General features: G+C 49.0%; 6 protein-coding genes and 2 long non-coding RNA genes across 13 annotated transcripts; 6 read left to right on the plus strand and 2 right to left on the minus strand.

Moving 5' to 3' along the window:
• Positions 1 to 15,803: 15,803 nt before the first annotated feature.
• Positions 15,804 to 18,539, plus strand: MRFAP1 (Morf4 family associated protein 1). 2 transcript variants are annotated; one of them, XM_008542019.2, is made up of 3 exons: positions 15,804 to 16,530; positions 16,649 to 17,080; positions 17,540 to 18,539. In XM_008542019.2, the coding sequence occupies exon 2, from the start codon at positions 16,685 to 16,687 to the stop codon at positions 17,066 to 17,068; it is 384 nt and encodes a 127-aa protein (XP_008540241.1). In that variant the 5' UTR covers positions 15,804 to 16,530; positions 16,649 to 16,684; the 3' UTR covers positions 17,069 to 17,080; positions 17,540 to 18,539. The 2 variants fall into 2 exon arrangements, with proteins under 2 accessions (XP_008540241.1, XP_070469423.1); XM_070613322.1 differs by lacking the exon at positions 15,804 to 16,530 and having other exon boundaries at positions 16,543 to 17,080; positions 17,540 to 17,717.
• Positions 18,540 to 28,373: 9,834 nt separating this feature from the next.
• On the plus strand, positions 28,374 to 31,578 carry MRFAP1L2 (Morf4 family associated protein 1 like 2). The gene is given in 2 exon segments (XM_070613324.1): positions 28,374 to 29,719; positions 29,722 to 31,578. Coding segments are annotated over 2 exon segments (339 nt in total). The 5' UTR covers positions 28,374 to 29,676; the 3' UTR covers positions 30,018 to 31,578.
• A 22,900-nt stretch (positions 31,579 to 54,478) lies between these two features.
• On the plus strand, positions 54,479 to 77,668 carry LOC103565854 (MORF4 family associated protein 1 like 2-like). The gene is made up of 3 exons (XM_070613323.1): positions 54,479 to 56,071; positions 56,585 to 76,347; positions 76,477 to 77,668. Exons 1-2 carry the CDS (start codon positions 55,455 to 55,457, stop codon positions 56,625 to 56,627), a joined length of 660 nt encoding a protein of 219 aa, XP_070469424.1. The 5' UTR covers positions 54,479 to 55,454; the 3' UTR covers positions 56,628 to 76,347; positions 76,477 to 77,668.
• Positions 74,979 to 77,668, plus strand: S100P (S100 calcium binding protein P). Its single transcript, XM_008542017.2, has 2 exons — positions 74,979 to 75,116; positions 77,390 to 77,668. Exons 1-2 carry the CDS (start codon positions 74,979 to 74,981, stop codon positions 77,537 to 77,539), a joined length of 288 nt encoding a protein of 95 aa, XP_008540239.2. The 3' UTR covers positions 77,540 to 77,668.
• An 8,803-nt stretch (positions 77,669 to 86,471) lies between these two features.
• Positions 86,472 to 92,703, minus strand: LOC103565851 (MORF4 family-associated protein 1-like). Of its 4 annotated transcripts, XM_070613328.1 has the most exons (4): positions 87,844 to 88,673; positions 87,314 to 87,439; positions 86,846 to 87,125; positions 86,472 to 86,745 (listed from the first exon to the last, which is right to left on the minus strand). In XM_070613328.1, exon 1 carries the CDS (start codon positions 88,393 to 88,395, stop codon positions 88,012 to 88,014), a length of 384 nt encoding a protein of 127 aa, XP_070469429.1. In that variant the 5' UTR covers positions 88,396 to 88,673; the 3' UTR covers positions 86,472 to 86,745; positions 86,846 to 87,125; positions 87,314 to 87,439; positions 87,844 to 88,011. The 4 variants fall into 4 exon arrangements, with proteins under 4 accessions (XP_070469429.1, XP_070469428.1, XP_070469427.1 ...); XM_070613327.1 differs by adding an exon at positions 92,103 to 92,703 and having other exon boundaries at positions 86,846 to 90,466; XM_070613326.1 differs by having other exon boundaries at positions 86,846 to 87,439; positions 87,844 to 89,198.
• On the plus strand, positions 92,268 to 93,655 carry BLOC1S4 (biogenesis of lysosomal organelles complex 1 subunit 4). Its single transcript, XM_008542014.2, has one exon. The coding sequence runs from the start codon at positions 92,268 to 92,270 to the stop codon at positions 93,021 to 93,023; it is 756 nt and encodes a 251-aa protein (XP_008540236.2). The 3' UTR covers positions 93,024 to 93,655.
• Positions 93,656 to 95,807: 2,152 nt separating this feature from the next.
• LOC139082678 (uncharacterized) lies at positions 95,808 to 97,848 on the minus strand. Its single transcript, XR_011538889.1, has 3 exons — positions 97,811 to 97,848; positions 97,184 to 97,281; positions 95,808 to 96,915 (listed from the first exon to the last, which is right to left on the minus strand). It is a non-coding gene; the product is annotated as an uncharacterized lncRNA (long non-coding RNA).
• Positions 97,849 to 108,483: 10,635 nt separating this feature from the next.
• Positions 108,484 to 117,010, plus strand: LOC139082394 (uncharacterized). Of its 2 annotated transcripts, none has more exons than XR_011538343.1 (3): positions 108,484 to 108,654; positions 108,771 to 108,905; positions 113,893 to 117,010. It is a non-coding gene; the product is annotated as an uncharacterized lncRNA (long non-coding RNA). The 2 variants fall into 2 exon arrangements; XR_011538342.1 differs by having other exon boundaries at positions 108,502 to 108,654; positions 108,768 to 108,905.
• Positions 117,011 to 118,686: the final 1,676 nt, after the last annotated feature.

The raw sequence follows: 118,686 nt of genomic DNA on the forward strand, positions 1-118,686 counted from the left end.
ACGATGCGCAGGTAAAGAAAACGTGGCCATCTGTGCACTGGAACACTATGCAGCCGTGAAAAGGAACAAAGTGTGTTACATGCTACCACCTGGTGAACCTCGAAAACAGTATATAAGAGAAGGAAGCCAGACACAAAGGGCACGTGGTGTACGATTTCATCTATATGAAATGTCCAGAACAGGCAAATCCACAGAGACAGAAAGAAGAGGCATGTTGCCAGGGGCTGGGGAGACTGGGGTGACTGCTACCAGGTATGGGGGTTCCCTGGGGGAGGATGAAATTGGTGTAGAATTAGATAACAGTGATGGTGGCACAACTTTGTGAGTAGACTGAAAACCCCTGAATTGTGCACTTTGAAAGAGCGATTTCTATGGTGTGTGAAATGTATCTCAACTGTAAATATTTTTACAGAGGGACCTATGGGAGAGAAGGAAATCGTGTGGACCCAGGGCGGAGGGAAGGTTCCGAGGGAAGGACAGACGTGGACGGGTTCGGACCTCCGTGGGGAGGTGAGATGTGGCCATGCACAGTGCACATCTTCTCCGGTTCGGCAGCGGGAGCTGGTCTGGAGTTAGGGCAGCACGAGGCGCCCTGCACAGGCAGATGGGAGGCAGACTGGTGACATGGGGCGCAGGGTGGGGTCCCGGCAGGACAGGAGGCCTTTGGAGCCCGTGGGACATCCCCACGCCCACGCCACCCTACGGGCCACGGCAGGGACAGCAGGAGGCCGCCTCCACCTGCCGTGTCCCCAGCCCCCGACGGGACAAGGCTGACCGCAGGCTCGCTCTAAGGAGACGTACTACAGGGATTCCTCGTGGACCTAGAGCAGACACACTGAGGGGCACGTTGGGTGACACGGGCGCCCAGCAGAGGGCAGGAGGAGAGCGGGCCTCGAAGGCCTGACACGTGTTGTTCAGTTTTGTGTCTGTGTGAGTGGCTTTGGAACTTCCCCTTCTGCTGAAATGCCAGCTGTGGCTGCCAGGGATGCGGCACAGGAGTGGGCGGCACACGGGGTCCTGAGTGTGTGGCCCTGCTCAGCCAGCAGCTTGCCGGGACCGTGACTCGGTCAGCTCCCCTCGAGGGCCTCGTTCTGCTCACCTGTGAAATGGGTCCTGCTGCCGAAGGTGTGAGCCCGACAGTGTGGGGTCCTGAGAGCGGACGTCGGAATCTCCTGAGTTTCCGTCCACTCTTCACTTCATGGCCCTCCAGGGCAGGGCTGGAAACAGTCCATTGGAGGGTCCAGGGAAGTTTTGCCTGGTGTTTTAAAGCTTTCCCTGGACGGCGACCTGGGGCACGAGTGGACTCCTGGGAAGGATTCTCAGCATCTTCAGCTTTACCGTCTCGAAGTCTCGCATGCCCAGTGGAGCAGTGCAGCCACCATTTTCCTTTGGCACCAAGAGTGCCTTTTGGTGTCCTTCCCACGTAGCTCTTATTGTCATTCGTGTATGTGCCAGGCTCTGTCCAGGGCACGTACAGACGTGATCTCAAATCCTCCAGCAGCCTGGGAGGTCAGGGCTCTTGACTCCGCCTCATTGACGGGGAAACTAAGGCCTGGAGAGCTGAAGTCACTCAGTCAATGTCATCCCGGCCTAGAACTCAGGCCCCCTGGCTCCTGGTCCTGGAGGCTCCACTGTTGTCAGGTTGGATGTCTTTCCCAAGATGCGGCCAGGCGAAGGCGCTAGCTACACGCAGGATGGTGCATCCACGGTCTCCTTCCCAAGGAGTTGCTGGCCCTGAAGAAGTGAGAGGCTGGCTGCTGGGAACTGTCCTCTGGGAAGTGAGACGGCTGGGAGAACGCTGACACGAGTTCCAGGACTAGGAAGAGCCGAGGGAGGTGAGGTAGATGAGCACTGTGGACCCGGCTGAGTCCAAGGGGCCCCTCCGACGCTCAGCTGCCCTGGCCAGGAGTGGGCGAGAGGGATGGGGTGGCCATTCTGGAGTCCTTCCAAAAAGAAAGCCCCAAACTCCCACCCGGGCTGTTGGTGGAGCTGCACCCCTGGGCTTTGGGAATTTCAGCAGTGTGGGTGGCTACAGCACATGCCTGCCCAGGTCACTTCTAACAGGACAGGAGCAGTCAGAGAGACACCAGATCACAGCCACACGTTCTCGGAATCTGTTCTCAATAGAGGTCCTTACACAGAGCCTGGGGCCAGATGGGTTTCCCAGAGTTCAGACTTCTTCAGATCTTAGAAAGAGACGAACAGCACATGTCCTCTGTCGTGTCACAGCTTCCACGGGATCTGGGGCAGCACCAGTGATCAAACACTGCCATGGGCTGAGCTGTGTGTGTTGAAGCCCTAGCCCCCAGCACCGCAGGATGCGACTGTACTTGAAGACGGATCTTTAACGAGGTGATTAAGGTAAAATGAGGCCACTGGTGGGCCCTGATCCAATCTGACTGATCCAAGGGGATCAGGACACAGACACGCACAGAGGGACGACCACGTGAGGACATGGGGAGAAGGCGGCCCCAAGGAGAGAGGCATCAGAAGAAACAATCCTTGCCGATGGCTTTATCTCGGACCTCCAGCCTCCAGGACTCTGAGGAAACAAATTTCTGTTGATAAGCCTCCCAGTTGGTGTCACTTTGTCACAGCCGCCCGAGTATACTAACACAAACACTGGCATGTGTGAAATATCAGTGAAAACATGATATTCACAGTAAATGGAATAAATAAGCACCAGATGCCCTCACGTCCATTCAGGCCAGGTTTGCCATCAATGGAGTTAAGAAGAAATGTATGATTTTCAGAGCTTTTTGGGTTTCAGAATTACAGCTGAGTAGGTGTAGACCAGCCAGCCCTGGTGGTCTATGGTTAAGACTCGGGGCTGTCGCTGCTGCAGCTGGGGTTTGTTTCCCGGTCAGGGAACCACACCACCCGTCCATCGGTATCATAGTGTAGCCGCTGTGTGTTGCTGTGATGCTGAAAGCTGTGCCACCAGGATTTCAAATACCAGCAGGGTCGCCCATGGTGGAGAGGTCTCAGCGGAGCTTCCGGACTAAGACAGACTAGGAAGAAGGACCTGGCCACTCACTTCCGAAAAATTTGGCCATGAAAACCCTATGAATAGTGGTGGAGCACTGTCGGATATGGCACCAGACAGGGAGAGGATGGCACGAAAAGACCAGTCAGAGTCCCCCTCTGCTGTCCACAGCGTCACTAGGAGTCACAACCAACTTGATGGCACAAGGTGTGGACCTATGTAAATAAATGCATAATCAACTTACAGTAACTGTTAAATCATAAAATTTATTTAGTGCCCAAAGTCACTTCTACCGTCTACTGTATCGCTGTTAGAGTCTTTAGTTCATGAATCTCCCCAGGCACCACTGAGGAAGGCGAGGCAACAGAGGGACCGGGCCCTTGAAATGAATCCTGCCAGCGAGGAGGCGGGCGGGGTGGAGCTGGAGGGTGTTCTGGAACCTGGCCAGATGGGCCTTCAGGAAGGGGCCCACCGACTGGCTTAGAAACACGTACTTGATACATCTTAGAGGGAAAAAAGCCCGTCTCAGAGCACCCTTGTGCTCATTTCCTAGGGCTGCTGTAACCAAGTACCCCAAACTGGGTGGTGTAAGATGAGAAATTCATTCTCTCACCACGTTGGAGGCCAGAAGTCCAAAATCAAGGAGTGGGCAGGGCCACGCTCCCTCTGAAGGTTCCTGGGGAGGACCTTTTCTCATCAATTCCAGCTTCTGGTGACCCCAGAAATTCTTGGTGCTCCTTGACTTGTGGCTGTATCACGCCCATGTCTGCCTCCTCCTTCACACAGCCGTCTTGCCTCTGTGCCTCTCCTCTTCTTATGAGAACACCAGTCATATAGGATTAAGGGCCCAACCCGCTCAAGCGCAACCTCATCTTAGCTTGATTACTTCCCCAAAGATCCTGTTTCCAGATCAGGCCCCACTCACAGGTCCTGGGGATTGGGGACTTCAGGGAACACAATTCTACCCACTACCACCCTATATAGTATGGTGTGTGTCTCTAAGTGTGCAGATATGTGTGGAGAGATTTCCAGGCACTGGAATGTTTTGGAAGGTCCCAGAGAAAATTTCTAAAGAGTGCCCAGGACCTGTTTTTTACGGAGCAGATGGGACTAACAGATTATAGTCACTGTTCTTGAGCAAGTCGTGGCACCGTTCCTGATAGCTATAAATTGTAAATAACCCAAATATCCATCAAAAGCAGCACGAATAAACGGAGAGCGCAGTGGGTCTCACAGTGTGGCCCAAGACCAGTAGCACCAGCAGCACCAGGGAATCTGTTAGAAATGTACATTCTAAGTCCCCTCCCCAGACCAGATCCATCAGAAACTCCAGGGGTGGGCCCAACAATACATGTTTTAACAAGTTTTCCAGGTTATTCTGATGCATGCTCAAATTTGAGAACTACTGCCCCAGGGCAATCAAAATGAGTGAACTACATAGATATGGAGAACAGATCGGTGGTTACTGGGGGGCCAGGTGCAGGGGGAGGGCAAAAAGGGTCAAGGGGCACATGCGTACGGTGACAGTGGAAACTAGACTTTTGGTGGTGAACACGATGCAGCCTATACAGAAGTCGAAATGTAGTGACGTACACCTGAAACGTATATAATATTATAGACCAATGTGACCTCACTAAAACTTTTAAAGAAATGAGTGAACTATACCTACGTGCACCAACACAGGTGAGTCTCATATGTACATAAAATCCTGAGTAAAAGAAGCAAGATCCAAAGGAATACTTATGATTCCACTTATATAAAGTTCAAAACTGGGAAAAAACTACACTGTAGTATTCATGATTGCATTCATAGCTGATAAAACCATAAAGAAAGCAAAGAAATAACCAAACCAACCAAAAGTCACAAGAGCAATTCTCTTTAGCGGGGAGAGGGAGGGCTGGATTGAGAAGAGACAAATTAGAGTTCTGAGGGGTTGGCATGGCTTTATTTCCTGACCTGGTTGATGGTTACATACGCATTTCCTTTAAAATTAGATATTATTATAATTATATATATGTATAATATATGAATATGATGTAATATATAACTATATAATATAATAAATGTAAATATATTAAACTATAACATATTATACATATATACATGTATTGTTATTTTCACAGAAAATACAAAAAATGTTAAAAATAAAAAATACAAAAATGTGAAAAATATTAATGTAAAAAGAAAAGGCAAGTCCAAATTGACACCTTACTTCTCAAAGCTGCCTTTACGGAAGCCAGACGGCACAGACCGACCTAAACTGGCTTCAACGGTCCGGGGATGTTTTGGGTGGCACCGAGGTGGTTGGCTCTTTACCAAAAGCCCTCTTCCCTCCACGGTATAAACTGGATTCTACTGAGAAGTGGCTCAGTAGCCAGAACTACACTTCCCAGCTTCCATTACAGCCAAAGGCAGCAACGACTCCTTCTCACCAAGGCAACCAGAGGGACGAGAGAGAAGGCCCCTGGCCGTTGCAAACGCCCCAGGTGACATGGGGAGGAAGGCCTTTTGGGGCCTTCCAGCATGGCCATCCCAGCCAGGAGTGCAGCACAGTGGCGCCAGCGACTCCAGGCAACACCACGGGAGACAGAGGAACCAGTGAGCCCACACTCCTGGGCCACACAACTGTGATGGTGATAGTTATGGTGCTAAGCCATTCTGTTCTGGGGTGTTTTCAACACAGCAATAGATAACTGGAATATATAACTTCCTTCTGAGTCATATCTTTTATTATGATGCAAAGTCCTCTTTTTTCTGTTTAAAGCTTTTGACCTTAAATTCTGCTTTATTCTTTTATTTTTATACTTTCATTGTCACTTCATGATAGGCATAGGCGTGTTTCCTGTAAATAACACATACCTGGATTTTAGTTTCTAACTCCAACTGCCAGTTTCCATCTTTTAAGCAAAGTCAGTGTGCTCACTGACTGATTGGACCTTGTTTCTTCTCTCTTCTATTTATAATGCATTTTACTTCATTGTTTTCTCTTTCTTATTTTTCCTTTTCTTCTCAATTGGTCAGGTTTCTATTTTATTCTCTCTTTTCTCCTTATTACTTTGGAAGTTCTATAGTCTGTTCAATTTTGTTAGTACTTACTTCCTGGATTTTTGCCCTAATATCATGAATAAGCCTATATTTCTTTACTGAGATATCAAAATAAAGTCATCATTATCCTTTGCCACGAAACAGATGGCTTTGTTCCTGTTCTCCCTCCCTTTCTCTCACTACCAAGATAAAACCTGTGGACCAGGTTATCATCCCCCCCTCCCCATCCGTTTCCGATAACCTCGGGCTTTGGCTTTGTTCGCTTTTCAAGTCTCCGAGAAGCAGCGAAAGAGAAGGCGGAGGAAGTATGGCAGCTTGTGCTCTTGTGGACCAGCAGGGTGCAAATGGCGCAGGGGGAGGAGGCCGGGCTGCGGGCACGTCCTGGGGCCGACACCAGCCTGCTCCAGCCTTGTGGAGCGGGAGTGGCGGAGCCTCCAAGCATCTGCTCTCAGGGTCAGCAAGACCTCCAGGCTCTCGGAGGACCACAGCTGTGCAAGCAGCTTGAGTCCTCCCCAGCCGGCTCACGGGTCCAGGCTCTGTGCTCTCTCTGGGACTCATGAAAGGCTGGTTTGTGCTCCAGGTCTCTCCCACTGGGCCCTCAGCCTCCTCCCCTCCCAAGGGCATCAAGAGGGAAGGAAAAAAATAAACCTTTTTCTGCTCCCCTGCAGGGTTCAGAAGCCAGCCACAGGACTTGGAGTTCCAACTCTTCCTCCCACGTGGCCCTCCCTCGCCTCACTTGGTCCCGGAAAAACTGTTCTCCAGTTTCCAACTTGGGGAAAAATGAGTTTCCGCATCATTTGCCAGCTGAAACTGCCTGGCTTTATGCTAATGAAGCCCTGGGGCTGCCCAAGTGGGCAAAACTGGTTTGCAGAACTGCATCTTTGAATTTTCTGATTTGGACAGAGAGAAAAGAAAAATGCTATAGACCCTCCTGGGGGCGCCGGGGGAGGGGGGGTAGTGGTGGACCCAGGACAGGACATTGGGAGGTAGGCAACAAAGGACGCAGTATCTGTGGGGAATTTAAAAACCAATAAAACCAACGCATTCTGCCTGCTTTGTGTTATCAACATGCACAGGCCATTCCGAACAATGTCAATGATAAAATGCTCCTCCCTCAAAACACAGCTTCTGCAGTTACTGTTGAGAATATATGTGGGGTGGGCTGAAGAACAGCCCCCAAAGATGTGCCACTCCTAGTCCCCTGAACCTGTAAATGTCATCTCACATATGGCCAAAGGGATTTTGCAGACGTGATTACATTAAGGATCTTGAGATGGAGGGGGTAATCCTGGATTATCACGGTGGGCTCCGTGTAGTCACAAGGGTCCCTATAAGAAGGACATAGGTGATCAGAGTCAGAGAAGGAGATGGAGATGTGACAATGGAAGCAAGAGGTTGGAGTGATTTGAGGAAGGGGTTAGGAGCCAAAGAATGCGGGCAGCCTCTAGAAGCTAAAAAAAGCAAGGAAACAGATATTCCCCCGAAACTTCCAGGAGGACCACAGCCGTGCTGACATCTTGATTTAGATTTCTGACCTCCAGACCTGTAATAGAATGAAGGTGGGGTGTTTTAAGCCACTAAGGTTGTGATAATTTGTTACAGCAGCTGCCAGAGACTAACACGGTATGTAAGCTTCAAATTAGCTCAATCTAAGGGTGTTTTTCCTTTAGTAAACATTTATTCTACATAGAAGTTAATTCAGAGACTTCCAATTGTAGAGTTGCCCCTGACACATAAGGACTCAGCTCCAGGCATCCTTTTGAGAGTAAGTGCACAATGGCCCAAAGGTATTCACACCGGCTTTGGGCACAGTTCACACCTTCAGTGCTTATCGTGCCATGATTTCTGCATTTAGCAAAACAAACAATGACAACCTAGGTATTGTAAAGATGAAGAAACAAAACCTCACGTACTTTTATTCTATCATTCTATGTGACCACTTACACTATTAATTTATGTTTATAATTTAAAACACAGTGAGTTTCTTTTTTGGTAAGTGCAAACTTTAGCTTGTACACTAAATATTTAATTTTTGTGAAATCTTTAAAACATATTCTTTTTTTAATGTTTTAAAACTAAAGAACTAATCAAGAAAATAAAATGTTACATCAGTGGTATAATTTACTGTTTGCCTAAATTGCACCTTCTGCAGAGTTTTTGGTTTCATTAAAATTCACTGACTAATTATTAGACACTTAGTTACATAAAATATTGTATCAGACTGATGGGCAAAGAAAACCTCACTCTGGTGTTTCTCCTTTGCTTTCACACTAGTGTTACCAGCTCGCAGTTAATATGAGCCCTGATGTTGGTTCCCCTACAGTGAACCCAGCAAATACGGGTTAAAACTAAAAGCACACACTTCCAGGTCCCTGGGTGTTTAGTGACACTCATATGTAAATGCTTCTTTCTTTAACCTCTGACCCCCTGAGCTATAGAGCCAAGCAGAAGTTACAAATTGTTAAAGCACAGATGGCCTCACCCTGGGCTCCCACTAAAGCTGCGGCTGGTCCCAGGACCTTGAAGTTCTTTTACAGAGAAACGAATGTCCAGAGAACATCAAGAAACCGAAGCTTCCTAGGCCCAGCTCCTCAGCTTCCTGACGTCAGAGTCTGCCTTCCACCATGGAGATGAGCAGCCAAGGACACTCATCTGAGAGATCCTTTGTCTCCTCCGCTGGAAGCAGCCCCAGACACAGGCCGATGGGAAAATATGGACCAAGAAGTCCACGGCCCCCCTCCCCTGCCTAAAACCCCAAATAAAGACCCCTACCAGTTTCTTAACAGGGAGCAAGCAACTTTGGGGGCACTAGCCCTTGCTTTGCTCCCTCTGCCTGGTAAAGTAAAGCTTTCCCTTTTCTCCCAAGACTCTATTCTCGTTATGTAGATTGGCATCTGGATCAGAGACCGAACTTTCGGTCACACTTGTTCTCACACTCATAATGCCTCACTGCACTTCTGCCACCACTTGTGTGGGTTTTCCACACATCAAGCAATTCTCTGCGACTCCAGCTGGGTGTCCTATACTTCACTTCGATTCTGACACTATCTACCTAGAATTAGCATCAGATCCCACAAGTGAAAGACTCAGTGCCATAAGACTGCCCCACTGCAGACAGCAATCAAAAGTCCCAGCTTGTGGGCTGGCCCGGTGGTGTAGTGGTTGAGTCATGTGCTCCACTTCAGCAGCCTGGGGTTCACAGGTTTGGATCCCATGCACAGACCTACACACCGCTCATCAAGCCATGCTTGGTGGCATCCCACAGGCAAAGTAGAGAAAGGTTGGCACTGATATTACTTCAGGGTCAATCTTCCTCAAGCAAAAAGAGGGAGATTGGCAACAGATGTTCGCTCAGGGCCAATCTTCCTCACCAAAAAAAAAAAAAAAGCCCAGGTTGACCCCTGTACTTCTAACTGGCTGGCTATAAACCAGGGTTCCCTGACCCCCTCCTTGGGTTGGATAATTCACTAGAATGGCTCACAGAACTCAGGTTACTTATGTTACTTATGTTTACTCGTTTATTATAAAAGACGTAACAAAGGATACAAGTGAACAGCCAGATGAGGAGAAACAAGGGTCCTGAGCACAAGAGCTTCTGTCCCCTGGGTGTTGGGAGGCACCACCCTCCAGCATGTAGACCTGTTCACCAACCCAGAAGCTCTTTGAACCCCATACTCTTGGGATTTCTAGGAAGGCTTCATCACGTAGACATAATCAACTCTTAACTCCACTTCCAGCCCCTCCCCACTCTCTGCAGAATGGGGAGTGGGGCTGAGAATTCCAAGCTTCTAATCATGACCTGGTCTTTCTGGATGGGTGAACAGCCCCTATCCAGGAGGCCCCCAGAGTCACCTCATTAGAACAAAAGGCACCACCTTCACTCAGGAAAGGCCAAGGGATCTAGGAGTTTTGCATCAAGAACCAGGGTCAGAGACCAAATATGAGAACAAGAGAGCTCCCAGCGCTCTTGTCACTTAGGGAATTGCTAGGGCTTTAGGAGATCCGTGCCCAGAACCCAGGGCAGAGATCAATATAGATATTTCCTATTATTTCACAAATCACAAGAGCAAAGATCAAACTATTAGGGAGCTATCAAAATTCCTGAATCAATAGGGACCGGTCCCATGGCAGAGTAGTTAAGTTCACGCACTCCGCTTCAGCAGCCCGGGGTTTCACCGGTTTGGATCCTGGGCGCGGACACGGTACCTCTCATCGGGCCATGCTGGGGCGGCATCCCACATGCCACAGCTGGAAGGACCCACAACTAAAATATACAACTATGTACCGGGGGGATTTGGAGAGAAAAGGCAGAAAAAAAATTTTTAAAAACAAAAAAACTACTGAATAAATAGTTGTGCTTGTCCTTTAGGAACCTGGAGGAACTCAAAGCCTTTTGTATTGTGAAATCAGCAACTGTTCCATAATTATTGCGAATTTCATTAAGAAATGTGAAGGGGGCATCCTCAAAGACATCCACCCTATGGAGCTTACTTAAAAGAAAAGTGTTAAGTAAAAGAGGAGGCAGTTGAAGAAATATCTGAATCTATTTTGAAATGTAAAATGCCTATGACATCACATATCGTTTCATTTCACATTTATTACTGCAAATAACTTGTCATAGAGAGGAGGGAGTATAAGAAAATTATCCCTCTGGGTGTCACATATGGTAGATGCTCTACCAGGAGAGGGAAGGGTGACCCATGAGCCTCCACCCCATTAGCTTCGTGAGCCCGACCCTGCCAGGTTTCTACTTTGAAAGGGAGCAAGGCTGGACTTGCTGGTCTCCAGGTTCTCACACTGCCAATGGCTTAGGTTTCCCTGAGCGCCCTCTTCTTCACTGTCCTGGGAAGGAGTTAAGCCCTAGTGTCCTGGAAGTCCTGCTGTCCTTGTGATTTCTCAGCCCAGCACTGAAACAGGACGCAAGAGGAGGAAAGGGAGGCTGGAGGGGCCACCTGCTTCTGGAGATCAGGTGGAGAAGACACTCTCTGATGCTCCTCTGCCACACCCAGAGGCTGCATAGATTACCACACACCGTCCTTCACTTGCATTGCTGAGCTTGCAAGTATGTAAGAGAAACGGCCAAAGGTGGTGAGGAGGGAACTGAACACTGAAACCAGATAGGTGAGCCGAGGTCAATCCAGAGTTACCAACAGCAGAAACACAGGGGATGCAAGGCTAGGTCTTGGAGGGGTTGAACCAACCCTGCCGTTGAAAATCTTCCAACCTGGGCAGAGGTACCAGAAAGAATCCAGTTTGTGTGTTCTGGTTATACGTGGAAAAAACTAATAGAAACATAAATACAAATCTGAAAAAAGAATTCTGAGAATTTGTAATTGTGGAATCACTCTCAACCGAGTCTAGGAGTTTGTCTGTGCCCAATAGGAGCATCCAGAGATCCCTGTTGGAGAAGCTTTCTCAACCAAGCCTCTTAGGATTCCCTCGAAGTAAGTTCAGGCAAATATTACACACACACACACACACACACATGCAAAGAAACAAAGGGCCATGAGTGAGTCAGCAGAAACAAAAAGCAACTGATATTGGAATTATCTGATATAGAATATAAAAGGACTATTTATTAAATATTTAAAAAAATGAAAAGTAATTGAAGAAAAAAAATCAAGAAACAAAATACTATCAAAATTAGCTAGGCAGTGTTAGGAACAGTGTGGCCCCCGCCCACTAGGTGCCGATAGCAGCCTTTCCCCTCAAGCTGACAGTCAAAAGTCTCCAGATATTGCCAAATATATCCTGGGGGACAAAATCGTCCGCAGTTGAGAACATCCTGTTCCAGGGTAAGGTACAAGATCAGATACTATACAAGCAAGTTAGACAACTGGGAAAGCAGCAAAATAACATTAGAATTTTGAAATAATACAGGATTTTGTAAAATCTAAGGATACATCAATTTTAAGACTCACCATTATTCTAGATAACGCTAAGAATGAGAATACACTACAATTAAAGTGTAAATCAATGCTTATTTTCACAGTAATTGAAAGGTGCAGCACAATTTCAGAGAATTTAAATGTGAAAAAGGTGCAATGAGAATCTATGAAAAATACTACTTTAATAAAACAACAACAAAAAAAATCAGCCAGGCAGACTTGAAAAAAATAATACAAATTGAACTTCCTGAAACTTCAAGTGATAAGAAGTATGTAATGATTCTACCCTCTGTGCACTGAATATAATTGCTATATGTGTAAGTTACATGTGTGCAAAAAAGTGACAGAATTACAAGCAGAAGTTAACAAATCCATCAATATAATAGGTCAAGCAGACAAATTAACATGGTTATAGAAAATATGAACAAGACTATTAAGTTTGGGATTTTCACTTATTCAGCAAGTGATCAAAGATTTTAGGAAGCTAAGAGTAGAAATTCATGTTGATATCTGGGAGAAGAGCCTTTCAGGCAAAGGAAACGGAAAGTGCAAAGGCCCTGAGGCGAGAGGCTGCCTGCCATGTACCAGAAATAGCATGGAGACTGATACAACTAGAGTGGAGTAAGTGAGGGGAATGATGGTAGAAGACATGGTCAGAGGGGCAGGGCTAGGACCAGGGTGAGGCACAGCAGGCACTCAATTTCAGAGTTGTGCAACTGCTGAGCCTGCAGAGAGGAATGTGGGTGGGCAGAGCAGTAGGATCATGTAGACCGTTGTAAGGACCTGGGTTGTTCTGTTTTGTTTTGTTTTTTGAGGAAGATTAGCCCTGAACTAACATCTGCTGCCAATCCTCCTCTTTTTGCTGAGGAAGACTGGCCCTGAGCTAACATCCGTGCCCATCTTCCTCTACGTGGGACGCCTGCCACAGCATGGCTGCCAAGCGGTGCCATGTCCGCACCCAGGATCCGAACCAGCGAACCCTGAGCCGCCTAAGCAGAACGTGTGCACTTAACTGCTGCGCCCCCCCGGCTGGCACCAGGACCTGGGTTTTTACTCTGCTTGAAACGTATAAAGTTCCGAATCCAAAGAGTGACATGTTCTGCTTTGTGTTTCAAAAGACCCTCTGGAAGCTGGGCAGAGCTTAGACTGTAGGGGAACAACAGCAAAAACAGGAAGCTATTGCAGTAACAGAGAGAGGAGTCCGCAGACACGTATAAGATCCTGCTCCCAACAATGGGAGAATGCCTGTTCTTCTCAAGCACACACACGAAATTGACAAAAATTGACCAGGCCATAAAGAAGTCTTAACAAACTTTAAAGAATTACTATCAAACAGAACTCCATTTCTAAGCAAAATACAACTGTTGACACAAATAATCCATAACCAATCTATAAATCTCAATTGGGGTGAGTTTATTATGAGCCAGACCTGAGGAGCAGCCCAGGGCCTTCCTTCCCCAAGGAGGGCAGGGCACCAAAGAAGTGGGGTGCACAGAGTGGTTACATACCGCCAAAGAGCATGTATCACATATGATTGGAATGTCCCTTTTACAACAGTCACAAGATTGCCTAGCCGGCATAGTGATTCACCCAGCAGGTAGCAGGTCTCTTGTCTCGAGCTGGGTGGGCACAGGTGAGCACAGCAATCAGTTCCTAGCCTAGGGAGAGATGCTTATCCTTAAGGAAATGCCAATGTGGGGGAAGTTGCACCTTTATCTTAAGGGCATTTGTTCTTGTCTGCGGGACATACTAAATACTCAAAGCAGACATACAGTTCATGCTCAATGGCCATGTCAGGCCCTTTTGGGAAAACAAAGTCAGGCTAAATTAGTTTTACACCAAATGGCTTCCTCATATACTCCACTATATGCTATTGCTTGCCATTTATTTATCACAATTAAGTTAGAAGTCAGTAAAAGACGAGCATAGCAGCCCCCAAGTGATTGAAAATTTAAAAACATAATTCTAATAACTTATGGATCAAAAAATCATAGCTGGAATAAGAGTATACATAGAACCAAATAATAAGGAAAGTATAAATACTGTATCAAAAGTTGTGGGATGCAGCTAAAGCCACACCTGATGGGAATTTAAGATCTTAAATGCTTATATTAGGAAAAAAAAGGAAAGTATTAACAGGTTACAACTATAACCTAAGAAGTTAAAAAAGGAACATGGAATAAATCAAAGAAAGTAGAAGGAAGGAGATAATAAAGATAAGAACGGAAGCTAATAGAAGAGAAAACAAGGAAATGCTCGGGATCAGGCTTCCAAATGAAGGTTAGGCACCCCGGGCTTTCTGCCCTGCCCAAAAGCACCTGGCTCAGTGGGGCCAAGCTAATCTCATCGTAGAAACAGGCAGTGCTTTTCAATTCATCTACGTAGTGGGAGCCATTTACTTTTTCCCCCTTTAAATAGACTTGATTTTTTAGAGCAATTTCAGATTTGTAGCAAAATTAAGCGGAAAGCAGAGTTCCCCTATACGCCTTGCCCCCACACTTGCACAGTCTCCCCCACTATCAAGCGCCAGAGTGGCACATTCGTTACAATCAATGAACCTACATTGTCACATTATCCTCACTCAAAGTCCATAGTTTACACGAGGGTTCTCTCTTGGTTTGGTACATTCTATGGGTTTTGACAAATGTATAATGACACGTATCCATCAATATAGTATCACACAGAATAGTTCCACTGCCCTAAAAAGCCCCTGTGCTCCACCTGTTCACCCCTCCCTCCCTCTAACCCCTGGCAAGCACTCATCTTTTTACTTTTTACTGTCTCCATAGTTTTGCCTTTTCCAGAATGTCATATAGTTGGAATGATATATTAAGTAGCCTTTTCAGATTGGCCTTTTTCACTTAGTAAATATGCATATGAGCTTCCTCCATGTATTTTCATGGTTTGATGGTTTATTTCTTTTCAGCAGTGAATAAAAATCCATTGTTGGGATGTTCTGCAGTTTATTTATCCATTTACCTACTGAAGGATATCTCGATTGCTGCCAAGTTTTGGCAATTATGAATAAAACTGCTATAAACATCTGTGTGCAGTTTTTTGTGCAGATGTAAGTTTTCAACTTATTTGGGTAAATATCAAGGAACACAATTGCTGGATCATACAGGAAGAGTATGTTTAGTTTTGTAAGAAACTTGCAAATTGTCTTTCAAAGTGACTCTGCCATTTTGGGTTCTCCCAGCACCGAATGAGAGTTCCTGTTGCTCCATATCCTCCCCAGCATTTGGTGTTACCAGTGTTCTGGATTTTGGACATTCTAATAGGTATGCAGTGGTATCTCATTGTTGTTTGGCCATTTGTTTTTATTCATACAAAAAAATTTATGAGCTCGCTGACTCTGACATATCAAGAAAGCCCAAAAGTTGGATTTTTACAAGAGCAACCAAAATATTAAGAACTGGAGAAAAGTCTAAACCAAAGATATACATTTTGCATATGTCTAAGCTTGGTATTTACACAGCATTGTCATAACTATTGTTTTTCTTAATCCTTCACTCTGCCATATTCAACACTAAGACTTGTATCCATTTAACGGACTGAAAAACAGAAGCCAAACATGCGGCATTTGTGCAAGCAAGAAGATCGGCCCTAAGCTAACGTGTTGCCAATCTTCCTCTTTTTTTTTTTTCCTCCCCAAAGTCCCAGTACAGAGTTACATATCCCAGTTCTTCTCGCGGGGTGCCACCACAGCATGGCTTGAGGAGCAGTGGGTAGGATCCAAACCACGGAACCCCAGGCCACTGAAGCAGAGCGCGCCAACTTAACCACTCAGCCACGGTCGGCCCCCAAGGACTCCTGATGTTTTTATTGTTCTATTGTGATTAGGTCAACAGGCTAGAAAGTTAACTCATCTTCTTTAAAAGCTTATGTTGAGTGACTGTTAAATCTAACGAGTGCCAAGCTCTGCTCAGGGCATTAGGGTAAGGAGACTCCAGGACCCCTCGCTGCAGTAAAAGCTGGGAAGGGTAGTCAACAACGCCTCTTTCAACATCAACTGAGCCTTGGGTCTGGTGGGGCCTCAAGAGGAACCAGACCAGGCCTTTCCCCCTGAGGCATGGGGGGCTTGGTCTGCTGGAGAGACACGCAGACACTTCTGACTGTAATCCAGGGAAGAACGGAAATGAGGCTTTAAGACGGCTGAGAGGGGTCCAGTCGCGTGCTCAAGAGGAACGGGCCATTAGCCCGGGGATATCGTGGCCTTTCAGTCCATTATGACGTAGGATTTTCCCCGTTTGGCGTAGGAAGACCGCGTCTACATCTTAAAAATACGTAAACCCGGCACTCGACAAGTTCCCTAATAGGAGGATGCACCCACAAGCGCTCACCCCAAAAAGCCAAACTAGCAGAGGGGCGGAGCGCTGGAGGGTGAAGGGCGGAGCAGAGGGAACCACGGCGAGCGTGCGCGCTCGTGCGTGCGTGCGCGCGCGCGAACACGGCCGAGCTGTTGTGCGCTCCGTTGACGTGCGCGCGCTCGCAACTTGATCTCTCGGCGGCGTGACCGTAAAGAGTCACGGCCGTGTCGTGAAAGGGGCTGCAACACGCAGGGCGCTGGTTGACGGCGGGGACTCCATTTTGTTCGCCGCTTCTCTGCTCGTAAGTCGCTTGTTTCCGTGGCTTCTCCGACGCGAAAAGTTTAAAAAGGGTAAAAGTTTTCAGGAATATTCTGGAACTCTGTTGATAAGCCTAGCGAGTCTCCATTTTGTCTCCGCAGCAGACGTCGGTCGTGCGGTTCCGGAGAGCGGGCGAAATGCGGCCCTTGGACATCGTCGAGCTGGCGGAGCCGGAGGAAGTGGAGGTGCTGGAGCCCGAGGAGGACTTCGAGCAGTTCCTGCTGCCCGTCATCCACGAGATGCGCGAGGACATCGCGGCGCTGAGCCGGCAGCGCGGCCGGGCGCCCCTGCGGAACCGCAGCAAGCTGTGGGAGATGGACAATATGCTCATCCAGATCAAGACGCAGGTGGAGGCCTCGGAGGAGAGCGCGCTGAACCACCTGCAGAGCGCGGGCGACGGCGGCGAGGGCCGGGCGGCCAGGCGGGGCGAGCGGGCCGAGGAGAAGGCCCGGGAGGTGGCGAAGATGGCCGAGATGCTGGTGGAGCTGGTGCGGCGGATAGAGCGGAGCGAGTCGTCGTGAGGAGCGGCGGCGGTGAGGCGGCGGGCGCCGTGCGCGGGGGGACCTTAGAGGGGCTCGCTTGACGGCGGGCCGCGCGGGAGGAAGCGAGGGGCAGAGGGTGGAAGCGGGCTCGGCTTCTACCCGAGGAGGCGTTAGTAGTTCCCGTTAAGGGTTCTTTTACGTTGGTAATTAGGGAAAAATAGGTTGGTGTCTCTGGGTTGATACGCGTGTGTTTGTAACTGGCGTCATGGGCCAAGGGGTAATCATGGGGCAACAAACCTGAAAGTGGCTAAGGGAGCAGCATGACAGCGGGCCGTTGAGCAAGCGCGGGGAGAATGAGCGTTTTCAGAGGGAGGGCCGTTAGGACGGTGACGGCTTTGCTCGATTTCTGGCTGGGACGAGGCGGCGTCCGCACAGTTGCCTGTGAGGGGTTTGGTTTGTTCCCCCCAGGACTGATGTCTTAACGATGGGTTTCTCCCGCTTGCGCTTCAGGTTCACAGCCAATGGATTCGGGTCGACTGGTGGAGATTGGCTGACACCCTGGAGAAGCTGAAACCGGAGAGCCTTTTGTTTTCTCTTTTTTCTCTGTCTACACTCTGTCCTCACTTACACTACGTTTCTGCTATGGTCTGTGGTTGACGACCTCAACATGAGTTCCGACTGTTCAGTGTTTTCGTTTCGGGAAGTTACTTTTATTTGGGGAACGCGCTCACATACGGGAATTAGGGCCCAGATTGTAAGCTCTTGCGGCAGTCACACGTGTTCCTGGGTTTTGGTTGTTTCTGGATTTTGAGATGCTTTGCTCTTTCTTGTGTGACCTGATAGCTCCCTGGGACTTTGGGTCCGTGTGTGACACGGGACTCGGAGTTGGAGTCTCCGCTCTGGAGGTGCTGGAGGAGCTGCACTGCTTCTGGAAGACAACTCTGCAGCAGCTGCCGGCGAAGCTGAAGAAGGGCCCCGGCGTCAACTGGAGTGTGAACGGGCCGACCTGGCTAGGACTGATGAGTCAGAGGGCTGGAGGGTGGCGTTGCCTGTGTGTTGGGACTCTAATTTCTGTGTGAGACCAAAGGAGGAGAGAGGTATTTTGTTCAAACTTTAAATGTTATGTGGCACACCATCTGATGTAACCTGTCTGGTCAGTCTGTTTGGACAACCTAATTCAGTTTTATTTGACCTGGAACCTAGGATAGGAGATGAGATCTTGGTATTTTCTACAAGTTGATGCAATATCCTGGTACATTTCAGGGGATTCTGGGCATAAAGTGAAAGATATCTGCAATGGCCCTTGAGGGGTTGGGGAAGGAGAGCAAGGACTGGCTGCATTGGACCCAAAACTGGACAGAGGCTAGGCATCGTCAAGGTTCATGAGTTGTCCAGCTATAAATTCATTTGAGTAGCAGACCTGACAAGTTTTTGAGGTCAAAACCCTACCATGTGTAAAAAAAGAAATTACCATGTTAATAAAAGTATTCATTCGCTTGGAAAAACAAAAGACCTAAAAAGTTATTGGTTAAGTTTTGTTTCTTTCAGAATGGGATCTTTCTCCTTGAGTGTCATCATTGCCAAATGGAAGATGAATTTCTTAGGGTTTTTGAGGCCCTCAGTAAGCGTCTAGTCATAGGGAAGACTTACCTTTACATGCGCCTGTGGAACTGGGTGAGGAAGGAACATCCTCAGTTCTTAGTGCAGGAAGGGACTTACACAATCCTGTGGTCCAGGCCCCTGCCTTCAGGAGCCGAAGGACTTCAGCCGTTCAACCTAGAAAATCGGAACATATTCTCTAGTCCTTGCACTAGGAACGTAGTGGTAAGACATAATTATGGTGGGGTGGCGGACCACTTCCCTTCAGAAATGAAGGACTGTATTACTCCCCTAGCTGCTGGAAGTGTTGGTGACAGATGGCTCTCAGTTGCTCTACCCTCTGAGAAGTGCCTCTGCTTAAGAGCTGCCTTAGCCAAGGTCACACCCCCTTTGTCTGGTGGCCCATATCCCGGGAATAATGGGCTGGGGGTCTAAGGGCCCCATCCCTCTCACTGCAGCTTGGAGCAGCTTTGAAGGGCATGTCAGCTTCAGAGCTCCCTGCGGGGTCTGCTGAGACTTTTGCTAGGACTTTATCATAGCTCTGTTTTTCCCTCTGCTCAGTCTTGTGTCCCTTCCACAGGGATTCATCCTTAATCACTTTATTTGCAGTGTAATTTTCTGCTACCCGAGGAACCCAGTTGATAAATGTAAAACAGTAGAAAACGGTGTCACCAGCTAGATCCCATGTCTTAGAGCACTGGGTGGGGGGGTGGTGCGGGACGCATTTCAGAGCAAGTAACTGGTGAACTTAGCCTTGAAGGGTGACTGTTCCTTGTTCGAAGGACAAGTAGAGAATAAGGGACATCCCAGGCACACAACAGTGAGAAAATGCCAGAGGTTCAAAAATCTGTGTGTCTTGCAGTAGTAGGGCAAAGTGGGTAGGATGGAGCTATGAATCAGGAAACAACCACCAAAAAAGCTACATTTGGTACATGTGCCCAAAGTGGAAAATTGACACGCGTACGATACTACTAACTAGACTACAGACTTTATTCTGATTTCACCAATTTTCCACTAAGGCCCTTTTTCGGTTTCGGGATACCACACTGCATTTGGTAGTAGGTTTTTAAAATAGGTGATAGAAATGGCAAAATTCAAAAGAGAAAAGTGATTCCTCTCTCCAGCTTCCCAGTTCCCCTGGGAAGACAAGCATTTACCAGTGTCATATATCCTTCCCAATACTATGCATGTTTGAGCATATACATGTATCACTCTCCCCAACCTTTTTTTATGTAAATGGTAGCACACTATATAACCTGAGTGTCCTTTGTGTGTTGTTTCTTTGAAAGTCTTACTTTATCTAAATATCTAGATCCGCGTTCCTTTTTTTTTTTTTGAGGAAGATTAGTCCTGAGCTAACATCTACCGGCCAATCCTCTTTTTTTGCTGAGGAAGACTGGCCCTGAGCTAACATCCATGCCCATCTTCCTCTACTTTATATGTGGGACGCCTACCACAGCATGGCTTGCCAAGCGGTGCCATGTCCGCACCCGGGATCCAAACCAGCGAACCCCAGGCCGCTGAAGCAGAACGTGAATTTAACCACTACGCCACCAGGCCAGCCCCTAGATCCGCATTCTTAACGGCTTTGTAGTACTCATTGTTCATTATACTGTAAGTTGTTAGAGGTGACTCTTAAACAGAAGTTTGAGGACTATTGTCTCAAGTTCTGTTCAGTTACTCCTTAGTTCCTCTGGTGATTTCAGTCACAGTTGCAAAGCCACCAATTCTCAATTTCCCTAGTTCCTGAGGTCTGTCTTGGCTTGTTAGCAATTGGAGGAGCAATCACATCTTGCATTTTCTAAGCAAAGAATGTGATAAGGAGCCATTCTGAGAGTCAGCCTTACTCAGTAATCACTAAATTGAGTATGGCTAGAGTTGCCAGAATCTTTTACTATAGATCCATATGTCTCTCCTGAGCTCCAGGCGGTCTGTCCCTTTCCTGGCTGGCCTTCAGAGTTCAGGTCAAGCACGGCTGTGCAAAAAGGCCTGCTGGGGTTCTTAGATGCGTTCCTGACGCTGCAGAAGCCACCTGAAGCTGGGACCTATCTTTGCTCAGTTGTGTCAAGTGTGACAAGTGTCCCTTCATGTCAAAGTGCTATTAGAGAAAAGCATCGGGGATGTGGGAGCATGGAGGATTATACAACAAGCTCTGACGAAAAATGGAGGCTAATTATGCAGAATGCTCAAAATCCAGTGGTCCCACACTTGGTCAGTCAGGCTGGGGAGACGGCAAAGTAGTAAAAACGGCAAAGTAGAGGCTTTTGTGAAAGCCTCTGCATCTGGATGTTTCATCAGCTGAGGTGACCCTGGGGAAGAAAGCAAACTGAATTCCAGTGGACAGCATGGTAGGACCAGCAACAGCCAAGGACACAGTCAACACTTGGGGGAGCATTAATGAAAGTCTCACTCCAGGTGAAGGTGAGGACGCTCCGAAGAGCTCTTAACCTTGCTGAAGATGAAACCTCGGAGTCCAGGCTGCCATGGAACAAGGGGGAAAACGAGACCTGGCTCCCAGTCATCCTGCCACTGTCATTGTGTGATCTTGAGCAGACACTGAGTTGTCCCTGAGGTTCTTTCCAGCCCTGGCCTTCTGTATGACTTTAGAACTAAAGCTTATCTGAGATAAACTGATCACCAGATTCAGTTCTTCAGCATCCAGGCGCATAGTAGGATTGTACTTCCTAGGCCTCTGGTGGTGGTGGTGGTGATGGTGGGGTGGGGGTGTGTGTGTGAGACTAATTCTGGCCAATGAGTTGTGAGAGGAAGTAATATATGTCACGTCCAAGCCGGAACCTCCAACTGAGACCCTCCAGGGCTCTCTTTCCTCTGGCAGAAGGACCAGCAACATCCAAGATGGTGGTTCATCATCAGCCTATTCCTCTGATGAGCATAGTTCCCCGCTAACCTACGATGAACATGTAGTACAAACAAGGAAAAAGCTTCGTTATTTTAAGCCACTGAGATTTGGGGATTGCTCGTTATGATGACATAACCTAGACTAAGATGACTGATAGTTTCATCCTTTCCTTGTTTTTTGATGAAAGCGTTGTCCTTCCTTCTCTCTGAGGCCTATATCCTCATTTGTCATTGCATCCGTCTCACTCGCGCAGGGCATTGTCCAATAAATGATCTCCGTTCTCATTCATTCACTTTCCTCTGCCCTCTGATGACTCCAAGGTGAAAGCAAGCCCAAATTCCAATGCCTGGCCCTGGACACCCTCCCCCTTCCAGGCAGCAGATAAATATGGAATGAGTTTCCATCATCTTTCAAAGATAAGTGGGGATCTGTTTTCTGGCTACCACTGTGACCAGATAAATCCAAATCCATCCATGGCTTGCTTCAGCCACTGGAAAATAAGACCCTCCCCTGGTCAATTCCATGTTCCCCTTCTCTGATCCCCATAATGTTATGTAGTTCCTTTCTCCTGATTTATACCCCCGTTCCTCCTTCCTTCAAACTCTCCATTCCTTGATTCACAAAATCCTCCATTCTATTATTCTCAAACTCATCCATATTATTCTTTGCCTCTTCAAAGAACGTTTCTTTACAACCTGTAACAGCTGGGCTTTCCTGCAGCCTCGTTGGTGATGGTCCCTAGCAGCACTCAGCTGACAAAGGGCTGCATTGTTGAGAGTGGAGTGAAGGAAAAAAAGGAAACAAAAGAGGAGTAAGAGGTTAGGGTTTTGACAAGGGCATTATTGCAGTAATGGACCATGTACACTAAATGGATAAGTGGAGAAATGAAGAGTAGGAGAGCTGCAGGAGAAAGTAGCTGTTAAAGTGAATTGAGGGGTCAATGAGTGCTAACAAGGTGTTAGTGACTGTAGTGCAAGTGTCACCTGGAAGGATGGGGATGTGGTCAGAAAAGAGGAGGGCTGAGCAGTTTTGAGGCAGCAGCAAGCAAGCCCCAAGTCACCCTTGGGAATGAGTGGCCAAGGGGCATGGAGGAGCTCCTAGGATAAGAGGAGGCCAAGGGCCTGGGGGCTCAGGTGTGGGATGGTAGCCATGTGAGCATGGAACTTACCCAGGATGATGGCAGAACAAGAGGTGGAGAGGAAGGCCAGCAGCCAGGTGCCAAAACCTGCAATGAATGAGGGCGATCCAATGGAGGGGGTTAGAGGATGTCAAAAGTGTGGGTGGGGGGGGAGAAAGTGGTCAGATGAACAGCCAGCACTCCAAGGAGGGCTGCTTTAGACAAGAGGGAGGGCAAAGAGCGGTGTAGCAACGGCCAGAGGAGAAGGCTGGCCCAGCTCCTGACAGAGGCACAAGGGACGTGGGGAAATGAGTGGCTTTCCCTTCCCAGACCTGAGGACAAAGTGGCACAATTCTCTGGGGACAGTCTAGCAAGGGCAAAACAGAGGTAGAGGCCAGAACTTTGCCAAGAAGTGGGGCACGTGCTGGCACTGGCTCACCAGTTCCTACAGGCCCAGGAACGGGTTACGGGGTAGAGAGGAGTGGAGAGCATTACGGGAAACTTGTCATAAGAATAGCACCGTAGGCTCATTTCTACTTGGTTCATCAATGGGAGAAACAGCTGACAGGCATGGGAAAGTTAGTCCTGAACTTGGTCTCTCTGAGGGAGGCTGGGCATGGCCTTGGCATGACCACGATGGTAGAGCCAAAGAAGCGGCAGCTGGAGTTGTCACTCAACTATGCTTCCTGCAGTAGCTTCTTTGAAGATCTGAGAGGCCACCAGTACCGATCATTTGGGGTTGAAAACAGCAAGAGTTTCTGCATCTCAAACTGAAACAGTTATAAGAGATGGCTCCAGAAGAAGCCTTCTCAAAGATAAAACTGAGGCCCCCAGGTCTTTCTCAAGCACCTCCTTTAAGAGTTCCTCCTCAATAGTGGCTGCCAGTCAAGCAGCAAAGACCAGATTACAACTGTCACCTTCCTATTCAAAGCAACTTGTTCCACATGGACACCACTCAGTTGAGAGAGCAGAGGAAGGACCGAACACAGAGACCAGTGAATAAAAAACTAGAGTCTTCACGAGATTTTTGGCTATGATTACCTACACATTGGAACTGACTGAAAGTAAACAGGAAGCATCCCAGGGTTTTGAAGAAATTATATTGCCAAAGAAACTCCAAGCCGGGGATGCTAAATCCTGTGGTTGTTCAACCTCTGGAGGAACTCCTGAGCCCAGCGCCTGCAGCAGCAGGAGGCAGGCTTCAGAAAAGCCATTTGGCTCCTGCTACCCTTATACCTTTTATGCTTTGCCCTCAAAATGGCGCCCTTTCCAAGGCATATTTCCTATGTGGCCTGGGAGGATAATAGACAAGGAAGTCTCCCTGAGTAGGTCCTCCTCCTGGCGGTGCTAAGCGGGCGCGGCGGGGAGCGCTGCACTCCTGCCTGTGGCTTCTGATGCCTCCTGCAGGCCAGGGGTGCTGTGTGCATCCCATTCTTCCCTTTTCCAAGTGGGAGTTTTATACGGTTGTCCTATACCAACTCCTTGCCACATGGACCTCTCCTTAGGGAAGCTCGAGACACAGCAACTGGCTTCCCCCAGAGGGAGTGATCCAAAAGAGACGGAGACAGCGAGGGTGACAGCTGCAGTCTTCTTACACCTCAATATGACAAGCAAGACGCTTCATTTCTGCTGTAGTCCATTTGTTAGCAAGTCCAGCCCACACTCCAGGAGAGGGGAATCAGGTTCCAACTCGACAAGAGAAGTAGCAAAGAATCTGTGGACATGTTTTTAAAACCCCCACAGCTATTCTCATTACATTCCAATGATAGGATGTTTTTGAAACATCATAGATTTGAAAGAATCTAAAGATAAATCGTCAGCATTAGTAGTAGAGTTTAGCAAGGTTTCTAGAAACAAAATACATAAAAGTCAGTAGTGTTTCTATTCACCAGGAATAAAGAGAAAATATATTTTCTAAAAGCTATCGTTTCTAATAGGACCAAAAACTTTTTAAATTCTGCATTATTTTCCTAGGGATATTGTAATTGCCACAAACTGGGGGGTTTAAGACAAGAGAAATTTATTCTCTCCCAGTTCTAGAGGGTAGAAGTCAGAAATCAAGGTGTTGGCAGGGCCGTGCTCCCCTGAAGGCTCTAGGAAAGAATCTTTCCTTGTCTCTCCCAGAATCTGGTGATCGTGGGCAATCTTTGTCATTCCTTATCTTGTAGCTGCATCAGCCCCATCCCTGCCTCCATTGTCACATGGCCATCTTCCCTGTGTCTGTCTGCACGTGGCCTTCACATACCATGTCGTTCGATTTTGGGTCCACTCTAATCCAGTATGATCTCATATCAACTAATGACATCTGCAAAGACACTATTTCAATAAGGTCACATTCTGAGGGTCAGAGTGCACATGAATTTGGGTGGGAAGGACACTATTCAACCCAGAATAAATGGTAACTAGGAACATTTTAACATAATATACGTAAAAGATTTATGAATAAAATTATTAAATTATATTGAAATACATTAAAGAACAACTGAATAGATTGACAGAATTAGTATTGTAATTGTTCTCTGAATCAATTCAATGAGTCAATTCAATCCCAATAAAAATCTCATCAGGTGGGTCTGTTTGATCACTTTGGTCAAACTTAAAAAACTAATTGAAAATTTAGATGAACAAGCAGAAAAACCAGGACATTCCTGAGGAAGAACCAGGTGGGAGGACTTGCCATACTTAACCAGATATCAATACTCACTATAAAGCTAATTTATATATTATGTATTAATATATAAATTATATATTATTATTAATAATATATATTATTATTATTATATATTATTATTAATATTTATATATTAAGTGATTAAGTCAATGTAATATTAGCCTAGAGATGGTGACCAATGGACGAGAACAGACAGCCCAGATAGAGACACAAGCAAATACAGAGACATGACATATAGCAGCTGTTACATTGCAGACTAGAAGGAATGGATGAAACATTCAGTAAGCAGGGCTAGGATACCTAGCTATACATGTGGGGGGAGTGCAATTAGACCCCTGCCTCAAACCTCAATTCCAGATTTATCATCCACAAATATGAAAAACAAAACACTAAGTATTTTAGAAGAAAATATAAAGGAACATTTTTTATGACCTCAGGGTAGAGAAGGATTTCTTGAAATAAGACAAACAAAAAAAGCATAAAAGGAGAGCATGATGTTTTATTTTCATCAAAAATAAAATATTAACTTGTATAAGAATGTTTAGGGCAGCATCATTCATAATAGCCAAAGGTGGAAACAACCAACCCAAATGGCCATCGATAGATGAATGGAAAAACATTGTATATCCATACAATGAAAAAGGAATGAGGTACAGACACATGCTACAACTTGGATGAACCTTGAAAATATTATGCTAAGCGAAGGAAGCCAAACATGAAAGGCGCATGTTGCATGATTCCTTTTATATGATGTTATGGACTGAACTGTGTCCCCTAAAATTCGTATGTCAAAGCTCTTAACTCCCAATATGACTGTATTTGGAGATAGGGCCTTTGTCTTAGTCTGTTCAGGCTGTTATAACAAAATACCACAGACTGGGTAGCTTATAAACAACAGAAATTTATTTCTCACAGTCCATTGATTTGAAAGAATCTAAAGATAAATCATCAGCATTAGTAGTAGAGTTTAGTAAGGTTTCTAGAGACAAAATTGGCTAGAAGTCCAAGATCAAGGCAGCAGGATGGTCAAGTTCGGGTGAGAGCTCTCTTTCTAGTTCATAGCCAGTACCTTCTTACTGAGTTCTCGAATGGTGGAAGGGGCCAGGAAGCTCTGTGAGCATTAATACAAGAGCATTAATCCCATTCATGGGGGCTCCTCCCTCATGACCTAAGCACCTCCCAAAGACCCACCTTCTAACTCCACCACTTTAGGAGTTAAGATTTCAACATATGAATTTGAGGGGAGAGGGGACACAAATATTCAGACCATAGTAGCCTTTAAAGAGGTAATTAGATTAAATGAGGTCATAAGGTGGGTCCTAATCCAATATGACTGATGTCCTTATAAGAAGAGGAAGAGATACAGGGATGCTCAAGTACAGAGAAAAGTCCATGTGAGGACACAGTGAGAAGGTGGCCATCTGTGAGCCAAAGAGAGAGGCCCAGGAGAAATCAAACCAGCCAACACCTTGATCTTGGACTTCCAGCCTTCAGAACTATGAGAAAATACATTTCTGTTGTTTAAAACACTCATTCTGTGGTATTCCATTGTAGCAGCTGTAGCAGACTAAAACCTATGAAATACCCAGAATAGGCAAATTCATAGAGACAGAAATTAGATTTGTGGTTGCCAGGGGACGAGGAGGGGAGGAATGTGGAGTAATTACTAAATGGGTAATGAGTGTTTTTACGGGGTGATGAAAAAGTTTTAAAACTAGAGAGAGCTGGTGGTTGCATAACATTGTAGAGACACTAAATATCACTGAATTGTACACTTTAAAGTGGTTAATTGTATGCTCCATGAATTTCAGCTCAATTTTTTTAAAAAGCTAGAGCATTCAAATTCATAGATACAGAAAGTAGAATAGTGGTTGACAGTGGCTGGGGGAGAGGAGAATGGGGAATTATTGTTTAATGGAATGGGTACAGAGTTTCAGTTGAGGAAGATGAAAAAGTTCTGAATGTCAACACAAATAATCAATAATCAATCTATAGGAAAGAACAGAAGAGAGTTTTATTCTGGCCAAGCTGAGGACTAACCCAGGAGCGCAGCCTTCAGCAAGGGAGGAAGCTCCCCGGAGAAGCGTGGTTATCAGCACAGTTTATATACCATTTCAGAACAAAGAACATACACTGAGCAAGACAGGAGAACATTCTTTCAAGGTTTCAAGGAGATATTTTTGTTATAGATTAGCACGCACTCAGCAGGCTGACATGATGGCTGTGGGAAGGGAGACTTACCTGGCGTCACAAGAAGGGAGGCATTAATCCTCACCTTCAAAGAGCACGTTCTTCACTGTAGGGGAATGACTGAATTAAGTCTTTACTTTAGTGGTTAAAGGAGATGGACAATGTGCGCCTGACAGGCCATAATCAGGCTTCTTTTGTTCACGTAAAGTTCAGGCCAAATCAGGTATAAACCAGAAGGGCTTCCCCATAGACCTCCATGTGTGAACATTTCTTGTATTGTGAAGATGGATGGTGGTGATGTTTGAACAACAACGTGAATGTATTTAATGCCACTGAACCATACACTTTTAAATGGTTAAAATGGTAAATTTTATGTCATGCATATTTACAACTAAAAAAGAATTTTTTTAAGTAAAATCTTGTGTTTATCAAAGGAACCAGAATCAAAGTGAAAAGGTGAGCCACACACTCTCCATACTATCTTCTCAATTTTTCTGTATACCTAAAACTGTTGTAAAAAAATAGAACAGGTTGGCTTAGCAGGTTTCTCTGCTCTGGGTCTGACCAGACCAAAATCAACACGTTAGCTGGCTGGGCTCTTATCAGGAGGTTCTGGGAAGAATCTGCATCAAAGCTCATTCAGAGTGTTGGCAGAATCCAGTTCCTTGGGATTGTAGTACTGAGGTCCCAATTCCTTGCTGGCTGTCGGCTTGGGGCTACCCTTAGTTCCTAGAGGCCTCTCTCTTGTCCTTGGACAGGGTCACCTGCATCTCTGAACCAGCAGTAATAAGTCAAGTCCTTCTCATGCTTTACATTTGCCTAAAGTCTCCCAGCCAAATCCCCTTACATCTTAGGGCCAGCATGGGGCTGGGGGGTGGGGGCTGGGGCTGGGGGGGGGGGGGCGTTGTCCAAGCATCTCATGCTTTCCTTTTCTACTACACCACTCTAAATCCAGCCCAAGAACATTCTCTGCTTTTAAGGGCAGAGATTACGCCCACTTGGATGATCCAGGTTAATCTCCTTATTTTGAGGCCCTAAAATTTAATTGCATCGGCCATCTTGGATGTGGCTTTCACTATTTTAAGGCAAAAATTACAAAATACGTTATGTAATTCATAACATAATCACAGGGTCCAGGGATTAGGATGCAGACATCTTTCAGGGCCATTCTGCCTATTACAGCTCCCTCGAGGTCGTGGTGCTCAACCCCACTAAACACAAGTGGGGACAGTGAGGCCCAGAAAGCCAGCTTCAGGCTGTTTACCCAAAGTCTCCCAACCAGCATGTTGTGAAGCTAGGAACAAATGCCAGATCTAATTGCAATATTTTGCCGTCCATTACCAGATTACACAGTCTAGTAACACCAGGATCTGCCCGGAGCTCTACCAAGTCTACAATGCACTTTCGAGCCCGTTTTCTCACTTTATCCTCTCAAAATCCCGGGCAGGTATTCAGAAGTGGAATTACTGGGTCTCCTTGATCCACCAGAACACTGAGTCCCAAACTGCAGCACTTGTGCAAGCAGGATCTCCCCAGTCTTTCCCGTTAGCGTGTCTACAACATAAACCTACCCACTTATCCCTTCCAGACAGCACATGTCAGGGTAAAGCAAAATGTCTCGAGGCCTTGCTGGGAGGCAGGCCCTGGGAGGGACGTGGGGACCCACGGAGGCGAGGAACTGTTGTCTCGTGGCCCTAGATCACGGTGTTTGGTGTAACTGCATTTCTGGTAAAAGCCACTTTTGCAACTCTGTGTTAAAACCCATGCCCTGAAAACTTGGTAGGCATGCCGGCCTCCGCCTGAAGTACCCCTGAACACTGGCAAAGACGGGAGCCAACGGGAAGGACGAGGAGCGTGCACAACTGCGCATGCGCGACCCCCGAAACCTGGCACGAGACCCGGAGGGACGCGCGCGCGCTCCAGCTTGAGGTTTTCCACCGGGGGCGTGAACGTAAAGGGTCCCGGTTTGTCGTGAAACGGGCAGCAAAGAAGCAGAACGCTGGTTGACGGCTAGAGTGCCATCTTGGACGTGGCTTTTCACAATTTTCAGGCGAAAAGTTTTGGAAAGTAAAGTTTTATTAAAAAGTGGACAAAACTGAAGAACTGTTGCTCGTCACGGTGACGCTTCCGCCGCGCTCGGCGCTCGCTGGCGGCCGGCCGGCCTCTCGGGCGCGCTGACCGGGCCGCGGGGCGGTGGCGGCGGCGGCGCGATGCGGCCCGTGGACGCGGACGACGGCCGGGAGCCCGAGCGGGACTGGGAGACGCTCCCGAGCCCCCTCTCGACGCCGCCCGCCGGGACGCCGCCGCCCTCGAGCGCGAGCACGTGCGCGCGCACCTGCGGGCCCGCCGGAAGCTGCTGGAGATCGACAGCCTGCTGGACGCCCTCAAGAGCGAGGTGGAGGCGTCGCAGGAGAGCGCCGTGGGCGCCGGGGCGGAGGAGAGGGTGATGAGGCTGTGCGAGAAGGTGGAGAGGAAGGCGGCGGAGGCGGCGCTGATGGGGCAGAGGCTCGTGGAGCTCCACCGGCAGATCGACGGCTGCGGGTGCGGCTGAAGGACGGGGCCGGTGAGGCCGCGCTCAGCTTTTCGCTTGGACGGTTTCCCTCCTTTTACGTTGGTAATTAGAGAAAAGTAATTTCAGTTTTTTTAAGAAATGAAATGTAAAGGTTATTAGTCGAACAGTAAGGGGTGTAGACCTGTCAAGTGGCCAAAGGGGTTGAACCAAAGAAATCCCTAGGCCGTAGAATAAAATGTGGGGGGAGGAGCGCAAAGTTTAAAGGTGTGAAACAGAATGACCGTTATTGGATATTTTTAAATTTAGCTGGGAGTTTGGAGAGTTTCACTTGCCCGTTTCTGCAAGAGTTGGCATTCTGATGCCTGACTGCAGGTTTAACCCCGGGACAATCGGTTCTCGCTCACAGGTGTCCGAGGTAAACGAAGCCGGGCGCTAGCGTGGTAAGGATGGGTTTTACTCAGGAAGCGCTATCGCAGAGGGGAAGAGAGTCCAGCGTGACCTGAGCTCGGCTTCGCCAAAACAAAGGGCACCAGACTTTTTCAAGGCTTCGGTGCGGGGGCCCGGGCCCAGGAGGGCAGAAGGGCGTCTGGGCCGCGTGACTAGGCCATCTGGGTTTGCTAATTGGAGCATGTGCAGGGGAGAAACAAGCGTCTATCTTTGCCATAGGAGCGATGGTACAAGTCGCACCAAGGCGCCCACCGGCTCTTCCCACAGAGACGAGGAGTGAGAGGCCAGAGAGACGCTTGCAGGGCCTTGAGACAGTTTGGGGTAGTAGAAGATTTGCATTTCAGGGGGCAGAGAGAGGACTTATAATTGCAAGCTTTTTTAAAGTAACTGCTCCATGAAGGGGTTCAGGGGTCTGTCCTCCTATCATCAGGTTTTGGCTGGAACAAACAGTAAGTTTTCCTGGCAGCCTTTGAGCTTTCCCGGGCAGGCACTTTAGAGGATGGTGCTGGACGCCAAGCTGGACCATTCTCAGAGAGCCAGGGTTTGGACAGAGCAGTTGTGTGCTGAGGGTTCTTTTGCAGTTCTCACAGGTAACCTCTTGCTAATAAATTCTCCCCATTAGGTTCACTGTCAGGCTCTGGTTGACTGGTTGGCTGACACCCTGGAAAAGCTGAAACCTGAGAGCCTTTTTTTCACTTTTTGGTTTGCTGCCTGTGTCCTTTCTGCATAGAACTCTAAGACCCATATGGTCTGTGGTGACACTGTGTGGATAATGATTGCCAAATGTATTCGGTTCTGGAAAGAACTTTTACTTGGGAAAGGCTCTCAAGGGAATTTGAATCTACATTGTAAATTAATGAGTGGTCATGTTTTTTATTCTTGGAATTTCTCAATGTTTTAAAATGTTGCTGCTTCTGTGACCTAATCACTGCTGGAAACCTTGGGACAAGCAAAACACGTGTCTATTTTCAAACAGTGGAGTTATCAGAGGAGCTCTGCCTGCGTCATTGGAAGATGCCCCTGGAAAAGGGCTGGGAGATGGTTTTGTGTATTAAGTGTTTGCTTAAGATCTAAGACCCATATATATTGATCCAGATAAACCGAAGCCCTTTAACTTTGCTAGGCAAAAGACAATAAAAAATCTTCCTCAGGATTATAGTTTGTGCTTATTGTCATCGTCATCAAATGTGGTAAATTGCTTGTGGCTTATAAGGCACTCAGTAAGCCCAATATTGGGAAGGACCAGTAATCCCCCGACACCATAGTGGGATTGGGGTGAGGAATGAATGGGCACAGTTCTTACAGCAGGAAAGGTCCTCGTGGAACCTGTTGGTCCAGGCCTCTGACTTTAAGCCCTGAAACACATATGATCAAAATCATTGACTGCATGATGTGCTCCAGACCCTAAGGTAGGAATATGGAGATGAGACCTGATGGGGCAGACACGTAACAAAATAACTCAGGTACTGTGTGCCAAGTGTCATACGTGCAGGCAGTAACTCTTCTGGGCATACTACATGCCAGGTGTTGTTCAGAAATAAAACAGTAGAACAGTGTCCCTGCTCTAATGAAGCTTTCATTTTAGAGTGGGGAAGCTTCAGAAAACATATGAATATATCATATGGTGATATGTTCTGTGGGTAAAAAAATGCACGGTGCTGGTAGGCATGTAAGATGCAAGATTTTGGTGGACAGTGAGGATGCCCTGGACCAGACTGCAGTTGGGATCTCAGGTCCACTACTAACTGACGATGTAAGCTTTAGCAAGTTTTCACCTCGCTGTACCTTTTCTGTAAAATAGGTATACTTATGTTACCCACCTCATGGGGATGTTGTGAGAATTAAGTGATTCGATACTATGTAAAGCGCTTACAACAGTGCCTGACATAGTAAGGACAAGTACTAGCTGTTATTGGAAATGGAGTGTGAGGAAAGGACTCACCAATGACTTTAAGGTTTTTAGCCTTAAAACTAAACTAAAAGGTATTTTAAGATTTTTGGCCTCAAGATCTTTTATGAAGTTTCACAACTGTATATGTCATGTCTTTTGGAAGCATTGAGGAGGCTGTCAGCTGTGCAGGGGTGCAGACACCTGGAAGCCTTGTCAGATAGCTGCTTCTTGAGATGGGCTCTTGGAGGAGGAGCAGAATCTCCCAAGGCAAAGGAGAGAGGAAAGGGTGTTGTAGGCATAGGGAACAGCATGAGGAAAGGTGAGGAATTCAGAACTGGTGTGATGGGTTTTTGCAATGGGACAGGTCTGGTGGGTTGGATCGTAAACCATGAAACTACAAAGATTTGTTATTTGTAAAGTTTGCCTGTCACCCAGAATTCTTGTTTTAAGCTATTTGGCATTGAAATCCATTGATGAAAAAGTTAAATGAGCTGTTAAATGAGTTAAATTGGGATCCATGGAAAGGTTTTGAGCAGGGAAATAGTAGACATATTCACGTTTGTATAGCCTTAGGGGTAGCAGGTTTGTGTGGCTTCTTCTTCTAGTTTTTTTTTAAGGCATAGTTTTACTTTTAAACTTTTTTTGCTGCAGAAGATTAGCCCTCAGCTAACACCTGTGCCAGTCTTCCTGTACTTTATATGTGGGTCACTGCCATAGCATGGCTGATGAGTGGTGTGAGTCCACGCCCAGGATCCAAACCTGCGAACCTAGGCTGCTGAAGTGGAACTTCAGTGTGCCGAACTTAACCACTAGGGCAGCCCCCTATGTGGCTATCTGCTATTAGAACTAGGATCAGCAAGTTTTTTCTGTAAAAGGCCAGATTATAAATGTCTTAGGTTGTTAGGCCATACAATCTCTGTCGTAACTACTCGTTTCTGCCACCGTAGCTCGAAAACAGCCAGATAATACCTAAACAAATGGTTCTGGCTGCGTTTCCAATGAAACTATTCATGATAACAGGAGATGAGCTGCATTTGGCCCTTGGGGTGGGCATCAGACTCCTGGTCTTAGACTTCCACTGCAGCAGAGCTTTCTGTAAGGTGTTTGGTAGTTAGCAGGACATTCATTAGTGAGTGCTCTTGGGAGCAACACCTGTGGGAGGGAAAGAAGTGGGATAGGGCAGAAGGGAGAGTAGGGTTGTGATGAAGTCTCAACAGGAAACTTATCCAGCTCTTGAGAGTTCTGAAGACTGGTAGGCAGCCTCTAAGATGGCCCTCAATGATCCCTGCCACCTGGCATTCCTGCTTTTGTAGAATCCCTTTGCTTTGAGTGTGAGCCAGACTTACTGACTCGCTTCTAATGAATAGAATTCCGCAGATGTGATGGGATGTTGCCTTCAAGGTTGCGATATGAGAAAACCATAGTTTCCATCTGGGACACTGTCTGTCCCTCTTAGAATTGTTTATCCCAGGAAAAGCCAGCACCATGTTATGAAGCAGCCCTGTGTAGGGGCCCATGTGGTGAGGGACTGAAGCGTGGCAACAACCACAAGAGTGATCTGGGAAACAGATCCTGCTCCTATCCCAGTCAAGCCTTCAGATGAGACTGGAGCTGCTCAGCCAATAGCTTGACTACAACCTCATGAGAGACCTTGAGCCGGAGGCACCCCACTAAGTTATGCACAGACCCCTGACCCACAGAAACTGAGAAAGTACATGTTTGTTGTTTTAAGCTTCTAAGTTTTATGGAAATGTGTTATGCAGCAATAGATAACTAAGACAGGTTTGGTAACGCTCCAGAGCTCTCCCCCAGTTGGGATGAGAGGACCAGGCTTTATATCTCTATGGATCAGCCATTGAATGCAGGTGCCCCAGGAGGAGCATCCTGACATTGGGTGAGGCAGAGCCCTTCAAATGAGGCAGCGCCCTTCAAATGAGGCAGCCTCTGAAGATGACTGCCAGCTTAGGGCTGCCTCCTAGAAGCTGTCACAGCAGCTAGGATAATAAGATCTTCATTCCTGAAGGGAGATCAAGCCATGTGCCCCATAACTCCCAACTTTATGAGGCCCTAGACCGGCCCTGTCAAGTTCGCCAAGGCTTATAGATGCCTCCAGAGCCAAGGCTGGCTTGTATGTTCACATCCCTGGGTTACCTGCTTTTCCTTTTCCATTTTTAGCCTCTAAGGATTCCACACTTTTTTTTCCAGCTCAGCAATGCATTTAAACAGAAATCTTTATCTTAAAGTTTTATTCAGTATTCTACATGTTTTCAGAGGGAGGTTCTTTTAGGATGTCTAGTGAGTGAGTCCCACTAAAATGTAAGCTCTGTAGTGGTGAGAATTTTGTTTGGTTCACTGCTTTATCTCCAGAGATTAGAGTATCTGTCAAGTTAATAACTTGCTTTACTGCCCACAAGTGAAAATGAGCAGATTGTTGGAAATGGGCCCTGAAGAGTCTGAGGTGCTGTGATTTTACTGTAGACCCATGTCCGTTCATAGAGAGAGAACACCCTACTCTGGGCCCTTTTTTTTTTAAGGATCGCCCTGTGCTAGCAACTGTTGTCAATGTTTCTCTTTTTGTTTTCCCTCCCCAAAGCCCCAGCACATAGTTGTATATCCTTGTTGTAAGTCCTTCCAGTTCTATGTGAGCGGCTGCCACAGCATGGCTGCTGACAGGCGAGTGGTGTGGTTCTGCACCTGGGAACCAAACTCAGGCCACCGAAGCAGAGAGTGCTGAATTTTAAGCACTAGGCCATCGGGGCTGGAAGTCTGGGCTCTTTAACTGTCTCTGCATCTCTCAGCCTCCAGGAATCCATCAAAACTGGCTGGTGGTGCAGTAGTGAAGAGAACCAACCAGGAGATGTCTTGCCCTTAAGTACATTCCAGTGGATGAGACAGATGACAAGCAAGGGAATCTGTGCCATACTGTCCAGTTGTGCTACATGTTCTGAAGAAAAGCGAAGTGGGGTCAGAGATTTGAGACAGTGAAGGAGAGTGCTGTTTCAGGTCTGACAGTCAGAGAAGGCAGGCCTCTGGGGAGGTGGCATCTGAAGTGACCTGAGTGATGTGAGGAATGACAGGGGAGGGAGGATGTGATCTGATTTGTACTCTCAGGGATCATGCGGGCTCCTGGTGGAGAGTGTAGAGGCGAGCAGGAGACCAGGAGGAGGTGCTGCAGTGAGAGAACAGTGGCCCTGGGTGGATTTGAGAGTGACTGGGAAGTGGAGTTGACAGAGGATGCTCTTGGACTGCATGAGGGCAGCAAGGGAAAGGGGTCAGTGAGCTGGCTCACCGAGATGGGTATTGGGACAGATTCCTGGGAAGGGGAGATGCAGATGGCATATTTTCTCTCTACCCTTGACCCACCCAAGTCAAGTAGGGAGGAGGCTCCTCAGGTACAGCCCCTAACTACTACTTCTCTTCATATACAGACCTGTGAACTAGTAAGATGTGTTATCCACCCCTTACACCCAATGTGCAGTGGTGGGACCAGCATCCTCTAATTGCTGTAGAAACTTTGAACCAAAAAGAGGGAAAACAGAAAGCATATAATAATCACTTGTCTGTAGCAATTCTGAAACCCAGCTGGGCCGTTTCCAGTTCCTTGATTAGGGCTCATTCTTACTGCTTGGTAACGATTTTCTATGAATCTGGCTCCACTCTGGGCTCTCAGTTCCAACCTCCGAATTAACTTTTCCATAAAATGAACCTTGGAATTGCAGCTGAATAGTTTTTTTTTCAGCCTGCTTGTGCCTGTAAAAATTTTGGTTTCCAAAATTCCCTTTTCATTTTGTATTGTCTCTGTCTCCTTTAGGTTAAACTGATGTAATTCTTTTTAAAACTTTGTGAGTTTCTTATTCATTTATTTATAATTGATTAACAGATATACCCACAAAAGCCACGTTCAGGAAACTCATTGAGATAAACCCTTCTCTACCTTGGGCTTCCAGTGATAGTTGCAGGGACAGTGCCCTTGAGATTCTTAGGAACTCTGTTGTTTAAAAGAGATCAAGAGTAGTGTCAGCATCATGGCAGAGTGAGTGATTCCCTTTGTTTCTCCTCTAAGTTATAACCAATCAGACATCCATTAACCAACACAGGACTCCCTTCCAACCACAAGAGGATGCCTAAGAGATCTATGCATCTATAGGTCTGAAGGTGGGTGGACTGGACCTCTGGGAGGCAGTGGAGCTAGGGGAGCAGCCTCCTCCCCCTCCCTGGGCAATCCAAGGCCCAAATCCTCACACAGCCATGTGCACCTGCAAACAGGCTGCAGGGGCAGGCACGGCAGGTGTGGCTTAGCCCCCCACCCTGCAACTGGCGGTGGTAGGTGGCACACATGCCCTGAGAATTCAGGACACAGAGTGGAGCTGGTGACCCAGTCCCTTTCCCCCTCCCCCTCCTCCAGCAGTGGCCTGGTCTTTCCAACAGTAGGGACAGTATACAAACCTCAGATTTTCCCAGCTAGGGCAAGGTGCCCTTCCCTAAGTTTTCAAAACACATTGGTTCATGCCAGAGACCAGAGGCTGCACGAGCAAGCAGCAATGGCAGTCTCTCACTGCTTAGCCCCTGCCCCCCCCCCCCAGCAGTGTCAGGTGGAACCTGCGACCAGAGGCTTCGAGAACCGCAGCAGAACCAGTGACCCAGCCCACAGTGCTGGCACCCCCAACACCAGCTCTACCAGCAGTGAGGGCTGCATACAATTTCCCAGGTCCCCAGGCCCCTGGCAATGACAGTGACACCTATGAATCCAGTGCCACTCACAGCAGTGCAGCCAGCACCCCCAGACAACCCAGAAGCAGCAGCACAGGTGGTGCACAGGGCAGCAGCATCCAAGCCTGTGGAGAGCCTGTGGTGAGCCAGTGAGGGAATAGGAGACCCTGAAAGCAGCAGAAGTGCTGCATCCTGGTGACCCTGGTGGCAACACCTGAGACTGCAATGAGATCGTAAGCAGCGAGGCACCAGCAATCTCAGAGGCATAAGCAGCACAAGGAGGGCACTGATGATGCCTCTAGCACAGGCAATACAGGGGGGAAAATGCAGACTCTCAAACAGAACCAGAAGCAGCTCAGAACCAAAGTAACCAAAGCTTTACCCAAATAAGAAAGGTGGTTACTACCACAAATGCACTGGCAGAGGATAAACTCATCAGTACCATCAAGAACTGCAGTAACAGGGCAGAACAGAAAGAAAATTACAACTCTCCGGAAACCAAACTGAAGTCACAGGAGATTACAGTCTGACAGGGAATTCAATAACTGTCATGGAGAAACTCAACAAGTTACAAGAAAGCTCAGAAAGAGACAGTTCAATGAACTCAGGAATAAAATTAATAAACAGAAGGAGTACTTCACCAAACAGATTTAAACTCTAAAACACCAAAGGAAACAAATTCTGGAAATGAAGAACACAATTAATGGGATGAAAACTAAAGTAGAAAGCATTAATAATAGAGCAGACCATATGGAAGAGAGAATTAGTGAGCTCAAAGGTAGAAATCTAGAAATGATTCAGGTGGCAGAGGAGAGAAAACTAAGACATTTTAAAAATGAAGAAATTCTATGGTGTCTGACTCAGTTAGGAAAAGTAACATAAGAATCATAGGTATCCCAGAAGGAGAAGAGAGGGAGAAAGGAGCAGAGAGTCTATTCAAAGAAATAATAGCTGACAACTTCCAAATCCTAGGGAAGAACTGGGTGTTCAAGTACATGAAGTTAATAAAACTCCTAAGTATCTCAATGCAAAAAGACCTTCCCCAAGGCATATAATATTAAAACTGTCAAAAGTCAATGACAAAGAAAGAATATTAAGAGCAGCCAGAGAGAAGAAGATAACTTATAAAAGAACCCCCATCAAGCTTTTAGCAGATTTTCTCAACAGTAACCCTACAGGCTAGGAGAGTGGAATGATCTGTCCAAAGTACTGAAAAACAAAAACTATCAGCCAAGAATATCCTACCCAGCAAAATTATCCTTCAGATATGAAGGAGAAATAAAGGCTTTTCCAGACAAGCAAAAGCTGAAGGAGTTCAGTGCCACTAGACCTGACTTATAAGAAATGTTGAAAGGCGCCCTTCTACCTGAAACAAAAAGGCAAAGGTTTACACAGCTTTGAGCAGGTTGATAAATAGAATCAGCAAATTGCAGCTCTATATCAGAATAGGTTAGTAAACAATTATCAGGACAAAGGGAAAGAAAGCATCAAAAATAACTATACCCACTTCAATTTGGTCATGAACTCACAACGCAAAAAAGAATAATTTTCAACAACAAAAACAGAAGTGAGGGTGCCAGCCCCATGGCCTAGTGGTTAAGTTCTGCATTCTCTGCTTTGGCGGCTCAGGTTTGATTCCTGGGCACAGACCTAAATCACTCATTTGCATCCATGTTGTGGTGGTGACCCACATGCGAAATAGAGGAAGATTGGCACAGATGTTAGCTCAGGGCAAATCTTCCTCAAGCAAAAAGAGGAAGACTGGCAACAGGGTTAGCTCAGGGTGAATCTTCATCAGCAAAAAAAAAAGGGGGGGGGGGAGAAGAAAAGACACAACTCGCATAGGCTAGTCGAGATAAAATGCTATCAGCAGAAAAAGGGCTATCACCTATGAGATCTTCTATACAAACCTCATGGTAACCACAAAACAAAAAGAGCCGAGTCACACATTAAAGAGAAAGAAAAAAACTAAAAAAAAAATCACAGAAAACCACCAAACTGAAAGGGCAGACAGTAATACAAGGAAAAAGAAACAATGGAAATAACAACCAGGAAACAAAAGATAAAATGGCAGCATTAAGCCCTCATATATCAATAATCACTCTAAATGTAAAAGGATTGAATTCCACCATCAAGACACAGAGTGCCTGGATGGATTGAAAAACAACACCCAACAATATGCTGCCTCCAGGAGACACATCTCAACTCTAAAGACAAACACAGGTTCAGAGTAAAGGATTGAAATGATAATTCAAGCAAATGGCCACAAAAACAAAATGGGTGTAGCATTCTTATATCAGAGAAAACAGACTTAAAGACAAAAAAGGTAACAAGAGACAGAGATGGACATTATATAATGATAAAAGGACATCCCACAAAGAAGACATAATTCTTATTAATATATATGCACCTAACACAGGAGCACCAAAGTATGTAAAGCGACTATTAACAGACCAAAAGGGAGAAGTTGACAGCAACACAATACCAGTAGGGGACTGTAATGCCCCACGTACAACAGTGGATAGATCATCCAGACAGAAAATCAGTGAGAAAACAGTGGCCTTAAATGAATGAAACAAGATGGACTTAACAGATATATATAGGAAATTCCATCCAAAAGCATCATAATATATATTTGTCTCAAGTGCTCATGGAACATTCTCAAAGAGATCATATGTTGGGAAAGAAAGCAGGCCACAGTAAATTTAAGAAGACTGAAATCATATCAAGCATCTTTTCTGAACACAATGGTATGAAACAAGAAGTCAACTACAAGAAAAACAGCTGAAAAGTCACAAATATGTGGAAACTAAACAACATGCTATGGAGCAACTGTTGTATCAATGAATAAATCAAAGGAGAAATAAAAAAATACATGGAGACGGATGAAAATCAAAACACAATATACCAAAACTTACAGGATGCGGCAAAAACCATACTAAGAGTGAAGTTTATACTAATAGAGGCCTACCTAAAGGAATAAGAAAAATCTCAAATAAACAGTGTAACACTATACCAAAAAGAACAAACAAAGCCCAAAATCAGTAGAAGGAAGGAAGTAATGAAAATCAGAGCAAAAATAAATGAAATAGAGACTAAGAAAATAATAGGATCAATGAAACTAAGAGCTGGTTCTTTGAAAAGATTAACAAAATTGACAAATCCTTAGACTCACTAAGAAAAAAAAGAAGGCCCAAATAAGATCAGAAATGAAAGAGGAGAAATAACTACAGATATCACAGAAATGCAAAGGATTATAAGAGAATAATATGAAAACCTATATGCTAACAAATTGGACAACTTAGAAGAAATGGATAAATTCTTAGAATCATACAACCTCCCAAAACTGAATCAAGAAGAAATAAACAACTTTAATAGACAAATCATAAGAGATTGAAACAATAATCAAAAAGCTCCCAAAAAACAAGTCCAGGACCACATGGTTTCTTTGCTGAATTCCAGAAACATTCAAAGAATACTTAATACCTGTCCTTCTCAAACTCTTCCAAAAAATTGAAGAAGACAGGACACTTTCTAACTCATCCTATGAGGCCAATATTACCTTGATACCAAAACCAGACAAGGACAAAACAAAAAAAGTAAATTACAGGCCAATATTGCTGATGAACATAGATGCAAAAACCTTCAACAAAATATTAGCAAATCAAATACAACAACACATTAAATGAATCATACACCATGATCAAGTAGGATTTATTCCACAGTTGCAGGGATGGTTCAACATTCACAAATCAATCAGTGTGATAGACCATGTTAACAAAATGAAGAATAAAAATCACATGATCTTCTCAATAGACACAGAGAAAACATTTGACAAGACCCAACATCCATTTATGATAAAAACTCTCAATAAAATGGGTATGGAAGGAAAGTACCTCAAAATAATGAAGGTCATATATGACAAACCCACAGCCAACATCATACTCAATGGGGAAAAACTGAATCCTTTTTCTCTGAGGACAGGAACAAGACAAGGATGCCCACTCTCGCCACTCTTATTTAACTTAGTATTGGAAGTTTTAGCCAGACCAGTTAGGCAAGAAAAAGAAATAAAAGGCATCCAAATTGGAAAGGAAGAAGTAAAACTGTCACTGTTTGCAGATGACGTGATTCCATGTATGAAAACCCTAAGAAATCCACCAAAAGCCTGTTAGAAATAATTAATGAATACAGTAAAGTTGCAGGATATAAAATCAACATACAAAAATCAGTTGCATTTCTGTGCACTAATAATGAACTTGCAGAAAAAGAAATCAAGAATACAATCCCAGGAGCTGGCCCTGGCCCAAGTCATTAAAGTTCTGCATGCTCCGCTTTGGCAGGCCAGGTTTATGGATTTGGATCCCAGGTGTGGACATAGTCCACTCATCAGCCATGCTGTGGAGGCATCCCACGTACAAAGTAGAGGAAGATTCGTGCAAATGATAGATCAGGGCTAATCTTTCTCAAACAAACAAACAAAAAAAGGATTGGCAATGAATGTTAGCTCAGGGCGAGTCTTCCTCACACGAAAAAAGAAAAGAATACAATCCCATTTACAATCACAACAAAAATAGTAAAATACCTAGGAATAAATTTAACCAAAGAGTTGAAAGCCCTATACACTGAAAACTATAAGATGTAATTGAAAGAAATTCAGGAAGACATAAAGAAATGGAAAGCTATTCCATGCTCATGGATTGGAAGAATAAACATAGTTAAAATGCCCATGTTACTTAAAGCAATCTACAGATTCAGTACAATCCCAATTAGAATACCAATGACATTCTTCATGGAAATAGAATGAAGAATCCTAAAGTTTATGTGAAACAACAAAAGACCCTGAATAACCAAACCAATCCTGAGAAAAAAGAATATAGCTAGGGCTCTCACACTTCCTGAATTCTAGATATATTACAAAGCTATAGTAATCAAAGCAGCATGGTATTGGCAGAAAAACAGACACACAGATCAGTGGAACAGAACTGAGAGCCCATAAATAAATCCACACATCTATGGACCACTAATCTTTGACAAAGGAGCCAAGAACATGCAGTAGAGAAGGGAGAGGCTCTTCAATAAATGGTGTTGGGAAAACTGGATAACCACATGCAAAAGAATGAAAGTAGACCATTATCTTACACCGTGCACAAAAATTATCTCAAAATGGATTAAAGACTTGAAGGTAAGACCTGAAACCATAAAACTCCCAGGAAAAAAACGTAGTACTCTCTTTGACATTGGTCTAGCATTGGTATTCTTTTTGAATACCATGGCTCCTCGGGCAAAGGGATAAAAAAGAAAAAATAAACAAATGGACTCTATCAAACTAAAAAACTTGTGCAGGGCAAAGGAAACCATCGACAAAACAAAAACACAACCCACCAACTGGGAGAAAATATTTGCAAATAATATATCCAACGAGGGATTAATTTCCAAAATATATAAAGAACTCATACAACTCAACAACAACAAAAATGAACAACTCAATCAAAAACTGGGCAGAGGAGGAGTGACATCAGCATCATGGCAGAGTGAGCTCTCCCTGTAAACTCTCCCCTCAAAGATACAACAAAAAGGACATTCATCTTCCCACAGAGGACATCCTGACAACACAAAAGACGTTGAGACACCCATACAGCCATATGTTGGAAGGTGGAGATGCTAGAACCCCTCCCTGCCAAGGAAGTGGAAGGAGGTAAAAGAACACTTCTGTTCCTCCCCAAAGGACAGTGACTCAGGGAGTGCAGGTGGCCTCCAGGAGAAAAGCAGGGAAGATGTGGTGGCCCTCTGCAGGAACAACGTAGATCTCTGAGGTCCCTCACAGCCCAGGGGAAAGACCACCAAAGAGGTGACTGGCTATTGCAGGGGTGTCTTCACCAAGCAACACCCCAGGACAGCAGATAGCGAGGACAGAGTGAGAAGCCCCCGAGATCGCACAGGAGAAGGAAAGTGCCCCTCCCCCACCCAGCACCCTAGCCCAGCACCTGGGAGCTGTCCCCACAGATTGCAGTGGGCTCAAAATACACAGCTCTTGACCCCCACCCAGTGGCAACAGGTGGAAACAACAATCAAATACTACCACAGTGCAGATGCACAAATCCACACTGTCTAGTAGTATGAAAGAAGACATTAAATTTCCAGACCAGAAGGAAAATGACAAGTACCCAGAAATCAGTCCCGAAGACACAGAAATCTATACCTAAATGACAGAGAATTCAGAATAGCTATCATTAAAATATTCAGCAAGTTAAAAGAGAATGCAGATTGACAATTCATTGAGTTCAGGAGGTAGTTCACAAAAGAGATTGAAATTATAAAGAAGAACAAATAAGAAATATTGGAGATGAAAAATACAATGGATGAGATAAAGCAGAATATGGATTCCCTGAATGGTAGACCTGATAGCATGGAGGAACAAATCAGTAACATTGAGGACAGAAATATAGAAATGCTTCAGATGGAGGAGGAGAGAGAACTAAGACTAAAAAGAAATGAAGAAAGTCTCGGAGAGATATCCAACTCAATTAAGAAATACAACATAAGGATTATAGACACTCCAAAGGGAGAACAGGAGGAGGATGGAGCAGAAAGCTTGTTCAAAGAAATGATAGCGGAGAATGTCCCAAACCTGGGGAGAGAGATAGAAATCCATGTGAAAGAGACCACCAGATCTCCTAACTATAACAATGTAAAAAGACCTACTGCAAGGAATATAGTAGTGAAGCTGGCAAAACTCAGTGACAAAGGAAAAAGCACGAAGGGCAGCAAGGCAGAAGAAAATAACTTACAAAGGAACATCTATGAGACTTTCAACGGATTTCTCAGCAGAAACCTTACTGGCTAGGACAGAATGGAATGATATAGCCAAATCTTTGAAAGACAGAAACTTTCAGCCAAGAATACTCTATCCAACGAAAATATCCTTCAGATATGGTGGAGAAATAAAAACTTACCCAGATAAGCAAAAGCTAAGGGAGTTCATCGCCCCAAGTCCCCCACTACAAGAAATCCTCAAGAAGTCCCTCATACCTAAAAAAAAAAAAAGAAGAAAGGGGTTACAAAGCCCTGAGCAAGGAGATAAATAAGTAGACAGAATCAGAAAATTGTAACTATCCACCAGAACAGGTTAGCAAATACTCAGGTAAAACATTAAAGATAAAGAGAAGGAAAACACCAAAAACAAAGGTAATCTTGTCATTTTAACCACAAACTCATAACACAAGATAGAATAAAATGTGACCCAAAAAACTTAGGAGGGGAAGAGGAAAGGAACTGAATCAGCTTAGTCAAAGGAAATGAGGTCATCAGAAACTGGACTATCTCATCTATGAGGTTTTGTATACAAACCTCATGGTAACCACTAAACAAAAAGGTAGAACAGAGACACAAATAATAAATATGGAGAATAAAATGGGAAAAAAATAAGGAATCCAGCATAAAAAACTACAAACCCAAATTGATAGTCTGAAAGACACAGGACAAGAAACGAAGGAAATGCAGGAAAACCAGAAAACAAGTGATAAAATGGCAGCATTAAGCCTTCGTGTGTCAATAATCACTCTAAATGTAAGTGGATTGAATTCTCCAATAAAAAGACACAGAGTGGTGAGATGGATTAAAGAACAGCACCCAATAATATGGTCGCTCCAGGAAACACGTCTCAGCTCCAGTGACAAACACAGGCTTAGAGTGAAGGGATGGAAGACGATACTCCAAGCTAATGATAAACAAGAAAGCAGGTGTTGCAATACTTATATGAGACAAAGTAGACCTCAAGATAAGACAGGTAAAGAGAGACAAAGAGGGGAAGTATATAATGATCAAATGGACACCCCACCAAGAAGACATAACACTTATAAATGTCTATGCACCCAACACAGGAGCATCAAAGTACATAAAGCAACCATTAACAAACCTAAAATGAGACATTAACAACAACACATTAATAGTAGGGGACCTCCACACTCCACTCACATCAATAGATAGATCATCCAGACAGAAAGTCAACAAGGAAACAGTGGAATTAAATGAAAAGCTAGACCAGATGGGCTTAATAGATATATATAGAACACTCCATCCAAAAACAGTAGAATACACATTCTTCTCAAGTGTGCATGAAACAGTCTCAAGGACAGACCATATGTTGGAAAACAAGGCAAGCCTCAATAAGTTTAAGAAGATTGAACTAACAATAGCATCTTTTCTGACCACAATGTTATTAAACTAGAAATTAATTACAAGAATAAAGCTGAGAAATGGACAAAGATGTGGAGACTAAACATGCTACTGAACAGCCAGTGGATCACTGAAGAAATTAAAGTAGAAATCAAAACATATCTGGAGACAAATGAAAATGAAAACATACCATACCAACCCATGTGAGATGCAGCAAAAGTGATACTGAGTGAAATTCATCGCAGTACAGGCTCACCTTAACAAACAAGAAAAATCCCAAGTAAGCAATCTCAAACTACACGTAATTGAATTAGAAAAAGAGCAAACAAAGCCCAAAGTCAGCAGAAGGAGGGAAATAAAAATCAAAGCAGAAATAAATGCAACTGTAACAAAAAAGAAAGTAGAAAGAATCAGTGAAACAAAGAGCTGGTTCTTTAAGAAGACAAAGAAAATTGACAAACCCTTAGCCAAACTTAAAAAGAAAAAAAGCTCAGCTAAATAAAATTAGAAATGAAAAGGGAGAAATTACAACAGATACCAGAGAAATACATAGGATTATAAGAAATTGTAAGAAAAGATTACTATGAAAAGCTATATGCCAACAAATTGGACAATCTAGAAGAAATGGATAAACTTTTAGACTCTTACAAACTCCCATAGCTGAATCAAGAAGAAATGGAGGGGCTGGCCCCATGGCCAAGTGGTTAAGTTCACATGCTCTGCTTTGGCGGCCCAGGGTTTCACTGGTTTAGATCCTGGGCATGGACATGGCACCACTCATCATAGCACCAGAGGCACTCACAACTAGAATATACAGCTATGTACCAGGGAGCTTTGGGGAGAAGAAGAAGAAAAAAAGAGAAGATTGGCAACAGATTTTAGCTCAGGTGCCAATCTTTAAAAGAAATGGGGACTCTGAATAGACCAATCATAAGTAAAGAGATTGAAACAGTAATCAAAAACCTCCCAAAAAATAAAAGTCCAGGACCAGATGGCTTCTCTGGAGAATTCTACCAAACATTCAAAGAGGATTTAATACCTATCCTTCTCAAACTATTCCAAAAAATTAGGGAAGACAGAACACTTCCTAACATTCTACAAGGCCAACATCATCCTGATCCCAAAGCCAGACAAGGACAACACAAAGCAGGAAAATTGCAGGCTAATATCGCTGATGAATGTGATCCAAAAATCTTCAGCAAAATATTGGCAAACTGAATATGGCACTATATTAAAAGAATCATAAATCATGATCAAGTGGGATTTATACCAGGGACACAGGGATGGTTCAACATCTGCATGTCAATCAAGTGATATGCCACATTAACAAATAGAGGAGATAGAAACCACATGATCATCTCAATAGACACAGAGAAAGCATTTGACAGGATCCAGCATCCATTTATATTAAAAACTCTCAAGATGGGTATAGAAGGAAAGTACCTCAACATAATAAACGCCATATATGACAAACCCACAGTCAACGTCATACTCAACAGGGAAAAACTTAAAACTATCCCTCTGAGAACAGGAACAAGACAAGGGTGCCCACTCTCACCACTCTTATTCAACACAGTACTGGAGTTTTTGGCCAGACCAATTAGGCAAGAAAAAAGAATAAAAGGAATCCAAATAGACAGTGAAGAAGTGAAACTCTTGCTGTTTGCAGACAACGTGATTTTATATATAGAAAACCCTAAAGAATCCATCGGAAAACTATTAGAAATAATCAACAACTACAGTAAAGTTGCAGGATACAAAATCAACTCATAATAATCAGTGGCATTTTTATATGCTAATAACAAACTAACAGAAAGAGGACTCAAGAATAGAATCCATTTACTATCGCAATAAAAAGAATAAAATATCTAGGAATAAATTTAACCAAGGAGGTGAAAGACCTATACAATTAAAACTTAAGACATTATTGAAAGAAATCAAAGATGACATAAAGAAGTGGAAAGATATTCCACGTACATGGATTGGAAGCATAAACATAGTTAAAATGTCCATACTACTTAAAGCAATCTACAGATTCAGTGCAATCCCAATCAGAATCCCAATGACATTCTTCACAGAAATAGAACAAAGAATTCTAAAGTTCATATGGGGCAACAAAAGACTCTGAATAGCTAAAGCAATCATGTGAAAAAAGAACAAAGCTGGAGGCGTCACAATCCCTGACTTCAAAATGTACTACAAAGCCATAGTGATCAAAACAGCGTGGTACTGGTACAAAAACAGACACACAGATCAATGGAACAGAGTTGAAAGCCCAGAAATAAAACCACATATTTACGTTCAGCTAATCTTCAACAAAGGAGCCAAGAACATACAATGGAGAAAGGAAAGTCTCTTCAATAAATGTCGTTGGGAAAAATGAACAGTGACATTCAAACAAATGAAAGTAAACCATTATCTTAGGCCATACACAAAAATCAACTCAAAATGGGTTAAAGACTTGAAGGTAAGAGATGAAACCATAAAACTCTAGAAGAAAATATAGGCAGTGTGCTCTTTGACATGGGTCTTAGAAGCATGTTTTTGAATACCATGTCTACTCAGGCAAGGGAAACAAAAGAAGAAATAAGCAAATGGGACTGCATGAGATTTAAGAGCTTCTGCAAGGCAAAGGAAACCAGGAAAAAAATGAAAAGACAACCTGCCAACTGGGAGAAAATATTTGCAAATCATACATCTGGCAAGGGGTTAATCTCCAAAATATATAAAGAACTCATACAACTCAACAACAAAAAAACAACCTGGTCAAAAATTGAGCAGAGGATATGAACAGACATTTTTCCAAAGTAGATATACAGATGGCCAATAGGCACATGAAAAGATGTTCAACGTCACTAATCATTAGGGAAATGCAAATCAAAAGTACAATGAGGGGCAGGCCCCGTGGCTGAGTAGTTGAGTTTGCATGCTCTGCTTCAGCGGCCCAGGGTTTTACCAGTTCGGGTCCTGGGCACAGACATGGCACCACTCATCAAGCCATGCTGAGGTGGCGTCCCACATGCCACAACTAGAAGGACCCACAATTAAAAATATACACCTGTGTACCAGGGGGCTTGTGAGACAAAAAGGAAAAATAAAATCTTTAAAAGAAAAAAAAAAACTACAATGAGAAGTCACCTTACACCTGTCAGAATGGCTATAATTAACAAGACAAAAAAAATAACAAATGTTGAAGGTGTGGAGAAAAGGGAATGCTCATACACTCCTGGTGGTAATGTAAACTGGTGCAGCCACTATGGGAAACAGTATGGAGATTTCTCAAAAAATTAAAAATAGAAATACCTTTTGACCCAGCTATTCCACTACTGAGTATTTATCCAAAGAACTTGAAATCAACAATTCAAAGAGACTTACACACCCATATGTTCATTGCAGCATTATTCACAATAGCCAAGACGTGGGATCAACCTAAGTGCCCATCAACTGATGCGTAGATAAAGAAGCTGTGGTATATATATACAATGGAATACTACTCAGCCATAAAAAAGAACAAAACCCTCCCATTTGCAACAACGTGTATGGACCTTGAGGGTACTATGTTAAGTGAAATAAGCCAGACATAGAAAGACAAATACTGCATGATTCCATTCATATGTGGAAGATAAACAAACACATGGATAAAGAGAATAGATTAGTGGTTAGCAGAGAAGAAGTGAGGAGGAGGGTGAAAGGGGTAAAGGGTCACATATATATGTGACTGACAAATAATAATGAACACCTGAAATTTTGCAATGGTATAGACTATTATGACCTCAGTAAAATCAGGAAAGAACATTACTATGAGATATCACTTCACCACCCATCAGAATGGCTCTTATTAAAAAGACAAGAAATAACAAATGTTGGAGAGGATGTGGAAAAGAGGAAACCCTCATACTGCTCGCAGGAAGGCAAACTGGTGCAACCACTATGGAAAACAGTATGAAGATTTCTCAAAAAAGTTAAAAATAGAAATACCACATGATACAGCTATTCCACTTTTGGGTATTTATCCAAAGAAAATGAAAACACTAATTCAAAAAGATATATGCACCCCTATGTTCATTGCTGCATTATTCATAATAGCCCAGACTTGGAAGCAACCCAAGTGCTCATCAACAGACGAATGGATAAAGAAGATGTGGTGTGTATATATACACAATGGAATGCTACTCTGCCATAAAAAAGACAAAATCATGCCATTTACAACATGGATGGACCCTGAGGGTATTATGATAAGTGAAATAAGTCAGACAGAGAAAGACAAATACAGTATGACTTCACTCATACGTGGAAGATAAACAAACAAACAAACACATAGATAAGGAGAACAGATTGGTGGTTACCAGAGGGGAAGACAGTAGTGGGAAGATGAAAGGGGTAAAGGGCACATATGTATGGTGACAGATGGAAACTAGACTTTTGGTGGTAAACATGATGCAGTCTATACAGAAGCTGAAATATAATAATGTACACCTTAAATTTTCAAAATATGACCTCAATAGAATAACTTTTTTAAAAAAGAGAAGATGAGGCATGCTTTTAAGATCCTTGGGCCTTTTGTATGTTTCAAATGTTCTATGAGGCAACATGATCAATCTTCCTGAGGTTTTAACAAATTTACAGTCACCCGTTTGGGTCTCATCTTTAAACCATGTTTTCCTGACAGCAGCCTGCATTTGCGCTCTGGCTGGAAGCCCTTTCTTAGTGTTAGCATTGTTTGTCATCGAGAGGCTAGGAATGAGAAACAATTTTGTTTGCAAACCCAGCAAGTCCTGGCTCTTTTACGTCTAACGGTTTTTTCTGTAGCTTCTCTCTCTGGGATTTTACTACAAGCAACTGGAAGAATCCAGGTAACACCATCCACGCTGCCCTCAAATCTCCTTCGTTCCATCACCCAGTGCATTAGGTGCATATCCTCTTTTTCACTTTCTGCAGGTAATAGTGTCACCAAATTCTCTGCTGCTGTATTACACGGATCCCCTTTCCTCCCGAGTCCTCACTTTTCTTTCAGCCTTCACTGAAAGCCTTTTCAAAGGCCGTCAAGCTTTCTCTGTCTCTTCAGTGTCCTTCCATCTCTGCTTACTGCCCAGTCCCAGTCACTCCCGTGTTTTAGATTTTGTTTCAGCAGCACCCCATTTCCAGATGCCGGTATATCTTCCAGTTTTTCACTGCTGTGTGAAAAACCACTTGAAAACTTAGTGGCTTAAAACAACCACCGTTTATTTCTTGCTCTTCCTGTGGGTCAAGAGTTTGGGAGCAGCCTAGCGGGGCAGTTCAGGCTCAGGGTCTCCCGTCAAGTTGCAGTCAAAGGGTGACTGGGGCCATCTCGAAGGTTCCTCTGCTCACACGTCTGTTGTTTGACCGGTTATTACAGGGGAAAAGTGTTAAGCGTTGATTGTGTGGAACTTACCCAAATTCTCTACATTAACTCTGATAGAAATAAATGCCCCTTTATAAGTCTTTACACTGTTGCTTACATAAACCACACTCCCTGTGCCGTAATTAATCACTTGGTGGAAGACTTCTTCCAAGTGGGTTTTAAGTTCAGATCTGGGGATCGCAACAATTAACAGGAACTGAATGGCGTTGGGAAAAGCTAGAATCAAGGACTTCTTTTTCCTTTCTCTCCTGTTAGCTCTGTCCATCTCCCATTTCCTCATAGTCTGATGTCAACAGCTGGCAATAGCAATGTCATCTTGATTGTAAAATGTGCAAGGTTCTGAGAACATAATTTTTGCTTGTGGTGATATTTAAAAGTGGCTGTAGTGGTGGTTGATTTATGTTTTCTAAAAATTGTGAGTCTGGTGCCACACCATCCAGAAAAATAGGACACAGAAGAAACTTGTGTTTGGGGTGAAAGTGAGATCAGAAGCTTTCAAAATGGGGTGACAATGAGATACAGAAGCAGCTTTGGAAGTGCAAAAGGGCTAAATACTGTTTCCTGAAGAAGATACTCCAGGCTGAAGTTCTAAAGAAAAAGAGTGAGAACCTCTGGGCATCAGGGTGAGATTCCTCCATCTGAGACTGAGCTAAATAAAAACACGGAGGAAAGGAGTTTGGCATTTTAATTTATCTGGGCCTCTAATTTCACCTAGAAAGGCTGACACTAAGTTTATCATTTATCTTTTGATGCAGAAGCCACCCTAAATCCCAGTAACGCCAATAAACACTTCCCAGGTGTCTGCAGCCTGGCTGCGAGCAGGATGATCTAGACCGGCTCCATAATGTGTCTGTGGGCCAGCTGATCTAGGCTGGGCATGGCTAGGGCAGCTTGGTTTAATGTTTCTCTCATTTTCCGCCTCAGACCAGCGAGACAACCCAGCATGTTCTTCTAATGGCAAAGGCAGAGACACAAGAGTAAGAGGGCCCACGGTGTCAGCATGCTTCAAGCGTGTGCTCGTGTCATGTTTGCTAACATCTCATTGGCCAAAGCTAGATACATGGCAAAGGACATGGATACAGGAAGGGATGGAGAATTGGGGTCATTTATACCATCTACTGCAATCTGCTCCCACTGGCCCCAATTACTCATGTAAAATTTCCTCATGTTCATCTGAGGATCCCCGCCAGATTTCTTCCAATCATAGTATCAGGCCAGAAGTCCAGATCTTGTGATCCACATCAGGTTTAAATATGGCATTTCATGGTCTGGGGGCCTCTGAACTTTTTCAAAAACAAGTTATTGCCCACTGTCTTAGTTCAGGCCACTGCACAAATACCATAGACTGAGTGGCTTAAAACAACCTTTACTTCTTGCAGTTCGAGAGGCTGGAAGTCCAAGATCGGGGTACTGGCAGATTTGGGGTCTGGTGAGAGCCCTCCTGCTGGCTTGCAGATGGCTGCCTGCTCCCTGTATCCTCACATGGTGGAGAGGTGGTGAGCTAGCTGGCTCTCTGGCGTCTCTTCTTTTAAGGGCACTAATCTCATAGGAGCTCCACCTTCATGACCTAATTACCTCCCAGAACGCCCCACCTCCAAATATCATCTAATTGGGGGTTGGGGTTTTAACATATGAATTTTGGGGAAATACAAACATGCAGTCCATAACAGCCACACGGTAGTGAGACAGGCCAGGATAATGCCCATTTGGAAGGGAAAGATGAGTTCAAGGAATTACAGCAATTTTGACATTCTGTGGGGCGAATATTGCCAGGCCTCTCTACTTTAAGAATAGGGAATATTTCTTGATTAGGCCTTGATTTTGCAACCTAGAAGTGGTTCACTAGTGCGGGTGGGAGCAAAGATTTCCTGTAAAGGGCCAGAGAGTTTCAGCAGACTGTCTCTGGAAATACCCGTCTCACTACTAGGGTATTGGGAGAATTTAATTAAAAATGTACATAAATGCAATTTGAAAAAAAAATTTTAGGCTTTGTGGGCTACATACAGTCTCTGTCACATAATCCTGTTCTTCGTCTTTTTTTTTACAACTCTTTAATAATGTGAAAACCATTCTTAGTTGAAGGGCTGTAGTTTGCAGACCCTTGCCCTTGTGCGTTGTTCTCTGCAATGCTTGTCTGTGATGTTCTTCCTTTTCCACCACACTCCTTGGCCACTTCTGAGGAGGGCATTGAAAAACATGTTAGTTTTGGCTACTGAGCCTGCTTTCTGCTGAAAATTGAGAGTCTAGAAGTCTTTCTACATTTTGAACAGTCTCAGTCTCTTTTCATCCAGGCTGGCAGTATTTTTGCTAATATGGCTGCCTCAAAAATTTTGTGGGGTTCCTATGTATTTTATTCCATTCCACTCATGTACCAAAAGCCAGACAATTCTTGTTGAGATACTTTAGCTCTCTGGACTTAATTAATGCTACTTTTGTCATATCAGGCTGCTGTGAGAGCACTTTCTTAGGATTCCTAGGAGCCTGTGGTAGGCAGAATGTTAAGATGGCCCACCACAGAGGGCTGGCCTGGTGGCATAATGGTGAAGTTTGTGCACTCTGCTTCTGTGGCCTGGGGTTCACAGGTTCAGATCCCAGGCATGGACTTATGCACCGCTCATCAAGCCATGCTGTGGCAGCGCCCCACATACAAAGTAGAGGAAGATTGCCACAGATGTTAGCTCAGTAATAATCTTCTTCAAGCAAAAAGAGGAAGATTGGCAACAAATGTTAGCCCAGGGACAATCTTCCTCACCATCACCACCAACAAAAAGATGGCCCGTCATGATCTTGGCTCCTTGGTATTATTCCTGTGATTATGTTACATTATATTGCAAAAGGGAGATCATTCAGATACATCTAATCTAATCATGTGAACTCCTTAAAAGGAGAATTTTCTCTGGCTAGGAGAAGTAGATGTCAAAGAGAGTCAAAGGATGAAAAGGATTTGACATATGTTGCTGGCTTTGAAGATGGAGGGGGTCATGCACAAGGAACAGCCAGAGGAGCTGAAAGTGACCCCTGGCTAACCAACAAGGAGGGTATCCCCAATATTTCCTGCTAGAGTACACAGTGTGAACAAGCATCATCCAGCCACAATAACAAGATAGGGGGTGCCTAAAAAAATACCTGTTGGGAAATAATGTTAAAGCAACACTTACTGAGCTCTTGCTGTATGCCAAGCCCAGTGCGGCTTGTTGGGAAATAGAGGACTAAGGACTAAGTACCTGCCCCCAGGGCCTGTTTTCTTATAGAGGTGCTAATATAGCCCAGTAAAGAATGAATTATTTCAAAATTATTCCCCAAAGACATACTCGGCGCTAGGTGGGGCTGAGGAAACATGACTGAATCAGACCTACACTACAGTCTGGTAAAGCGAGCTACAGACATACAACCAAAATCCAAGGCAGGGTGAAACTTACCCTTTAGACAAAAGGAGAACAGGGTCATTAGCATCAGCACTGGGACATCCCAGTTCTCAACTAGTATTTGGGGAAGGCAACTGCCCAAGAGGCAAGAGTGAGTGGTGATTAAGAGGATGACCTTGTCACCGCACAAAATTGGGGTTCTCTGCCAATTAATTATGGCATCAGCCTTGGAGGGGAGAAATCAGCTTTTATTCTGCAAGATGGACCTGCGGGGAGACAGGGGGCGTATGCCCTCAGTTCTGTCTCCCTGATTCAGGATTTGGGGCAAAGTGTATGAGGTTAGGGAGAACAGGTTGGCACCCGGAAACGCTGGTGGGACAGGTTTTGATTGGTGGGCTTCAGGCATTTACGGTGAGGTGTTAACCATTTATGATGAGGTTCTGAACATAATGATGGCATTCTAAAAATTTTGCATGAGGTGGGGAAGGAATTATAACCCTGGATCTTCCTGAATGAGGGACCCCTCGCTTCTGAAGAGTCCAGCTTTCAAGTTCCGGTCGTCTCCCGGTCCTTGGGTTGCGGGGGAAGGAGGATCTTTGGTTCTGAGGTCGTTTCGGGCCACGATTTCTTCTTCTGCGCATGCCCTGGCTAGGTGACTTTGCAGCTTTTCTAAAAGACAATCCTTAATCACTGTGTTGATAAGAGGTGGGATCTGTTCGAACTGGCTCTAAATGGGCCGGTGGGTACAGCCTTGGCCTAGACTGTCGACCAATTATGAGGTAAATTCTGACAGACTTTAACAAAAAGAAGTTTATTTGGGGTTTGTTGGGACTGCAGCTCAGGAAAAGCACAAATTCAAGTAGCCCTTGAATTTCTCTTTCCTCTGCTGAAAAGGAGAAGGAAGCTTTCATAGTCGTGGCTAACAAATAGGCAAAGGAAAAAGGAGCGAAGGAAAGTCCGTTAACAAGCTCCAGGTACAAGGTACTATCAGAGTGAGGGTCGGCGGAAACAAGCCACTAAACCTAGGACTGTGGGAGATGCCTCCGACAGGAACGAGGGCTCTGTCCCCATCAGCACGTCGGCCCTGAGAACACTCGCACATCGTTTCACACATCGAGCGAGTTCAGTTCGTCCTGAAGGAGGAATCTGTTCCTCTCCTCTTCACGTCCGCACGGGTCCATTTTAGCGCCTCAACGCGAGAGACCATCTGTTTTCAACTGCGCAAGACTGAAATCCTGACACTGGGCAAGCCACCTCGTTTCTCGGTGCGCTAAAAGATTCGGACATACCACGGTAATTCCGTGATTTATGCTTTAGAAGGTCAAGAGCTTAGAGCACTGCGCAGTCAGCGCTGTGCTGATAGTAAGCCACTTTATTTACTACAGCAGAGAAGCCGACTTTAAAATTCAAGAAGCCTTAGAACCTCTGCACTAAGCCCACAGGGAGCCGGCCGCTGGAGCAGAGGGACCGCGCGAGCCGGGACGGGGTGCGCGCGCCTGCAGATGTGTGCGCGTGCGCGCACGGCCGCGGCAGGCGGGCGTCCGAAACTTTGGTCCCACCAGCTGCGTGGCCGTAAAGGAACTGTGGCGTGTCGTAAAAAAGCCGCAAGTAAGCCGAGCTTTGGTAGACGGCTGCGAATCCATTTTGGACGCCGTCTCTGCTGCGAAAAGTTGGGGGAACCTGTTGCTCGTCACGGTGGCGCTTCCGCTGCGCTCGGCGCTCGCTGGCGGCCGGCCGGCCTCTCGGGCGCGCTGACCGGGCCGCGGGGCGGTGGCGGCGGCGGCGCGATGCGGCCCGTGGACGCGGACGACGGCCGGGAGCCCGAGCGGGACTGGGAGACGCTCCCGAGCCCCGCGCTCGACGCCGCCCGCCGGGACGCCGCCGCCCTCGAGCGCGAGCACGTGCGCGCGCACCTGCGGGCCCGCCGGAAGCTGCTGGAGATCGAGAGCCTGCTGGACGCCCTCAAGAGCGAGGTGGAGGCGTCGCAGGAGAGCGCCGTGGGCGCCGGGGCGGAGGAGAGGGTGATGAGGCTGTGCGAGAAGGTGGAGAGGAAGGCGGCGGAGGCGGCGCTGATGGGGCAGAGGCTCGTGGAGCTCCACCGGCAGATCGACGGCTGCGGGTGCGGCTGAAGGACGGGGCCGGTGAGGCTCGGTCGGCGAGGGGTCGCGGGGAGCTGGCCTGCTGCGGAGTCGTGTGTAGTGCCCTGCGTCCAAGTGCATCGACGCTGGGCGGTGGGAGGCGGCTGGGGGATGAGGGGACAAGACAGCGCAAAGCCTTTAGGTTAGATGACATGTTTTAAACGTTGGTGATTGGAAGACGGTAGTTTGTTATGTGGTAAAAGCGTAAAGATCACTTATGGGAAAATATTTGCAGAATGTGGACCAGCTCAGTCACTAGAGTGAAACTCTAGGCCGTCAGGCCAAAAAAAAGAAGAGGGTGTGCGTTAGAGAAGTGTTGAAGCAGAAGTACAGGATGGAAACGTGTAAATGCTGTGATGAGATGGGAGCGTTTCAGACGTCCTTACGGCAGGGGGTACCATTTGCACGGGTGGTTGGGTCTATTTGTTTGACCCCAGGACATGAGTGTTATAGAATTTACTTTGTGATGATGAATTTCCCCCACTTTACCCCAGGTTACCCACTGATGGACTCCATTCAGCTGGTAAGGAGGACTGATTGCTTGGAGAGGCTGAAACCGAGAGAGCTTGTCGTTTTCTCTCCCGTGTTTTTCTATCTACGTTTTCGCCATGTGAAACACTGAATCTCCAGTACTATTCTGGTAGATGATTTTACTATTGTTCTCAATCTGGATTTCGGTTACTAGGTGCGTTCAGTTTGGGAAAGACAGCTTTTAATTAGATATTCTCACATAAAGGAATAGGGCCTAGATTGTAAACCGTTGTGTAGCCATATTTGTTACTGTCACTTAATTGTATTTTTAAAATTTGGAAGTATATTGTTGTGCTTTGCTCTTTTTTTATTCTTCCTGGAATTTGGGGACCCATGAGAGACTTGAGGTCAGAGTTCTGCAGGAGAGAAGACACTACTTGGCTGCAGCTGCTGTCGCAAGAACCCAGACCCCATCCAGGGGGCAGATGCCACTACTTTGGATGAGGTTGAGAAGGCCCAAGGGACCGCTGGGCATGGAGGGTGGTGGGTGTATGCATTCTGGGGTTTTGCAGTCTGTCAGATCTGAGGAGGAGAGCTGTGTTCTTCTGGCTTTCTTTGTTTCTTTTTTTCAGAAATGTAGTTTTTCTGTGGCATGTTAACTGGTGCACATCATGTAACCTGTCTGGTGAGTAACTAGGATAAGGGATGAGTTCTAGGTGCTACATGTATTTGCTGACTTGGGGTAAACTTTTTAAATGTAATACAGTAAAGCACTTCAGGAGCTTCTCTGGCAAAATGTGCACGACCCCTGCAAGGGTCTGGGGGGTTGGGGAGGACAGCGTGGAGCTGGCCACTGTGGGCCCCAAAGTGATAGCACGAGGCACCTTCAGATGATGCTCGCCTTTGTCACCAGAGCAGACCTCATAGGGACTGGGATCAGAATCTAACTTGTTATGATGAAATTCATTTGCCTGGAAAAACCAATGCTGAAAGCCAGTTTTTAAAATGTGCAAATGATCGAAGCCATTGACTTGGCCAGGAAAAGGTGAGATAAATAAACTTTTTTCAGAATAAAAATTTCTCCTTGATTGTCATCATTGTCACTTGGAAGTTAGATACTTATGATTTAGGAACGAGTTCAAAAGCTGTAGCCCAGAGGGAAGTCTGATCTGCAGTGCCTGTAAAAAGAGCAAGGAGGAGGCAGGAGGGTGCCTCAGGAAAGCGTCTGGTCTTGCCCCTGCCTGCAGGGAGCTAAAGTTCATTCAGTCACTCAGCGTTCCCTGGGAGCACATGCTACTCCAGACTCTGCTGGATGTTAGGAATTTCCAGGAGAGGCCATCTAGTGGGTTGAGACACACCTGTAAATGCAGAGTTACAGTCTGGTGCCCCTAGTGCTGGTCTTTGATTTGACGCATGAATGGAGTGCCTTCAGATGCTTGGGCACATCAGGGGACAAAGTGCTGGGACACGCGGATCTGATGTTTGTAAGAAGCTTCAGAGTGCCTGGCTGCAGGAAGGCAGAAAAGAGAATTATATATATCAGATAGTGGTAAGTTCCATAGGAAAAACGGAGGTGTTGGAAGATAGGGTGTTGGGGGGAGGCGTTGCCGTTCTATAGAGGATGGTCAGGTGGTATCTCTGGTATAGTGACATTTGAGCAAAGATGGATGTGTGAAATATACACAAGCATATCTAAGGAAGGAATATTACAGGAGGTGGAAGAAACAGGATAAAGAAGTGAGGAGCAGCATGAGGCCCACGTGGTAGACAGTGAGGTCAGAAGGAGGAACAATCGCTCTGCCTCCAAATGACATGGAAAGCAGCTTGAGGGTGTAAGCAGAGGAGTGACAGGATCTGACCACATAGGAAGAGGCTGAGGGGCTGCTATGTTTAAAATTGACACTTGGGGGCAGAGCAAGGATGAGAATAGGGGTGCAACCCGCAGACAGCTGGGGGCACTTGGGGCAAAGTGGTCACTAGGTGCTGGTGAGTGTGGCCTGCGTTAGGTGCTGGCGGGATGAGGATGTGCAAGGACTCAACCGTGGTTCTGAGGCTCGTGACCCAAGCACCTGTTTAGTGTAGCCACATCATTTGTCAAACAAACCAGGGCAGTTGTGAAAGTGAAAGGTGGCCCTGGTGATTAGTCTGGGGCCACAAGTGTAAACCAGGACTGCCACAGGCAGAGAGATGCGCGTACTCTGTGCTTACACTCGTGGGAGTCGCCTGAGCGGCAGGGGGTCTGACAGAGCCTTTCAGACCTAGCGACTTGTGTGGACCTGGACGCGTGAGCACAGCTTCCTGAACAGCACTCCAGGCACAGGGAACAGTCCGGAACTGACCCCGGAGTCTGTCAGCAGGTAGAAATGTGGCGCGGTGGAGACGGTTTGTGGGTGTTGGAAGGGACAAGGAGGTAATGAGGGAGGTAGGAGGTGTGGTTGTGGAGATCTTGGCATGACATTGAGGAGTGTAGACTTGATCCTGTGCGTTTGTGCTCCTCCAGCTGGGGTCTCTGTGCTCCGAGCTGTATCTAGACGTGCTGTAGAGTACCTGATGCCAAGGGATATGTTGGTGCATGCTGACTAGTCAGCTTTTTGGATGCTTGACAGGAAAAATGTTTTTTAATTTTTAAAATGACATACCACTGGCTGAAGAAGTCTCCCACTTGAGGCTGCTTCTGGCTGTCCTGAGCCCTGGAGCAGTGCTGTTCAAACTTACAAGTGCCTGTGAACCCCTGGGGTCTCATTAAAATGCAGGTTTCGATCCTGTAGTTAAGGACCTGACCTGCATTTCTAACAAGCTCCCAAGTGATGCCTGTGTTGCTGGTCCGGGTACCACACTCTGAGCAGCAGGGCCCTCTGAGGTTAAGGGTGGTTTGCTGAAAACTTTTGGGAAGCAGAGTATTGGGGAGCCATGGAACGGTTTGAGCAGCTACACTTTCATATTTGTGGTTTAGGAAATGCATGTGTCATTGTGGAAGATGGTCCGGGCAAGGGTGTGAAGTGGGGTTGGCAGTATCACCGGTGAAACTACAGAAGGGACACGAGGACCCGACTCCCCTCCCTGCCTCAGCTTCCTTTGCTTGCTCGTGACATCTGTCAGTGTTGGAATTGCAGCCACCAATTTCAGATCCGACCCCCACGCTCCCCTTCAGGTCTATAGTCCTTGCTTATTAGAAGGGCGATTGTACCTTGTGCCATAGCTTAACCAGCACATAATCCGCAGGACCATTGTAAACGCAGCCTAACAGGGCTGGGGTTGCCAGGGTTGAGGACTGAGGGTCTGCACATCCCCTGTCTAGGAGTGGCAGCCTCTGAGGTCCCTTTCTTGGCTGTACCCAGAGGCCAGACCAAGGGTGACTGCAGCAGCGTCAGATGAAGCAGGGCAAGGAGTGGAGATAGGGAAATTCTTTGGGAATCCCTTTCTTTGAGTATGGTGTGTCTGTTCAGGTGAACGTGATTTTAGTTCAAAGAAATACATTTCCTTTTTAAAATAATTATCATTGGGATAGTTACCTTTGCTTTCGGCACACTCCTAAGAGGAAGGTCACTCTAGGATACGAGTGGGATGGAGTAGGTCAAATTATAAGGTCACGCAAGGGGCCAAGAGCAAACCTGGCATGCGTTGATCCCGTTTCTGCTGTTGCCCCACAGCTGAGTTCCTATAGCTCCTGGCCAACAGCAGGACATTGGGTGTGTGAAAATGAGAAAACAAACATCTGAATTACAAGAACCTACTCGGGGTTAGAAACTTAATGTACCTTATCTAATTTTCCCAAATTTCAGAGGTCATTTTATCCTCATTGTTCAGGTGAGGAAATCGGCTGAAAAAACGCTCAGAAACTTGCCCAGGAGCATTGGACTGAGTGGTGCCAGGGCTCTTCCCACAACTTCAGCCAGCGCCTGCTGTGCCATCTGCCTCTTCTCTCAGCAGCCAAGTCCTTGGCAGTTTTCTAAATAACAGTCCACAGTGCTGAGCCCTCTAGAGAGGGATGCAGCAGCAAGCACAGGATTGAGTTTCTGGCCTCTAGGATGTTCCAGGAAGCATCGGCCATGACAGACCATCTCTAGCCCGAGGAGAAGTGTGAGGAGTCCCGCCAGGCTGGGTGGGATTAGGGAGCCCAAGTGCAGGCATCCCACATTCCAGATGTCTTCTAAGTCTCCAGCAAGCACTGTCCAGCCGATTTCATAGAATGGATTCGCGTATGTGTTTGTTCACTTATTCATTCAACACATATTTTGCTGGTGATGTACTAAGTCCTTGGGACACAAAAGAGCAGCTGGCTTCCTTGTGACAGTCACTGACCCATTCATTCACACATTTGAGTATATATTGAAGGGTTAATCTGTGCTAGACCCTGGACTAGACATTGTAGCCACAACTCTTCCACGGTCACTGCCTTCAAAGGGCTTGCATCCTAGTGGGTGAGGTGGCCAGCTTAACAGGCCCCACACACTGAGTGAGAGGTGCTGAGACTGAGGAAGTACAGGGGCTGGGGGCATGGAGGTGGTATTTAACCCAGCCAGGGAACGGGGAAGGCTGCCCAGAGGGATCGCAGACCATGTGTTAGATGACTGAAGCTATATGGAGACACGGGCAACGGGGAGGAGAGGGTCTGTGCAAGTTTCCGTTCCGACTGGTAGCCGTCCTGTGTCAGTATAGAACTGAGGTCTCTCCATCTGGACGTTTCCTCAGCTAAGCTAACCCCTTGGATGAAGGCATTTTGGATCTTGGGCACTATGATGGTAAACTAGTGACAGCCAAGTGCATGAAATATGCGCCTTGGGATCCAAAGTGCAACATCTGCTGTCTGAGCCCAGAGGAGGGGAAGACGCCAGGGAGAAAGAGCTCCTGACTGTGCTGAAGTTAGAACAGACAGTGGATGGCACGGAAGGCATGGGCTGCGCTCAGGAGGGCCCGTTCCACTCCTGGCTCTGTCGCTTGCTCACTCTGTGCCCTTAAGCAAGTGACTGTCTCTTTCTGGGCCACCATAAGAGGACGGTTTTGCACTCTCTTGTCTTTGAGCTTCCTTGAGGCTTTGACATTCCATTTGTCTCAGATTCATAAAAAGTAACCAGCCACCTCTTGGACAATTTCAGCCCTGCCCCTTGAGGCAGAGCTGTGAGGACAGGTGTCCCAGGCCCTCTCATAGTCTTTCGGAATTTAATGTTATGGTCCAGCTACACTGGGACTTCCAGTTCGGTCCTGTGTTTGGACTAAGAGTCTCATTAGGCAGCAGAAGATGCCTGGGTTTCAGAGAGAGGCCCTGAGACATTCTCTACAACTAGAAAGAGGCTACTGAACAAATGAAATTCATCTTTGATCTTTGTCCCCATGGTCGTGTGGTAACACCCACAACGGAATTCTTGGGGATCAAAGGCGTTCTGAACTTGGGTTTTGCAAAGAGTCAGTCTTGTCATTTGTTCACTGTCCGGCAAGTCACACACATTTCACCCACTTGGCTTAACTCCCACAGTCATGGTTGCAGAAGTACTGAGAATCAGAAAAGAATGAATGAGGGGTTCCTTGAGGTGGCCCCTGAAGTCACCCCTGGCTGACAATGCAATCCTCTCGTGTGCTCAAGTGTCAGTCGCCCAGAGAGAGGCTTGTTGAACTCGATTCTGGATTGAGACAGTTTGAAGCTACGTGATTAAGTGCATGCAAGTTTAGAAACGTACTCTCTTCCTGTTGAATTAAAACTTGTCATTATGTAGGCAGCTGTTTCTAGTACTACTTTTTGTCCGCTCCAATGTAAGCTACCTCGGCTTTCTTTTGGTTAGTATTTGCCCTGTAATCATTTACCATTTTATTTTCAATTTTTCTGAGCCCTTATGTTTTAAGTATGTTCCTTGTAAACTACATACAGCTGGATTTGGGGATTTTTTTTCTTCTTTATCCAGGTCCACAGTCTGTCTTTTGACATGAGAATTTAATCCTTATACATTTATTATAATTAATAATATATTTGGATTTATTTTTGCCATCTTATTTTGACCTATCCCACTTTTTCCATTTCCTTTTTTTTCTTCCTTTCTTGCCTTATTATGAACTAAGAGTTTTTAATTTCTCCCCCCTGTACTAGTTTAGAAGTTGTGTATTCTTTTTCTATTCCTTTATTATTCTCAAAATTTTAACAGGCATAATTAGGAAAAATTTAAAGTTTATCAATATCTTTACCCTCCTCCCAGAACACGTAAGGATCTAAGAACTTCTGATATGCTATAGGTTTTTTTTGAGCTGACACCTTGGAAACAAGTATTGTTTTATTTAATCCATTTTTGTTTCTATTTACCCACACATTTGTCGATCTCTGCTCGCGGCTCTCCCTTGCGTGTCTTCCTCCCTCGGAGGTCGTTGGGCCCCCCGGACCCGTGTCCCAGGGTGACCTGTGGGGAGCGATGATGGTGAACATCCCTGGCTTTACTTTGCCCTTTCCCTTGGAAGACAGTTGTGAGGGTCTATAATTTTAGGTTGGCAAATGTTCTCTCGGTGCCTGTAAGATACTATTCAGTACCTTCCTGGCATCTATTAAGAATTCAGCTGTCACTCCCTCTTCTGGCCCTCGGAACAAACTCCAGAGTGTGGGCTGCAGACTGCGAAGTGCGGAGTGAGCAGACCTCTGCAGCCTCCCAGCCTGGTTTCCTCAGGGCTCCTTCGCTGCTTCTGGCCACAAAGGCTGCCTTGCTGTTCCCTGACCGTGACAAGCACATGAGGGCCTCAGGGCCTTTGCCCATGTTGATTCCTTTGACTGGGACGCTCCACTGTACCTGAAAGGTGGTAAAAATGGAGAGAAAACCTGCAGCATTCTTTGAAGGAATACTGCTGTGAAGTAGAGCACAGAAAGGAGGTGCCTGGAGAGGTGGCCGGAGGGAGTTTCTTCCTCTGTTTGATGATGTGTGATATGGAGATAGGTACCCACTGATGGGACCAACCTGGTGTGGCATGACACATGGATGCTGCAGGCCGGGCACAGCCCTGGACGGCAGTTTGCCCCCCAGGCTCTCCATGCCAGGTTCCCGCCTCCCTCTTCGCCCCCTCAGAGCTCGAGTGTTCCAGCCGCCTCTGGCTGTCAGTTAACGTAAGCTTCCCCCGGTTTGCTCTGAAGCCAACAGCCAGAGGCGCATCTGCTGACACCCCATTTCTAGAACATTTCCTTTGGGAATATTCCAGCCACAGTCCAAATGCCTCTTCCCCAACACCCAGCACCCTCCCTGCTTCCCCCCAGGAGTCCTGAACTCCAAGTGCTAGTTACCTCCAGCCCAGCTTAGGCACGCCTGGTGTCCCTCATTCAGTGCACCCCAGGGTGGACCCTGTCCTATCCCACTGACCCTTCCATGGCCCCTGGGTCCCTCTCCCTCCTGGAGCAATCTCCTTTATTCTCAGATTCTGTGTTGGATAATAATGGGTTTAAAAACCAAGATCCACAGGCCCTTTCCCCCCAGGTCTCCTGGGGCGGTGGCCTAGAATGCTCACACAAGAAGGCAGCGCTGCAGATTTGTGCTCAAACAGCCACTCTCCTGAGCTCCCCAGCAGTGCTGGTGCCCCCTCAGAGCCACCGCCAGCCCCTGAGCAGCCCTCTGCCGACAGTTCAGAGCCTCACCCCATTCAGCGGTCTCAGGCTGTAATGGCCCCAGCGATGCCCAGCAGGCGTGCTGGCGGGGAAGTATGTGGGCAGGTCCAGCACGTAACGGCAGGGAGGTCGCACTGTTAGCCGAGCTCCCAGAGTCCCGTGTTCGCTGCAGAGCTTGTCTGTGTAGAGTCCACATCCACGAGTCTGTCCCTTCCCATCCTCCCACAGAAGGGCAGCCCCTGGTGATAGCCACGTGCTTGCCCCGTGTGCTCTGAACCCAGGCGGCCTGCCTCTCAAGGCGCTTCCCAGGGAGCACAGACTGGTGGTGAGGACTTCCGGAGCCTTCTCAGTGCCCCGTCTTGGAGAGAGATGCCTGGTGCACTGGTGTTCTGGAAGAACCATTCTATGTGCTGCTTAAGTTCCGCGAAGGTTGGTTCAGAGGACTGTGGCCCCCGTGTCCCACTTCACCAGGACGAGGAGCCAGCGTTCTCCTCAGCGACCAGTCAGGGGAGTTTCCCCAGCATTTTCAGTAATCTGCTTAGGACGCTCCAGTCAGGCCCCCCCAAGATGTCTAATTACTGCATTATTAAAACGTTTCTTTTGTTACTGGAAGAGGGGAAGAGCTCGCTAAAAGGACACGTTCCTGGCCGTCATCCCAGACGCACTTACACACATTCTCCTGGAGGCTCTGGCTCTGGCCCTGAGGGGTTGGAGGAGAGGAGTCTGGTTCCAGTCGTGGCTTCTGCATCTGTGTGGCCCTGGGAGAGGCACCAGACGTTCCTGAATCTCACTTTGCCCATCCCTAACGTGGGGATGCTCAGCCCTGCCTGATTTCCAGAACGGCTGGGAGATCTGCTCAGTTGGAGGGAACTTCGCCCTAGGCCGGGGTCAGCAGGCGTTTTTTGTAAGGAGCCACACGGTAAACAGCCCATTACTGCAGTTCACCTCGTGGCAGATTAGGGAGGAAAAAACACACGAAGGTCTTACAAGACGCAGAGGCAGCATTTCATGCATTCCGGTGCAACACCCATTAAAAACGTGTGCTTACAGTAGGAGGATAAAGGCATCCACTTAAAATCTACAGCAAACATCCTCCTTAAGCTGGAAGACAATGAAACGATGTCAAATATGGAAGAAGGCCAAGACATTTGCAGCTGGAGCACAAGGGTGGAGGATGGGAAGTGGTGGGACAAGGAAGTAGTTTGTTGGTTTTAAATCTTTACAGCCAAGTACCTGGGGAACCACTTTTAATCGCGGAAACACTAGCCAGCTCGCCTCAGCTAGTTGCAGAGAGCTCTGCAAGCCTGGCAAGGGCAGCAGAATTTGACAGGATGCTGGCCCTGTGGCTCAACCTGGCCCTCACCTTGACCCTGATCCCTTCAGCCTTGGCTTCTGATGTCAGTCTCCAGCCCTGCCCTGACACCACCCACAGCTCCAGGAAAGGGGGCCCTGCCCTGGGTTGGGCTCTGGCACTCAGAGGAGGGCTGCACCCCTCACCCCCAGCCTTTGCAGAGCTCCCAGGCCATGGGTGGGGCAGTACTGTGGCACGAGCGCCAGTGGAGAAGGAGGCTCTCCAGGGAGGCTGGAGAAGCTAAGGAGGCTGCTCAGAGAGGTGTTCTTGCCAAAGGGACCGAGAAGAAGGACGAGGTGGCCTTGTAGTGAAGGGGAGCGTGTCGGGAGGGGTTAGGTGGAAAAGCAGGCTGCAGAGAGGGGTGATGGCGATGGCTCTCGCGGACCTGACAAGGAAGGAGATGCTGCACATACGTATGCCGATTCCTAGAAGCTGGGGCCCACGTGCACATTCTTCTGGAAGGAATCGCAAGCAGCCATAGGTGGTTCCCTTGGAGTAGGGGCTGGGTCGGGCAGTGGTTGTCAGTCTCATCATGTGCCTTCTAGTCTTGCTGGAATTTTCTAAACCTACTCAGGAGCCACTTTATCTAATGGTTAATGTCACAATTAACAATTGAGTGGGAAGGTCAGGGTCCATTTTTTGTTTTGTTTTTTACACTTCCCTATATTTAAAAAACTAATAAAATAATACTAAAATAATATAAATATTTTTAAATGAAATAATTAAAAAGTGAAGTGAAGATTAAAGGTAAACATTAGCAGTCTTGAAAACACTCAGCCCCTTTGGCGAGGGAGACCTTGAAGGAGGGAGGGAGGGAGAGGGTACCGGTTGTGGCTGTGGCGGAGTGGCTGCTGCACTCCTGGGAATAAGTGAAGTGCTGAGCTGCTGCGTCCCTGCTCACAGTCCCCGGCACTGACTTTCACTGTGTCTTCACGAGGCCTGTGAGGCAGGCGCCGGCCCCATGGGTGAGACCAGGGCTGCAGACAGTAGCGGAGGTGCCAGCCCCTCCCGGCGCTGCCCTGCGCACACTCCTCGCATGAGGAGGACAGGGCAGGGGCTGCTGAGGACACTGGGCCTGGGGTCGGCGGCCCGCCTCCTTCCTCAGCCCCTCTGTCTCCCGCTGGAGGGCTGACCCCTGGAGAGTCCAGGGAGGAGGAGGAGCGAGCGCAGCGTGGCCCCAGCTCCGAGGTGGCGTCTCCAGTGCAGCCCTCCCATGAACAGAAGCTCCGGTCCCTGGCTCGGTGTCCCCAGGAGGGGCGGCAAGTGCTCGGGGCACCCCAGGCCTCACTTGCTTCTCTCCCGCTCTGCCCCCATTCTGAACATGGCTGATGTGTTGGTCCTCCTGACAGGATGCCATGCCACCTCCTCCAGGCAGGGACCAGATCTGATGCTCCATGTGGCCAGCACTCAGTGGGAGGATCTGTCTCTCCAAAGGTTACGTGGACTGGGCCCGGAGCTGGCCTGATCCTGGGAAAACACAATGCCCTGGGGCAGGCGGGGGGAGCGGGTGGAGGCTGGGCTGCTCAGCTCTGCGTGCCCGCAGTCCTGGTCTCGTTGTCTCGTTTCCAAGTTAGGAGTCCACATTCTTTTTGATGAAATCTCCCAATTTTAAACATTAATAACGTTTTTTTTTTAACACTATGTTGGCCAATAAAGTCTATAGGCTGGATTCAGTCCACTGGCTGTTGTATTAATCAGGCTTCTCCAGAGAAACAGAACCTGTAGAGGGAGGGAGAGACAGACACACAGACTTTACGGAATTGGCTCCCATGATGGTGAGGGCTGGCAAGTCCGAAATCTGCAGGCCAGGCCAGCAGGCTGGAGATCCAGGGAAGAGCTGATGTCACAGTCTTGAGTCCAAGTTCTGAAGGCTGGAAACAGGAGGGTTTCTATGTTGCCGTCTTGAGGCAGACTTCCTCCTTCTGGAAGCCTCAGTCGGTTCTCTTGAGGCTATCAACTGATTGGATGAGGCCCACCCACGCTATGGAGAGTCATCTGCTTTACTCAAAGTCCACTGATTTAAATGTTAATCACATCTAAAAAAAATATCTTCACGGGGCCAGCCCGATGGTGCAGCGGTTAAGATCGCATGCTCCGCTTCGGCAGCCCGGGGTTCAAGGGTTCGGATCCCAGGTGCAGAGCTATGCACCACTTGGCAAGCCGTGCTGTGGCAGGCATCCCACATATAAAGGAGAGGAAGATGGGCACAGATGTTAGCTCAGGCCAGTCTTCCCTCAGCAAAAAAAGAGGAGGATTGGCAGCTGATGTTAGTTCAGGGCTGATCTCACTCAAAAAATACGTAAATAAAAATAAAAATAAAAACCTCTCTTCACAGCAGCATCTAGACTGGTGTTTGACCAAACACCTGGGCCGATAGCCTAGCCAAGTTGACATGTAACGTTAACCATCACAGTTGTCAACGGGCAGCCTGTGCCTGGGACACTTTCCTCCTCACCGCAGCCCTTGGCGTGATACTTCATCCTGTTTCACAGAGGACAAAATTGGGCTCACGGAGGCCCCCAGGCAGTACATGGCAGAACCGGACTCAAGCCCAGTGGCTCCTCCCACCCCACCCCAGGGGGCTTGGCCCCAGTGAGGCTGGGAGGCGCAGTGAGGGGAGAGGCAGCGAATGCAGGACTTGCTGACTTCAGCGAGCTCCCAGCCTCCCTCCCTCCACCTCTCAGCTCCTCTTCCTCTCTGTTCTCACACTGGCCTCCCCTGTGGTCACCCAAGACCCACAGGGGAGGGGACTACGGAGACTAGCTCCCACTGGTCCTGCAGAGCACCCGGCCACCTGGCAGGGCTGGCGAGGACCGTTTGCCAGGAACCGACTGAATGGGCCCGGGAGATGGGGGCTACAGACAGGCGTTCACTACAAGGGCTCCTGTTTTAGCTTGAAAATTCCTGTGAGTTCTCAGTCTAAACAGAAATGTTTTTCAAATCCTGAGTGTTCTAGTACACCCAGCGTGCATCGTGCACCCCAAGGAATGTGGGCACCTCAGCTTGAGAATGTGGTTTTGGGGCTTCAGGGTCCTGGCGGTGGTCTAATCTGAACCCCTGGTTTCACAGATGGAGAAAGTAGTCTGACAGGGGGAAGGGACTCACCAGGGTCACTCTGCAGGTCAGTGCCCAGTGGGCCAAGGCCAGGCAGGCCCCAGGCCCCCTGCCCCAAGCCCTGCACCAGGCAGCCCTGCACCACGGGCAGGGGCCGGGTTCCTGCCACCATTGGGGCACTTTTTGGGACCCCCCGTGCTGCTTAAAATGCAGATCGTGGGGCAGCCTTCCTGCCAGTGTCAGGAGTTTTCCCATGAGAGGAGATTTCGAGGATAACACGTTAGTCTGGAGTCAACCAGGCCTGGGTTGGAACACGTGGAAAGGGGTCCTCAAAGCAGAGTGCTCTCCGCTCCAGCCGGCCTGGCCTCTTATTCTGAGCGCCCCACATTGTCATGGGTTTTCCGAGACCCTCTCACCTGGAAGTCTTGACTCGCAGAACATTCAGCAAAGGTTTCCTAAGGCGTGGCTCGAGCAGGCCGGCAGCGAGGCCCCCACGTGTGGGCTGCAGTGAAGCTCCGGGCCCACAGAGAGAGTGGGAAGCCACTATCCAACCTGCATCTTCTCGGAGAGGGCGCGCTCCTTTCCTCCATCAAGGCCCTTTGCCAGCGTTTGAGATTTCACTGCCATCGCCGAAGCCACTCTACCCACGACTCGGCTCAACGAGGCCAGAATCGCAGACCTCCAGCTTCAGGTAAAATGCAGATTCCTTACTCAGCTCTCCTGACCACCGGCCAGCCTCACCGCCTTCCACTCAGCTGCGTCCTTGTAGCTTCTGCCCCTGCCTCTGCTCTGGTCTGCAGATGCGCCATGCTGTCTCCCAGCTCTGGTCCTTTGCACAGGCTGGTCCCACTCGTGAGACTGTCCTCCCTTTGTCTGGACAAGTGGTTCCACACTGGAGCATGCATCAGAGTCACCTGGAAGCCTTGTCCAACCCCATCTCCCAGCCTGCCCTGCGGCTGGGCCCTGCCTCAGGGTTTCTAATTCAGAGGATGCTGATGCTGCTGGCCTGGGGACTACACTCTGAAGACCACTCATCTGAATAAGCCCCTTTGTCTCATCAAGTCTCATCTTAAGTACTGCCTGCCCCACAAGTCTTCCTGACCTTCCTGGCTGGGTTAGCCCCTCTGTGGGGCCCCCACAGGCCTCTGGCACATCACTCACCGCTCTGTACTGTCACTGTCTGTTGCTTCTCAGTGTCTAGATTGGGGGGACCAGACGCAGCTCTGCCTTAGAGCATCTGGTAGAGAGAAGGCAGCTAGGAGACGTGGAAGGAAAAGGGGAGAGGGCCAGAAGTGAGTGCTGCGGGTGGCCGACACCCTGCCAGGGGTCACACGCTCGGCTGCAGCTCAGCCTGCATCTGATGCACCTTAGAGTCTCCTCCCACCTCTGAGGGTGGCGATGATTGCCACCATTTCACAGAAAATTGATGCCAGGTTACAGAACTCATCCAAGACGTCAGAGAGCAAATAAAAGACAGGCAGGAATCAAACTGAAGTAAGCTGTGGCTCTGCAGCTGTCAAGCGACTGCGTGGCGTAACCGAGGCCTGCGCCAGCCTGCTGGATTGAATGGTGTGCCCCAAGCTCATGTCCTTCCCAGAACCTCAGAATGTGGCCTTATTTGGACACAGGGTCACTGCGAATGCAATACGTTACCGTGAGGTCATGCTGGACTAGAGGGGCCCTTAGTACAACATGCTGGTGTCTCAAGAATAGACAGACACAGAGAGAAGAAGGCCGCGTGCCAGAGAGGCGGAGCGTGGAGCGGTGCAGATGCGAGCCAAGAACTCGAAGGATCTCGGGCCACCACTAGAAGCCGGGAGAGAGGCATGCGACAGGTTCTCTCTCTGAGTCCCCGAAAAGGAACCAACCCTGCTGGCATCCTGATTTCGGACTTAGAGCTTCCAGAGCTGTGAGAGAACTAATTTCTCTTGTTTTCAGCCACCCAGTTTGTGGCAATTTGTAGCCCCTGGAAATTCACACAACCAGTTTGGAATAACGCTCTCAGTCACAAGCAACAATCCATTACGGCCACAGCCACACGGTTGCAACATAGCCACTGCTTCTCTGGACAGCGTTTCCAGGGTTCTGGAAGGAAGAAGCAGAAGGGCTAACGGCCTCTTTGTATTCAGCAAGGCCAGCCTCCCGTAGCCCCAGAGAAGCATCATTTGACCAGAACTGTGGTGTGTGGGCGCCCCTAGCTGCCGGGGAGACTGGAGATGGAGCCATTAAGCCTTCTAGCCTGGAGAAAGAGGTTTGCGAGTGGCCACTGCTGGGTCCAGGGCTCACTGCCCCCATCCCCCAGAGCTGTGTGCCCAGGGTGAGACGACAACCCTGCCCTCACAGCTCTGTGGCACCTGCCCTCTGACATCCAGCTGGTCCCTGAGAAACTAATTTCCTCAGCTCTCAACCTCCTCCCTCATCAAATATTTGTCTGAGGCATTATCAAGGACAAAACCGGTTTGATCCCGGAGCTGTTTGTGCAGCGAGCGTGGAGTCAGCGAGCCTGGGCTTGTTCACCCACGTCCTTACTCCGAGCCTCAATTTCCCCTTCTGCAAGGAATGGAGGTTACATCGGATGGTGAGGCCCTCTCCTCTTCCTTCTCTTTTCTGCTCCCTGGCGAGGCCTCCACCAACTCCCAGATGTCCTTAGGTGGCTGCAGGAGCCCTGAAGTCGTGTGGCCAGAGGGCTCCTTACCCTGCAGTCTCCTTGCTGGCTCGCTGCCTCCAGCCTCTCCGTCCTCATCCATGTCTCACACCAGCTGCCGAGTCGACCTCAGAAGGCGAATCCAACCATGTCTCTTCCCAGCCGAAACCCTCCGGACCACTGGGCTGCACGGCAGGGTCGCCCGGGAAGCTTCGGGCCAGCCCAGCTCAGGGAATTGGCAGCCCTGGGTGGGTGGGCCCGGACAGCTGGCATTTGAGGAGCCCAGGGGCTGGGCTGGGCAGCCAGGCCTGCGAGGCCCAGGCCTAGGAGAAAGGCCCCAGGAGGCCAGCCTTCAGGGCCTCTCCTGGTCCCCGCCATTCTCCCCTCTCTAGCCCACCCCACTTCCCATTTCCCCAGATGTCAGGTCCTCCTGCCTCTGCCCCCTCGCTGCCCCCTGGCCTGCAGCGCCGTCTCCTACAAGCCCACCTACCTCTCCAGACTCGGCTTCAGCTTTCAGGGCTGTTCTGGCCCGGGGTCTCCTTGCCACTCTGCCTCTCCCCTCCCTGTCACCTCCCCTTGCCGCCCATCTCTGGCTGGCCCCCAGAGGTCAGGGCTCAAGTCTCTCCCATGGTGCACCCCCCAGCCCAGCGCAGGGGCCTGGGTGACTCACAGGAACTTGTAGCACACTGTGGTTTGGGGCCTGTGCTTGCTGGGCTCTCTGTGGCCGGGGGCCACACACGAGGGGCCTTCTCTGTGCTTGCTGAGCACAGACCTTCTCAGAACGCCTCCTCCCACGCAGACTGGAGAGGAGAGAGCTGTTCCCAGGGCAGGCCACGCCCTGCCTGCCCCACCGCACACTGTGCCTCTCCAGAAACCTCCCAACCCCCTGCAGGCCTGGACCCCCAAGAGACATTTCCCCCCATCCCCCTTGGCCGAAGTAGAGCAGCGCGTGGGCTTCTGGTGGGGCGGTGGCCTTTTGTCCAGTGGGCAGGGCCTCCTGGGGGGTGATTCCCGGGCCTCTTTGCCTTTTCTCTTTACCTGTTTAATGCACAGGACACTTGTCCTTAGAGTTCTTCACCTTCCCTCTGATGTAAGGGGGGCCCACACCCAGATGTCTGTGGGTGACGGAGCAGGAGCTTGCAGGGAAAGGCCGGAGGCCCTCCTAAGATGCACAGCCCTGGATGGGAACCGAGGCCTCCATGTCCTCTGTCCCTCCTGACCGCAGCCCTCTGCCCTGTGTGGTAACACTGACTGCTGGACAATCACCCTGGGAGCCCCAGAATCCCCCTGCTATAAAGGGGTCCCTAGCCCCAGCGACCCTGGGGTGCCCAGGTCTGAGGGTGGGAAGAAAAATGACCCCAACCTGGTCAGGGACAGAAAAGAGCGTTTTTTGCATCATGCAATTCATAATCTCCTTCTGGGAAGAAAATAGCTTTCCAGATAAGTGGACTTTTTGCTAAATTTCTAAAAGAGTTAAGGCCTGGTCTAGGAAATCGCTGTCTGCCCACAGAGAGGCTGTCTGATGATGCAGGCCAGGCGCTTAGTGATCTTCAGCCGGCCTTGGTTTCCAGTTGTCACGCTAACAATGGTGAAAAGGGCACCTTTTTTTTTTAATCCCTACAAAGATGTCCACCTAACGAGGTCTTTGAAAGGGCCTGCTTTGACTTTTGCAACAAGTCTGAAAACAAAACTTTGGAGAAAACACACATTCATAGGAAAACTTTCTGGAAAAATGCATCCTTTTTTTAGCAAAGAGGTGGGAGTAGGTTGTGAGCATGCCTGCCGTGAGTCAGGTCCCTGCAGGCGTTGCCCGTCCCCTGGGCCGCCCCGGGCGTCCAGAGGCCCTCTCAGCAGCACCTCCCCTGCGCACGCGCCAGCCACCCCGCCAGGCCCAGGCGAAGCAGCTGCCACGATGAAGGCAGCCCCAGGCCTGCCCTTCTCTGTCCCGGTCTTCACCCAGAGGGCCCGGAACCTGTCCTCCGGGTCTGACAGACTGCCCTTGACCAAACCGCAGTCAGGCTCCCCCAGCCCTCTTTACGATTCAGCCTCATCCTCCAGCCCTGGGCCGTCTGCAGCCTGCCTAACCCAGCCAAGGGAGAAGGAAGTGAGAATTGCTAAGTCACCTCCCCACTGCCCGCCTCCCCCCCCCCCTCCCCCGCAGGTTGCTCATCCTCCGCATTTGATGTGTAAGTCCTGGGCCTGCCTTTAGCAAGAGTCCCCCAACCCTTGAGGTCTCCTCTTAGTAATTCCCCATCCGCTGACTCCCTCACTCTGCTCCTTGGCTATAAATGCCCGGCTGTCCCTGTCATATTCGTAGCTGAGCCTCGTCTCCCGCCCCTATTTCGAAGGTCATGACTCCTGCTGCAACAGTCCTGAATTGTCTTCCTTTCGTTTTAACAAGTGTCAGAATATTTTTTCTCTAATGGGGGCTCTGACACAACAAATCGTCTAGAACCCTTTCTCGGCAATGAGGCCCCAGCCCCTGAGGAGGACCCAAGGGGCCGGCACCCATTCTTGTAGGGCTTGCGAGTGAGACACTCCAGCAGGGGCAGCCCTGGCCTGGTGGGAGACTTCAGGGGCTGGGGAGCGGCTCCCACCTGATGTCGAGGTCCTCCTCCCACAGCTGTGAAGGCTTCAAGTGCCTGACACCTCAGCAGCACTTCAGCCTGCCAAGGTGAGCTCTCCTTTTGTTGTGCTGATGAGGTCCCTATTAATGGAGTCCCTTGGGGGGCTCCGTGGGGACGTGAATCATGTAATCTTATCCTAAAATGAAACTGCCCAGCACCCAAGCAAGTGGAGCTGACCTTTTCCTGCTCCCCAAATGGCCACCAGCGGGGCCACACTGAGCCTCCCCTGCAGGAAACCTGGAGAAAGGCAATGTGTCCAAAGGACAGTTGGCTCTTGTAAGAGCGGCTGCCCCTGTTCTGTGCCGGGCTGGTGCTGAGCGCCCTATGTACGTGGCTTGATTTCATCTCCGCCCACCCTGACCTCAGGGTTCAGGCCTGGCTCTCCCTCGGCATCCACACTGGGCAGCCAGGGCCCTGCAGGCCCTCCCAGCGACAAACACTCCAACTCCACGTGCCCACCACTTGGGGGAGAGGAGAGAGGGAAAGGGGTATGAACTTGACTTAGACCCCAGGCTCAGAGCGATCCTGACACACGCGGCCCCCCAGAGGAGCCTTGGCGTTGTCTAACGCCCGTAACTGCGGCGGGGCTGGGGAGCCGGGCCCGGGCAGAGGTATAAGCTGGGTGCTGAACGACACTAGCTCAGCTGCTCATTCCAACACTCATTCACTCAAATGGCATTTTCTCACGTCCACCCACTGAGTGCCAGAGGCCCATCTGATATCCACACGAACAAGGGCCAGATGACGGGAGGGGACAGGTCCACTCATTCATTACTCACTCAACAAACACTCACCAGGCACCCACTTACCCCAGAGACCCGACTTGTCCGCCACAATGGGGGACACCATTGTAATTCAGTGATGACCCCAAGACATCGGGAAGCACAGTAGAGCGTGGGTTCACCCAAGTATCCTGTACCCCAGCCTGGCTGGGGGAAGGTTCCAGGAAGTTGCAACAATGCCTTTCATCGGAACTGGGCAACACAGACTGGGGAGGGGTGGGGTTTCTCGAACAGTCCAGCTGTGTTTGTCCCACCCTCTGTGTCAATATGAGGCTGGGCCTTATAAAGGCCAAAACGCCTCCCGTGGGACATTTCCTCGGCCACGCCAGCCCCCAGCAGGAAGGTGGGTCCACGCCAGCCCCCAGCAGGAAGGTGGGTCCAAATCCAGCACCATGACGGAACTGGAGACAGCCATGAGCATGATCATCGACGTCTTTGCCCGGTACTCGGGTGCCGAGGGCAGCAAGCAGAGCCTGACCAAGGGGGAGCTGAAGACGCTCATGGAGAAGGAGCTCCCGGGCTTCCTGCAGGTGAGGGCCCACGGGCACAGGGCCCTGGGGAACGGGATGGGGGATAGGGTGGGCTTGATGGGGGAACATGCAGAGGGTCAGGGAGCATGGGGGGAGAAAAAAGGAGGGTGTGGAAGGCAGAAGGGACGGAAAGGGTCAACACCCAGATGCTCTGAAGAGTGGCCTCAGGGGTAGAGCAGGCGGGCTGAGGCTAGGAGTGGATCTGCTGCCCCAGGGGCTGGGGACCCTGGGGCCTCTGAGCAGGGAAAGGATGTGGCCAGGTCAACCTTGAAGCATGGAGCTGGAGCCCCAATTTCCCTGTGACCCAGATTCTCTGCGGGGGCCCACGGGGAGAGTGGGGTTAGAACCTGAGTGGCGGGGGATGGGGCACAGGGACCCAATCCAGGGCCGTCTCTGAGGCCAGGTTTGCTGGTCCCTGGGAACTGTCCCTCTCTAAGGCTCCAGGCCACAAACATCCAGGCTCCACTTCCTGCTTGCCCCCTTCCTTCCCCTGATCCCCAGGTCGTCCCGCGTTACCTGGCCTTAGTGGGACTGACCAGAGTAGGGACAGGAGGAGGTCCCGTCCTGGCATCTGTCTGCCTAGAGCTGTTGGGCCTGGAGGCTCACAACGGAGTCTCCCCAGGGACCTGTAAGCAGAGGCCTGCCCTCCTCCACCTCCCCCACCTTCCTCACTTCCCTTTCCTCACTTCCCTCCTCTTCACCCTCCAGCCGCCCCTTCTTCTCCCCTCCTCTCACCCCGCCCCCACCCCCCCTGGCCCCACCAAACTCTGCCTGCCTGCTTGCCTGCCTGCCTGCCTGTCCCTAAGGGGTCCGGGCTGGTACTGATCCTTGAGTATGGAAGCCTGACATTTTCAGCCCGAAGTATCACTTCACGGATACTGAGCACTTCAGTATATTTATCTTTTTCTAGATATGAATGCAATGAAGATATATTTTTAAAAATAAAGTTCATTTGTTCTCTATTATAAATATATGTTTGCAGTAGAAAATGTAAAAATACAGAAACGTGGAGGGAAGAAACCCCCCAACACAGACTCCCCCCTCCCTCTGCCGCTCAGCCTTCTCCCCAGGGCAAGGCGGATGTGAATGAAGGGCGAGCTGACATGCAATTTAGTTTCTCTGTGAACTTACTATTACAGCAGACATTCTGAAACTTCGTTGCTCATCGAACACTCCCCCTCATGCAGGGGGTCCTCGGAACACACTTGGAGAACCCGTGGCTAAGCCAGGGGTTCTCAAACGGGTGAGGTCAGAATCCCGGGGAACTTGGTGGAAGTAGCAGCTGGGCCCTCCAGCAGATGCTGCAGCCCAGCCAAGCTGGAGAAGCACTCGCTCAGCAGTGTCCCCAGCCCCGTGCCAGGCACACTCAGAGATTCCTAAACGCTGGGCGGCGGGCGGGCTACAAGCCTCCTCAAGCTCACTTTCGGCAGCTGCAAGGTGTTCTGCCGCAGGACACACTGCTGCTCGTTTACCACTGAATGTCGGTTCCCGGGCTGCGCCGCCGGCGCCCCTGCTGCTGCTTCTCGGATCTGCACGGTGGTGGCACTTGGTCCCTTCTGAGGACGGTGCTCTCGTCTGACACACAGTGGGCTCAGGCTCTCAGAGACCCCCACCGGCCCTCTCAAAGAAGACCTGGGGCCCCGGGGTCCCGAGGCGGGTGCCCGAGCAGAGGGGAGAGTGGGGACTCTGTCCCTCCAGGCCTGGTCTCCCCTACGAGTCCCCTTCTCCCAGGTGTCTCAGGCCCGTCTCTCGGGCCCTCTGGGCCTTATTTCCTCCATCCGCACCCAGGGCGGTGCATCTCCTGGCCTGGTGGGCGCGAGGCCTGCAGGTGTGTGTAAAGCAGCTGGCCCGGGGCAGCATGAGACATGAGACCGGCGTTCCACAAACGTAACGCAAAGAGCTTTGGAGCCAGCAGCGCACCCGGGACAGAGCAGCGAGTGCGTGCGTTTCCGGGAATCATCGTCACTTTAAAGCAATGATACGATGATCCAAAGACAATCCCCTTCGAAACTTACACGTAAAACCAGCACCCGCTCCCACACAGCATCCTGCAGTTCAGAGGCGGCCTAGACGGGCCCTCAGTTCGTTGGCGTCCCGTCACACGCATTAGGGCGGCTCCCAACTGCTTGGAGCCCGAGCCTCTTTCCAGGGCCGCCGCCTGTGCGGGCACGGGAGGCAAGGGCGGCAACCACTCGGCTCCCTCCCTCTCCTGGCTGGGCCAAGGCCCCATGCAGGCACCCCAGTCGCTGACCCTGCGCCTCTGTTTCTCCTAGACCGGAAGGAACAAGGGTGCCGTGGACAAACTGCTCAAGGACCTGGACGCCAACGGAGACGCCGAGGTGGACTTCAGCGAGTTCATCGTGTTTGTGGCCGCGCTCACGTCTACCTGCCACAAGTACTTCCAGCAGGGGGGCGCCAAGTGAGGCCCCGCAGCCCCAGGTGCCTGCAGGGGCCGGGTGGGCCCCTGGCGTCCAGAAAGCTCTTGTTGGCAGTCGTTTCCCTGGGCGGAGCCGGCTGATGGCCCTCTGATTAATAAAATGCTTGTGAAATGACCCTGGTCTCAGAGAAACTGATTATTATTTCTTAAAACCTCTGTACCCCACACCCACCCACACAAAACAATTCACTAATTTGTCAGTTAATGCTCACTGCCTGCCAGTGGAGAGATGGAGGTGGAAACGACACCAGTCTGCTGGTAAGAATCCACTCACAGGCCATTTTCCGAGTGTCCACCCTGCGCTAGCCCGATGGCTGAGGCACAGTCCCTGCTTTTGTTTATTGTCAGCACAAGGTGAGTGCCACCCTGTCCTGGACCCAAGGGAGCCTAGTGGGACCTGCATCCGTCCATCCGTCCATTCATCCAGTCAGTCAGGCACGTAGCCACTCAGGAAACCCTGGCTCCTCCACCTCTCCAAACATGTTTTTTCAAGTAGCATCTTCTTAATGGTACAATACTTTCCTTTTTTGCCACAAAGATCAGAAAACACAGTAAGAGACTTAGAGAAGAAACGAATTACAAGTGAGGACGGGAATGGCCAGTGAACAACTGCCCACCCACCAGTGTTTACAGGTTTATGAAACCGTCTTTAGGAAGCAGCCAAAGCGACTCCCAGTGAGTCGTGGGTGTCAGGCCAGTAATCCGCCTGGTTTGGGGTCGCCTATCACTGTTTGAATTCCCAGCAGTCGAAGCCCCTTCCCCTGTCTGAAGACACTTCCACCGAGCAGAAATGGGCATGGCTGGGGGTCCCGCACTTGGTGGTGAGACGCTGATACGAGGCTGGGTTTCTCCCTCGCTGGGGAAGGGATGGCACAGGGTTTTAGGGAGAGTGGCGTTAGGTTAGACAGGAGCAGATACACACTTTGAAGCAAAGCGTGAAAAGTCAAGTTAACGTGACTTGGGGGAGCTGAGAGTGTGACCAGAATGGGAAGCATTTTTTCTTTTTCTTGCTACTTCACAAATTAGTCACCATCCTGTGAATGACAGATTGCCCAGCTTATTTGTGGCAGGAAGCAGGGCCTATAGAGGTGCTGCGAACGCAGAGCCCTTGCTCCCGGCCTCGCTCGCAGCTGGGCTGCGAACCTCCTGGGTTCCCCAGACCCCCCAGCCGTGGCGTCCGGCAATCGACGCAAAGAGGGGCACCGGGAGAACTCTCCAGGCCTGTGCAGCATGGCCGTGGGAGAGTGTCCAGGCACGCAGCCCTGAACCCAGCCCTCCAGGGCTCTCGGCGCTTCTGTACTGCTCACTATCTCAAAGCAGAGAAGTCTTTTCGGAATCACCCCCAGGGCAGGTTTCTGTGCTTTCCCACCAAGAACCCAGACCACAGGAGCAGCAGAAGAGCAGCGCGCCCCTTCCTTCAAGCGTCCTTGGTCCTTCCAATACTCAGCCCCTCCTCATGGAGACAACAGGGCCCACCATCAGTCAGTCTTTCTATTGCCATCCCACAGCATGGCGTCCATGAAATGCCCTGCTTTGGAGAAGGTTCCTTTTCTGGCAAGTGCACGGTCGCCCTGGAACTCTTTCCACCTCATCACGGCTCCCCGCCTTCCCCCAACGGGGAGGTTATGTCTGTTTTGGAGAGCAGATCCCTGCTCCAAGAGCCCAGCCTCCTGCGGTCTTGTCAGCCCATTTCCGTTCAGGGGCCCCTGAGGAGGATGCAGAGGTCCCAGCACGGTCGCCGCTTGAGTTCAGCTCCCTGGGGGGCACCTGGTTTCAGATCCTTGTGAAGCAAAAGCCACGTCCAACCGGCATTTTTTCTCTCTGGAGTAGCCTTTTATACCTTCATTATTTCTGCAATGCCACACCTCTTGTTCCAAGAAGAAAACGGGGTAAAATCAAGTGTAGAGGCTGGCGGCCCCTCCGTCTGTCTGGATGTCTGGATGTCGGGTCTCCTTGCTCCCACTTGCGGAGGGCGGTCTCCCCCGGTTGGCCTGACCGCTGTCCAAGCAGCAGGTTTCAACGGCTGCACGGAGCCCACGGGCGCGAGGGCGCCAACATTTGCTCGTTGTGAACAACGTAGGCCTTCCTATTTTTGTTTTTAAAAAGTATGCTACAATTAATAGTTTCATGCACAAAGCTTTGCCTTAAGATCAGATAATTTTCCAAAAGTAGATGCCATTTTTAACCTAGGATTGCTAGGTCAAAGGAGAATTTTTTTTTTTACTGTGGTAAAAACACATAACATAAAATTTACCATGTTAACCATGTCTAAGTGTACAGTTCTGGTATTAAATATATTCACACTGCTGTTCAGCCAGTCTCCAAAACCTTTCCATCTGGCGAAAATGAAGCCCCACATCCATTCGACATCTCCCCAGCACCTGGTGACCACCACTCTACCTTCTCTATGAATGTGGCTACCGAGACTGGCTTCTGTCGCTCAGTACAATGTCTCTACGCTCCACCCGTGTTGCAGCATGTGTCAGAATCCCCTCCTTTCTTAAAGCTGAAGAATATCCCATTGTATGGACACACCACGTTCTGCTTATCCATTCATCCATCGAGGAACACTTGGGTTGCTTCCAGAATGTTTTTAAAAAGTGAAATATTTAACCCAAGTCAAGTATTTCTCCAAATCATGCTTGGGGAAACAAGTGGCGGCCGTTTCCCAGATGAACCCAGCTGTCTTGTTTGTGACTGTTGCCAGCAGGAGAAGCAACCCTGGAGCCGGTGGCTGTCCCAGCCCTCAGGCTGTCGCCCGCACCCCTGCTGCTGATTTGCAGAATTGCTCCCTGCCTAGGCTCTGTCCTTGAGCAAGGATGGTGCATTTGCACCTCCTCCAGAATGTCAGGGGCCACCATGGCCTGGCTGACTCCTGGCTGAGCACAGCAAGTCAGGAGCCTTGTCCACTAGGCTCTGCCTAAAGGCAGGAGTGAGTTCTCCGGGCCTGTCACCTGCACTCTCCTCTCAGTGTACCGAGCAGCAGGGGCCTAAAGAGCTGCTCTCTACCACGGCTTCCCGGAACACCACTCCTTCCCCGCTCAGACACAGCGCTCTGCCCTGCCCGCAGGCCCCAAACCTGCCTCTGGTTTGGCAAGGGATTGGCGAGCCACTGTCCGCACGTGCCCTGCCCTCGGCCCACACTGCTCCTTGCCTGTCGCCCGAGGACAGTGCCCACTTCTCCCGCAGGCCTGTCAAGGGAAGCCACGTCTCTCCCCACACGGCACGTGCTTTGGTCCATGTTCTCTCCAGGGCCCTTTGCTCTCCCTCTGGCCAAAGCCCCGCCCCTCAGAAGCGCCTGTTGCCCAGCTACACGCCCCTCCCACCTCATCGGACTCTGACACCTGTCTCCTTCCTCCCCATCCCAAGTCCTTCCATGGTGCTGGGTGCTCACAGGATGACCTAGTCCACACCAGGGCCTCCCCATCCCTGACTGCCTTGTCTCCAATGGCTGCTCTCCTCACGTTGGCCACCAGGAGATCTTGTCATCACACCGGGGCTCCTCCGTCTCTGAACCCCTCCTTTGAGCACCCTGCCCTCTGACCGCGCCTCCTGGTTTCCAGGTTGTTACTGGGGCAGACACCGTGGCCACCCCTCCAGCTGCCATCTCCTTCTTCCTCCCTGGTCACGGAGCCCTGGTTTTGTTCAGGCATGCAGCAGAAACGGACTCAGGGAATGTGGGCTCCTCGCCTGATCCTTGCTCCCTTTGCCACTGGGACTTCTGAGGAGATCTGCTGGTGGCTTCTGGGAACAAGGCCTGCCGGGGTCCCGCCCCAGCGGAGTCCAGATTCCTGAGGGATGGACGGCGTCGGCACAATGAGGGGAAAATAAAGGGGACGTGAGACTTGGGTTGGTGTTAGCAAGTCCGACTTTACTGTGCACAAGTGTCGTTTATATATTTTTCAGGATTAGTACAGAAACAGTTCTACAAATATTCTCAGAGAGATAAGGAAGTAAAGAACAAGCACAAGAATATTTATTAGCATTCTATTCTGTAGAGCATAAGGTTAATGGTAGTCTTCTCCGCAATTAGCTAGTGTTTGTTGTCTCTAAGCTAAAGGAGATAGGTACCTAGGCGTCTGTTGTGATTCATGGTAAAGTTAAATCAAAGAGAGAAGGTCCAGGCCTCCGGACAGGACAGCAGTCCGTCTGGTTGCATCCTGGTGGAGCCATCCCTGCCTCCCTCAATCATTTACGCCATTAGTGTAGACGGTTAATGGGAACAAAAGGCGACTCCAGGGTGTCTTATCCCCAGGGCTATCTGCATTCTCAGCGGGCAGTTAAACATCTTTACTTTTTTGCGCCCTTTAGTGGGTGGAAGCATTCCTTTGTCTTTTAGATTGTAGAGCTAACAGTCCCTTAAGCACACTGCCGGAGAAAGTATCATTTTGTTAGTAAAGTAAAGGGCTGAAAAGCTAAGCTAAACTATATATCTTTAAGAATAAAAAACAGAAATAAGTATAGACATAACCTTGCTAGAAAGCACGCATATAACTCAGAAAATATCAGGGGTGTCGGCCGGCCATTCTTCACCGAGGGGCATCCCTGCACCCCTCGGCCCTTCTACTCATCAATTATTTATTATTTATTGCTTTTAGGAGAAAACCTCTATAACATTTTAACAGAAAGCAGAAGGTCAAGAATAATATATAGATACTTCTTGATCCTCCGATTAACCAACAAACTTAGAAGGACGATGCATACATATATCTAGACAAAGAACTGGAGGGAGAAGGAAACATTAACCAGACAGAGGCCATAAACCTAACTCGACATCTTATCTGGGCAGGATTCCTTTCTGCTTGTCTCAAATGGGACTGTGTGCTCCTCCGTTAATTAACTGAAAAATATCTTGAAAGTTACCTGCAGGTGGTCACAGTCTCTTACTATATCTAATTTTTCCGGGAGGTAGTGCCTCCCAAGCAGCCACCCAAAGGAGTGAAAACTGGAGGTTAAGAAAGGAAAAGGAATGAAGGGCAATTAGAAGCAACACAGGTTTCAGAACTGTGTGAGGGGCTGGCCGGTTATTCTTCACCAAGGGGCGACCCTGCACCCCTCGGCGTTAATCGGCTGGACCCTGTCAAACAGCCGATCAAATGATGTAGCCACGGCTCCCAGCAAAGGCCAAAGCCAACCCTCAGGGTACATTCCTGCAAATTAGGAAGAGATGCTGTTCCTCAAGACCCAGTAGTGGCATCTGCAGGAAAACTGTCCTGAGAACTTTATCGAGGCACAATGACTATAACATGAATGGTATCCCCCAGAGCTATCAGTGCATAAACTGTACAACTGTAAATGATGTAAGTATATGATGACCTTAGCTAGGAAGGACTTTCCTCCCTGATTGAAAAAGAAGACACCTAGCTGTGGAAACCCACCCTCCCCATCTCCTTCCAGGACTTAGACATTGTTGTGTGAGGATGTGATGCCTGGAGCTGCAGCAGCCATTGTGCAATAAGGAGGACAAAGTGAAGAGGATCATAGAAGACCTTTGACCTCACTGAGTGGCTGGCAGGGTTGCCCCACTGCACACCTCCAGGGAGTGCTGCTTATATCATAGCCTATGTGAATGGTATTTCAAATCCCTGGCTGCTGAAATGACTCAGATCCACGTGCATCTGGAATTATGGGAGATACAAAGTCATATTGTTTAAGCCATATTTAGTCAGTATCTGCCTCCATGACCACAAGTAGTGGATACTTGTCATTCGTTTTAGCCATTCAACATCTGTATCCCTTTTTTATGTTTGGGGAATTCATCACTTATGCATCTGGATGGGTGGCAAGTCTATCAACCCGTTTAAGTTGAAAATACTAGATGCTTTTGCAGCTAGAGTACTGTCATATGACCTAGGACCCCTCAATCCCAGGCATGGGCATCTCGATACATCTTATACTTTCCTTGCCCCAGCTCTGGAATTAACTGTTTCTCCAAGCACTTCTAGTTCCTTCTAGTGGAAAAGGGTATTTAGAAGCCAAGATCTGAGAACCAGGTGTGCTCATTACTATTGGGGTGTCACTGCTTCTAGCCCCTCCCAATGGACAGAACTAGGGAAGATCTGTAAGTACATACATAAATTTATGTAGAGATCTATACCTATGGTCACACACACACACAAAATCACAAGTTTGCACAGATACCTCCAATTTCAAACCAATACCATGGTGTGCTGGTTCGTTCTAGTGCTCTTCCTCTTCATATTTCTCTTCCTCTGCCGACAGCCCCTCTCCTGCATGGAAACCTTTTTCCCTGCTCATGCTATGACTCCCTATGCCAGTCTGCCCCGTGCCTGTGCACTCTCCTCGCCTCTCAGGCTGTCACCTCGCAGGACTGGCCTCCTCTGGATGCCCTCACCATGCTGCTCAGGCCCTGACAAGTTGCACCGAGTTGTCCCCGTGTGGATGCTCTCCTCTCCCCAGTTGGGCTCTGACACCCCACGCAACCACAGAGCAGTAGAGGAAGACCTCGCTGGTGACGTAAAGTTTGAGCAGGCTTCAGCTCGCCTCTCCCCAGCTGGGCTGGCAGTGCCTACAGCTCGGGAGAGGCTGAAGCTGCAGCTGATTTCTTTACTTGCTGCCCCCAGGTTCTTTGTTCTCTTGTTGGTGCGTCCATGTGGCCGTGCCCCACACACCCAAGTGACCTCCAATGCCCCTAATGGGGCCCTCCAGGCTCTTCCCACACACCCAGCCACACCCCTTCCCCACTGCCCTCTGTCTTCTCCCCACAGCCTTCCTGCCTGCTTTTTCATGGACCCCCAGGGGCCCGGGCAGCATCTAACTCACAGCCAGCCTTTCTAGAATATCCCGAGCTTAACTAGGTCCTCATACATGCGTAATGCTTCAACGAGCTTGTGCATCAGTGTGGGTGAGGCTTCCTACAAAGAACGCATACTTGCTGAAAGGGCCTGGATATACAGGAGAGAAAGAAAAGTAGCATGGTGAGCCATGTAAATACCTGGCCTTCAAATGCTTTCAGAAAAAACAAAACTCCGTGAGAGGTACTGAAACAAAACATTATTGAAGACGCAGGCATCACAAGCCAGCCAATGCAAGTGAAGGTCATAGAATTTCCTAGATCTTTTGGAAGAGAACACAAAATTTCAGATTTCACAGCAAGAGGCGTCTGGGCACGACTGGCTCATCCATGACAGACTAATGACTTTCTGAGCTACTGAGAGAAGCCAATCCAAACCTTCTAGCTAACTGCGAGGCTGCATAAATTCCACTGGTAGGTAATTCAATTAGGGGAAATGCATGAGTTCAAATGAATAGGAAATACAAACTCCTGAGTGCCTCTAAATTAGACTTTCGTCACAAGCACCGGTTAAGACAATGCTCTGAGTAACGCCGAGGACCAAAACCGGTTCAGAAGACTCTTAAGACTCCGAATGTGAAGGAGGCTTAGAATCCAGCCCTGGGATACTGACGAAATGAAATGCAACCCTATGGATAAATATAATCTCTGGTCAGCTAATCAAGGGGAAAAATACATGTATATACTATATACACACCATATGTGTATAGCATATAGATATGTGCGCATATGTGTGTGTATTCAGCTTCTTCACCCCAAAACCATGTTTCTAAGTCACTGAAGTAGTTTATAATGAACAGTTTCTTGAATCAAGATTCACAATATCCCAAAGAGGGGATGCTCTAGCCAGGCCCTGGAATTACAAGAACATGGAGCAACTAACCTGCAGTGTACATAAACACGAAGGAGATGTAAACCTGGCGGTCTTAAGCCACTAAGACTCTGGGGTGAACTCCTCACAGTAGTTTAACTTAGTCTGGCTGACTGATAGAGAAAGATACCACGCCCTGACCCCAGGACCCTAAGCCTAGCTGGCCCTCCCCACCCCTCGGCTCCAGGTCAGGCACTCGTTCCCCCTCGGTACTTCTGCAGCGCCATCTTCTCGCCTTCACTCGAGCTCCCACCAATCCACACACGGCACGCAGTATGAGTAACATTCCCCAGCGCGTCAGAGTCTCCGTGGCTCAGCATGTTTCTGTTTCCACTGAAGAGCCCAGAAAGGCAGGCGCATGAACAAGGATGCTAGAGTCCAAAGCACAGCCAGAAACAGCCTCTGTAAACACGACTTTTCTTTGCGCCTGGAGACTTTATTATAAAAATGCCTATTTTACACATTAATCCAAAATATGTATCTCCACTTGTCATTACAAACACGTGTTTGTTCTTGTCCAATTACAGCGAGCACTTCTGGAGATGGCCCGAGGCCCGTGCTGTGGCTTTGAGTCTCATTAGCGCTCAGTAAGGACACTCGGGGTGAAGAACCTCCCGGAAGAGAGGCTTACAAAGAGGAGCGAGCTCCTTGCGAAGATCTCCTCCCTCTTCCAGCGCCTCCGCACTCTGCAGTCCAGCGCCCTGGCCGTCTCCCCAGTGCTGGAGCTCAGCAGGCTTCTGCTCCAGTTGTCCCTGAGCCTCTGAGCTCTCTGCTCGTTCCTACTTCCAGTTGTGCCCAGCTTTCAAGGGCAAGCCAAATCATTTGCTCTGACCAGCTTTCCCAGACTCCCCCTGCAGTGCTGGGGGGAGTCTCCCACAAAACAACGCTCCCACAAGACACTCAAGCTCAAATGCTGCGGTGGCTTCTTTCCATTTCTGTCCCACCTCTTCCCAATCCATGTCTCACCCGTATGTCCCCAGTGCCTTGGACCGCATATGAAGCTCACTATACCCCCATTGAGTGACTAAACATACTTCAGCTGCTGTAAGGCAGGGGCTTAGCCCAGAGGACGGGCTGACGTTTGTTTCTGGTAAGACGGGGGCGTTCTGGCATCTTATGCCCAGAGCACCTTCCATAGGTAGCTCTCCCTCGCAGTTCAAGGCTTGCACAGAGCCTCAAACTACAGCAGCTCATTCCCACCTGGTGATGGCGACACCCAAGGAAGGACAGACATTTTAGAAGAAATTTACTCATGATTCTTTTATTAACACACACAGGGGCTTTGGTCATTCGAACAAAAAATTTATTTTAAAAAAGGCTTTTTAAGTCTTTGTTTTTCAAAGCAAATGAATACTTAGAACACGTCTGACTTTGGTCTCAAGTCCCTGTCGGGTCTGCCACCCCAGTGAAGGAGAGGGGACTTGACGCGGCCTGATGATGCCTCTTCCTTCCCCGGGCCTCTCACGGCTCTTTGCAGATCGTCTCCCTGATGCGATACTCTGAAGCCCTGCACGCGTGAGGGGATGACAAGAGTAAAGCACACTCCGCCACTCTCCATTTAAACTTCTCTGTCATTTAGGATCCGCTAGGTTGTCTAAAAAACTCACCTGACAGATTGCAAAATGAACAGCAGACAATATACGCCACAAAACATAACTCTCCTCCTGTGTGTCACAGATGACTCAAGTTCCAAATGGATGCACGACCATCTTCCCTGTGCAGCTGTCTGCTAGTTCTGCCCAGTCTTATCCAAGGCGGTCTTGTTCCCACACTCTCCCCCAGCCACATCCAAGTAGTGCTTTCCACTGCACCTCTGACGCTGGAGGATTCTGACCCCAAGGCTTCAGGTGCCCCACACTTCCAGAAAACAACCAGGTCCCAGGGTAACTGCGAAATGAAGACCATGCCCAACATTTCAAAAACCCAGCAGAGTAACAAGAACAAATGTGGCCACTGAAACAACCTTTGATGAAGGCCCATTTCCCTTACGAGAGTATTTCTCAAACAAAAGTCATTTTTCAGGAACCAAATACATTTAACAATCTAAACCCCTATCAAGGTCACCACACACTGACCTTAAGGCAGACTGTTAGGTGGGGATAAAAAACATACAAACAGAGTAGAGAAAACGAGAGCTGCTTCCGTTTCCTGGAGGGGTCAGCCCCTCCTCACCAGTTGAGCAGAGGCCACCAGCTGTGAACCTAAAGCACAAGTGGAACAAATTTACCATCGAGACATTGAGTCCCAGGACTGCCGCGTCCTGATGTTTACAAGAAAAAGTTAACCGCCCACAAGAAGGCCACTTCCTTCAGACAGGGTCCTGACACACCTGCCTTCAAGAAAAACCTGGAAATTACTGGAAAAGGCCCAGAGCTTCACACTTTTCTGTTCCCTTTCCCTGTGTTCTCACCCTCCCCTATTTTACTCTATGGCCTCGGTTTTCTTTGGTTTCCCCATCCTCCGCAGTGCCTAGACAGGTCTACCTCCCGCAACTGTCTTGTTCAATTGACTTTCACGTTTCACAAAAACAAACCCCAAGTTATTTTAAGTTTTCTCTAACTACGAGTGGGGACAGGTGGGGCCATAAAAAACAGTATCTACTAACCCCCATCCAAACAAGCACGCGTTCATTTTCCTCTCGACCCCAACTTTCCGCCCACTGCCGAAGTCTGGACGCAGGAGGATCGGGGCTGCACTCCTGAGACGTCACTATCACCCAGGAAGCCGTTCGATCACGCTCGTGGGGCGCCCGCCGCCTCACCGCCGCCGCTCCTCACGACGACTCGCTCCGCTCTATCCGCCGCACCAGCTCCACCAGCATCTCGGCCATCTTCGCCACCTCCCGGGCCTTCTCCTCGGCCCGCTCGCCCCGCCTGGCCGCCCGGCCCTCGCCGCCGTCGCCCGCGCTCTGCAGGTGGTTCAGCGCGCTCTCCTCCGAGGCCTCCACCTGCGTCTTGATCTGGATGAGCATATTGTCCATCTCCCACAGCTTGCTGCGGTTCCGCAGGGGCGCCCGGCCGCGCTGCCGGCTCAGCGCCGCGATGTCCTCGCGCATCTCGTGGATGACGGGCAGCAGGAACTGCTCGAAGTCCTCCTCGGGCTCCAGCACCTCCACTTGCTCCGGGGCGTCCGCCTCGTCCGGGTCCACGGGCCGCATGCCCCCGGCCCCCGCTTCAGCCCGCACCTCCCGGGGACGGCTGATCACGCCTACTGCGGAGTCGAAGCGACCCGCTCCCTTGTCAGTACTATTCCTGAATTATTTTTAAAACTGTTTCCCTCTACGCCTTTTCGCTTCACAACTGCTGTGGGAAGAAAAGCAAACAGCGGAGCAACGAATAACACCGACTCAAGAGCCAACCCGCGCGTGTTTGCGGCCTTTTCACAGCAGGCCGGGCTCCTTTACGGTCACGCCTCCGGCAAGACCGAGGCGCGGGCGCGCGCACGCAAAGGGTCCTCGGCCTCGGCCGCGCGCACGCCCTCACCCGCTTCCCGTGCCCCGCCCCGCCCCCTTCTCTCATATGCCTTTGAGGGCTAGAAGCGGTTTTCTCGCCAGCACCGCGAAAGCTTGCAGGCCTTTTACTTTTTTTTTTTTTTTAAGTAAAAGCGATTCTCTCTCCCTCCTGTTTGAATAAGACAGGCTACTGTTCAAGCGTGCACTGCTCTAAGTGCTTGGGTTAACTTGTATCAATACACAGTGAACCTGTGAGATAGATGAAGAACTGACTAAAGGCGGTGCTTGTGGTCAGAATTTGAACCTGAGCGATTTGGGTCCACAGTCCCTGCTCTTTACTACCGCACATGCTCCCTCTCCTGCGATAGGCCCTCGAGTCAAGCACCGCGGATGCCCAGGGCCCTTCCCTCGTAGTCCGCACTCCTCACTCCTGTACTTTCATTCCGGGGGGATTTCTCTCTCCTGCCTTGGGTCGTTCTGGTCAGAAGTTTCTTGATCTCTTCACTGGACTGTAAGTAAACCAAGGTGAAGGGCCACTTTTGATTGGGCTCTTGCTGCCGAGACCAGCTAGGCAGCCAGCCGAAGGGGCGGACGGAATTAATAGACAGAACGCAATCTATATTATTCAATGGGACAGGGACCATCAGCCTCAAGGACTGAGGTGAGGTCCCTTGGATCGCCACATATTTATTTTCGGGTAAAGAATCTCAAGCATGTACAATAGCAGGAACTCATGGCTGCAGGGACATGCAAGCCAAAGTCCAAAGGTTCTGTTGCTCACCCCCGGAACCACACCAGCCCATCTCAAGTCATTCACTTGGGGCGCATCTTAAGGACAATCAGCAAGGTACGCAGGCGGTGTTCCATTCCTGCAAGGGCCCGGCCTTCCTAAGCCCCTTACCTTTATGCCTGATAACATACTCCCCTCCAGCCTGAGATTCCACAGCACAATCAATCTGGTATAATGATTATGAGAATCAGCAGATCACATATCTCCCAGTCCCCCATTTGGAATTTATCTTCCCTAGGCTTAAAGCCTAGCAAGAATGCTGCTATGATCTCCTGCAGCACTCTGTCCCCAGCCTCTCCTGGCAGTCTGGCTTCTAGCAGTGTGACCGGGAACCAGGGAAGGAAAGAGTTACTGAGAATCTGATCAATAACAAACGGGCTGTCAAACGTTTTCCAGATAAGGAGAAACTAAATGTTCTGTTTTTCCGAAGGTGATGTTCCCGTTTTTGCAGATGTTGCCATCTTACAATGAAAAGTACAGGGTTGCAGCAAGACCCTTGCAAATTGCTCCAGAGCCAAGTGTCCAAAAGTTGCCATGGACCCGTTACATAATGACCTGTTCATGTTCCTTGAACTCATTGTGTAATAGTTCCTTGAACTCGTTGTGTAATGGCCTGTCCACCTGCTACACATGTGCCCTGATTGAGCACAGTTGTTACACAATTGTAACATATCCTCCGTGCTCTTGTGCATAACGTCTCCTGCAACACTAAGTTCCGGAGACGCTTCTTTGGGAGCTGTACTCGGTGTTCTCTATTGCCTGCGCAAGCAATAAAACTTTTCTTCATTTCCTTCAGCCCCAGTTGTGCTTTTCAGCTCCGTACTCACCAAGAGACGAGCCCCTTGAGTTCAGTTACAGTAGGACTTTAGGGAATGTTTTAGAGGCGAGGCCGTCTTCCCTAAAATATAAGCACGTCTACCAGACTGGAAGCTCCTTGGGGGCAGGTTCTGGTCTTGGTCATCTCTATGTCTCCACCACCTACCGTGCCTGAAAAATAGTAGGGGCCCAGTAAATGTTGCTTTAATATTCATTTAACAAAATTTTTTGCACTAAATTTTCTAATAATCCAATATTGAATTCAAACAATGCCCAACTCTTGGCCTATTTTCCTATGAGAGTACCAATAGTGTGTCATTGTGGAATGGCTGGAGTCTATTTCTAGGCTTGGTCTGTCAGTGCCACACTAGCGGCAGTTTGGAGGGATCCTGCTTACACAAGTGCCACACATCAGAGCTTCAGTGTTCCAGTCTGACAAAGACCAGTGGTCCGTGCCTGAATATCTGTCACAGGGAAGAGTGAGTGAGATAGAAGAGTGAAGCATAAGTGAGATGATACGGATGAAAGCGTTTTGCAAATGCCAAAGTGCCAGTAGACCTAAGTGGTGATAGTATTCTAATTATTACCAGACAGTATATGGAGGTATTTGATGCCAAAGATTTTGGAGTCAGACAAATCCAGAATTAGGTCCTAGTTCCTCCAATTAGTTGCTCTGTGGCCTTGGACAAGTTGGTTAACCTGAACACATGACTCTGGGTCTCAATTTCTATCTGTTACCCAAGGGTTGGCATTGGACATATGATCCCTAATGATCAGAATATGATCCACATGGTCCATAATAATCATATGACACGGTTTACCCAAGATTTTACATCTCATGTCTTGATGTGATTATTGTGTCCCCTTTCACTCTCAAAACTTTCCTGGTTTAATAAATTGGACTTTATTAAAATTATCAACTTCTATTCATCAAAACTCACCAATAAGAGAGGGAGAAGGCAAGCCACAGTGTGGGAGACGATATTTTCAACAGATATATCTGACAGAGAACTCATATTCAAACTATTGAGAACTTCGATAGATTAATAAAAGACAAATAACTTAAAAATGGGCAAAAGACTTGAGCTGGCACTTCACAAAAGGCGATAGCCAAGTGGCCATTAACTATATTAAAAGATGCTCAACTTCATGATTCAACAGGGAAATGCAAATTAAAACCACAATGATAGCACTACACATCCACTAGAATGGCTAAAATGTAAAATACTGACAATACCAAGTGCTGAGGAAGATGTAGAACATCTGGAACTTTCATACATTCTTTTTTTTTTTTTTTTTGAGGAAGATTAGCCCTGAGCTAACTACTGCCAGTCCTCCTCTTTTTTGCTGAGGAAGCCTGGCCCTGAGCTAACATCCGTGCCCATCTTCCTCTACTTTACATGTGGGATGCCTGCCACAGCATGGCGTGCCAAGTGGTGCCATGTCCACACCCAGGATTCGAACCGGTGAACCCCGGGCGAGAAGCAGAACGTGCGAACGTAACTGCTGCGCCACCGGGCCAGCCCAAAATCGGTGCTGCTTTTTTTTTTTTGATGAGGAAGATTTCCCCTGAGCTAACATCTGTTGTCAATCTTCCCCTATTTTGTATGTGTGATGCTGCCACAGCCTGGCTTGACAAATGGTGTGTAGATCTGCACCCGGGATCTGAACCTGTGAACTCCGGGCTACTGAAGCAGAGTGTGTGAACTTAACCACTAGGCCAGGGGGCTTGGACATGTTCTAATCTTGATCTGGATGGTTACACGGCTATACGGACATGTGAAAAACAACCAACGTGTACACTTACCATGTATGCACTTTCTTATACTTCAGTTACACCGTCGGATTTTAAAAAGGGTTTTGAGTCACGGCGCGCGCGCGCCACAGCGCGCGTGCGTGATTGTGAGCGTTCCGGAGGCAGATCGGTGCGCGTGCGCGTACGTGGGCGCGCGGAGACCGGAAGCAGGGGCGGATGTGCGTCCATGAGCGTGTGAAGGCCGGAAGCGGGGGCGTGCGTGCTGTGCGTGCGCGTGCGCGCGAGAGGCTGGAAGCGGGGCTGGTATCCCGGCCGCCGCGGGCCATGGAGGGTCGGGACCGCGGGCCGCCGAGCGAGGAGCCGGCGGAGGAGGCCGAGTTCCAGGGCGCCGGCTGGAGCGGGGACAGCGGCACCGTGTCCCAGAGCCACAGCAGCGCCTCGGGGCCGTGGGAGGACGAGGGCCCGGAGCTGGGCGCGCCAGGCCGCGACCTGCCGCTGCTGCGCCGCGCCGCCGCGGGCTACGCCGCCTGCCTGCTGCCCGGAGCCGGGGCGCGGCCCGAGGTCGAGGCCCTGGACGCGAGCCTGGAGGACCTGCTCACCCGGGTGGACGAGTTCGTGGGCATGCTGGACATGCTGCGCGGCGACTCCTCCCACGTGGTCAGCGAGGGCGTGCCTCGCATTCACGCGAAGGCCACCGAGATGCGGCAGGTGTACAGCAAGATCGACAGACTCGAGGCCTTCGTCAGGATGATCGGCGCCAGCGTGGCCAGGATGGAGGAGCAGGTGGCCAGGGCGGAGGCCGAGCTGGGCTCTTTCCCCAGTACGTTCAGGAAACTGCTGCACACGATTAACGTGCCCTCCTTCTTCCACAAGGCGCCCTCCAGCAGGCCCCAGCACACCGGCTACGAACCCCCCGTCCTGTTTCGGACCGAGGACCACTTTCCCTGCTGCGGCGAGAGACCTCAGGTCTGAGTCTGCCGGACGACGCTGCGAGAGGACGCTGAGATTATCTCGAGTGTTAATAAATCACTTGAAAATCCTATCACTAGACAGACGTGATGTTGGAGTATGGAATTTTAAAGTTTCTTTTTTGCACACTCTTTGTCACTACTTGCATTATTTCACGTAGGATGCGTGATTTTCTGTCTCTTCCAGTTCTAACCTGGAAGCTGCTTGCGGGGGTGGGAATCGGGGAGGCAAAATGAATGAACCTAACTGCGCTGTGGCAGAACTGTTATTTTTATGGCTTTTACAGGTCAATTACCTTTTAAAGCTTTATATATTTCTATACTCTTAAGAAAAACTACTGAGCCCTTCAAGCGTTGTTACTATTCTGTCCTAATAGTGATTCAGTTTTCTATTGTTTATTTTTAGGGTAGAAGGAAAATTCTTTAACATCATATTAAACTTTCCATATCATCGATTGTAAACCAAAGGCAATTATACATCTGAGAAAATGTATTGGTTTATTGCAACTAATTCTGAAGCTGTATTTGAAAGTATGAGCTCACAATCTTAATTTGTCCATAGCAAACATATCTATGTATATATGGGTGCCAACATTTGGTTTAAATTTTAAGGATTAATAAAAAATTTAAATTTTATTGGAAAAGTTTTCCTTCTGTAAAGGACTTCACAGACACGCATGCGTCACTTAACGACAGGGCTGTGTTCTGAGAGCTTCGTCGTCAGGCAGTTTCGTCATTGTGGGAACATGGGTGGACTTAGACGAACTTAGTACAGCTTACTACCCTGGGCTCTGTGCTGCTAATCTTAGGAGACCACTGTGATGTCTGTGGTCTGTCATTGACCAAAATGTCCTTATGCAGCGCGTGACTGTGTTTCCTTTTTTGTTTGTTTGAAAATAGACATGTTGCTCACGTGGTTTTAGGAGTGGCATAAAGAAAAGTGGCCTGGGAGCGCTTCCTCTAGAAGGTAACGTGAAGAGCTGACCATACCTGCTTTTGTGCAGCATTGTTTCTCCCTCAAAGCGAAGAGTTCAGTCATTTGTGTGAGGATTTTGTTCTTTCACTCTGACAATGTGGACTGCAGAAAGCTCCCTTGTAGATTGAACACGCTTGATCTTGATTTTAACGTTTCATGAGGTGGTCCTCCTCGATAGCAGACCTCAAATAAGCACACAGCCTAGGGTGCCTTGGGGTCGTTTATAGATAGATCTTTGAGGTTGATAGAGTGGGCCTATTCTGACTTCCCTGTGTATTAGGAAAAGTCTGTAATCTTGCCCTGCGCTTTCCTGGACCTTACACGTCACACGTTGATGTTTTTTGTTTATTGATGACAAATTAAGGAACTCCTGAATTTAGAAGCTGGAAGAACAAGTAAGCTGCAGTGAATATCTGGCAGCTGCTGGGCGCTGCCGTACGTGGTTCGTATGTCCCTGTGACGTGGCCTCGGCCACTGACGTGAAAATAGCTTCCTTATGGAACATCTGTGTTGCTAAAATGGTTTTTTAACTTGTGGTTAATATTAAAAAGTAGGTAGTAATTAGGACATTATGAAAAATTAGAATAATTTTAAAGCTGAGATTTAATATCTGTTAATAGAAATCCTAAATTCCAGAAAGCCTAAGTTAGCAAGTGTGCTATAAAGTAAAACTTTCTTTATTAGGTATATGTAATGTTTAGATATTTACTTCTGTTACATACAAAAAAGCAAATTGGATTGATAAAATTAAAAGTATAATAACCAGTAAAAGAATGAAGTTCAACTTAACAATTTTTAAAGCTAATCATTTATAATTTCCTGGCAATACATTAAAAAAAGTCCTGGTTTAGATGACAACTTACCTGAATATATCTGCAGCTGATCACTAAGGGACCTTGCGTTCTGAAATTCCCTTGGTCACTCGGTGTTTTTCCTGAGGTTTCTAGGTAGGAGTTAGTGCAGGGCCTTGTTGGAATGGGGACTCGGTGCTGGTTTGCACAGTACGAGACAGGTACTAATGAAGGTCATTTGTCTGTCTCGAGAATTGGGGTTGGGAGAGCCGGGCACACCCCTGCTCTCTGGCAGTGCCCCCTTCAGACCTCCTGGCTCCCTCCTCTCCCACCCCTGACCAGCTGGAAGTTAGAGGGCCCTTCTGGCTCTCGGAAAATTGGTCCTTCCACCTCTTCATAAGTCAGTAACAAGTTGGGAGGGGCCCCCCCTCCCGGAGCTGAAGGGGGAAGCACAGTTGTCATCCTGGGTGATCCCTGCAGACCATCTCTGCTGCTGGGGTCTGGAGCTCCCCCACTTTCTAGAAGAATCAACAAGGATGAGGATGGGGTCTAATAAAGCTTGAGAGGGGCACCCCACCAATCACACTGGAGTCAGTTAGCTGCTTCTTCAGTCCCACACCCAAGAGCACAATAACCACTTAGAGTTTTCAGGAGTCCGTAGGACATCGCCTTAGTCCAGGGGCGGCCTCAGGCATCAAGCAGTCAGTTTATACACACACAATAGTATCGAGTACTATTAAGCTAGTAAGCACCTTCTGGCTGCTTTCTCCCCAAGCTAGAACTTTGAGGAATATGGGTCTTGGCTGTGTGTGAAGAGGTGGGTCCATCACAGACTTAAGAGTGCGGGTCCTGGAGTCAGACAGCCTGGTGTGAACCTGCTAACTGTATGATCTAGGACAGGGGTCAGCAAAGTCCCTGAAGGGCCAGACAGTAAATAGAATGCAGGCCGTGTGGTCTCACAACTGCTCTGCCCTTATAGTGCAAAAGCAGCTGCAGACGATATGTGAACAGATGGGCAGGCTGTGTGCAAATAAAACTTTATTTGTAAAAACAGGTATTTCTTGAGACACAAGAGACATCCTGAGAGGGAAAAAAAGTAATAATGGTCTGGAATTTACAGGTTAAAACTAGCTTGGTTAAACAGCCGTCAGAAGGGGCAGCGTGGGAAGGTGAAAAGCATTGGTTCCCAAGGATTTTTTCCTGCTGCTGAAAGTGAGTAAGGAGGAAGACGGGCTCAGGATGGCAGACCGGGAGTCCGGGTCACCAGCTCTCTTTGGACATGAGACACAAGTCATAAGCAAGCGGAGCCCAGCTTGGTCGTATTTGCCTCATTGCCCCCACTTTTTTTCCAGAAACTTCGCCCCATGGAGTCTTTCACAGCAGTAGCTTCTAAAGACATGGACTTAGAGTGATCTGCTGTTAGTGGTTAGAGCTAACATCCAATTCACCAGTATGACTGCAGGCGCCCCCCAGTAAAACCCCTTCTGTCCAGTCCACCGCTGCCCCATCTTTCTCCCTCCCCTCTCCAAGCCCCTCTCCACACAGTACACAGCAGCCGAAAGGCTGTTTAAAGATCATAAATCAGAGGCTGGCTGGGTCGCGTAATGGTTAAGGCCACACTCTCTGCTTCAGTGGCCTGGGGTTTGCGGGCCCAGATCCGGGGCATGGACCTACACACCGCTCATTAATCCAAGCTGTGGCAGCATCCCACATAAAAAAGAGGAAGTTTGGCACAGATGTTAGCTCAGTCCTCAGCAAAAAAATACCACACCAAAAAACATAAACCAGATATATTGGGCTTTGCCAAAAACCCTCATTAGCTTCTCATTACATTAGAATAAAATCCAAATGCAGTCCTATGGCCTGCCAGGCCCTACAGGATCTGGCTTCTGCCCCCTCACTGACCTTGGCTTGGGCCTCTCTCCCCTTGCTCACAACCCCTCCAGCTTTGCCTTGATCCTGGAAGATGCCCGGCGTGCTCCCTTCACAACTCTCATGGTGATGGTGTCTGAGCCGTCATCTGATTACTGTCTGCCTCCCCCGCCTCCAGGCGAGCATGGGCTCTGTCCGTCCCACTCCATCTCGGCCGTTTTCTCCGCAGGTAACCCGTGCCCGGCACACCCGGGTATCTGTTGAATGAATGACTGTCAGACTGGAGGAGTGAGTGAACGACTAGACGAAAACTAAGCACCCCATAAGGAATAGGAGCCAGACAGGTCAATACAGTAATTTAACCAAATGTTTGCTGAGAAATCAAGCACCGCGGGAGATCTGAGGACACAAAGAAAAAGAAGATGCGGTTCTTCTCCTAAGAGCTCGACAGGCCGCTGGGAGAGAAGGTCAGACGCCAACTTAGGCCAACACTGGTTTCAGGAACTGGACTTCTTAAATCCTTACAAGCATTCCTGCGGGCTCCGAGAAGGTCTTGTTTTCAGTCGTGCCTCGGCGATGTGATAGAGAACGTAGCACTCTCTTTCTAAAGAGGCTTCTTTCACCTGCCGAAAGGTTAAAAATCATTTGTTAAAAAATATTTTCCCAAGTGACCTAAATCGTTCGTGCCAGTAATAGAGAAGGAAATGCATTTCTTCTAGAATCAGAGACTCTTCTTTATGATCTTCATTCTCCGAGGGGAAGGGTGAGTCTGTGGTCACAAAGCGAGCAGGAGGAAAGGAATCTTGAGGTCCCCAAGGCCCCTCCTGTGGGAGTGGGCGCATCCGCATGGCCTCAGGAACAGCTCTGCCCCAGCAGGGGCCGCTGCGGGAGCAGGAAAGGCCGCCTGAAAGCAGCCGGTCCAGCCCAGCCTCAGGAAGTAAAACACACCAGTACCCGGCCATCGCTAGCCCTGGGTGCTGGAGATTGGAGCCACCAGGCCCTGTCCACCCCCGAGGGGCTCACAGTGTGAGGACCACAGCTGTACCCCAAGGCACAGCTGGCTGCTCTTCTGGCACGGGGCATGGGAGGGGAGGAAGGAGGGATAGGAGTGCCCAGCCTGACCAGACAGTAGACAAGGGCCATGTCACTCACTCTGTTTGCTGTCCTCCTGACTTCCCACAACGCGGAATGAGCATGCTCCTTTCTTTATTTGCCTGTTGTTTTTTTCTATCTCCCCCACTGGGCAAGGAGCATGGACTTGGCCATTTCGTGCACTGCAGAATCCATGGCACCTGGCACGACACCTGGCACAGAGCAAGCACTCCAGCCTATTTGCTGAATGAATGACAGGGGACACGAGGATGAGCAAGTCGACAATGAGGACCAGGGAGGGTGGAAATGGCGAGATCTGTATCCTACAGGCTTCCGTGATGTTAATTCAGCTCCTTGGCCTGGTGAAACCAGAAAACCTATTTTAGTGTTTTCTCAGGGAAAAAAGAAAGGCAGCCTCCTCTCCCTCAAAATATCTGTCACAATTTCCAGATTATGGAAATGCGTACTGGTAGACTTTCTCAATAGCATATTGTTCCTTGTGACACTATCAATTCAGATAAGAAACAGCAGGATGGGAGGTGTTTTGGGAGTGGGCTGTTAGTGATATGAGAATTATGAGGAGTTTGGAACGTGTTGAGTTTCAGGTGCCAGCCACTACTGCTCTGTAAGATTGTTCAGGAAGGCACGTAAGTTGGAAATGTAAGTATTCTTTTTTTACTGATTTTTTTTTAGTTCAATCATTGTCTTTATTCTTTTTAAAAAAAAAATTTGTGGTAAAACACTCATAACATGAATTTACCATTTTTCAGTGTTGAGTTCAGTGGCATTAAGCACATTCACTTTGTTTTGCAACTGTCACCCACATCCATCTCCAGAACTCTCATCGTCCCAAACTGAAACCCTGTCCCCATTAAACATGAACTCCCCCTTCCCCTCCCCCAGCCCCTGGCCCCACCATTCTACTGTCTGTCTGTCTGCATTTGACTGCTCTGGGGACCTCATGTAAGTGGAATCACACACTATTTGTCTTTCTGTGACTGGCTTATTTCACTTGGCATAATGTCCTCAAGGTTCATCCATGCTACAGCATGTGACAGGATTTCATTCCTTTTCAAGGCTGAATAATATTCCATTGTGTGCATATATGACAGTCTGTTGATCGGTTCATCTGTTGTTGGCACTTGGGTTGCTCCCACCTTCTGGCTGTTGTGAACCACACTGCTAGGGACACAGGGGTGTAAATATTTCTTTGAGACCCTCCTTTCCATTTTTTTAGGTATAAACCTGGAAGTGGAATTGTTGAATCATAAGGTAGTTCTATTGTCAACTTTTTGAGGAACTGCCATCCTGTTTTCCGCAGTGGCTGCCCCATTTTACATTCCCGCAAACAGTGCACAAGTGTTCCAGTGTCTCCATATCTTTGCCAACACTTGTTATTCTGGGGGTTTTTTGATCATGGCCGTCCTGATGCGTGGGAGGTGGTAAGGAGGCAGAGTTTTTCCAGAGCAGATGATGACGATGATGGAGAAAATGCCGACAGCAATAACAACAACTGTAGCAGGCTCTCCATTTTCCAGCCTTCCTGCATCGTTATTGGGCTCTCCTGTCCACCCCTCCCCCCTAATCCCCCCAGGGGAAGGAGTGATTTATCTGGGTGCTGGGCGCCAACTCGGGCACCCCGGTCCTGTTTCGTGGCTGGGTGGAGGTGCGGAATTATAGCCGCTGCCCCCAGGCGGCTTCCTCCTCTCTGATGGCTTTGGCTTGGTGGGCGTGTGGGCGGTGGTCCCTCCAGCTGGCCGCTGAGGTCTCCTCGGGAAACCCAGTCTCCCTGGCCGAGGGCAGGAGGCCCAAGTAGCAGCTCTTTGCCCACAGGGATAAGCCCATCTCCATCCCAGCACACAAGCAATGAACTCAGAGCACAGGAAAGAGTGCTGCGTATTGCCCCTCCAGCAACGGCTCACCTTTAGGTGATGCTCTTACCTGTGCAGCGCCAAGCTGGACCCTTGCCTCACAGTGTGCACAGGTGAGCCCATCGAGGCTCAGAGGGATACGCAACCTGCCCAACCCGCTCTGCCAGCGCGAGGCAGAGGTTGGGTGCAACCTCCGACTTCAGAGACAAGAAAAATTTCAGAGACTCCACAGAAACCAAAATAGGTGCTCTGGCACACTCAGGCTGCAGACAGGCATTGATTGACGCCTAAAGCCAAACATGCGGCCCTATGGGAGGCGTGCCACCTAGAATCCTAATGATATATTGCACACAGACCACTGAAACTGGGAGCAGGTCCCTCCCAGTGTTTTTCGTTTCTTCTGCTTACTTCAGATTTAATTCGCTCTTCTTTTTCTAATTTCCCAAGGTAGAAGCTTAGATTATTGATTTTAGATCTTTCTTCTTTTTGAATAAATGCATTCAATGCTATAAATTTCCCTGTAAGAACTGCTTTTGCTGCACCCCACAAATTTTAATAAGTTGTATTTTCAGTTTCATTTAGCTCAAAATATCTTAAAATTTGTTTTGAGATTTCTTCTTTGACTCATGTGTTATTTAGAAGAGTATTGTTTGATCTCCAAGAATTTTGGGATTTTCCAGCTATCTTTCTGTTACTGATTTCTGTTTTAATTCCACTGTGGTCTGAGAGCATACATTGGATGATTTCTATTCTTTTAAGTTTAAGATACATTTTACAGTCTATCTTGAATATGGTCTATCTTGGCAAATGTTCCATGTGAGCTTGAGAAAAATGTATATTCTGCTGTTTTTAGATGAAGTAGTCTTAGTGTTTTCTGGGCTTTTTTTAAACTTTTTATTTTGAAGTAGTTTTATACTTCCATAGAAGTTGCAAAAATAGCTCAGGGAGCTCCCGAGTGCCCTTCACCCAGCACCACGCAATGGCAGCATCTTGCATAACCATCATGCAATGATCAAGAGCAGGGAACTGACATTGGCACGATACTCCTAACTACACTACAGGCCTTATTCGGATTTCTGCTGTTTTTCCATGCACTCACTTGTTCTCTTCGTATATTGTTCTGTGAGTTTTATGGCACGTACAGATTTGTGTAACTACCACCCAGATCAGGATACAGAACTGTTCTGTCATTCAAAGAAACTCCCTTGCACTATCCGCTTGGTGGTCGCCCCTCCCCACTCCAACCCCTGGCAACCGCTGATCTGCTCTCCATGGTCATATATTTTTAATTTCGAGTGTTATATAAACAGAACCACACAGCATGTAGTCTTTCGAGAGTGGCTTTGTTCACTCAGCATAATGCCCTTGAGTTCTGTCCAGGTCGTTGCACGTGTCAGGAGCTCGTTCCTTTGGTTCTCGGTATTGACTATCTTCCCTGCTAGGGAAGAGGCCTGGACTGCCTCCCTCCTTCCTCCTGGGCTCCTGGCTCTGTTCAGGCTGGAAGCTCTGCTCCAGGCAGCGGGGCCCTGGGCTCCGAGGCCCAACTTGCAGGCACCCTGGGCAGTGGTTCCCTTTGGCCTCAGTTTCCACATTCCACAGTCAGCATGAACTCAGCCTTATGCTGAGCCCTCTGCCCACATTCTCCTGCTCTGCCCTGCTAGGTGAGTACTGAGAGGTGATCCTCACTTTTCAGATGGGGAGCAGAAGCACAGAGAAGATGTCATTTGCTTCTAATCTGGCTGTGAGCAGGGGTGCCCTAGATGCTCTGGAAAGCCACTCCAGCACACACACACTGACCACTACATCATCTCACTCCCCATGCCTATGCTACCCGGTCCTGCTTCCAGGATGGTCCAGGATGGAGAAGGCAGGTGGCAGGAGGTGTCATCCATGCTGAGACATGAACCAAGAGAAGGAAGTGGCTGACTGTGATTGAGGGCACAGCAACTAAGGCAGAAGGGGACAGCAAGTGCAAAGGCCCTGTGGTGGCAATAGGTTGGAGTGAAGACAGGGAAGGAAGGCCCTCGTGTCAGGTGTTAAGCATTCTATGTGTGGGGGTTCCACGTCCTGGCCATTCATCCTGACTTTCACTGGATTAATCTGGGGTGGTGAAGCGGAGCTCATACAGGACCCTAACATAAGGAGACAAAAAGCCACGCTCTTTCAGGTGGAGGTCTGTGGACACATGTGCGTGTGTGTGCATGTGCGTGCATGCATGCGTGTGCATGTATTGAGACAGTTTACTAAATACTACAGCAGAGAGAAGCATGGGGGCTATGGGAGACCCCAGCCAGGGGTGAGGAGGGGGCGGCTGCATCTCTTGAGAAGGCAGGAGCAACAAATAAGAGGTGGGACGGTGAAGCCATTGAACCAGACCATGTGGGGTCAAAACCCAGCTCAACCACTTTCGGCTGTGTTGTCTTGGAAACATATTTGCTTTATCTGTTCCTCAGTTTCCCTATCTGTAAAATGATGGTGATCCTACTGAAAGGCTCACGTGAGGATTCAATGAGCTATTCTAATGTGCTAACAGCAGTGTCTGGCAGTCCCTATATTTACGGGAAGGGGGCGTTCGGGGTGGGGACTTCACCTGGTGAGGGTGGTGATGCAGCTGGAGCAGACAGAGCGAGCAAGAGGAGGCTGGGAGGCCTCCTTGAGAAGCTGGTGTGGACAGGACCCTGGGGGCCTGAGGCAGGAGGAGAAGAGACGGGGCTAATGCACGGGGCAGGTGACAAACTTTTTTAGTGACGATTCATGACATTTACACTCGATCCCATGGATGGTGGCCTGGTGAGGGGAAGAGCAGGGCCTTGGGCATCGGCAGGCCTGGGTTCAGATCTGTATGTCTCTTCACCACTTCCCTTCGGTTTCCTACCTGGGGAACCGTGGACGCGTCCCCCCGAGCCCAGCCTCAGTTTCCTCATGTGTGAAGTGGGTGCAACCATCCCCCGCCTCCCGGGGTTGCCGTGGGGACTCAGGGAGGTCAGGGGCATTTTGGGTCTGGCACACAGCCGACGCTCAACAAAGACAGGCGGCAGCAGGTGACAGCAGGTGTGAGCTGGGGATGGATCTGTGACTTTAGACAAATCACTCTAGGGTAGGTGGCATGGGGGTGGTTTGCAGGCCTGGAAGCTGGGCGGCCAGGCAGGAGGCTCTGGAAACTGACTTTAGGGGAGCCATTTTACGAGTTGCAGCTGCGTCTCCAGAGGAACTGCCCGGCTGTCTGGAACCTTGAGCTGGGCCGAACCTTGGGACTGGGCCAAAAGGGCAATTGTTTACAAGCAATTGTGTGAGAAGTCAGCAGGAGAACGGACACCCTGGTCACAAAGACTGAGGATGGTGGGCTTTCCGAAGATGGAATCAAGAGTCAATCAACGTTCAGCCAAGACTAGCTCTCTGCCTCCACCTCCAATGAGCGTTCTCTGTGATACGACCCCCACTCTTTGCCTTTAAAAGCCCCTGACTTTTACCCCCTAGCGGGACCCTATTTGGGTTTCTACCTGAATCTGTGCTCCCCAAATTGCACCTTTCAAGAGCCCCAAATAAACTTTTTGCTTCTCTTGCAGTTTATGCCTCTTATTTGCCAACAAGGCTGTGCTGCAGTCCAGGCGGGCGGGAGAGGGGGGTGCACCTAGAGACGCAGAGGAGGAAGAAGGGGCAGGACTTGAGGACCGGCCTCGTGGGGCGGGGGAGGGGAGGGGAGTCCAGGCTGAGCCAGGTCTCTAGTCTGGGCACTGGGAGAATGGAGCGCGGTCTTGGATATGGGCCAGCTGGGCCAGAGGGAGGCTGGCTCGGGGAGGCTGAGGGGCATTCAGACCGCAAGGAAGCTTCTGGGCCTTTGGGAACTGGGACTCGACTGACCTCGGTCCTCACCTATCCTCTCTCCCTGAGCCCTTCTGAGCCAGCTGCAGAGCCGGGCCAGCATCCACCCCCCATCCTCCACGGGCCTCCTCTTTCATAAAATACACCACCAGTGAATTACTGGGAGACTGAGCTGAGAAAGCAGAGGGCTACAACCAAGGCCATATTTTCTGTTGTTAGGTCTAAAAGATGTCGGACAGCTCTGTCAGGCAGTCAATTCTCTGCATATTACTCTCTTCCTCATCTTGCTGTGGGCCCATAGGCCCCTGGGGAAGCAGCCCTGGGTCAGGTCCACATGCGGTCCAGCTCCCCCCTACCACCATGTGACAGACAAAAAAACGGAAACTGAGAGTCAGGACGAGACTCGCTCGCTGCCACGCCCACCGTTACCCAAGGCTCCCACTCCAGCACTCTTTCCCCGTCTCAGAGCATCCACTGAGGTTGATCTTTTCTTCTAGTCTTAGAATCTATTTCCTTCTAGTCTTAGAATTAGCTGAGACTTTAAAAAAACAACAAGCTCACTGCTTGGTGAAATTCATGGATAGGAGCTGGCAGACCCACATAGCTTTCCGACTGTCCTAGCCTTTGAGATGACTGAGGCCCAGAGAAGCCAAGAAAACTATCTAAGGTCACACAGCCTGTCAATGGTGGAAATGGAAGTAGGACCCAGGCAGGCTGGCTCCAGGTCTGCACTCTTAACCACGCCCCTGGATGGCCTAATCTATACACGCATTCTTTACTTCTTCATTCAACAAACATTGTTTGCAGTATGTAACATATGCCGGACACTGACCTGGGCATGGAGGACATAGACGTGAATAAGACCCAGTCCCGTCTTCAAGGGACAGCAGGAGTGAGAGACAGCTCAAGAGTCATCTAGGTGGTCACAAGAAGAAACATTGGCTTTCTATGTGAGATCCAGGGTTGGGGTGGGCAGTCAGGAATGGCTTCCTGGAGGAGGCGATGACTGGGCTGAACATTGCAGGATGAGTAGAAGTTTGCCAGAGAGAGATGGGTGGGGGAAGGGCACTCCAGACAGAGAACAGCATGTGCAAACACCCAGGGACAGAGAGAGCACGAATAATACAGCAGAGTCATCACTGTGCAATCAACTTATAAAAATACAGTTTTACGTTTTTGAAAAGAAAAAAGCAGGTTAGCACAAGGTGGGCGTGAGGCACCTGCAGCTGGGTGTTGCTCTGACTCCCACAGGCCTGCAGAGGGTGGGCGTCTTGTCCAGCTGATGGTCGCCTTCAGGTAGCAGAAACCGGTGGGGCCTTGACAATTTGAGGCTGGTGGGTCGGGGGCACAGGGAGCAGGTGGGGCCCCAAGCCACTTCAATGACTGTGGCCCTCACCCTGGGGACCATGGCAGTCATTGGATGGCTTCCCTGAATAACTCAGAGAGGAGTTACAGCCGGTGGTCATCCGATAGCCCCAGGGCCCCTCCGCAGGCAGCAGGTCCCGTCTGTCCACACAGCCCCCTAGTGACCACAGAGATACCTAAGGGCATCCTTGATGGGGGCTCACCAGAACGACAGAGAGAGACAACACAAATGTGCGTTGATCCCACTCTGTGATCCCACCAGAATTTGCCAGTGTCCAAGAGTTTGCCCACGCGTCCCAGGAGGGGCAGGGCCAGCTGTCCCCTCCCCCCAGCCCCCCAATGCCAATGCAGGTTCACAGGCCTTGCCTTCCTGGACATCCCACCTCTGGTCACTAGTGGGAAGTGTGGTGCAGCTGGACTGGTGTCCCCGGAGCTGAGGGCCTTGAGTAAGTTGCTGCAACTCTCTGGGTCTCAGTTTCCTCATCTGGAGACTGTGATGGGGCTATGTGAGCTCAGCCAAGTGACAGAAATCTCCTGACTGCCTGCTGGGGGCCGGCCCTGTGCTGGGCTCAGGGGGTGCTGTGTGCAGCAGACGATCCCACTTGCCCTCCTTACACCATGACTTGGACATTTCTCCCACCAAGCAGTGGCGGGTGTGTTGCTCCCCTTGGAGCCCAGCTCCACCCACCTCCATCTTTGGGGATGCTCACCCTGGGGGACACTGGCCACTGTGCTGTGAGGAAGCCCCAACCAGCCCACACGGCGATGAGGTCTCGGGGAGAGGAACTGAGGCCCCGGGTGGACAGCCGGCATCAACTGCCTGGCATGAACGAAGCTCCAGATGATTCCAGCTGAGGCCCCAGGGGCCGTGGGGCAGAGATGAGCCTGAATTCCTGACCCATGGAATCTGAGAGCTTAAATGGTTGTGGGGGGGCGTGATTTGCTCCCTAAGCCAGAGTAACAAGACCACACCCCTTTCCCTTGAGAGGAGAGCAGCTCTGGAGTGGGCCAGACAGTCGTCCGTCTCCACTATGACCAGCGCTGGGCAGGGGACGCTCGGGGGCTGGGGGCCCAGAGAGGCGCCTTCACCAGCTTGGGTGTCAGGGCGGAGGCCTGCCCGAGTCCTGGAGCCTTGGGGTGAGCGGGGACCCTGCGGTGGAACAGTCAGGGGAAGGCTTCTTGCAGACAAACTGCAGGCACAGGGGCAGGAGGCGTGCCCAGGACCTGTGTACTCAGAGAGCTTCCTCAGAGGGCCAAGTCCAAAGTCGGAGAGGCAGGAGGTGAGGGCCCGGAAGGAGCCGGTCCTGGGGCCTTGAAATCTGTCCCCAGGAAGGCCCAAACAAGGCAAAAGGCGGTTTGATTGAGAGACCCTTTGGGGCTCCCCTGGAGGACAGTGGGAGGGAGGGTCCAGTCAGAGGCAGGTGGACAGTGAAGAGGTCACAGCGTCATGAACAGTAGTCTCCTTTCCCAGGCAGGTGGCCAGGAGGGCCAGCATACCCCCGAGCATCTCTCCTGAACGCCCCCTCCCCCCGTACCCTCCCCCTGGGACTCTGCTCCTTGTCCTGCCCTCCAGCCTTCCAGGGCCTGACCCAGCTCCCCAAGGCCCTGAGCCCATGAAGGACTTGCCCTAGCCTGCAGGGCACCCTGAACTGCCAGGGGGTTACTTTGGGGCCCGTTTTCCCAAAAGTAGCTGCCAGTAAGCTTGGCCAGTCCGCACAGCCAGCCCACCCTGTGTGTCCTGACCAGGTCAAGTTTCTGGATGTGTCCTGGAACAACCAGACCACACACACACACATCCCGTGGGGTGACATGCACAGGCACGGGGCTCAGGCACATCTGGACTCCATCCCTGTTCCATTATTTACCGGCTGTGAACACGGCCAAGTTGCTGATGCTCTCCGACCCTCAGTTTCCACATCTGTAGAACGGGATTACTAGGGGCACCTACTTCGCAGGATTGTTGGGGAGCCATTCAACTCAGCTGAGGAGAGAGGCGCCTCACAGGCCACAGGCATTATTCACTGGCAATCACCTTGCATTTACAATTTTTTTCTGTCCTGGGGGAGGGAGGAGGAGAGAAGGGGGATGAGGGGGCGTGCGCGCGCGCGCACGCGTGTGTGTGTGTGTGTGTGTGTGTGTGTGTGTGAATTCCCCCGTGTAAGACATACTGTGGACTATAAGGGTAGACTTGCTGTGTCTGTACACACTGTGGCCCTGCTTCCAGCCCGCCACCTCTCACGAAGCCTCGAGAAGGCCACAGATGGATGGCCTGGCCCGTCCTCCGTTTCAGGCCGTGCCGGGCCTCCCTTAATAAAGACCTGTTTCTTCCTGGCTGCACTCTTGGCCTGGTGACCAGGGCTCAGTGAGCTCCTCTGAGCTCCCGCCTGTCCGCCTGGACACACTCAGGCCTTCTGCTGGCCCGCGCATCCTGGGGGCGCTCACAATGCAGCCCTGTTCTCGCCCTGCCATCGCCCGCCGCTCAGGCCTGGAGGCGGAGGCTGTGCCAGCCGCGGGGCCGCACGCTCTGCTGGTTTCCAGGAAGACGCAGGCACTGTGTGTGGCCAGAGACGGGGGCACCTCTTCATTGGCAGCCCCTTTGAATTAGGGGGGTGATTTGTTAAGAGCAAAACACGTGTTCAACAGGCAGAGCCGCTGCTCAGCTCCCTTGAGAGCAGGCTTCCCTCTGAGCCATGGACAGGCCGAGCCCACTCTGGCACTGGGCCTTTGCACGGACTGCTCCTCTGATCTTTGTGGGGAGGTCTCCTCCTCCTTCAAGCCTGAGCTTCAGTGGTTCCTCCTTGGACCGGGATCTGCCGCCACTGGCCGCTCTCCGTCTCACGGACCTGTTGATTTTCCCCATATGCAGCATTTATCTCGGAGATCCCAGAGCTGTCTGTCTCGTTCATGCCCGTTCCCCAGAGCCCAGCACAGCGCCTGCTCACAGAAGGCCCCAGACAAGATTTGTCAGGTGAATGAATGAACGAACCAACACTTTATTAAGAAGTCAACCTATGAACCCATGAAGCCGCAGTTCAATGGGCCAACTACCAAATTAATGAGATCAGGGCACACAGGCAGGAATCATGCTACATTTTTTGAATCATCTGCTCTTCCCCACCGACCTCTAAGCTCTTTCAGGGCAGTGGAGGGGCCAGATTCCTCGCCAGGGTACCCGGAACCCACAAGCAGCCCGAGCCTGGCACACCCTGTTGCTCTGTGAATGTTGACTGAATGAACAAGCCAAGGCCCTTTGCATGACCTCTGGCCAATATTTGGGTGGCCCTGGCTTTGACCTATCTCAAGACCTTTGCCCCCGCTGTCCCCTGGGCTTGGAATTCTGCTGCACTCCGCTCCCTTCAAGTGAGGGTCCTCCTCCTTCGGGTCTCAGCTGGAACAGCCCCGTGTCAGGGTGGGCTGCCCTGGCCACATGCTCCTAGTGCTCCCCGGTCTTTCTGCCCAGCACCCGTGTAACTCCTTCCTAGACTCATGGAGGTCATGTTCGTATTTCTGCTACAGTGGAAGCGCCGTGGAGGCCAGGACCCGGCCTGTCTTGTTCACCCCTGCGTTCCCGGTTCTCAGCACAGGGCAAGGGTCATGGTATGTGCCCAGTGAACACTTCTCGCACACCAACAATCCAGGACACGGACTTTGTGCCCACTTTACAGCACAGGGCAAGGAGCCAAGGTCCAACCCGTGCTCTGCTGAGGTCACAGAGTTTGTCCAAGATACAGGCACTGGAATCTCACCCTCCATTTGTTTGTTCAACAGGTTTTTATCCGGCGCCCACTGGATGCAGAGATGGAGCTGAAGCCGCCCTGCGAAGGAGAGAGGCAATAAAAGCGACAGGTGCTTCCATGGAGGGGGCGCAGGGGCTCCTGGGGGAGGGCTGGTCAGGGAAGGCACCCCCGGGGAGGTGAAGTAATCCCTGGGTGGTGTCCCAAGAAAGGAACTGCCATCAGCAGGGAGCGGGAGCCATGGGAGCTGTGCACGTGCAGGACGGACCTCTGAGGGGACGTGGAGCTGGCCACAAGCTCAGCAGGGTCTTTGCAAAGATGAGGTGGGGCCTGGATTTGCTCTGCATGGTCTCAAGAACCAGGGTGAGTGGTGGAAGCCCAGGAGGACCAATTTCTTTTCAGTATAGGGGAACGTTTCCCAGGGCAGAGGCATGCAGGGGTGGAATGAACCCCCTGAGGGAGAAATGAGCTCTCTGTCCCTGGGGGCATGTAAGCTGGATACTGGAGCGGGATGAGGGGTTAGCCTAGACAGGAAGGCTGCAGAATCCCTTCTGTTGCAGAGAATCTCTGGGCCTGTAATTGAGAATTGTCTAATGCAGGCAGAGAAAGTATTTATCAGATAATATCAACACAATATTAACACAAGTATGCATAAAGATGACCATCGCAGTTTTTTTAATAACACGAAAATCCCTGTCTCATAAATTCCAATGATAGAAAATTATCCTGATGCAATCAATATGTGTGTTTTCAGACACTTGGCTCTCACAATGCCCACTGCACTCTTGTTTGTAACAGGAAAACTGGAAACAACCCGAAAGCTCATTTATATTTGATTTTCTGTCTCCCATGTAGACAGTGAGCTCCAAGAGGGTGGGCCTTGTCTGTCTCGTGTACAGCTCCATCAGTCAGATCTCGTGGGTGTGAGACATACCAGGCAACCTTTTTTTTTTTAAGGTATAGCCCCATTGAGAGAGAGAAATGCAAGAAATGCATCAAAGTGTTAACAGAGACTGTTTCTGGTGACAGAAGTAAAGATCATTGTTTTCTTCTTTATGTCGTACCATATTTTCCATACTGTCTACAAGAAACACGTATTATGTTTGTAATGTGAAAAAAATTTTAAGGAAAAATAGAATGACGTCAGGGTAAAAAAAAAAAAAAAAGGCTTCATTTGCTGAGCTCTGAGAATGGATTTTAAAGCCAAACTGAATCGTGTAAGACTTTATCTGCATGTCCCTAGTGACACCCTCTCGCCATCTGGCTGGGGTCACACAAGAACAATCCAACTCTTTTGGGTGGGGAAGAAAATAATTTCCAGTTTCGAAGTGGCCACCCCTAAAACCATCCCCTCCTCCCAAAGTGGCTTTTTTATAGGCTCCTTTGGGAGCAGACGTGACATTTATCTGGGCAAACAAGGCGTCGACGTTGCTGGGGTGGTCCGAAGCCACCGCTGCTCGAGGCCGATAACAACATACAGACGACTCCACCAGCGGAGTCTGCCTTTGAATTTGTCTCCCAGGACAAGCAAGCTCTCTTGCCGTTTAGGGAGAAACCAACCTGTTTTGAAAAGTTCAAGACTGTGAAATGGCCTTCTCCATTTCTTGGGGGCCAAAAGGATCCAGCCTCCACGTGGGACACTAGCCACCCGCTAGAAGTCACTTTTATCATCTTGGGAGGTACAGAGCTCTCTGCCACCGGAGGTGTGCAAGCCGAGGCTGGGCGGCCCTTGCCAGAGGCATCGTAGTGGGATTCAAGTGTCAGATTAGGGGCAGTGCTATGGGCTGAAGCGTGTCTCCTCAAATCCATATGTTGAAGCCCGAACCCCCGTAACCTCAGGACGTGACTATATTCAAAGATGGGGTCTTTAAAGAAGTGACTAAGTTAAGATGAGGTCGTATGGGTGGGCCCTAGTCCAATATGTCTGGTGACTTCCCAGGGAGTCGGTGCACCAAGCTGGGGACAGCAGAGGCCTGCTCAGATTCCAGGGCTGGCAGCCCGGGCCTGGGTGACTCAGCCATTCCTGCAGCTGGGGGTGGGAGACACGGGAGCCCCGAGGGGAGCCTGAAGCTGAAGCTGGGCTCGGCCGGCCGTGGGAAGGCAGATGGGAGGAGCCCACCCAGCTGTCTCTGGGTTCTCATGTTTCTTTCAAAGCCTCCAGCCCACCGCCAGGAAGCAAGGTACACTCAGCCTGTTGGGAAAGTCGGGCATCCTTTCCTGCCAGCCACCTCCACCTCAGAGAAGCATCAGTCACGGGTAAAAGCCAGAATGCTCAGAGCCAAAGATCAGCCCAACCAATGCCGATTCAAGTCCTTTGCCCATTTTTTAATCAGGTTGTTTGTTTTTTGTTGCTGTTGCGTTGGAGGGGTTCTTTAAATATTCTGGGTATTAATCTCTTATTAGATGTACAATTTGCTAATATTTTCTCCCATTCCATGAGTTGCCTTTTCACTCCATTGATAGTATTCTTTGATGCACGAAAGTTTTTAATTTTGACGAAGTCCAATTTATTTTTTTCTTTTGTTGCCACTGCTTTTGGCATCATATGCAAGAAATGATTGCCAAATTCAATATAATGAAGTTTTCCCCCCAATATTTTCTTCTAATCGTTTCATAATTTTAACTCTTATGTTTAGGTCCATTTTGAGGTGATTTTTATATATTGTGTTAGATAAGGGTCCAATTTCATTCTTTTGCATGTGGATATCCAGTTTTCCCAGCGCCATTTGTTAAAAAGACTGTCCTTTCCCCACTGAATGCTCTTGGCACTCTTGTTGAAAATCATTTGCCCATATATGCAAGGTTTTATTCCTGGGCTCTCTATTCTGCTCCATTGGTCCATATGTCCGCCTTGGAGATGGCTGTGGCTTTGCAGTAAGTTTTGAAATCAGGAACCGTGAGAGCAACTTTGCTCTATTCAGGGTCCCTTGAAATTCTATATGAATCTTAGGATGGATTTTTCTATTTCTACAAAAAAAGTTATTGGGATTCTTACAGGGATTGCACTGAATCTGTAGACCACTTTGAATAGTATTGACAGCTTAACGATATGAAGATGAATGTTTTCTTTTCTAAATGACATTTAGTCATGCAGTTGCTGTGAAAAACAGTTTGGCCGTTCCTCAAAAAGTTAAACATGAAATTACCAGATGATCCAGCAATTCCACCCCTAGGCATATACCCCAAAGAACTGAAAGCAGGACTCAGCAGATACTACACACCAAGGTTCAGCGTTACACAATAACCGAATGACGGAAGCAACCCAAGCCCGCATGGACAGAGGGAGGGATAAACAAAATATGGTATATCCATACAGTGGAATATTATTCAACCATAATAATGAACTTCTGACACACACCACAACGTGGATGCACTTTGCAAACATGATGCTAAGTGAAATAAGCCAGACACAAAAGGACAAACGTCGTATGATTCCACTTGTGTGAGGTCCCTAGAATGGGCCAATTCATAGAGACAGAAAGTAGAATAAAGGTCACAAGTGGGGAGGGAGGAATGGGGAGTTCTTGTTCAATGGACACGGAGTCTCTGTTTGGGAAGATGAAAAACAAGTTCTGGAAATAGACAATGATAACGGTTACACAACATCGTGAATATTCTTAATGCCACTGAATCATACACTTAAAAATCAAGTGGTAACTTTTATGTCACACAACATAAACATATATTTTACCACCATAAAAAATATTTTAAAAACGACATTTAGTCTCTAATTACGAAAGTAGCACATTTTCGTAACAGACAACTTGGAAATACAGAAAAAAATGTTTTAAAACTACTGTGTGAGGAAGATTATTGAAATGCAGGGGAGGGATGCCAAAGGAAGAGAGATATCAGATTTATAGGCAGCGGTCCAAATTGGCTGTGGTTTCCCCTGGGACATCGGTGAACCGGCTTCCCTGAGGATTTCCCAGCGTGCATGCTGAGTCTCTGCCATCTGGGGGTTGTGCATCCACCTACCTGCAGGCGTGTAAGTGCCTGGGAGGAGCGTCCTCAGCTTCCGATCCACTCGGGTGCGCATTTCCTTCTGCCACCCCTGCATGAGCTTTTCTCTTTCCCCAGAAGGTTTGGTGGAGACGCCTGCGATCCTAAGACTGCATCTTGCAGACAGGTGGCCCTAGGGCTTGTCTGCTGCTTTGTTCTACTTATTTATTTACATATATCTGTTGAATAAAGTTGTACTTGACTTTCCAGTTATATGTCAGAAGAATGTTGATTTCTGGTCCTTTGCACACCTACAATATTATGAAGGCAAATTCTGCAAAATTACATTTATATACAAGCTTAATACTATTCTCACTCTTTTACCCAGTAAATCCATTTGTTGGAACCTATCCAGAGGAAACTTTTGACTTACAAAAAGATGTTTCTAAGCATCATTAGAAATCCTGACCTGTCCTCAGGAGGGTACCAGCTGAGTGAATTATGATTCTCCACTTGACAGATGTATTTGCATATGACAGTCAGCAATGAGAGCTGTGTCAAAGCTGCATGATGACCCAAAGGATGGGAAAGATATGACAAGTGAAGAAGTCAATATACAAAATTATTCACACAACGTGTTTAAACTCTATTTGGATGTACCGCATTAAAATGTTTTCAAATATTTTTCACAGCTTGAAGAAATTCAGTCTATGATTTTAGGTGAAAAAGACTACGAAACTATGAAAATTGCTACACTATTGTGTATGATCCAATTATGAAACATATAATAGCTTAAAAAAAGAAAGACAGGAAGGAAATACACCAACATCGTAATAGTGATTGTCTGTAAGTTGTGATATAATAACTCACTTTTCTTTTCTCCCCCTTTTTCTTTATATTTTTACTACAGTGAAACTGTACAACTGTTATAATCAGAAAATAGTGTTTTTTAATCTTTTTTATGTTTGGGCAAATTGAAAGTTCATCAAAATGTGAATAAGTGCTTGTGTAGGGATGAGATGAGAGGTGATTCTTTCTTTCTTTTCCTGTTTTTAGAATTTTGATTTGCTTTATTATTTTACTCTTGTAACACAGTCTATGTGCACGTAATTTTTAACACGTCGAATGGAGCCACTTTCCTTATCACCTTTCCGCCACCCCACCCCAAGCCCATTTCCAGATGACGGGGTCCTAAGCTTATCTGGGAACAACAGTGTGCAGTCAACTGTCCTTTCTTGTTCTTCTGAGTCGACACCGGGGAGCAAGGCACACAGGGGAAATGGGCAGGTCTGACCCCCCCCCACAGGGCGGTGACTCAGTGGATGGAATCTCGGACCCTCCTCCGCCCCCTCCCCCGCACAGGGCCGCCCGGGCAGGGAGGATGGCACAAAGACCTATTTCCCCACAGGCTGGAACCGCCTTCTCCACCTAGACTCCGATTCCTGCAAACACAGCGGTGATGGAACCCTAAGGAAACGTGAAAGCGCCTGCCTTCTGCTCTCAATAACATCGCAGCTGATCAAGCTCTGCCAGCTCGCGGCCCCGTGGCTCCCGGACCGAGAGAGTAGGAAATTCAGAATTGCCAACTCAGTTTTCCCCACCAAGCACATTTTGTTTAAAATTTTCATCTAGAGTCACCATAATTTCTTAAAAGAAAAAACTTTTTTTTTTTTTTGAAGATTAGCCCTGAGCTAACATCTGCCACCAATCCTCCTCTTTTTGCTGAGGAAGATTGGCCCTGAGCTAACATCTGTGCCTGTCTTCCTCCACTTTATATGTGGGACGCCTACGACAGCATGGCGTGCCAAGCGGTGCCATGTCCACACCCGGGATCCAAACCGGTCAACCCTGGGCTGTCAAAGCAGAATGTGCGCACTTAACCACTGCGCCACCGGGCTGGCCCCAGAAAAAACTTTTAAACACAGAAAGGAGTTAGTCTCAGAATAGGGAAAATAACCAGAGAGTTGTCAATTCACGCTGATGCTACCAAATTTATTTTGTAAATAGCATATTTGAAAAGTTTGTTTGAAACAACCCAAATTATCTTCGGTGATGAATGGGTAAACCAAATGTGGTCCATCCATACGATGGAATATTATTCAGCCATAAAAAGGAATGAGGGATCGATACATACCACAATGTGGGGGAAGCTCAGAAACGTGATGCTAAGTGAAGGAGGCCAGACTCAAAAGGCCGCCTATTGTACCGTTCTGTTTATGTAAAATGTCCCAAATAGGCAAATCCATAGGAACAGAACGTAGACTGGTGGTTGTCAGGGGCTGGAAGGAGGGAGGAAATGGAGAGAGACTGCTAGCGGGTACAGGCTTCTTTTGAGGGTGATAAAAATGTTCTGAAATTAGAGAGTGGGGATGGTTGCACGACATTGTGAATATACTAAAAACCACTAAATTGTATACTTTAAAATGACAACTTTTATGTTTTATGGATTATAGCTAATTAAAAAATACAGTTAAAAAACATGAATGTAGGAAAAAAGTTTGTGGAAGTATGAAAATGACGACCTTAAGTCGTCTTGACATCCCCTTGGCGAGGGGCTGTTTGCATCGGGAACCCTCCGTTGACTGTGTGTCACGAACTTTTCTGCTCCCGTGGATTTTGCAACTGTTACAAATCCGTTTTCACAGAGCCGGGTTGACCGAAACGGAAGCAAAGAGAGCTCACTTGTCCGCTCAAGGCAGAATATTCTGAGCCGTCACTGGCCAAGGGATGCTGGGGTGGGGTCAACCCTGGCCCTTCACATCTGCCCTGGACCTGGACGGAGGGCAGAGTGAGGTGGGCCAGGCTGCCTGCTATGATGGTCGTCCATGTCTGGACATCTTCAGCATGGGGGGTGGGGACCGCTGCCTTGGAGATGCCTGGGCTGCTGTCCTGTGAAGCCCCCTCCTGTCTCCCCCTCCCTCCGTTCCCTAACCCCTGCTCTGTTCACGATGCTGGTGGAGAGTGGATTTTTGGTGTTCAACATGAACTGGAAGCTCAGTGTCACACGAGGACCAATGGGGAGCAGCAGGATAGCACCGAGGCAGTGGGGCCCATGGCTTGGAAACCCCTGTGGGGATCTCCAAGGGCGGGGCCCCAGCCGCTGTCTGGGTTGGGGAATGAATGCAGGGTGGGCAGGATCAGCTCTGAAGTGGGGACTGTGGGGTCCCTGCAGGTAGAAGTCCACCTCTACCAAAGCTCCAGGAGGTTCCAGGACAGTGCCAGGTGCTTCAGGGGAGTCTGCGGGCCCAGGGGACACACATCCGAAGGGAGCAAGGGGTACACCTGCATGCCAGGGTCTGTTCTTGCCTCCCCAGCGACGGGGAACCCCTGGGTCATGCTGACCATGTATGCACGCAGCTGAGCATGAATGAGGACACACGTGAAGTTGTGAGCACTGGTCAGTGATGGTGAGCGTGTGTGTGTGCAAGTGTGTTTGTGTGTGTGTGAAGGTGTGTTGGTGGGCACATATGTGTTTGCCTGGGAGTGAGAGAGCATGTGTGGGTTGGCCACTGCTGCGAGAGGGGAGGAGGGAACTGTTGGTGGGCTGTGGGCGGCCTTCCCAAGCTGGCCGCATCCCCCTCTCCAGACTGGGCCCGCCCAGGCCTCTGCATGCTTTGTCAGGGTGGCCAGGCCCAGGGGCCCTCCGTGTCCAGGCCACGGCTGCTCTGTCCAGGCTGCCTCCCACGAGACTTCCCCTCCCTGTCCTCCTGCCCTCACTGCCTCCCTCCTTCCCACCCTCCTGGACTCCACGTCTCTCTCATTCACCTCCCCTCTAGAAAGGGGCTGGCCCAGGCCCTGCCTGGCGCACAGGAGCACCGGCCTGCCCTCCCGGGTGCCTGTTTGAGCCAGGAGGCCTCTGGGAGGCCTTCTCTCCTCGTCTCTGACATGGCTTATTGTCACCCTGCTTTATGGGGCCTAAATGAGTGCATTCAGGCAGACAGAGCTGAACCAGGGTGTGGGGACAGACGTGATAATTAAAGAGGGTGCCAGTAGCCAGCATGGCTGGCACCAGGGGGCCTGGAGCACGAATGGAAAGGGAGCTGCCCACTCCGGATCTCCACAGGCCTCCCCACAGAGCCTGGGGGGCTCCAGAGAGCAGGGAGCCCCGACTGACAGCCCTGCAGGTGCACAGCCTCGCTGTCTGCTAAGCCTTGCCAGCCCCGCACAGCCCTGGGCACACCGCCGTCACGATCTCATTTCACAGATGGGAAGAGTGAGGTCAAGGGGAGTCAGTGGATGACCTGGAGTCACACAGCACAGAATGGGCTCCAACTGTCAGGACTTCTCCGTCCTTGGGCCATCAAGGTGGGGAAGAGCCCTACTCACCTCCTGAGTGAGGAGAAGGCCTGGGAGGGGGGCCTGGCCCACCATGCCTGGGAGCCACTGGGGTCTGTCCACCATTCAGCCACCAAATGTCCCCTGACACTCCCATTGCCACATGAAGAGGCTCTGTCGGTAACTTCCCAGAGCCGAGCCCTCTCCCTGAGAAGAATCCTGGGTCTGACATAAAGACAATAAAATCTCCACCTCGTCTTGTCCCCTCATTCATTCACTCCTGTCCACGCACTGGGACCCCACCAAGCCCCGGGCGTGCGTTAGGCACTGGGAGCCAACGACAAACCTGGACTTAAGGAGCGGTGTGGGGGCCGACGGCGAGGCCGCAGGGCCCTCCAAGGCCCAGCCAAAGGCCACCTCCTCAGGAAAGCCTTGCCCGACCTGTCCCCAGCCCCCAACCCTCAGCCTGTGTTTCGGCCCCATTGCAGAGGACGGTGGCTGTGGTTGTCTGTCTGTCTCTCTCTGCTGGCCCTCGGCTCACGCGGGCCAAGCATGGGGCCTGCCCACAGCAGCGCTGGACAGTGTGTCTGCGTAAGGGGACACAGCCCCGTTTAAGTGAAATGCCCCAGAAACAGCGAGGGGTCACGCATGGGTGGGGGCTTATGACAGGTAGCCCTTCGGGCAGGCCAGGGGCAGAGATGGGTGGGAGGGAGGGTCAGCCTGGGGCAGGGCCAGCCTCAGCAGGCCAGGTCAGCAGCCTGACCTTGGTCCAGCTTTGGAACTGCCCGAGCTGGGCCCTGCCCTCCTGGGCTGACCTTGGCCTTTCCCGGAGGCCGGCCATGCCCCCTGCAGAACCCAGGGACACACCTCCCTAGATGTTTATGCCCAGGACACTGAGGTTCTAGGAAGCGATCTGCCCAGATCCACGGCTTCCTAGAAGCAGAACTGGAATTCACTTCCGGGTCTATGTGGCCTCTCCCACGGAGTCGAGCAGTCTCCCCTGTGTCAGCACTAATAACAAAGTAATAATAATCGTGTAACAACAACGCTTCTCTGCAGATGAGCTTCCCGGGTTTCAATGCACCTTCTCCAACATTGTCTCCCTGGATGCTCTTGAGAGCTGTGAGGGAGGCATTCTTATCCCCATTTACAGATGGGGAAACTGAGGCTCAGAGTGGTTGCACGCCTTACATGCCTTGGCCAGGTCCCGCTTTCTGCTAAGAGGCCATCCCGCCCAGAAGAGGCTGGGCCGAGTTCCTGGGCGGAGCTGTGTCAGGACAGCTGGGCGGGTTCAGGGCTCTGCCCCCCCTCCCCCACCCCGGCCAGGCATGACTGGCCTACAAACTCGCTGGGTGGGCTGGACATCAGGGCGACAGGGCGGGAGTGACAGCCCCAGGGAGGCGGAGGGGCCAGCCCAGTGGCTCACCCCTGCCCAGCCCACCCACCCTCCTCTGCTCAAGCTGCGTGCCCCAGCCGAGCTGGCGTGCAACGCCGTCAGGGTCGGTCCTGCTCTGACCTGTTTTCCTGGCAGCTGCTTTCAGGGGTGGGTCGGGCCAGCCCTGGGTGTCCTGCCAAAGCAGAGGTGGCCGTGCGGTCAGATGCAGCGTCCTCTGACCTCCCGCCTTTGCACACACGGCCCCTTCCACGCCTGAGAAGTCCTTCTCCTCTTGGCTTGTCAGATTCTGACCCAGCTGTCACAACCGTGCCAGAACGGCACCGCCTCCAGGAAGCTTCTGGACTGCCTGAGCCTGAATTCGTATGGCTGCTCTGCCCATGCTGCGTTGTCATTATGGGTTAAGCTATCTCTCTGGCGACTCTGACTGCAGCAGAAATCCCCAGCCCTGTCCATGGGGCCGTGACTCCCCTTTTCCTAGGTGAGGGGGGTCACTTTAAACCAGGACAAGTCGGGGCGTGGGGCCCCAGACTC

This window comes from Equus przewalskii, chromosome 3 (genome assembly GCF_037783145.1).
Source record: "Equus przewalskii isolate Varuska chromosome 3, EquPr2, whole genome shotgun sequence".
NCBI classification, from domain to species: Eukaryota; Metazoa; Chordata; class Mammalia; order Perissodactyla; family Equidae; genus Equus; species Equus przewalskii.

Excerpts from the sequence above, each read along its gene's own strand:
- MRFAP1 (XM_008542019.2), top strand. The coding sequence starts at position 16,685 with ATGCGGCCCTTGGACATCGTCGAGCTGGCGGAGCCGGAGGAAGTGGAG.
- LOC103565854 (XM_070613323.1), top strand. The coding sequence starts at position 55,455 with ATGTGTGCGCGTGCGCGCACGGCCGCGGCAGGCGGGCGTCCGAAACTT. Across the intron at positions 56,072-56,584 it reads CGGCAGATCGACGGCTGCGG|GTTACCCACTGATGGACTCC; the intron begins GTGCGGCTGAAG and ends ACTTTACCCCAG.
- S100P (XM_008542017.2), top strand. The coding sequence starts at position 74,979 with ATGACGGAACTGGAGACAGCCATGAGCATGATCATCGACGTCTTTGCC. Across the intron at positions 75,117-77,389 it reads AGCTCCCGGGCTTCCTGCAG|ACCGGAAGGAACAAGGGTGC; the intron begins GTGAGGGCCCAC and ends TGTTTCTCCTAG.
- LOC103565851 (XM_070613327.1), bottom strand. The coding sequence starts at position 88,395 with ATGCGGCCCGTGGACCCGGACGAGGCGGACGCCCCGGAGCAAGTGGAG.
- BLOC1S4 (XM_008542014.2), top strand. The coding sequence starts at position 92,268 with ATGTGCGTCCATGAGCGTGTGAAGGCCGGAAGCGGGGGCGTGCGTGCT.